Raw genomic sequence first — 144179 nt, 5'->3', positions numbered from 1 at the left:
TGACCATTCCCTTGGTCTATAAGGCTATTGGCACATGGTGGAAAAAGCAATACATGTTTTGGAGTTTTAGAGGTGAAGTAAAACATATTCCTTTAACAGTGAGTTAGTTAATTAAATGTGATTTTATTTTGTAGTAATTAATAACATGGTTGTCTTTATAAGTTAAGCATTTTAATTGCAATTCGGTTGAACTGGAACAGGTTTAACATGAGCATGTGTTTGGTATCAATTACAAGTAAGCGGTTTCTCTATAAGAAAGTAATAGCATTTTTCAGCAATTTATATCTTTCTCTTTTGAGTGATAAATAGCATGTTGCAGCAAAAAAAGTTCCTGCCCAAGAGGAAGTATCTTGTTGAAACAGAATCTTGCCCGGAAATTGCATTGTCGTTTCCCTCTCTGCTTCTGTGATGGTTTAGGTGTCTGATTTCCCTTTTCTCCCCCTTCTGTCCAGCTCTCCTCACCTGAACTGCCGGAATTACTGCTGGGATCCTGTAGCCGCCGTCGAGTAAGATAGTCCTTCTCCTTTTTTCGAAGTGCCTGCTTGTCACGGAGGGAGGCCACCTTGACTGCTGCTGGGAACAGCTGGCCGGGGACCTCCCTTCCGGGACTAAGCCGAAAATAGGGGAAAAAACCCCTGATGGGGAAAAAACCCTGGGACTCCTCAGGTTGTCAGCAAGGTAGTATTGTACGTGGCCGTGCAGGTGAGCAGGAGAAAGTAATAAGCAGGATCCGTGTTGGTTGCAGGAACAGCAAAGCAGCAGGAGGGTCCTACTGAGTGGAAGAATCCCCGAAACCCCTGCCAGCCAAGCAACTAGCGGGGCGAGGACCAGGAATGGGAGGAGGTCAGGAAAAAAAACACCGGCAAGGCACCGGCAAGGCAGTCCAGAGAGAAAGCAGAGGAACGAAGGAAAAAAGGGGCGGAGCCTATCCGCGAGGACGGAACCGCAGAGAACTGAAACAAAAGTCGCCGAGGCACGGTGACTACAGGGAAAACTGGAGGAGAGAGAGAAAAGAGAAAAAACGTACGCCGTGAAGGGGCGCGAGAGCAGAGCAGAGCAGAGCAGAGCAGACGGAAGCTGAAACGGGGTAGGAGCGAAGAACCAGGAAGCAACGAGGGCTTCCACTGGACAGTTGCAACGCAGGGACCGCTGGGCCGGGAAGGTAATTATACTCCCAGCGGCCCCGCGTCGTGAGGAGGAAGCGTGATGGACACAAAGGAGAGACTAGTGCCCTGCATACCTGTGTCCTAAGTTCCAACGCGGGAGAAGCCGCCAAGCGGAACGCCTGCGGGTGACAGTATGCCCCCTTCCAGACCGTATCACCCCCGGCTTCCCTGGGTGCAGGCGGTGAAATCTAGCAAGCAAACGAGGCGCATGCACCTGAGAAGCCGGTTCCCAAGAGTCCTCCGACTCCGGATAACCCTTCCAGGACAAAAGGTATTCCAACCTGCCTCGATAGAACCTAGAGTCCCTAATGTTGGAGACTTCATATTCTGCTTGAGTGGGGGTCTGTGATGGAGCAAGTCTGGGCACTGGTCTGTGATGGGAATCGAAATAGAAGTCTTTAAGGAGAGAGGAATGAAAGACTGGGTGAATGCGACTTAGAGAAGGCGGCAGCCGAAGACGGTAAGCCACAGGATTGATTTTGAGAAGAATGGGAAAAGGACCCAGATAACGAGGGGACAGTTTAGAGGGTCTTGTCCATTTGGGTAGAAACCGGGTGGACAGCCACACCTTGTCGCCTGGCTTCCAGTCCGGACATTCTTTGCGATGTTTATCCACTCCCATCTTAGATCGTCTCCTGCTGTTCTCCAAACTCTGTAATGCTGTGTCATGGGCATCCTTGATCTGATCTAACACCTCTTCGGCCGTCGGGGAATTGGTGAAACTGGGAATTTCAGGGAGAAAGGACTTAGGGTGAACCCCATAGGTACAAAAGAAAGGTGAAAGACCTATGGCAGAGTGTTTGGCATTGTTATACGAGAATTCTGCAGTAGGGAGTAGGGAAACCCAATTCTCCTGGTGTTGAGTGACGTAACATCTCAGATATAGTTCGAGAGTGGCATTAAGTCGTTCCGTCATCCCGTTGGACTGGGGATGAAAACCCGAAGAGAGTGCTCTCTCAATTCCTAAACGGGTACACAGGGCTGTCCAGAATCTCGAAGTGTATTGGCTTCCCCGGTCCGAGATGATCTTGTCGGGTAGACCGTGTAGCCTGAAAATGTCTCGTGCAAACACTTCAGCCATTTTGGTGGCTGTGGGAACCCCAGAAAGAGGGGAGAAGTGTGCCATCTTGGAGAAAGCATCTACCGTGACCATGATGCAGGTACATGATCCAGATTCCGGGAGGTCTACAATGAAATCCGTAGAAACCAACCCCCAAGGGCGAGTAGGCATTTCAACTTGGGTAAGTAATCCCAACGGTTTCCCCGTCGGATATTTTGATCGGGCACAAATAGGACAGGTCTTCACAAAGTCTAGGGTGTCTCTCCTCACGGTGGGCCAGGAAAAGGTTCTCGAGATGAGCTCCAGAGTGTTGATTCCCCCGCGATGACCCGCAAGGCGGGATGTGTGACACCAATCCAGAATCTTCTTCCGCAGCGGGCCTTCCGGAATGTATAGACGTTTCTTGAAGAACAGCCAGCCGTCTTTCTCTTGATAGGGAGAAGTGGGGTGCAACGCAATTCGAGGAAGCTCTTGACTCACGGCGGTCTTAACCCCTTGTAGGAAAGTACTGACCTGGGCCAATATCCGATTGTGATGAAACATGGGTTCAGTGTCTAGTGAAGCCCTTTCCTTGCTGGAGTCCTTGCGAGATAGAGCGTCTGCCAGACGGTTAAGCGAACCGGGAATGTAAGAGATCTGAAAATCATATTGTGAGAAAAGATAGGCCCAACGAGCTTGCCTGGAATTTGAGCACTCCATTTCTTGGAGGGCTTTCAGGTTTTTGTGGTCAGTCCTGATGAGGAATGGATGCCTGGCCCCCATGAGTAAATGGCGCCATTCGTCACAAGCCAATTTCATAGCCAACAACTCCTTTTCTAGGACCGAATAATTCAATTGGCTAGGTGAGAGAGTCTTGGATAAGTAGGCTACTGGATGCTCCACACCGTTGACAGTCTGAAGTAGAACCGCTCCAATCGCGATTGCAGAAGCGTCAGTCTCCAGGATGAAGGGCAAAGTCTGATCTGGGTGGTGGAGGATCGGAGCCGAGCAGAAAAGATGTTTGAGTAGTCTGAAACTGTTTTCGGTATCGGGCGACCAGTAGAACGGAGAGGCCTCTTTCTTGAGTAGGCGAGTGATGGGATATACTACTTCAGAGAAGTTGGGGATGAATCTTCTGTAATAATTGGAAAGTCCCAGAAACCTTTGCACCTCCCGGACAGATGTGGGTGCGGGCCATTCGAGGATGGCCTGAACCTTCCTCTGATCCATATCTATACCCTCTTCGGACAGCTGATAGCCCAGATACTGCACGGAAGGGACCGCGAATTTACACTTCTCAGCCTTCACTAACAGCTCGTTCTTTTGTAGACGTTCCAGGACTTGAGTGACATGCCCGATATGTTCTTGTAGGTTGGAGGAGTAGATAAGGATATCATCCAGATAGATGATGACGGAAGTAGAGAGCATGTCAGAAAACATTCTGTCCATAAATCTTTGGAACACAGCCGGGGCGTTAACTAGCCCGAATGGCATCACCTTATACTCATATAGACCGAATGGAGTGCGGAATGCCGTCTTCCATTCGTCACCCTGGGAGATTCTGAGCAGATGATAAGCGTTTCTGAGGTCAAGTTTTGTAAATATTCTGGCCCCTTGTACCGCCTCGATGATGTCGGAGATAAGTGGCATAGGATAACGATCACGGATCGTCACCTTGTTGAGACCTCTGTAATCGATACAGGGTCTCAGATCAGTAGAGTCTCTTTTTTTTATGAAAAACAGAGGAGCCCCTGCTGGGGATTTTGAAGGCTGAATCAACCCGTTCTTCATATTAGTGTCCAGATAGTGTCGTAACACAAGTTTCTCGGCCAGAGTAAGGGAGAACATTCTGCCAAAGGGAACTAGGGCATTGGGTACCAGATCTATAGTACAGTCTTCGGGCCGGTGAGGTGGCAGTATGGAGTGAAGGTTCTCCCGGAACACCTCAGAGTATTCTGAACAATAGTTGGGCAATGCAAACACTCTCACACAGTCCGAGGTATAGGCCGTAACGGATTCAGGGCCCTTCTGGCTCTTCGGAGAAAGACAATGTTCGGTGCAGTATGAAGAACCAAAGCTCAGCTGGTTCTTAGTCCAATCGATCTGGGGATTGTGTTTGCGAAGCCATGTGATTCCCAGTATGATCGGGAAATGTGCAGCCCGGATAATGTCGAATCTTACCACTTCTGAATGATGAAAAACTGTTAAGGACAGATCTTCAGTGGTATGGGTGATGAGTCCGGATGATAAGGGAGAGCCGTCGACTCCTTCTATCTTCTGTCCTTCCTTCCGGGGTATCCTGCGTAGACCGACCTGGTCTGCCCACAGGGTATCAACAAAGTTGCCGGCTGCTCCGCAGTCCAGTAACGCGAGAGTCTCCACCTTCTCGCCTTTTACCGTAAGAGTGGCAGTAACTACCATGAGTCTGGTATCTTCCTTGGGTTCAGAAGAAGAAACTGTAAGCGAAACATAGGGACGAGTAGAGAGAACTGGAAACCCCCGGACACTAGTCCCTATTGATGCCGAGGGTGCTCGTTTCCCTGCCTCTTGCTAGGCAATTCAGAACAATCCTTAAGAAGGTGTTGGTCTGACCCACAATAGGCACAAAGTCCCTTTTCCCTTCTTCGCCGTCTTTCGGCAGCAGTCAAAGGTGCTCTTGTGGCACCTATCTGCATGGGTTCTTCTGACGCGGCAGTGGAAGAGCGACGAGGGGGAGAGCATGCCCGAACATCCAGGGGGAATCCTGAGCCACGTTGTCTGCGTCTTTCTGTCTTCCTTTCTTGTAGACGATACTCGATATGCAGTGCAGCCGTTAGTAGGTCCGAAAAAGTAGGCGAGCGAGTAGACCTGGCTAACTCGTCCTTAATTTCCTCTTTGAGACCCCTCCTGAAAATGGCATACTGTGCAGGTTCTGGCCAGCCAGCGCCAGAAGCTACTGTCTTAAAGGCCGAAATGTATGACAGGACATCCAAGGAACCCTGCTTGACGTCCAACAATTCTTCAGAAGCAGTGAATGATAATTCTGGGCGTTCGAATGTCTGTCTCAGAGAATTCTGAAATGCTGAGTAGTCTTGAAGTATGGCATTGTTGCTTATGACTAGGGGAGTAGCCCAAGTCAAAGCATTGCCGGTCATATTCGAGATTAGGAAGCCGACTTTAGCTTGATCCGTAGAGAAAGTGCGGGGTCGGAAAGTAAAGTAGACAGTACATGCCTCTAGGAATTCCTTCACCTTCTTGGGGGCACCGTCAAACTTTCCCGAGGATAGTATCGTAGGTGGTAGTTCTGGAGGAGGGGGTTCCCTGGCGGAAACCATTTGTCTAAGGAGGGCGTTCTCCGCCTTGACTCCCTGGAGTTCTTGAGACATAGCTTGGATCGCCTTCCAAAGCTCTTGCACTTGTCCCTCAGCGGACATCGTGTCTTTACTTGGCGTTGCAATCTGTGATGGTTTAGGTGTCTGATTTCCCTTTTCTCCCCCTTCTGTCCAGCTCTCCTCACCTGAACTGCCGGAATTACTGCTGGGATCCTGTAGCCGCCGTCGAGTAAGATAGTCCTTCTCCTTTTTTCGAAGTGCCTGCTTGTCACGGAGGGAGGCCACCTTGACTGCTGCTGGGAACAGCTGGCCGGGGACCTCCCTTCCGGGACTAAGCCGAAAATAGGGGAAAAAACCCCTGATGGGGAAAAAACCCTGGGACTCCTCAGGTTGTCAGCAAGGTAGTATTGTACGTGGCCGTGCAGGTGAGCAGGAGAAAGTAATAAGCAGGATCCGTGTTGGTTGCAGGAACAGCAAAGCAGCAGGAGGGTCCTACTGAGTGGAAGAATCCCCGAAACCCCTGCCAGCCAAGCAACTAGCGGGGCGAGGACCAGGAATGGGAGGAGGTCAGGAAAAAAAACACCGGCAAGGCACCGGCAAGGCAGTCCAGAGAGAAAGCAGAGGAACGAAGGAAAAAAGGGGCGGAGCCTATCCGCGAGGACGGAACCGCAGAGAACTGAAACAAAAGTCGCCGAGGCACGGTGACTACAGGGAAAACTGGAGGAGAGAGAGAAAAGAGAAAAAACGTACGCCGTGAAGGGGCGCGAGAGCAGAGCAGAGCAGAGCAGAGCAGACGGAAGCTGAAACGGGGTAGGAGCGAAGAACCAGGAAGCAACGAGGGCTTCCACTGGACAGTTGCAACGCAGGGACCGCTGGGCCGGGAAGGTAATTATACTCCCAGCGGCCCCGCGTCGTGAGGAGGAAGCGTGATGGACACAAAGGAGAGACTAGTGCCCTGCATACCTGTGTCCTAAGTTCCAACGCGGGAGAAGCCGCCAAGCGGAACGCCTGCGGGTGACAGCTTCCAATGACAAATTGTTCAGAATGCAGTCAATACCTATGTTGCCTGCACTCTAAGCATTCTGATTGGCTGAGAAGTGGTCAATAATGATTTCCATGGTGCTAATAGGTTTTATTTCCTTTCCGTCTTGATTCCAGTCCCAATCAGCCACACCTTTGCACCCCTTTGAGTGCAATACTTTACAACAGTAAGAACACGTGTAGCCAACTAATGGGCAAAACTGCAGTCCTAATTGAAAGTCTGAAGAAGTAACCTGTGGAATCAGCTGGTTGCCCGTTCTGTGAGTCTGATCAAAGACTGAATTCAATGTGCAGGCATCTCAAGGCTCAAACGTTCACCAGCTGACCCAGGGTCAAAGGCACAACTGTCTGCATACTCGTGATATCACATCTCATATCTGGTGCCAGGAATCAAAGTAGAGAACATTATCTGTACATGTTGATGTCCTATCTCGTGACAACCCAACACCGACCACAATCCCCCTGACTCATTCAGAAACGTAATAGTTGGATATAATATTTTGATATTTTTGGACAGGCTCCACAAAGGGACTCAAAGTGAACCCAATCTATAATGCAGAGAGGATAATATGTGTCTTCCACTTAGAGTGCATCGACATGGAAAATACATTTCTATGTGGCGTAATTGGATGCAGACAATTCTATAAAAAAAACGCTGAAAATGATATGCATGCTTATAGCCGTGTAAACGTGCAGAGCTTTAAGAGCATATGGCATGGGAAACAATGCACTTAAACTGACATAAGCCGTTCTTTGTGCATGCCCCATTGTGATCTTACGAGCTCTGTCTGTGTACACAGCTCGACAATGCTGTCTTTTGATCTCCAGCTGGAATCAGTCTAGTGAACTGCTGGTCCCCATTATCTTGGGAGATTTCCATACTCCTAGATTATTTACTTACCTTTTTGCTACATTCAAAGTGGAACCAGAGCAGTTGATCTCCAATGTTGCTCCCCAACGGCCATATCTAGCCAGGGTTGGATTGGCCCCTCGGCCTTTCGGCCTGTGGCCGGGCCGAAATCGTCCCTGGGGAGTGGGGGCCGGTTTCTAGCCATGCCTGGGCCAGTTTGGAAGAAAAATGAATTGAATATGTTTTTCTTCTTTTTTTTTTCTTCTTTTTTTTCAAAAAGCCTTTCATCCTTAGGTCGATAAATCAGTACCAACACAGGTTGGGTGATATTGTATGCATATTTGTTCTATAAAAAAGAGTTTAAGCGTAAGTGCTATACAATAACATATTATCATTTGCCCTTGGACGTCTGCTTGGATTCACAGTAATTTACTGTACTTAGGAACAATGCTATTTGTTGCCACTTCCTGTTTTTGTCAAGGGGTGAAAGATCGTGTTTCATCGCTTCCTGGGATGTCACTTTGGGGTGGGGTCAAATGACATCACTTCCGGTGATGTCATCAGAGGTCAAGGGTCATGAGGGGTGGGCCACTTATTTGAGCCGAGGGGTGGCTCACTTTTCTTTGGGTGACAGGGCCTATTTCTAGTCCCAGTCCGACCCTGTATCTAGCCTAGCCTTTCTGAATAGCCACACAGAGTTGATTACACAAATAAGTATCTCTGACTTACTCTTAACTTAAACCTCAAACGGAATATTTGATTCCTAAAGAAGTTACAATGATTAACTCTGACTTAAGCTCTGTAAGTCAAGAGGAGTAAATCAATAGTAAATCAGAGATACTCAGATAAACTTCTTTGAGAATAAGATAGCCCTCTACAGGTTTAAGTAAAGGGCAAGCGAGAGTTACTCTTTGAAACTTATTTCTGCATCTGCCACAAAATATATAGAACCGTGTTAAGCGGTCATTCAGAAGATATGGTCGCACTGTTGCACCTGGGGACCAGAGTTGATGAATCCCCAACCATGGCACTTGGAGCATGGAACACTACATGTGGCCATTGAATCAAGGCTCCCCTTGGAACTCTCTGCAGCTGCCTCTCCATTTTGAAGAATGGAGTACAAGATTTCGAAGGCTGTTGAACACTCATCTGTTCGTTGGCGCGAGTATCCCAGTGGCATTAGGAAAAAATCTGCAAAACACTAACAAGAAATTGATTAGTTAATTAGTAAATAAATGAAGAGAGGCAGAATGCCAAATTGGTCTTTCAAGGATTATCAACCGCATGTGAAAGATCACATACAGAAGAGACGAAAAAATGTACTTCAGCTATGAATTCCCCCTCAACACCAAGCCAGCCTCTTTCATTGCTTTCTGTGAAATATTGTGATAATCAGTGTGTGCTTCTAGAGCACATTTTAACAAATCTCTTATATTTCATTTATAAACACTGAACGTATTTCCCCCTGTCATAGACTTTTAAAATCGCTGTCCTTCCTCACTTGCGTTTCTGTATTGCTGCACAAAACTGTGCGTATTATCAAGTTCGCCATATGATTTTTCACAAATACTGAATCTAAAAAGTACTAATGACTTCTCGCTGATTTGTGCGCATAGTTATTGTTTTTTTATTGTGTTTCTCTCCTGGTTGCTGGTACAGATTTACTCTGCGCTAGCTATAAACTTGCGTTGCTCTAACTAACAATATCCACATGTCTAGTGTTTCTCTTAAGAATCTTCCATGCAAATCCGGAACCATATTTCAAAATGTCATCAATTAGTACATTGCTGATTTCTGACTTTTGAAACCCCTCGCTTGTCATTTTCTTTGAAGCATTTCCCTTGCAACCAAATTCCTAATTTAAAAAAAGTATATATAAACAGTACATATTTAAAAAGAGTGCTTTCCCTGGGAATCCACCACCATGTTAGGATGGAAAAGAAGGACCTAGGATGCTGGGGTAAGGAAACATATGAGGCAGGCGGATAGACCCAAGAGACTGGAAGACAGGCCCTTGAGGCAGTGGGAAGGTATAACCACGATACTGGGGAGATGTAGAAGAAGGCGGCTGGGGAAAGAAAGACCAAAGATGTTGGAGAGAAGCAGAGAGACAGAGAGAGAGAGAGAGAGAGGGAGAGAGAGAGAGAGAGAGAGAGAGAGAGAGAGAACAAGGAGATTGGCAAGGGAAGACCCAGGACCCAGGAAGTTGGAAGACAGAGATTGTGAACTTAACCCTGATAACAAAGTGGTTTAAGGAGGAGGTGGTGATAGATGTTAAGGATTTGAAAGTGGTGAAGAAGGATGAGATACAGACGAGTTAAGGTGGAGAGAGAGTTGAAGGTGCATGAGACGGTGGAGATGCTGAAGGTGTATCGAGGTAAATGAGTAGATTAAGGGAAGAGAGCAGAATCATTTGGAAGTAGTGTTAAATAAGTAGGTGTGGAAAGAGCAAAAGGGGGTGGAGGTGGTGAACATCAATGAGGAACTGAGAGAGCAGAATAGGTCAGGAGATATAAACCTTAGAGAGGAATCATGAAAGGGGAGAGAAGAACCCAACCTTGAATGTATTGGTGCCTATCAAGGAAGTGCCTAAAGAGAGGGCAGTGAGCAGTGGGAAACAATTAAAGACAAGAGTGGGCAGAAAGGTGAAGCGGAGAATCCTCCTTCGGAATAGGGGAGAGCTTGAAACGACATCAGTGAGAGAATAAGAGATCAGGAAGAGGCAGAAATTGAGAAAAGATGCAAGGCATGCCTGAGATGGACAAAGAATCGAGTCTGAAGCAAAGCCCTGAGAAGATGTAGGAAAAGTATGGGAATAAAGAAAGAGGTACCTAGGAAAAAGGGAAGGTCCTGCAGGTTCAGGATTGTGCTTTGCCATTGACCAGGAGGAGGGTGTGGTTGGGCTGGATGGTATTAGGACCAGGATCCAAGAAAAGAAGGTGGTGGGAGGATGCAGTTCAGACCTTAGGGTTGCCTCCTCTCTTCCAAAGGCTCCAGGTCTTCATTTAAGGCCATTATCAGGGTGAATCCAATTGCAGAAAAATCATGAGCCTGAAGTGCAGACTTGAGACCCAGGCGGAGGAACCTTCCTCAATATCCACTAGCTGCAAAATGATATATTTAAGGAAGCTATGAAAATAAAGGGGTTGGACTTTTCTGGCAGACTGAGCCCGAAGAATAGGACTCCAAAAAGCTGCAAGAGGAATATTGAGAGAATATTGAGAGACATGGCCAGTTCTTTATATTTTGTTTGGCTCAACCTGGGCCTATTCATTGCATCCATTTTAATTTGTTAACCTGCCAGGGGAGACTAAGCCTGGGTTTAAACAGAACTGAAGAATCTTTTCCTGTGAACACTTTTTAACATCCCCATGAGGCACTATCTTTGACGTTCATCATGCGACCAAATCATAACCTAGAGAACGACTATCCTGACACACATTAAATAATGTTCTGTGCTTTCTTGACCCTAGAGTATTTGATTTTCTTAGCCCTTGCAAGCCAACCTAATGAAGAAGCTTTATGACAAATCATTGAAGTCTGGCCCTCTCAGATATCACCCTTATTTGGGACATGGCTTATAATACCCTTATGCTGCCTAAATTGAAATTACTTTACAAAGATGATAGCTGTGTATAATTAATTAGGAAAGGAATTAAGACACACACGTATATCTTAATAATGTTTCCCTCGCTGTTACTTCCCCTTTGTTATTAAAAAGCTGAACCTGTCATCTGAGGCAGACATTGCTAGTCAAAATGTGTTCTCACTTGTTCCTGATTTTCTTCATTAAAGGGTTAGAATTGTGCGACCAGTGGAAGATATTAGAGACTACATTAATTAGACTGTGCTGGAGAATGCCCCTTCAATAGATTCTACCACCTGGGGTAGATCACACACAAAGTGTAAATGGATGTTGTAGTATAGTAAGTTGTGGGCAGTGAGAGGATATATAAGGCGCACAGACCACCACCCATATGTTGACATGTGTGCCTATGTGTGTTTTGTGCAGGTGACACAGTCAGATCAGGTTGCAAATAAATATGTGTCCTTGTTCACGGCCATCGTTTAAATCCCAGAAATGATTTCTATGGAGCATTACCCATCTATTATCCATAAGAGTATCAGTTTTTCTGATAATTATCATGTACCATTACAAACTGTGCCCCAGGTAACAGTGCCGGCTTAGTCATGTGGTTACTCTAACTAGATCGAGCAGCAGTTGGCTGCCCACAATCAACACCCCATCTACTAGATGGACAGGCACGTTGGTCAACAGAGGATATAAGAACACGTAAGTAGTGAGCTGGCATCCGCCATTAGTACAAGCATCTCTGGATGCCCATTCTCTGCAATATTTCTAAAGAAATGGTGGACACAGTTCTGATGTACAATGTACATGTCAGCAATTGCACCTTTATCGTTCTGCCGTTCTTAATTTTGTGTTTGCGCATAGGGAATGCCAGTCCAGCTTGTCACCCCAGATAACCGTATTTTGTGTGTAAAATTAATGCATACGTAGTATAATTACAAACATAACAAAAAGGCATTTTTTTTTGCATAAGCTGTAAACCCAAAATATACATTCAAGAAATGTCAGTTTTCATGAGTTTGACCACTGGAGTTCCAGACAATGCTTTTGCAAGTGGCTCGTTTATATTCTGGTGTTATTATATACCTGTCAGCATGTAAAATATGCTTTATTTGGGAAACCAATCCAAAAAGGCACCATAATCAATAAAACATTATACAGCACAATTATCAACGTCCAAAGGTTTTAAAACAGACACATTTTATTCCACACATCAAAAACAAATAATTCACATTTCCGTCCATTAAAATCGAAATTTCATGGTAACATTCCCGAAATAATGAATTGCAGTGCAGCAAAATAATCAGAAATACAAAAATAAAACAGAAGTGCTTAAACAGTTGTCACTTGACGTTTTCCTATTCTAACTTGCACTTATAATCAAGTGTTTTAGTCCACAGCTGGCCGAAATCTAGGTAGCCTAAAGTAGAAAAATGACTGTCGATTCGAATCACCCTCTGGTCAGCTGGTAGCGTTCTAGTAAGGCCAGCTTCACTGAGCCATATCTCCTTTGAGATCTGCAGATCACAGCTTTAGGGTTACCTATTCAATGAACAAAGATCAGGGTTTACATTCTAATAATCTACAACATATTTCATACCAACTGAATACATATGGGCATATTGTGGAAGGGCCCGGAGTCCTTGGCATTCTTGTTTTTATAATAAAAGAGCATGGATTCCCCTACATTCTTGAACTGTCCAATGCTACTGTGTCTACTTCAGCATCATATTCCCTTAACAGAAGTTTCTGAAGGAAATAAGCATGATGATATCTAGCACATCTAAAACCCCCACCTATTGCCAGAGCAATCCAATCAGTGTTTGCTTTACATAAAGCCTTGAGCATGAAGGAGATGTGTACATCTAACCCCTAGATCGTCATAGTAAGCTACGTCCTCCTTCTTTCCTGTATTAGATTTAAACAATGAAAAGAAGGGGCACTGTCTAGTAGGAATACAAAACACATGACTTCAACTTCGAAGCGTTGACCTTGACATCTAATGAATGTATGGAATTATGTATACAGTGATCCATTTCTGTACATAAATGGGAGAATGATACATGGGCACGGATCTCTTGTCGCTTTTTACACCAATATAATTACTTATCCCACTAATCCCTCTGGTGCAGAATTCTGTATCTTGACTATTACAGAACACTTCAAATAATATTACTCAACCTTTAATATCTATTTGCCTTTAAAACGTCTTTGTATTTGTGAACCTTATTTCCGTCTGATTGTAAATCGTTGTTGTCCTATTAGGCACGAGTATAAAAATATGCGTAATGGAATTGGTTTCCAATGCGATCCGTAACCCATTTAGTGCACAGTATACTTATACCAGCCAAAGTCACAAATTAATAATAACCTGCCATATGATGCTAATCTAAAAGTCATTCATGAAAAGAAGATGGATTTATCTTATCAATAGTGTGCCTCCCTCGCTTCCCTCCCTCGCTTTCGTTTACGATGTACTATATTTAGTGGTGTAATATAATATTGCGGATACTATTGGAAGCCTCATAGGGATGTTTCTTGCCTGTCATCAGTAATGAATATTGGCAAGCTGTCACATTGACGTAATGCTCAAGTATCGCTGCAAAACATGCATTTTGAGATACTTTTCAATTGTGGTAAAAGACGAACGGTTACAATACCCAGATTTTACTTTTTGACAGACAATCTGATGATCGTCAACACTTTGCAAGGTTAACCGAAGATTAACCTAGAGACATTGATATGGTATTCTGACAATTCAAATCAATACTGACCTGCATCGTGTATGTGAAGTTAATGCCAAGACGATCTGTCTACCAGCACGCACGACATTTAGCATCCTCTACAGGGCACAAACTAAGTGATCTTGCCTTACTTTATAAAAGTGCATGGCATAAAATGCCTTCATATGTGAACATATTTGATGCCAGAGTCCCCCAGTGTTGCATGTCACCCCTTCTGGGGGACATGGCACCTTGCAGTGTTGGTGTCCTGGTCACAAGGGGTAACCATGTGACCATGTAAATAAAAGCGACCAGCCGCTTCCGGCTTGTCAGTCGATTCCACTACTGACTCCTGTGTCGTTTTTGGTCCACCATGCTGGTGTTGCACAGTATGCCGAGGGCCTAGCCACGTGGCCCGGCATTTGGACGGCGACCCTGCCGGGCAACACCGTCCCACCTGGGTTTGTTTCTGCCATGTAATCATGGTCTGTCTCGCTCTCCTCGGCCTGGGTGCCCCCAGATCCGAGGCTGGAGCGGGCTGGGTGCCCCTAGCCGTCATGGTCTGCTCCGGTGCCCTGGAGCGAGCAGGGCGATCCCTGCTGGCTGAGAGTGGCATGGATGCTGCTCGAGGAGCCCCGTCGGGTGACCCCGACATCTGGGTGGCCTGCTCCGGTGAGCCGGGAGCGGGTCACAACACCTACCAGTGCCACATTCAGGAATGTTTTTCAGCAGAAACTATTTAACTTAGTTTGGCTAGTTTAGAACTCCCACAATGGCCACCATGTCCTGTCAATCTCAGCCTGTGTCTTTTCACCCCAACCCATTAGGGGTCTCTACCTTTGCTTTATCAGAAATGAATATGCAAATTCATATTCTCGCCTGTAGAGCACAGTGAGCTAAAGAATGGTCGAGGCCTTGCTCTGTGGGTCACAGCTTATTGAACAAGGTATTTTAGCTGTTCTGTGTTCTCAGAAGGCGACGCCTCACACTGTTAACTCATTTCTAATCACTTGGCATCTCACCCCAATTGAGCAAAGTAATCCAAACTTGGACCCCTTGCTCTCTGTTACTAGAGAAGCTGCTGTATTTGACTAATGATATTAAGTGTAGCAGTTCCTGGTGTTTCCTACAGTGCGGCACCAGACTGATTTGCAAACATATTCCGCCAGATGCTCCAATTTTTTGAGGGGCGTGGGCACGTGAAGAAATGTGCTAGTGCATTTCATCACTTGCACCCAAAAAAAGAGAAGCCCAATTCACAAAGTGCATCTTTACGAGCCTATCGTCAATGCGCTCATTCATATGCCCTTTTCCACCCTTTGCGTATTTGCACAAATAAGAGGGCATTTCAGAGCATTTAAAAGCACATTCCGAATGCACAAACGGGATGCACTTTTAAATGCCCTGCTATGAGTGTATCCTCCTGTACCTTTTGAAATAGGTGCAAGAGGAGCTGTACATCACAGCAGGGTAATTTCTGTGCTTGTCATGATTATTTGTTTTAAGTGGCAGCTGCGCCTTAAATCACGGCTTTCACGCTGTTATTTCAGTCCCCCAAACAGGGATAGGGATAAGATGTTATCTTCAAGCTTTTCACTGATACAGGCCCTTTAACTGCCTGTCTCAGGAAAAGGCGCTCCCATCAACCAACTGGTTGCTGGGATTCTGTCATACATTAGTGTTTGGAGCACTCTCGTCACTGATATACGCAAGGGGGCTGGACATTGCATCCTTGCACCATTGTCCAACCCCTCCTGAAATGCTCAGGAAGCCAGTGTGAATAATGTGATCAGAGCATTTCTGAAAGTAGCGAAAATGAAACAATCTCATTCTGTGCCCTCCTTTCATTGGCCCTGTGCTTTGAGAATCCGGTTCATTGCCTTGGGATACTGCACAGAGCTCCAATATTATTGAGGCACTCGTGAGTGGGTCACATCACATATGAAAGGCTATTTTAGTATTTAGCAATCGGATACCCTACTAAAATCTGAGCCTTAAAGTGAGCTTTTCTGATGAAGTTTCCAGCTTAATTATAATATTTTTACATGTTTATTGGACTGGAGAGCAACAAATTGGCCTATGCCCATGCATGGGAAGTACAATACACATACATCATCAAGCTGTTCCAGCACAAGAGGTGAACATCCGTGGATATTAGATCATTATCAATTAACTGCAAGGCCTGAACTGTCAACGTTGGGCTCTGGGGAGCAGAGGCCAAGTAGGTGTGATCCACAATCGGCCGCTAGGATTAGAGGCAAAGAATATGTATTTCCCAGTTGGCCAGTAGGGTCCAGAGCAATTGAAAGTGCATTGTACAGTTGTACTAGGGAGAAGTGTCACAGAAGGAATATCCCCTAGTATTAAAGACATCAAAGGGATGTTATGCATTCGAGTACGAGGGATTAGAGTCAAAGGTCTATGTTCTACAGTTGGCGTTCCAAGGATTTGATGCAAGGAAGGAATATTTAGGCAATAAGCCCTGAGCCTGCGGGCCATTACCGCATAAGATAATGCCCTCAGGGCCCATAGTTACAGACCTAATCGTAGTATACAGTCCCTCATTTCAGGAGAAATAGCCTTCCAGTTTGAACTGGAATCTTGCACTCATGATGGAAGACAAGGGCTGCAGAGTTTAGGACTCCTCCCTCGCTTCAGAGACACTCTGGAGTCTGGGCTTGGAGTCCACAGGACTCCCACCAATGATAAAAATCACACAAAGGAATTTCCTGCCCTTGATGTTAGGGGCAGAAACAAGAAATGAAAAAGAACACTAAAATGGTGAAAAAACAAGACAGGGCCATTTTGGTAAAATGAGCACCCATGGGTGCCTTTAACGGGGCTGTGCATACATCCCGCGGTAAAGGTCCACCAAATGAATAAAAAGGTTCACTGCCACAAGCCATTAAAGGTGTGTTTGTCCTTGTAACATAGATGTTACATTTAAAATGTGAAAGGGGATACTCAGTATCTCCCCAGCACTCCATATAAGGTGGGGGGTGCTGGTCTCACTTAATAACATTTAAAAGGGATCCAATGATCCTATCTACCCTTGGGAACTGTAGTTCTCACAAGGGTTGCCAGAGAAAGTTAAAAGGGGAGCCCCTAGGGCAACCCAGCAACAATAGGCACTTATTGCCAAAACGTTCAAAGACGATAACTATAAAAGACACTATGGAGGGTCTTCAAAGAATGACACCCATAAAAAGAGTAAAATATTCTGTGAGTGTGGGAAAGGGCTCCCACTCTTGGAACTATAAGGACAATTAATCCACAAGTAAAAACAAAAAGTGCTGGGGTTGACAGAGGTCAGGAAGATTTATCATTGCTATGAACATTTTACCTAACTCTCGTCCCTCCCAGAATAAGGAACCAGCGGATCTAATCCTCACCAGGAAGGATCTCATGTTTCAAGTTGGGTAAACTGTTTGCTGAGTCCACCAGCAATCCTTTTGTAACACTTGCTGTGATACTTTTTTAATATTATCATTTGCAAACTATATGACCTACAAGTATTGTGGGTCACATTTCTCTTGTCTAATGTATAGGGGATCTGATTTAACAGTCCCTCCATGCCTGGATAGGTTTCCAACTTGTCTATCCACCCCTTCGTGTGGGTCAAAAAACGTTACAATTGGAATTGAAATGGTGGAGCATGGTTTGGGCTTCAATTTCCCTAACATTCTAGTTTTAGATGTGCCTTTGCTAGAGGTTGTCCTACTAACATAAGGATTTACAGAAGGGTCCTCTGTAGAGGATCCCACAGGTTTAGCGTCGTCTCTTACAAAAGAGACCCTAACCTTAATGGAACACCCATCCATCTCTCCTGTAGGAGTTACAGGCTTTTTATTAGAAGGCTTCGCAAGAAAGCTGTTCTTAGATTTCTTATTACTGTACTGTTTTGGTAGTTCGTTTTTTCAGGCTTTTAGGTTCCTTTCTTTGCACTCTGAACTATATGAGAAAATGTAATTCATGCCTTGGGGTCAAGGAACCTCCTTGCTCTCTTAGGTTTGTTAAACACACCTAAGCTTTTTACATCCATCTGGATCATGTCCACTGTGAGTGGGATTTCAGGTGTATCAATGTTTAGAGTTTTTGGAGCCACTTCCACTGTAAGTGAGTTTTCAAGTGGTTCAGCCACTACAGCAGCTAAAGGTGGTGTCACAGAAGTGATATCTAGCTTTGTGGGCCTAGGGGTTTTGTCCCTATTTGAAGTTATTTGTGCTTCTCCCAAGTGCCCTATAGAGTGGCAGTAAATGCCTTTTTATCTCTAAGGAGGGGTCTCTCATGGGGTCCTCTCTTCACGTTTTAGTGCCCTAGCCTTTTTCAAGGTTGCCCAGCTGATCCCAAGGCCACAGCTTTTCTGCTACACTCAGTGTTGACAGAATTCTTAAGGGATGAGGAGATGCCACTTTTAGACCTATCTTTATTCTCATGGTCCCTTAAGGGGTTTAGATATTGAAAACCTTTCTTCTTATATCTATTTATGAGAGCTTCTTTTACCCTATCCCAGTTACTTCTTTTAGCTACATTTAAATCCAGGGTTACTTGGCAGTCTCTCTTGAGACACCTAAAACAAACCCAGAGTATTATATCACTCTCACACAGACCAAACATTTTACAAGTGAGATCAAGGGTTTCCAGCCATGCAACAATTGCACATTCCATATCATACTGACTCCCAGTCCTGTGATCCTGGAAACTTCAGGCGGAGAAGACCCTGAAAAAGAAGAAGTGTCCAGAAACCTGTCTTTCCATCCCCGGGTCTGTGCTTAGAAACCTCTGGGTGTTTAAGCGCGTTAATAAATATGCAACTAAAAAAAAATAATTATGCAACTAAAAAACAAACAATTGCTGTATCAGCACCTCGATGCCTGTGGGCTGTGTAAGTGCTTTAAAAATGTAAAACAAAATAAATAAAAATATGAACAAAGTAAATGCCACTGACCCTGTATAAACTGTAAAATGAACTTACTGTCATTTCTCCGATCTGCTATGATGAAGTGCCACTTCCACACCTTTCAGCTCTCCAATTTTTTCTTTACACACACACCTATCTATAAAAATATTGTTTCATATTATAAGATGTGAAAAATAACAGTATAATTATGAAAAAGACTCTCCAGTGTGTTATAAAATTACACGCAGCCAAGATGAGTACATACATCTTCATTTAAGCACACACACAGACAATATCATTAGAAAGGTTCCTAGGTCAAACAACCCCATTGCCTCTATATCAAATCCTTCTGCTTTATTACCCACACCTTAACAAAGGCATACATTGAATTCTTTTATGTATAATCTATGCCATTTACCCTATAAAATAGCACACAATGCATATGATTACTTCTTCTATCTGGTAACATCCAGTAACATAACATTAAAAAATAAGTGTGCTCTATATGTTCACTATTATACTCATTCGAAAAACATATTCAACTAACAGATTCTAAATAAAATATACAGGATGCACATAGGCAAAGAAAAATGCAAAACAATGTCTACATTAACAAAAGTGCTATAAACACACATATGCACTAACTTCTTTCTTTTATACTTTTAGTGAACACCAGTCTCCTGAAAAGCAACAGTGTCTGAATTACGAACAAGGACTTAGAAGAAACCTACTCTTTCCATACAAAAAGTAAGTACAAAACTAACATAATGTTCTAACTGCTACTCAAACACACTAGCACTTAGTGTTGTAGAAGAAACAAATATATTAACCCTTTACCATTAGATGTAGTATTAGTGCGTCCCCTTGACAGCTACATACTTTATATATATATAGAACCTTTTAAAAACAGGAGAGAAATCATGCACAACCCTTAAAACCTACAGTAGAAAATTAATCCTAGAAGCTCTCGTAGATAGTGCAATCCTTCTCAAAAGGAAGTTATTTGTTTTAGTTTTAAACAGAATGAAACCACTAACAAAACTAACTACTAAACTACCAAAAAACTTCTCATTAAACGGAATATCACCAAAAATAGCTTCTTAAACATCTGTGAAGGTGAATGGAGACACAACATGACCACAGAACCATATTTTAATGAAGAAGCATATAAACAAAAGCAAACAAACCCAGTTGCCATACATAGCAGTGGACAAGGGTATGAAAAACGTAGTAACACCATTATGGAACAAGATACTCACAAAAATATCCCCAGAAAACTTAGGATCACCTCCCCAATCTAATGAACCAAAACGTCCAGTCTACAAATGGCTGTGCACATCAATGTGTAACATTGCCAAAAAATCTTTCAAATCTTTTCTCCAGTTTCTCCAGTTCCTCAATCAGTATGTAAAAAGCAAAGACAAATTCAAAATGAAACAACTACAAAACATGGATGCCTGTCCAGTGTGCAAATACACACGACTACAAGAACATTCATTAGCCTGCATTTCAGGACCTATTTACAAAATCACCTTCCATCATGTCAAAATGATATCAACACATCATTCAACTATAAGAAATCTAGTCCAAAAACTCTACTATGTTAAAAGTCCTGCTTTAGCACTAGCCAACTTAAATAACAATCTTCTACATGGTACAGCCAAACGACTACTCGAAGGAATAGACCATATCCAGAGAAAATATTTTGGAATTGAAAGCCACTTACAAAATGGAATAGATGTACAACAAACTAACAACTACTGTACAAATAGCAACCTTCTATTAAACACATACAAAAAAGAAATACTAAAGTTTAAAAGTACCTCTGCTGAAGTACTAAACCATGTGTGTGTGTGTTGCTGCAGGACTTCTTATAAAAGTACCTCAAAAACTATAGACATAACCTACAAAATAGAAGACAATGAAGCAGAAAACAAATACAACATTACTGACCCCTTAATACTTTGCAATTACTGCACTGAAAAACTTGACAACAACCAAACACCTTCATGTGCTATCACAAATAACTTGGAATTATTCCCACTACCAAAACCCATGCAACAACTAAATTTATATGAGAGCATCATAATTCAAACAGTGCACTCATTTCAAGCAATAATACGCCTCCAATCAAAAACAGCAAAATTGCCTCCCTCTGAATTAGTTAAACGCACTTGTGGCAAAGTAGTTTATTTACCATTACATCTCACAGAAAATGTATGCACTCAAGGAGTGCAACGGCCAATAGATCAGTCTTTAACTGTCTAAGTGAATGGCATACCTACAAAAGACAAAAAAAATTGGAAACAACTCGTGGACTTACATAACGTTAGACAAGCCCTGCAATATCTAAAAAACAACAATGAATACTACAAAGAAATTAATATTGAAGAAAACCTCAGAGAAACCATTGAAATAATTCAAGAGTCACCAGAAACTAGTCAATTTGAACTTCTAAATCCTAATACAGAATCCAATATTTTAGACCATTATTCATTTCATCCTTTACACTCTAAAGACCCTATAGATGATGCACTTGAAATGTACCAAATGCGACAAGCCAAAGGATCTTCAATCAGCATATGGGAAAAAGTATAGAAGCACGGGCCTTTCCGCTACTCTTTCCTACTGAGAAAGGAGGAAGGTACGATGATAGACCCACACAGATAACAGCATCAGAATATCGCTCTCTACGAATGTATTCTGATGACCCCAGATTCAGAAAAAACGTGGAATCCATATTCTACCTTCTCTTTGAAAGTTAACTAGCAACTCTATGCTACAGAGTTGCTAACACATTAAAATCAGGCACCCATTTTCAAAATATGTCCGCTATGCAATTATTACAAAAAGTGCAAGAAAAAGATGAGGTTTTACAGTCAAGTACTACAAATATTTTAGCAAACATGCATGGTACAAAAGAATACTGGTTGCGACGTCATGAAGATGTACGCTGTATGATAAGAAACTTTGGCCCACCCACTTGGTTTGTAACATTAAGTTGTGCAGAATATGCATGGGAAGATTTACACGATTTCCTATGCATAGCAAACAAAAATAAAACAAACATAGATATAAAAACACCAGGAGAACTCTGATCTCTAGATCCTGTAAATGTATCAAGATATTTCCATCATCGCTTCATTGCTATGCTACACTTTATTTGTAATAAGACTGTTCCTCCACTCGGAGAAGTTCAACACTTCTTTTGGAGAAAAGAATACCAAGCCAGAGGAGCACCACACATCCACATGCTATTATGGATTAAATATGCTCCTACATTTGGTCAGGACAGTGATGCCACTGTTTAGCAGTTCATCCAAAAATATGTTGCATGTAAAAACCCTTTCACAAACAACACATAGTGACCTTCATGCACACATTTTACAATTTCAAAGACACAAATGTGGAAAACATTGCTGTTGCAAATATATTTTAAAAAAGGGAAATACTACACCAAATGCTTCTTTGGTTTCCCTAGACCAGTTTCAGCAACAGGGCATGTGAACAACTTCATGTCTTCAGTCAGACATACACCCTGATTCATGGATTATTTGCACCAGAAAAAATGGGATTTGTGCGCCATTCTGACCACGAATCCCTTTTTAACAAATGGGGATTTGTGGGCAGAATGGCGCACAAATCCCGTTTTTTTCAGCGCAAATAATCCATGAATCAGGGTCATAGTGTCAAAGCTAAATCACCTAAGAACACATATTACATAAAAAGAACAGAAGAATCAAAATACCTCAATGATTACAATGCAATCATTGCCCTCCTATGGAATGCAAACATAGATGTGCAGTACATTGCAGACAATTCCACTGCAGTTGCCCGATATGTCACAGCTTGGAGAAAAGAAGAATAGTTACTGGATAAATATGACTCCTATGAAGACGCTTTCAAAGCAAATGAAAGCACTATAACAGACATAAACTTTACACAGTACCAAACAATGTTGCACAATGAACAGCAACACGAAGAAGAACTCCAGGCCCAACTACAAGTGGACACTCACAACAGTAGTCAACCTTCTGTAACAGGAAGCCAAGAACAATTTGGACACCCACTAATAACAAATGAGGCAGAATTAGCCATGACAGAAGTAGAAAACACCATGTGTCAGTATGAACAAGGTACAGAAGACTTTGCTATACTGAAATCACAACTGAACAATGAGCAGCGTAGCATTTTCCAAGAAATAACAAAACAAATTGAACATGGTGTGGAACATGAAAAAAAAACTGTACCTGCCAATACTACAAGCATATACTGCTATACGTGAGTGGTGAATCTGGTTCAGGCAAAACATTCTTAATCAAAATCATCAGCAAGTTCCTTCAACAATTGACAAACAGCAAACTGTCAGCTGTTGTAACTGCCCCCACAGGTTTAGCTGCCTACAATATGGGTGGTATCACTTTACACCGATTACTACTCCTTCGAGTAGAACACCAAAACAAATGAGACTATTAAAACTTTCCACAGAAGCTGCAATGGAACTACGCAGAGTTTTCAGACAAATATAAATGCTTCTAATAGATGAGGTGAGCATGGTCTCCAACCTAATGTTGGCTTTGATTCACCTCAGATTACAAGAGGTCCTCAAAACAGACTACGACTAGCTCTTTGGAGGAAAACACATTATTGTTTTTGGAGATCTTCTTCAATTGATACCAGTGAAAGCTGAACCTATTTTTAAAACGTCAGGGCAGAAACTGTGCTGTAAAACTCTTGACAGCATAGGAAATGTCAACCTTTGGCAACATTTCCAAGACAGAGAATTAACTGAAAACATGCACCAGTCTGCAGACCTCAAATACGCCAACATTTTAAAAAGTATTATAGTTGGTGTACTATTTCAAGAATCACAATCAATATTAAAGACCAGGCACATCCAAACACTCTATGGCCATTACACATGTGCTACTGATGTCATGCAACAATTAGCACATAAAAATGTCAATTGTATGTCCTTGACGCCAACTCTTGCAAGCTGTTCCAAATTCAATGAGACAATGTTGAAAAAACAAATACAACCAATAATTGAAATTTGCTCCACAGATAAACTGGACGTACATGGTATGACATGACCCATGTGTCAAGAAGCCAGAACAAGGCTAAATACCCTAGAAAACTCTATCTCCAACAGAGCTGGTTTGGAGGAAATATTAAAATTATCTTTAAACTGAGTAATGCTTAAACGTAACCTTGACGTGGAGGAAGGACTAGTTAATGGAGCACTTGACACAGTTGTTGGCTTTCAAACATACCCACGTGACAAAACTCAATTTGTCAATATTCTCTTTGACAAACCATCAGAAGTTAAAAGGATAGGACGCTCAACAGCCCGCTTCCTTCTTTTCAAAGACATGTATGTACGCACAGAACAATTTTCACTTACTCTAGCATACGCAGTGACATTCACAAATCACAAGGTCTTACCCTAGATAAAGCATTAATAGACATTGGTAGCACAATCTTTAAAGAAGGCATGAGCTACATAGCACTATCACGCTTACGTACACTTGACAGGCCATTTCTAATCAACTTTAATGCAAGTAAATTAAATGCTGATATTCCTTGCATTCTAGAATACAATACACTGCGTTCACTCCACACCCCCCATCTGAAAACCTATCCTGTTCCACAACAAGCAAAACGTTCTCAAAGAAAACTACTTCAAACTGAAATGATACAGAATATCACTACAATTCCTCCAAAGAAAAAAAAGAAGCTGATACTTAATCAAGTACCACAATCAAACAAGAATCTAGTGGTCAAAGTAACTCAACTACTTCTTCAAAGAAGCAACACACACTCTAAACAAATTACTTCCACACAGAACTACCAGATCCATTCAAATTTTCAAATATAACTGCTGTAAATTGCTACGCAATTGTAGCAATAAATATTCGATTCCAAATGCCACCAATTATTGAGAACATTTACTTACACAGTACAGACCAATTGTGTTTGCAAATGTTAGTCCTTCATAGAATTGCAACCAACAATCCTGACAACACTTACAGTGTTCATGGAATAAGACAAGAATTGGACTACTGTGCTGGAATTGTCAAATTCACTATAAACTCACAAGAAGATCCACAAGAATTTCTATTGTACTTATTACAAGTACTGGAAAACAAGAACATACCTATAAACGAAATCTTTCAGATTTCATACACGTGGAAACATACATGCACTCTCTGCAACCATGTGGCACAGGAAGGAAGTATCTAATGAACGCTTTGTGTATGTATCTATACCTAACTGTGAATCCATCCCATTTCAGCAACTTGCACAAAATGCAAACCATGGCAGATTATGTATTACCTGCAATTCAGATAATCGCTCCACCTTCAAATACAGACACATAGTAAATGCATAATAGTAATGCTTTTACGTTACAATGCAGATGGTACCGAAAACAACTGTAAGCTGACTGGATTCACACATGGTCAAGTATCACTTGGTAAGAAAACCTTCACAACAATAAGTATAATCTACCACGCAAGAGCCACAACCAATGCAGGTCAGTATACTGCATATATAAAAAAATATTATGGATGGTTTGAATGTAATGATAGTACCATTACTCTAAAGCGGAGATTGCCAGCACATCTTGTAAACGCTTACTTAATATTCTTAAAACCAAAATTTAATACGTAATCTGTGTATGAACATAAGCAAAACGTCAACTTCGAAACTGTGCACAGTTAGAGTACACCAACATGTATCTAACTGCCCCAAGATTCTGCAACAAGCAAACACATAAATAAATACCACTAAAATCAAACAAGGAATATACAGTTAGACTACGCCAACAGATATCTAACTGCCCCAAAAATATGCAACAAGCAAACAGATAAACAAATACTACTAAAATGAAACAAAAAATATACAGTTAGAATATGCCAACAAGTACCTAACTGTCCCAAAAAATTTGCAACAACCCAACAGATAGATGATTAGCATAAAAGTAAAAATAGTAAAAATATACAATTAGAATGTACCAACAGGTATCTCATTGCCCCAAAAATCTGCAACAAGCCAACAGATAGAGGACTACCAAGAAACAAGAAATAAACAGTACATCAATGAAAGAAATATATTGTACCACAACATAGAAGTTTTTTTTTTGTTAATCCAGCATGGATTTTCTTTCCCACATACCCAATGAAAACAAACACAGAAACTGAGCAAATTGCGCAGTACACTGGTTTGAACTACAGTACTTTTAAAGTACTAAATATGAGGGTAAAACAAATACAGAAATGTCTATTATGCAATGCAATAACTCATTATGAACTACCTGCTTTAACATATGATCTTTTCTTTTATCACAGAGATCGAAAAAGTATGTCTGGTCCAGTTACCTAAGTCATGAAAAAACTGCATACAATCACAAAAAAATCAACCAGTAAGTATCTAATAAATAAACTCAGAAACGCTGCACTCCTTGTTACAAACTCTACAATCTTAACTGCATAACCTAGCCAAAACTCCACATAAAACTCTTCAAATGAAACAGTACACAAACTTTTGGGTTGTGCATATTTGATGGGTGTTTGATTCTAGGGGTGTGTTATGCTGTGGTGGTTGTGGCCAGGGCCATGCACCTATGACTCTAGGCCCTGGCCACAACCACCACAGCATAACACACCTAAACTACCAAACATATGACTGTGCTATGGGGGCTGCTTATAGATCATATTAATAATAATCAATGCTGTACTAACAACTCAAAACCAACATCATACTAAAGTAAATTAGCTATTAGCGCATTCATTATGTCCGCGGACAGCCGTAACGACGGCAGCCATGGCGAACACATCAAGGGTGACTGCCACCTAAACAAATACAGTATTTGACCCAACTCTTACACCTCAAACCTCCCCAATCACTCCTGCACACCAACACACTCCCCAAAATTGCATTTTGCCTCTGTTCACTGCCGTGCTGTCGGCGAATCCAAGATGGCGGGCGCATCGAAACAATGTGACGCACCTCACGCCTCACCCCAGCCAATCAGTGAACACGTTGCATGTCTGCAGACATGATGTAAGCCGATTATCCAATTGGTGTCGTGTCTGCGGAGCAAACAGGGAAGTGTGTCAGATATCACAAATTCTTTTGCCTTGTGTTTTGGCCATTTAAAAAAGAAACTACTGGACGGATTTACACCAAATTAACAAAAGCACACTTTCGGGACTAAGCCACAGCTCCAGCCGCAAATTTGGTGGAAATCCGTCCAGCGGTTTGAGCTGTAGGTGTGTGCAAAGAAAAAAATAAATTGTTGGACCCCCCTTATAACTCTCCCCCTGAACCAAACCTCACTAAAATTTGCAAATTCCATATACTTTTTTTTGCAAAGTTTGGTGAGGATTCGTCCAGGGGGGGCGAAGTTATAAGCCGCCCGAAAAGTGCTCTTCCTATGGGATTAGTAACTTAACCATAACTACACAGCCACAACTGTAATACACTTAATTATGCCATACCATGTCACAATGCATTTGGTGCTGTTTTCGGGATCGAATTGTACAGCCTGCACAGCCTGCACAACAGAACAGTTGATAAAGAGACATGCTGGGTATTAGTAAACGTGTGCATGGGCAGTGCAGTTGACAACTGGCGTCACACTATGAATAGAGTGGCAAAGTTATTTTCCTTTTAGGCACATCAACGATGGGGAAAGAAGGAATACATCTGTGAGAGGCAGTTCGCCAAGATGCAGGGTATTGCATTCATGCAAACATCACTTTGCATGTCAGCTTAGATTACAAATGTTGATGACAAATAGTATTATTTGAAGTGCTAGTTCACAAGTAGAAGCTGATGCTGCAGGAAAATGGTGGGCAACCCAGAGGTTTTGGATTTTTACTATGATGAGTTTTCACCACTGTCTATGCGGTCAAGGGTTGATGGAGGATGTAGGGCAAACCTTCGGGCTGCAGGTTGTACACCAATGGTGTAGGGTCAGGTTAACATATGTAGGTCAAGTAACAGTGAAGGGCTATCGTTCCATGGGCGAATATAATCAAGGAACATGATTTATTGCAGCTTTGGAGTGACTAGAGGTCAGGATGATCAGCCATGAGAGAACACCAATACAATAAACGAAGCAAGGAAAGCGAAAAGTGTGAAACCAATAATAAATCCATCTCTATATGTATCGATGTGTGCCATGCTGAATCGGGAGTCCTATGAGAGTTTGACAATGATTTTTAAAACCATTTCATTTCCTTTTTTGGATTTCAAGTTACAGCTAAGTATGATCCACGTGGTCTCCATCAATAGTGTACTTTTTACAACTATACTATTTTGTAGCATGCTTCTTTGAACCTATCACTTGTACACGCTTTGTCAGTCCAATAAATGGTTTGTCACTCCAACTCTGTCTGGGCATTGTGCAGCCAAAAACCGTTTTTTTCCTTCTATCATCTCTACAAAAATTGTAAAAAGCACATCATATTTTGTGTTAAAATAAAATCAATCCCGAGGTTGTGTTTCATTGGTTAGTGCACAAAGTACTTATAGCTTTATTATAATACAAGAATACACCTGCAAACATATGCGAAGAAAAGTAGTCCCACAACTTTTGTTTTCTGTAGCAATAAGTATGTAAAATGCAATAAATCAATGTCAGGAATATACATGTTGTGCAATGCGATTGGCCAATGTAGAAATGATGGATGCTAAATGCTACATACTTCCCAAAAGTACCTCCAGAGGCATCGCAACGTGTTTCTTTTGGGTGTCAAGGTTACACAAGCGGTGCCTATTCTTTCCCCCTCTGATTCACCGCCTCCTTGGGAGTGCCTTGCTTTGTGAGGTCATTTTGTAGGCGAACCACTCTCAGCAAGAAAGGATGTCATGGTCGGATGCACTGGCCGGTGAACCAGCGTGAATTATAGTCCTACACAAGCATACGGCCTTCTGTGAGAGTAGGAGGGCAGCGCACAGCACCTTATTCTGAAAGCCACGAAGACACAATAGCTCCTTCTTTTGCCCTTGCCTTGAGATGGAGGAATCAAGGCTGAGAGATTCATTCGCATTTTCTTAGAATGACAAACATGAACATAAAAATCTTGAACTACCAGAATGACAATCTCTGCACATCACTCTGAATCGACAATTCGAATGATACTCAGGTGTTACATTTCCTTAACCCAATAGATCTCAAATCTTTTTTGTCATTCATTTGGTGTTCATGTTGCCAATGGTCAGTACTAATCGTAGTTAGTAAGACTATCGGTAGAAACATAAACAAGATGTTCTAACCTGAGTTATTTGGGAACAAGGTATTGTAGAATGACACACATTCTCTTAACTATTTTTCATCTGATTTTTTCACTATATTTACTTTTCTTTTGTTTTACTTTTTGTTTTCCTTACTCATCACGTGTGTCTCAACCCTACTGATCCTCCCTGACCACCCACCCCAATCTCTATGATTTACTTATGATCTCACTAATTTGAACATACTGTTTTACAATTGTACACGTGACATTATACTTTATTATGTTTCTCTATTGAATATGGTTCTCCGCCATACTGTAATGGCTTTCTATTTACATCTCATTTATATTCATATGTTTGTTCTTCTTTGATGAGTAACTTTATAGATATTGCCTGATTTGAAAAAAGACAAGGTAGTGTTGAAACATGTGTAATCAGAAAGGGCCACTATTAAACTCATTATTGAACCATTTTGTGTGTACAGAATCTATGGTTTATGGTTCAGTAAATGGTGTGTAAGAAACTTACTTCAACCAATCGTATACAATGGAGTGGAGGAACTCCATGGGCCTCATTCCGAGTAGGGCGGTAAGGGATACCGGGCACCGTTAAGGAGACCGGTGCAGGTAATCCCTTACCGCCCAATTCCAACGTCCCTTACCGGGAACCGTAAATGACGTGTGGTCTTACCACATGTTCTTTATGGGACTCGTTAAGGGACCTTGGAGCTAATAACGGGCCTGCAATTAGCGGGCCCGTTATTAGCGCCTTCCCATTGAGTCTTATGGGGGCTCAAATGGGACTGGGGAATGGCATTTGGAATGGGGACTTACCGGGTCCGCCTGGGTCAGAATGCCCGGTAAGTCCCCATTCCACCGGACCCAGACCCGGTATGGGAGGAAGACATGGCGCTTTTAGTGCCATGGCTACCGCCCAACTCGGAATAAGGCCCCATGTCTCTGTAGCTTCCCACACCAATGCAACATTGACTAATGTTTACAACATTAGTTGTAAACATTAACAAGACTACTGGCTGCCCACATATACATGTACATATGTTTTTTTTAAACAGTTTTATAGCTGCATCTATCAAGGATGCATGGATGGCTAAATGCAGCAACGACTGGAGGGGATTTTGCTCACGGCTTCCACAGGAGCTAACAGCAGCTATAATGATATATAGGTTTTTTTAACACAAACTGTATTGAAAGGATCAATTTAAGGTCTTTGTTCTATTTATATAATATGTGTTTTTATTGTCTATTTTTATAACTGAAAAGCTGGCCCTAAAAAAAAACTGTTTAGGTAGATAAGGAAAAAAGAGGTAGGAACTGGGAAGGGGAAAACTCTAGGATTCATACATCTAACAAAAGGTATTTATATTTAGTACATTTGTTTGTGTTTTTTTGTCTAAAGAATAGGGTAAACAATTGACACTTAAAAATATACCTAGCATTGGCCAAATGATCTGAAAGAACTTTTGCCCAAAGCGTCTTGGGTAACTCCTCCCACCTCAATCAAGCTGTGACGAGTGTTGCCCATCACAATAAATGAAGAAGGATCAGGTGGACACACAATGGACTGAGGTTGGGTGTTAGTAGGTGAAAAATAGCTAGTAATTGTATTTGAAATCTGTGGCACAGATGATAAATACTTCTTTGCTGATCTTGCTCCACGTGCTTTGGCCTTATGTTTCACATGAGCCTTCCCATATAAATCATCCACTTCATCTCAAAGAACATTGACAAGTTGTTGAATTAATGTGGATATTTCCAAGCTTTGTGACGGCTTGTGTGAAGATCCATTCCATAATCTCCTCAATCTGATTTTGCTGTGTTGGTCATTTATGTGGAAATATTCCCAAATGTCAGATTCTTTTTTGTGCATGTTGCTTCTTCCATAGTGGTAAACCTATGTGGTAAACATAGTGGTAAACCTGAAGCTACCCAGACTACCTTATTATCACTGCTGGTCGTACTCATTTTGAAATGCAGGACCTTGGAGGAAAAATAAATACTGTAAAAATACACAACACAAAAAGGACTCTGCCACTTAATATCAAAATACTTAAAAAATAAAAAATAAGCTACAATAACAAAAAATGACAAAGCACAAGACAAAGGACAGAGGTATAGCAAGAAGACAGGTAAAAAGGGAATGGATTAATCAAGATACTGCTTTTAAAAGTTCCTGAAGGCTTACAAATAGGTTCACCCACCAAGAGACTAAAAGCAATGATGGAAAATGGGAAAAAGATGCTTGAGAGAGGGATATATCTGCGGCTACGTGATATAGAGAACAATAATATGTTTTCCATATGCACGGGTACGCCCAAGCATAATGACGTGTTAGCACCTAAATGATTCACCAATCGCCTAAATCAACGAGAACACATGCCTGCACGTAGCTGTAGCCGCATTGAGGAATGGCTCAATCACTTTGAAAGCTGCATTGACATAGCTACGTGACTTCACGCCTATTTTTAACATCTAATCGAATCATGGAACAATTTTTCTTTTCCACTATGTCTTGAATGTGTTCATTTTTCTAATGTTATCCAAGTAGACAGTTTAAAGTACAATTAGTACCTGACAAGGGAAAATCAGACTTTTACAAACAATCGGATTGCCACTCACTGGGTCCTTAGCAGCCTGACAAGGGACTAGTCACCAGTACGTCCCTTGATGTATGTTTCCTGATTGGCTGCCATGGAAAGAGAGAAGGCACAACATGCACATTTCTCCCTTTCCATGTCAGCTATTTTGTTTATTTTATTTTCTATCTTTTTAATAGCCTCCAAGGAAAGGGAGAAGAGACTATTGCCCTCATTACGAGTTCGGCGGTAACCATGCCGCTATTGGCGGCATGGCTGCCGCCGGAATCGCGTCGGGGTCCGGGTCCTCGGAATGAGGACTTACCGGGCCATTCCGAGTTCGGAAGGCCCGGTAATTCCTCCCTCCAAGGACCCAGACACGGTCCTTCCCCATTCCCATTTCAGCCCCCATAGGGCTGAATGGGCATGGGAGAGGGAGCAAACAACGGGCCATTACGAGATGGCCCGTTGTTTGCTCCCTCTTCCCGTCGCGGAACCCGGTAAGCACGCCTGGTTTTCCCAGGTGTGCTTACCGTGTCCCGCGAGGGGAACTCGTAATGCGGCGGTACGGAGTGAACAGCGCCAGCACCTTTTACGGCACCGTTCACTCCGTACCACCAGGGTCGTAATGAGGCCCTATATGTAGTCCCTTCTCCTGTTCCATGGTGGCCATCTTCTTTGTTTATTTTTGTTTACTGTTTGAAATAGCCACCATCGAAAGGGTGAACAGACTTCATTTCCCCTTCCATGGCAGACATTTTCTTTTCTTTTTTCAGTTGCGAAATGTATCTTGCAATGGAATAAAGACACTATTAGGACCCCGGGATAAAGTGGATGAAGACTTCCGGCAGATTAATTGCATTAGAAATAAAAGTTCCTGCGAACACCTCTTGCTCATTCAAGTGGTACTACTGGAGATAGGAGCAGCACATCTGTAGATACTTCATGAAAACCCTCCTTGCTGAACCTCTCTAGCATTTCTGATGCTTTTTACACATGTGTTTATTGTTTGTTTGTTTATTTTATTTGTAATGCGCACCAGACCCAAGGGTATTAGGGCGCAGAAGAAGGAAAAGAGGATTGTTCAGCTTAGGTTACATTGCTGTATGTTACAATACAGAAAGATAATAAACAGTACTGGCCTATATCATGCAAATGAACAAGTAGTAGCAGAGGACATCAAGCAAGAGTTATATACAATATATACAATTATGTGCAAAAGTGGGCAGTGTTAAGGCAATGGGGCAGAGGGTCAAGTGTCATGCTCCTTAATCCATTGGATAAGGTTGTATCTGAAGCGTGGGTAGGGCATGTCTTCTCTTAGAGAAGGTTGGAGTGAATTCCAGTTTTCGGCAGCTTTGACCGGGAAGCTGCTGCCACCAGTCTTCATACGTTTGAATCTAGGCACTTGAAGTAAGTTGGTATTGGCTGTTCTGGAGGGGCGATTGGTAGATTGTCTCCGGAATTTGGATGTAAGGTATTTGGGGGCGGCCATATGTAAACATTTATGAGTTAAGGAAGCTGATTTGAGGAGAATGTTGTCTTTGGTGGAGAGCCAGTTGTTGTCTTTTCTAAAGTCAGATATGTGGGCTTTCCTGGGAATGTTGAGGGCTGCTCTCAAGGCATTGTTTTGTAAGATCTGGATCTTCTTGGTAATGTATTTGTTGCAACCTATGTAAAGAGCATTGCAATAATCCAGTTTGGATAAGATCAAGGCCCTTGCTAAGGTAATGCAGTTGTTGAGTTGAGTCTAGGTAGAAGCCAAGCGTTTTCACTTCCTTGGCTACTGTGATATTATTGTTGTCTATAGTGAAGTTAGAATAGAGATGGCCAAATTTATTGAGGTTCGCTGTGGTACCCAAAATGAGGAGTCCCGTTTTGTCATCATTCAGGCATAGTCTGTGAGAGGCCATCCATGCCTGGATGATGAGGTATGCTCTGTTCACAAAGGCCAAATCCTTGTCATAATCTCCCGTCAACGGGATGAGGATCTGTGTATCATCTGCATAGTTAATGTAGGTGATATCCAGGCCATCAAGATCATCAAAAAGGGGCTTTGTGAAGATGTTGTACAGAGTGGGCGAAACACATGAGCCCTGAGGCACACCACACGTGATAGGAATAGGGTCTGCGGCTGCTGAAGGTGCGAAGACCAGCATAGTTTTATTATCTAAGAAGGATTGAATCCAGCCTATAGCTTCTTGTGAGAAGTGGGTGGTGAAGTCTAAGTGGTGGAAGAGAGTCTTGTGATCAACCAAGTTGACCGCTGCTGAGAGGTCGAGCAGCAGAAGTAGTGCTGTGCTACCGTTGTCTCTCATGGTTTCTATTTGTGCTTTAAGGTCGATCAGTTCAGTTTCCGTACCGTGTTGCGGTCTAAAACCTGACTGACGTACTCCTAGGAGGTGGTTGTATTCCAAGTATTGTTTAATTTGGAGCTAAGCTACCTTGTCCAGAATTTTAAGCAAGAATGGCACTGAATATGGCAAGAAAGCAGTCAATCGTAGTACAGAAAAATGATGAAGGCCAGAAGGGGCATCAGGCGCGCATTGCAGGAATTATGCTGCAGATTTGGTGCTTTTTGCAGGGTGTCCACAGGGTGAGGCTGCAATTAGTGGGGGGAGGCTAAATAAGCCCACGGGATTACCTGAAGCCTGGATAGAGCCCTGGGGACTCCTCAGCGGTGGCAAATCTGCTCCTGCAGTATGAAAGAGCTCCAGCTCCTCCAGGAGGCATACGAGCAGTGCAAGGCAGTCTCACGAACACCTCACATTTCGGAATGGCATGGCAAACAGGTGTGAGCAATGTTACAGAAAAACCCATACATGAGCATTTGCTGATAGCTGCAGCTATTTGCAATAAGAACAACTTCAATTTTTTTTTTATTTCTACTCCCCCAAACTCCAAATAATTGTCCCTAACACACATACCAGCCCCCTTCTACTCCATGTGGTCCTCCTCCACTCCTTCTCTCTGCTGGTCTCTACCAATCCCGTAAAACACTCAATGTATATACGATGCTACTCCACCCAAAATGTTGGATAGGCGCGGCTACCAAATGCCACAAACACACAATGTTGCATTTGCCCAAATATAACTGTGGCTGTACAGGGTGTCACATCTACTCACGGGTAGCAACGCTGCACACTGAATGGCTGGTTGATAGCTGCAAATAATTACAATGATAGCATCAACCAATTACAATCTGGAAAACACACACATCTTACATACCCTACTCATACAAACTACTAGAAATTCAAACTAGGAATCATTTTCCTGGAAATTGAGGAAGACTGCAGATATCATGGCTGGTTTGAAAACAGTGTGGCTGATCGAAGACAGTTGGCTATTTTGGTTACTTCATTTTTTAATAAATATGTACATAATAGATCAGTCATAGAAATATAATTCATAATAGATCAGTCTGAGAGACTCTTTGGGGTACCAACAATGTACTTTTTTGCACATTGAGGCCTATTGCCATGGGTATGGTCCAATGAACCTGCGGCTACAACCCTTCCCAGATGTTGCTGGGGTTAACCACGCCTCCAATATTCAACAGCCCATTGGGCTACACCGTAGCTGCAGTTATTCATATATGTTAAAACAGTTGAAACACACAGACAATTTAAGAAACACAATTTAATACACATGTTTTTTTGAGCCTCATATCTTATATGCAGTGCATCACATGCACTATATAAGATACAACATGTGTGCAGAGAACACTGTTGTTATCTTTCCACAAATTAATCATTGGGTCATTGGAAAAATAAATCCAACTTGGATTAAAAAAACATAAAAAGCTAGGTGTAAGCAATGTATGTGCAGAATAAAAATCCATACATTAAAGGTGCTGCCACCAACAACCAGATAATAGAACCACCTGCAGAACTCAATTTCAAGGATCAGCAGAAATGCTAGAGAGGTTTAAAAATTAAGGCTTTTCATAAACTGTCTACAAGTGTGCTGCTCCCATATCCAGCAGTACCACTATGTTTTTAACATAGGTTGACCTTTCAAAGAATGTAACTTTCCAACATCTGGTGCAAATCCACCGGGATGATGAGAACAATACAGCTAAATCCCAATACAAAAATAAAAAAGACTAAAATGAACTTACAAAACACCAGCAGTTGTTTTACCTCAGAGAAAACTAAAAAAAACTAAGAGTACTACATAGCTCAAAATTACAACAAATACAATCAAATAAACCTTCAACTTCACTAACATGAATACAAACACTGAATGCCTACATATAAATGCCATTGATTGACAAATCTAATTTTGTAGGTCCATGTTAGTGAACATTAAAATAATACAAAAAAAATTACTTGCCACACAATAAGAGCAGATGAAAAAAAGATAATAAAAACCATCTGATAGCAGTAATGAATGTAACTAACACACATAAAACTGCCAATAAACCTTCTAACATGTAAATATGACGGGTGAGTCAGCTGCTTGCAAGGTGGGTGACACACGCCAAAAGCGGGAGAGCTGAGGGCTATGTGATCAAGGAGAACCTTCGCTTTGAAGAATTTTTTTGAGGGATAAAGTAAAAACTCTTTGAAATCTTAGAAGACGAAATCGTAAATAAAGTCATTGAATTAGAGGGAGGAGCTGCAGCAAAACACAGCTTAAAACAGCATTCGCCGCGCGGAGCAGGCGTGGAGTGGAAGTGGGGAAGAAGTGGTCTGTTGTGGTCCGGTGGGGGCCGCTGACCGCGGAGGAGATCCACCTAACAAGTAAGTTAACACGCTGCACATAATGGGCCTCATTACGACCCAGGCGGTAATCTTCCGTCATTACCGCCATGGCGTAATGAGCGTTTACGCCGTGGGCCGATGGCGTAAAGAGCGCCACATTACGACCCATCGCGCACGAGCATTACGCCATGGCGGTAATGCAATTAACGCCATGGCGGAAAAGGCCCCTACCGGCATCGTAAAGCGAGCAAGGTGCACTTCCACCACCGTAAGTAGCGGCCACCGTAATTAGCGCCCACCGTAATTAGCGGCCACTGTAATTTGCGGTGGCCGTAAAAAGCAGGACCGGAAATAGCCTCATTGCGCCGGAACGGGAAACAGCACGTCGGCCATCTTTAAAAACACAATCCATTGCCATCCTACCGAACAACACCAGATCCAACCCTGACACCTGTCCCAACCAATCACCCACCCATCCAAGTACCCGAAAATGCCTAAAGTTGTAAAGAAGGCATGTGACCGCCAGCGCCAGGAGAGATTCAGCCGGGAGGAACTCTGCATGCTTGCGGAGACCCTGCAAGACAACGCAGGTGTCGTTTTCTCCCCGGAAATGACCAGGACAGCGATAGCGAAGAAGAAGGCCATCTGGGCCCTGGTGGCCGAGCGCGTCAGCGCGGTGGGGACCGTACCCCGCACCCCACAGCAGTGCAGGAAGCGCTGGGATGACCTACGCATACGGGTCAGAGCCGTCATCTCTGCAAACCGCAACCTTGCCCTGGGTACCGGTGGAGGGTCGGAATCCCCACTAAAACTCCAACCGTGGGAGGAGATCTGTGCTACCACGATTGGCATGGAATCCATTGAAGGCGTCGGAGGGATGGAAAGGGGAGCTCCGACATCAGGCGATGAAGGTAAGTGCCTCAAACAAGACATGCCATAGTCACTGCAGTCCATTCATGTGTAGCACAAGGTTGCCCTACAGTGTAAATGCAACACATTTCAACACTGCCCATAGCCACATGCGAGCACCACCCTGTATACACTGCTGGCACCCGCATACCTGCATCCACATTCCACACTAAAAGGAGACAACCTGCATGGCCCTGCCTGAAATCTGCCTCATCTACTGACCAGAATAATGTCAATCATTGTCATTCCAAAGTCCGCAGACTCATCAATAACGCCCTCCCTCCTTTGCTCCACCACAGGCACAGATTCACACCCCGAGGACCAGGACACCCCTGCGACGAAGAGAGCCAAGAAGGCCATCAATACCGTCCCCGCACCCTCAACCTCAGCTGCAGTGAGGCAGACCCCACAACAAGCAGGACCCAATGCGAGCATACCGGACGTCCCAACGGCAAGTACCCCTGTAGGCAGCAGGCCAGCAGCAGCTGCTCCACCTCTACCGACATTGCCTGCCACAGGCACCGGGTCAGCGGCCAGCAGCAACATCGGTGAGACAGCTGCAATAGCTGCATGTTCAGACTCAGACATGGAGCACAAGGTCAGAAGCCCCACTGACCTACTACATTCCCCCTGTTTCTCAGACGCCAGCCCCCATGAGGATCACACACAGGGGCACACAGAGGTAGAGGAGTGGCCTTCCACCCTATGCCCAGTCCTCACTCCACAGGAGGGGAGCAGCCCCTCCATGACACCACCAGCAGGGGCAGCAGTCCCTCGAGGACATCACAGAACGGCAGCAACAACTGTCCACGATGCTGACTGAGCATGCCGCGGAATGTGTGGGGGCTAGGGCAACCATTGAACAGGCCACGGAGACCCTAAGGGCCGAAGTAGCGCAGAGCACTGCCACCCTGAGGGATGCCATGCAGGCCATGTCCAGGGACATCTGTGCTAAACTTGCCGGCTTGCGTCGTGCGCTCACTGAGCTCACCCACACCCTACAGGACGTGCATGCACGGGGGCAGGCAGGGACATCCTCCACTGCCAGTTCTGCACAGAGCAGCCCCGTGCGACGTTCCGGACGTAACCTGCGCTCCACAGCCAGGGGTGCCCCGGGGGCCGGGAGAGGGGGCTTGTAACAGCCTGTGGCCACTGTCACAGGCATCTGTTGACACCTACATGGGGTGTGTTGGGGTGTGCAGGGGGGAGGTGGGAGGGGATGTGTTGGGGTGTGCAGGGGGGAGGTGGGAGGGGGTGTGTTGGGGTGTGCAGGGGGGAGGTAGAAGGGGGTGTGTTGGGGTGTGCAGGGGGAGGCGGGAGGGGGTGTGTTGGGGTGTGCAGGGGGGAGGTGGGAGGGGGTGTGTTGGGGTGTGCAGGGGGGAGGTGGGAGGGCGTGTGTGGGGGTGTGCAGGGGGGAGGTGGGAGGGGGTGTGTCACGACGTTTCATAGTTTGAATACACTTTTTTCTTTCCGAAAAAGAAATGTGTGGACATTTTCATTGTGTATGTGTGCTTTATTGGTGTACAGTCCACAGTGTGCATGTCCCAGAGCCACACAGTGCCCCAAGTGCAGTCACCATGTGATACACACCAGCCGTGTGTGCTAGAAGCAGTGGTCGATGATACTTTGGCGCATTGCACGCCCCTCCTGTGCATCGCCTCCTCCATGGGGTGCCGCCCCATCTGCACCCTCCTCATCCTCATCGTCAGGTGGTTGCAGTTCTGCGTCAGGGGGCAGGGGCACATTCCGTCTGACGCACATATTGTGTAGCATGACACATGCCATGACGATCTTTGCCACCTTCTCATGGCCATACAGGAGTGCCCCACCAGACCTGCTGAGGCTTCGGAACCGTGCCTTCAATAGGCCAAATGTCTGCTCTATGACCACACGAGTACGTGTATGTGCACGGTTGAAGTCCTCCTCGTGCTGGTTCTGCGGGTTCCGGACTGGTGTAAGGAGACACCTCTTCAGGGGATAGCCTGCATCACCTGTATGTAGGCGAGAATGTATGTGTCAGTCATGTTGTCTGATCAAGAACATGATGTTCCACCATGGCTTGCATCCAACTGTTACTTTGGCTCACTTCTACATGCACTAATTGATTCACACAATGCAACCAGTATATGCTCATGGCTCCCATGGCCTGTTTTGCATGCCATCACCCAATGTATGCAGAGGGGTTGTGTGCATTGTGAGTGCCCATTCTCTGTCTCCGTTCTCTGTGTTACTCACAGACAGGTGGCGTATGCATCCCCCCCTTTCAGCCAGGTGGAGTATGCATCACCCCCCCCTTTCAGCCAGGTGGAGTATGCATCATCCCCCCCCTTTCAGCCTGGTGGAGTATGCATCGTCCCCCCCCTTTCAGCCAGGTGGAGTATGCATCATCCCCCCCTTTCAGCCAGGTGGAGTATGCATCACCCCCCCTTTCAGCCAGGTGGAGTATGCATCATCCCCCCCTTTCAGCCAGGTGGAGTATGCATCATCCCCCCCCCCTTTCAGCCAGGTGGAGTATGCATCATCCCCCCCTTTCAGCCAGGTGGAGTATGCATCACCCCCCCTTTCAGCCAGGTGGAGTATGCATCATCCCCCCCTTTCAGCCAGGTGGAGTATGCATCACCCCCCCCTTTCAGCCAGGTGGAGTATGCATCATCCCTCCCCCCTTTCAGCCAGGTGGAGTATGCATCGGTACGTCATTCACCTGCCCACTTCCATGACATTGGACTCACCGAGTAGCCAGGATCTTGGCCCTGCAGCCCTGCATGTCGCTCCATGTAGCGTGGTATTGTGGAGTTCCTCAGGACCATAGAATCATGGGTTGATTCGGGGAATTGGGCACAACAATGTGTGATGATCTTGTTGGAGTCACAGACCATTTGCACGTTGATTGAGTGGAACTGTTTCCGGTTGCGGTACGGTACCTCCATGGCACGTGGAACCACCAATTCCACATGGGTGCAGTCGATGGCACCAATGCAACCGGGTATGCCGGCTAGTGCATGGAAACCCACTTTGGTGTTTGCAATCTCCTGGCCAGTCCGTGGTAATGAGATGTGGTCGTCTGTGTGCTTGAGGAGGGCATCGAGCACTTGGATGAGTGTTCGTGAGAATAATGGTTGTGAAATGCCATGCAGGTGCCCCACTGTGAGCTGGTAGGTGCCTGTGGCCAGGAAGTGGAGTACAGACACTACCTTCAGTAGGGGGGGGATGGCGGTTGGAGTTTCTATCATGCTGACGATGTCGTTGTGTGTCATGCCTACGATGGCGGTGATGGTGTCCCGGTACAAACGGTACAGGGTGTGGATCTGCTCAGCAGTGAGGTTGAATGGATTGGCTCTGATGCGTGGGATTGGGGGCTGCCTGCGTGGTGGCACTGGCTGTGCTGGTGGGGCTTGCTGGGCCTGCCTTGCCCTCCTTCTCCTCCTGCGTCTCCTCTGTGCTGCCTGTTGTTGTTGTTGCTGTTGTAGCACATGCATTGCTATCAGGTCCTCCAGCCCCAACATTGCTAGTCGTATTGGTATCATTGTGGAGTGTGACTGGGTGTGGGAAGGGGTGGGGTGTGCTCTTTTTGTACTTCCTGAGTCTGTATTGCCTTCACCTGTGCTGTTTCTGTGCACCTGTGGCAGCTGCATTCACTTAACATGGTCCTTTACGGTTGGTTCGCGATGGCGTTATTAGCACCATGGCGGTAAGGTACTTAACGGGCTGGGTGATGGCGTTAGGTGCATGTCCGCTTGGGTCGGCATTTGCGTACCTTTCCACCATGGCACTAAGTACGGTGTGGGCGGTCGCGTGTGCGCACCCTTAGCGCAGTTAGCGGCAGCGTTAACTACGATGCCGCTAATGGCATCGTAGTTAACGCTCACGGGTCATGATCGGACCTGGCGGAAAACGATGGCGGTAACCATTTACCGCCATCGTTTTTCACTTAGCGCCAGGGTCGTAATGAGGCCCAATATATTTAAACTGAAAGCCAAGCACAACATCTCACACTGTATCCCAGCCCCCCTCTGCTATGAGGAAGCTATGCGCCTACGCAGTTCGAAAAAAGGGGGTGGGAGTGTAAACAATGAAGACACGGGGAACGCCATGAAGCGTGCACCACGCCCTCATATGTTGACCATGCCTAGTGCACAGGCGGAGAGAGCGGCAGACGGCGTACCCCCCGTAAGAAACTGCAACATGCCCTCCCTCCCCAATGTCCTAACAAGCTTACCGGCAGCAGAGGTAGTGAGCATAGGAGAAGTGAGAATGCCGTCGCCGGAACACATGTTGAGCGAAGCAGCAAAGACGCATACTGTAGCGTGGCTCGGCGCTCAGCCAAGTCGAGGTCCGCCGGAGGGGAGACCAGGCAAAGCAATAGCTGTGGCCTTGAGCCAGTCGAGGTGCGAGGCACTCATGAGCACGCTGCACGTGCAACCAAAGCATCGTGTAAAAACAACGCTGCCCTTCTGCAGTCGGACAAAATAACAGCAGACTTAAGGCAGGAGATGGCCAATGTTCACAGTCACGAGCACGGACGCACAGTCGTACAACGGACTCTGATGTCCTGCGCGTTACAAGCTGAACTCAAAGAGGCCAATCTAAGTGATGAAATTAGACTTGCTACACCACAAAGCATCACGGCTCAAGTACATGCTCCCAGTGAAACAGACATCCCCCTAGACGGGGCAGAGTGGTCGCCTTCACCGCCAGGACACCATATAGGCGCATACTCAGAAAGTACTCTATCAACTGCTCAAAACCGTAAGAAAAGAGCAAGAGACACATGTGCACCAACCAACAAGAGAGATCCTTTACAAGCCAAAAAGAAACAAAACATGAAACAAAATGAACAGTTGAAAAACAAAGCAAACACCCATAAGAGAAAAGTACACCTTTCCATGAGTGGCAGCACGAATAATAGCTCAAATTTCACAAAGCTAAGAACAAATTACACACTGCGCATGTTGACTGACTTCTTTGAAATTCAGCCACAAACTAAATCTAAACACTTTGCTGGAGTTACCGAAGCTGAAATGCTTGCTGCAGTGAATGAGCAGATGCCGCCAGCAAAACAAAGAAAATTTGACCATGAGAAGAAAAATGGGTCAGAGCAGGCGGAAGAACCTGCATCACAATCTCCAGAAGTTTCCAACAAACTAACCCCCAATGAATCCGAAGCATCGAGAGACAAAGTCGCACCAAACAACTTGCAATCTCACAATCAATCGCCTGACATGGAACATGATCACCCAAACACAGAAAAACAAAGCAAAGCTGATCAACGGATGAAAAATGGGCTGGAACCGAGTGAAAAACCTACCGGTCAGATCCCAGAGACATCAACAAAAGTCAGTCCTAATAAAGTGCCAACTTTAAAGGAAGATATTCCAACAAACAAAGATCCTGGTCATAGTGACAGTGCGACAAAGAAAACAAAGATAGTTCATCACTACGACGACGTTGATATTGATGAACCCAGCGCAGACTTGCAGTGCCCTCAAACTCCTCGTACTGACATAGAGAAATCTACTCACAGTACACAACTCAAAGAGTCAATCGGAGTAAACATGGAGGACTTCGAGGATTCGGCTGCTGAATCTTTATTACAGGAGCAAACTCATCTTCCACAATCTCCAATGTCAGATGCTTGCAAAAAGATGGCTTTTTCAGAACAAGAGCATTTAACTGCGCATTCCGACCCTCAGGTAACAAATATTGCAACGACCAGCGATAAGCTAAATACGGTGGGAAAGGAAGCTGCACCTAATCAGCATAGGCCGAATGCTCACCGACTGTCATCCAGAAACAACCTATCAACATCGCAATTAGGGAGAGTCTCGCATTTGACACAAACTCCAAGCAGAAGGCATGCTGATTGTGGAAACATCTCCAGCACAAATATGGCCCCTCAATCACCAACTGCAACACAAGACTCGGCGTCGAAGAAAACGGACCTGCAAGTCATTATGTCAGTTATAACCATCGCTTTGAACCCTTTCTGCAAATTGTATGAAACAATGAATGAGTCCGCTAAAGACCAACAGGTCATCCTAGCCATGATTCTGACTAAGGTCCTGCATTTAGAGGGCTACATCACAGCAAAATAAAATTCCACAAACACCAAATACACGCTGGATCAGCTTCTTACCAACATAGCAAACAAAGCCGCAGCTTCTCTCGATGATGTAGCATCGCTCAAAGCGAAATCCATGAAACACGATTCAAAGGAAGTTGGAACACAGACCAAGACAGTCATCGATTTGACAGCAGAAAAGAGCACAATGGATACTACAATAGTTCCAACAAAAGCTCAAGCTCTAACTGACAAACGTAACCACATCTCCAAGCTGCCTTTGAAGAAACAAAATCAGGTAGCCAAGGTGATGTTGGTTCTAAACAAGGAATCTGTAAACACTCAAATCGATGCTGAAATAGGAGAATCAACGTACGCAATTTTTGAACCAACCTATTGCAAAGAAAAATTGGGTGCGAGACCTGCGGCAGTAACCACAAATAACAACACTGTATCTCAAAAACACAACAACGTATCTAAAAAAAATAGCTCCAATCACGACACCTCAGGCAGAGGGCAACCATTGGGAGCAACATCCTAGCCTGTAGAAAAAAATCAAAAGACATCCACCGGTAATGCAGTATCTGCAAGAGAGAATGAGTTAAATATAAGAGACAATGCAAGTAGACATTCAGCAGCAAGAAACCTCTCTGAATGTTCAGATACGACAGATACATTAATGAATCTCAGCGTCTACCCTGACGATGACCCAAACTCAATAGTAACACCGGAGTAAGTTAGTCAAGTCAGAGAATGTAGACAACATACTCACCATGAATCATCCACAATCATAAGTGACAACAATAAAGACCAAAAGGAGCGTGATTTTGAAACCTTAGAGGACAAACGCAATCGCTTGACACAACACTTTCAAATCACCGAGCCAGCCATGCGGCATAGAGAAGTAAACATCACGACGAAGAAGCTTAACAAAGAAACTAAATACGGGAAACAAAACAAAAGCATTATCGAAACTAACCAAGAAAAGAAATTTAGGAGGGGGAGAGAAGTTTCAGACCGGCAATCAAGTGCCCACCTTCCAAAACAAGAGAAAAAACAAATCTCACGTCAGGACACACGTTTCACCCCTCATGGTGACCAAAATGAGAAACACGACAGAACAATATTGAAAAACCATCATAAAAGAGATCAATACCCACGATCAGCCAAAACAGAAAAAAATGAACCCAACAGGAGAACCCGTGCGGACAACAACGCTTGAGGGCAAATAGTAAAAGATCCGCACAACAAACTCAATAGAAAAACGAGTTACAAGTGGATAATAAGGATGACACAGAGAAAGTGCAACACTGACGATGTCATTCTAAAAAGACGATCTGTCATGGCCATATTTAGCCAAATTGAGAAATTACAAGACATACATTTGGCAGACATAAAAATTGTGGAACTATGGCACAATCGATCTGGTGCAGCTACCCTGCTCCACCTGAATTCCAACACGGTGCACAAAAGATTCTAAAACACAAGCACAACATCTACAGCTGCAGATTCCACATTGAAGACTCACCGGTTCACAAGGTTCACGAAAGCCCGGATGCCTCATTACGCAGACAGGAAAATGGAACTAGAGACAAACATGCCAAATCAGTACACAAGGAACCTCGCTACAAATCTGCAGAGGTCAAATACCAGGAAAATCTTGGTCCAAAAAAAGTGGACGATTTAACCTCACAACATCAGAAGGTCCGCAACGGTACAGGCAAAAGAGAGCATCACACATCTGTAAACGAACAAGTACACTCTAAATCAAGAGAGAGAAGCCGAGAAACAAAAGAACAACGTTCAGATAATATCTCAAGGTCAACGAAAAGGACAACTATGCAAATAACAGCGGCACCCAAGATCTCACAAAACAAAAAGGATACACCTCTTAGCAATAAAACAGGGCTAAGGTCTTGGCTGCCTAAAGCACTTACCACACACCGTAAGAAATAGCCATCCCTGAAGGTTGGCTCTGCTGCAGGCGACACGAGCAAGGAAGACGCAACTCAAATCACCCTTTGCTCCTGGAACACCCAAGGACATTCCCATCTGATGGCTCTTGGTGGGCCCAATTTAGGGGAATTTGACATCATTTGCCTCCAGGAAACTTGGCTCCAGCATACTCTAATGATGGAAGGATATCAAATAATCTTGTCCCCAGCAGCTAGGGGAAGCAAAGGACGTCCAACCTCAGGATTGATGACAGCATGCCGCAATGGATCTGGAGCCTCATTAGAAAAAACACTTATGGCAAATCAATCGATGCTAGCAGTGTTAGTCTCCTGGCAAGGCATGGCAAATCCGAAACTGGAACCAAACCATATTATCATAGTCAACCTATATTGGAACCCAGCAACAACTACTGCAACAAGATTCATTGAATTATTTGAAGACCTGCTTGTAGTAGCCATGATTGAATATCCTGCTACACCCATACTAATGTGTGGAGACTTAAATGCCATCTGCAAGGAGCCAAAGAAAGCAACGATAGCCCAGCATGCGTCTGCACAACGAAGCAAAGAATGGCTAAAGTTCAGCAAATCACATGGGCTATACAACCTTGATGATGCATTCCCAGAAGCAGACAGAATATCAACGTGGGAATGCCCACCCGCGCTACAACTATCGATCACATCTTCGTTTCACAGCCACTATTACACATTCCAAAATTCTTCAAGGTGCGTCGCACAACAACGAGCGACCACAATTTGCTCGAAATTGCCTGGAATCTAAAAAGTAGAAAAAGCACGAAATTCTCGCAGGGCATACGAGTAAGAATAAATGCTCCAGATATCATCAAAGTGACTACCAAGTATAATGCAAATGCATACTGAGCAGCCACCGATGCCATCGACTATCAACCTCTACTGATCCTGCATATCCAACAAAAAAGGGGAATTGGGCTTGCAACAAAAAGAATCACCTAACATGTCTATAACAAAGAACTAGTCGAGAAAAGGCGAGAATACAGAAGAGCGTTACGAACTGCTTGTAAGATCTCGAAAACAGACATGTTTGACAACATCAAAGACATAAAAAAAGGTACAAAGATTGGGTAAGATTCCAAAGACATAAATTGAATCAGGCAGATGCCGAACAAATAACCAAAGCCCTCATTACCAACAATAGCAGAGACTTTTGTACATTAATACGTGATACGGACAAAATGCTAAGCAACCAAATTTTAAATAACATCAGTCAAGATACTTGGGAAAAGCTCTTTGAAAAAGTATTCTGCTCAGCTGTCAGCCTGCCGTCGCAAGAGCAACAATGCAACACTGCAAAATGAATCAACTTAGAAAAGGAAGAAGACATTCTTAACGCCATCAAAAAACTGAAAAATTCTAGAGCTCCAGGCCCAGACGGCATCTCTAATGCAGAGCTGAAAAGCCATCCTGAAGAATGGGCCAGCTTGATGAGCGCCATCATCCGCCGATGCGCTGAAACACAATCCATTCCTCAATCATGGACCAAAGCGGTCATAATTCCGATCTACAAGAAAGGCAATCTAACAGATCCGGTGAATTTCCGACCGATTGCCTTACTTGATGTGATGGGCAAGGTATATGCCTCACTACTCATGACCAGATTTCAATCATGGGCAGCTACAGCCAAATGCAAGGATCCCTTCCAGGCTGGTTTTAAGAAAAATGCAGGCACAACATGTAACATTCTGGCATGTAGCACACTAAAAGCCAAATCTGTGCAGAACAAATGCCATCTGCTCGTAGTCTACATTGATTTTACCCAAGCTTTTGATCACGTGGAGAGACAGCTGCTATGGGACAAACTAGAAGCCTGGAACTGTCCTGAAGCCATTTTAGCCCATATTCAAGCGTTACATCACAGCACCACTCTGAGAGTACGATTGAACCGAGAAGGCGAGCTATCAGATGAGATTCACAGCTCACGAGGAGTAAAACAAGGGTGCCCGCTGGAATCAGCACTCTTCCTTACCTACATTGGTGACATTCAAACCATTGAAGAAACAATCAGAGCCTTTCCGCCAAAACTGGGTTCATCACAGATTGGTCATCTCTTGTATGCGGATGACCTGACAATATTTGACCAGACAGAAATTGGGCTCCAACGGAAACTCAGTTCCCTTCAAGCATACGCCACAAAAAATTACCTTGAAATCAACACGAGCAAAACGAAGGTCATGATTCTCCAAAATTGTGAGAAAATACAAAAAAGCAATTTTAAGTGCCATCTGGGTGAAACCAACATTGAGACTGTTACAAAATTCAAATATCCTGGAGTGATCATGGACAGCTCAAGAAAAGAAATGGCCATGCAAGTGGACATATACTCAAAGATTAAAAAATTAGCTGCACAAGCTAAAGTCATTGATGGCAAATTTGGAAAATTTTCCTTAATACCCACGATAAATTTCTACAAAATGAAGGTGGTGCCTACAGTAACATACGGCATGGAAGCAATGCCCACGATACCAAAACAACTATGGTCCAAGTTGGAAGCACTCTTCTGGCGCAAAGTGTTGCACCTACCAAATTCCACACCAGGGGCAGCCATCAGACGAGAATTAAGTCTGCAATCATTAGACTGTACAGTGACCTGTAATTCTATTATGCTATACAGGAAGTGTAGAATGGCCCACAGCAACGAGGTTTTTAGGTTGCTGAAATTCGAAATGGACACTGGAAATTGTGATATGTTAAAAGCCTGGCAAAATGAAAATCAAGTGGTCCTAAATAACATCGCATCAAATGATGAAGAGCTCATCAGCAATCCATGTAAAATCTTAAGCAAAATAAAAGACAACGATTGGGCCTCGACAATAGACAATGCTGCAAAGCTGAAACTTACTCCCCATCTACCAAGCAACACGTTAAAAAGAAACGAGTTGCAAAGTTATGTCAAACAATGTCCAAGCAGACAGGCACGAAATTTAATTCTGCGAGCACGTCTGAACCGATGCAAAACGAATGATATCCACTACATTCGAGGCCAGGCACTAACTAATAGCTGCCGTTTTTGTAAAAATGATCTCCATCCACCAAAAGAGACCGTAAGACATCTGATTATGCTCTGCTCAGCCACCAGCGCCATCAGACAACAATATCTTTCACGAATGGCAGGCTTTGACATCTTGGCCGAGGAGGACACATGGTAGTGACGGTTGATAGGAGGCGAGAAAACTGCATGGCAAATTGCAATGGCCAAAATGATTGAACACATCGAGAACAATCTACTAAATGACAAAAGTGGTCACTAAATAGTTAAATATTCTCAAAACCCAATGCATTCAGTTGGACCCTGCCACTATTGTCAAAGCCTTGTCAAAGCATTGTCAAAGCCTTTTTCTGTCATGTTCGCCTGATGAAATGCTCAAGCAACAATGTATTGTAAAATCTTATTTTGATTAACCAATAAAAAAAAAAATATGTATTAACACCTACTTTCACATTAGCCACAATCCTGCCATGTGCACAGTGAGAGTTCTGGTATCAAAAGGATACAACTGCAGAAAGTGGTGGCTTTTATACTTTCCAAAATAAATACCAAAAAAGAGGACTATATACCGATAAAACTACTTAAATGGATGACACATTTTAACTATAGCCAATCACAAAGAGCTACACAAATAGAACAGTAACAACAACCAATAACAAACAATGAAACTGACAGAAATCTATTTTTCCCCACCTAGCATCTTTCATAGCCATGGCTATTCAATGCGGCTACAGATCCTGGTTTGTATCTGCGGCTACAAGCAGGAAACTTTTCTGCAAACCCAAAATCAAACTAAATTTGTATTCAAACCTTCAAATCAAAAAAGTGTACAACTAAATACATAAAATCGTGCACACAAATACAATTCTGTAATGTGTCACCCACATAAAAAATATGACATCCTGGTTCTACTCCTATTTCCTTGGGCCCCATCTTAGGAGATGGCAATTCTTTCAGTGTTATTGTTTTTGTCCCTCCTTTCTGTGCATTGTCAGTTATGTATTGTATAGCCTGGTCTAGTTGGCAATAATTGTTCATCATGTCAAGTGCCTTTATAGAACTATATTCATTGGGGAATGTTTCCTTGGACATCCATCTCAGTGTTGCTGTTCTCCCTTGGAATCTTTCTCGGGTTGTGAATATGGACAGGTACATAAGGCATTGTGCTCTTGATGCTGGTATTTAGTTGCTACAAACATTCTGGAGGCCCTCATGGTATAGGGGATTAGTGAGCAGACATAACAGCTCTCCCCAGTGGTTTGTTTATCTACTTTAGTCATGTGTTGGGCACTGTGAAACAGTTTTGCTAATTTTATAAGCGCCTAACAAGTGACCAATAAATGAATGTGTTTGTACCACATGTTATTAGATACTCAAGCCGTATCAGTGAGATAGAGATCCACCCTGCATGTCTGTATCAGCACTGCATCTACCTCTCTTTACAGTACTTAAAGTGCTTACCTTTTCACTTGACATAGTCGTTCCATCTGCTAGAGTTGGGGTTGTGTTAGTAGAGGTCACAGTGGTATTACTAGCAACATATGACATTTGCCAAACGATGAGGGTGAAAATACTACATGAGAATAAGACAAAAGACACAATAATCATTATTTTAACAATGCCTTCCATTACTTACACCTCTTGGATCCTTGTGTAGTTTGAGTATATCAGTTGCACAACTGAAATGTGCAAAACAAGTGTTATTGTGTTAGTATTTTATTAATTCAAGCACCGTAAACTTGGTGTTGGGTCATTGCAAGGAAAAGCAAGGGTCCCCCAAAAATCTTTTTCTAGGGCCACAGAGTACTGAAAGTACAGATGGGTTTCCTATCTATAGGTGTGGGTATACTTGGGCCAAATAAGCTATGAAAACACGGAAAAAATGTTAGGATTGTGCCTTCTTGCACACTCTGATTGCCTGACAAATTGGAGTAATTGGACTTGGAAGGTTTCCAGATGAGGGTCAAGGGGAAGCATGAAACACTGCAATACTCACAATGCAATAACAGTCACACTTTTACAATGAATGCTGTTAGTACGCAGAAAGAAAAATAATAAACAGACAGTGTTCGCTCACTCTGGATGTGTAGGAAGTCCTTTCCCTAACTTTCTTTCTTGGGAGCAAGTAATCATAGCTTGTTGTCTGTTGCATTGTGATGCTTTGTGGTGATTCATTGGTCCCTTCATTGTTGGTGCTAGGAGAGGCCACTGCTTTGTAGGGCTTGATGTCTCCCAGGTGATTCCAGGTATAACACCCTTCCAATTTCACTGCTTGCTCAGTGGCTTGCTCCATGAGGTAGAGTCCTGTAAAACGTGGCGTAAACCACCACCTGGTAAAGTTAATTATTAAGACCTTGTCACCAGGATACAATTTGGCTGCTTTAAAGGGTCCTTGTTTGCTTCTGGATCATTGTTTTCTCCTCTTGCTTCAGGCCTCTCTCGTTGTCCCTGCAGTTGATGAGAAATAAAAGAGGCATTAGCCATCATGGAAGCAGTGTATTCGGACATTTCCTGACCCAATACATGAGACATTTTGTCTGCATCTTTCAATGCCCTAGTGGTAGGAGCCAGGACAAGTCACATGACCTGTCCTGTCACCACCTCATGCGGGGTTAAATGATGGTCAGACCCTGTTTTTAGCACAGTGCCAACAATGCTAATAGAAGACAACGCAGCCAACTCTTATTAAGGGTCTTGTAATTTTGGCTGTGCCTTCTTTGAGCAGTCCTTTGAGGCGCTCACACCCCTGTTTGCTTGTGGGTGATAGGCACAAAAGAATGTGTGTTGTATTCCTAACAAGGTTGTGAAGTGTTGAAACATCTAATTGGCGAAGGACCTTTGTCAGACAGCAGGACCGCACACATGCCCCATGGAAGGAATATTTCCCAAGCCAGGAATTTTGCTGCTCTAAGGGCATTTGGATGGGAACAAGGACCGTCTTCGATCCATAGGGAAAATGGGCACACAACCACTATCATGTAGCGGTAGCCCTGGCATTCTTGGAGCAAGTCAACATAGTCGATGTGAATGGTCCTATTGGGCGGGATATGGCTCCTCCCAAAACCATTTGATGTATGACCTGCTGTACATTGTTTACAAACTTGACAATTAGTCATGAATTAAGCCATGTGTTCCACCAAATTGGGACAGAACCAGTCCTATCCAATATGAGCAGCAAGCACCTCCTTCCACATATGGGTAGGATGGTGTAATTGTGTCAGTGCAGTGTGCAATAATGAGAATGCCATTGCCACTTTTCCTGTTTTATTTTGCCATCCTCAGGCGTCTGTTGGAAACACTGTGCATCCCCTCTCAATCCATAACGCTTGTTCTTCCCTGAGTGCAGCTCCTTGCAATTCCAGAATCTGTGTCACTGGTAATGTGTTGTATCCTGCCTTTAGTATCATTGTTTGTGCATAATTGGGTGCTGGGGATGAAGCATCCATTTCTAAAATGTCCCCAAAGTAGGCAGCGTGATGTGCTTCTGCATCTGCTGCCTTGTTACCCCTAGAGATGGGATCTTCCCCCTTGTGTGTGCTTGGCACTTTGCCACTGCTATGCACAGTGAGTTCTGGAGTACCTCTATCAGTCTGCCTGATAGGAGTGCTTGCTGCACCAGTGACCCATGAGCATGTCTAAAGGCTCTCCTCAGGCAACGTGACAGCCCAGAATGCACTGTAGATGTCATGTTGGCTGAATCCAAATACACTGTCACTTCCTTTCCTTTGCTGTGTTCCAATGTCAAAATTAAAGCCACTAATTCTGCTGATTGTGCTGATAAATGTGATGGTAGATGTGTGCTTGTCACCACCTCGCCCATCCCGTCCTCCCCTAATCTCACTACTACTGTCCCAGAATGTCTTTCCCCAGCTGTCTGGTCAATCGTTGATGACCCATCAATATAATGCACATATCCCACCTCAGGTGTGTTCTCCTGTACCTTTCTAGTGTCACTGAATTCTTCTATGTTGGCTGTGCAGTCGTGCACATAGTCACCCTACTCACGGGTTTGGCGATGAAAGTCGCTGGGATAACAAGCCTGCATCTCGCTATCTTGAGAGCTGGGTTTGACAGTAATACATCAACCCTGAAGCTCTATGTTTTGTCAATGTGCTTTGGGGCATTTCCAGTATTGAGAAGAGAGCATGCTCCACATAAAAGTGGTGTTGCATCCCATGATAAAACTTGCTGATTTGTCTACTGCGAATGCGGTGGCAGCCAACGTCTGTTCACATGCATAGTGTCCTCTCATTACTGGGTCTAATTTCCCACTGTAATATGCTACAAATGTATATTCCATGTTTGTCTTTTGTGTCAGTACAGCAGTCATAACTACTCCATTTGAGTGCAAAAATAAGAAAAAAACATGTTGATAGTCTTGATTCCCTAACACTGGAGCTGTGCATATTGCTTCTTTTGGCTCCTCAAATTCCTCAGTCATTTCTGTTATCCTGTGTAATGTACCCTTCCCCCGTTACGCTGTTTTCAGTGCACTCAGTAAGGGCCTAGTGTAAGTGCTGTAGTTAAGTACCTACAATCTGAAGTAATTAAATAGTCCTAAAAACGGTTGCATTTATCTTATGGTTGTGGGCTTGGCTGCCTTGCGTATCGCTTCTGCTCGTTCTGGTGTCACTAATAGCCTATCTTGGGATATCAGTTGTCCAATGTATAATACTTCTGTCTGCCAATATTGTAATTTAGCCTTGTCTAGCTTGTACCCCTTTTCTACTAGTAGAGTTAACATGTGCACTGAGTCCTCTCTGCACTGTGTCTCTGTCTTGCTGCAAATCAATATGTCGTCTGCATACTGTCAATTTTAACATTCCCTAAGTCTATTTGAAGTACTCTGTTGAATATAGAAGGTGATTTGTGGTACCCTTGAGGAAGTCATGTTTGTTTCCACTTCTTATTTCTATTTAGAAACAAAGTTAAGTCTTTTGATTCTGGATGTAGTGGTATAGAGAAAAGGGCATTCTTCAAATCTGTGACCATGAAATAAGTAGCTTCTGTGGGAATGCTACACAAAATTGTTGCTGGATTCAGAAGGAAATTCTACTTCTACAATATGGTTCAGAGGGTGCAAGTCCTGTATAAAACACCATGACCCCCATGTTGCCTTTTTGACAGGGTACACCACCGTGTTGCACAGTGATTCTGATGGTACTAGGGTGCCCTGCTTCACTGGTGCTGTGATTGTCCCATAAATACCCTTGTCTGCCTCTCGCAACAGTGTATATTGCCTGGGTCAGGGTAAAATAACTCCTGGCTTCAGCTTTACTTTTACTACTCCTATCCCTTTCAGAAGCCCAACATCATAAGGACTTGTGGTCCATAAAATGCTGGGGACCTTTGCAAAATCTTCCACGAGAAATGTTGGCAGTGAATTTAGCATCATCGCCCTTCTCTGTGGTACCTCTCTGTAATGTAGCTTCACCCAGTATGTAATGCTAATTTTAAACACCACCTCATGATCTGATTGGTTGTCTTAGAACAGTTCTTCATCTGTAACAGTAGTCAACCTGTACCTTTCTGCCACGGTGATCACTGAACACCATGCTTGCTCTGTGTCATCAGCCCCATGTACTGCTTTCCAGTCATCCCCCACTATCACTGCCTCTAATTCTAGTGGCACCATCGTCCCTTCCTTCTCATCCAATGGTAGTTCTGGTCTGAACAAATATTCATTTTGAATGCACCACATTTTTCCCTGAATCCCTGGGAGCCATGCTATTATTTGTTCAGTCCCATATCAAAATAGCTCCTCATCTGCTGGCACCCCCCTCTGTTCCTTATATTCACAATATGTTTGAATAGTATCGCTCATGTTTAAAAGGAGTATCCGTGGTGTGGAACACACTATCCTCTTGTCAGTGAATGAGATGTTAAGTTTGCTCATGTTGTCTCTCCCCATTATGTTTACTGGTGTCTGTTGTGAATATAGTAAGGGTAGAGCTAGTTCATGCTCTCCTATAGAAAGTGCAATATTGCCTGTAAATGGAAACAATTGTATCACCCCAGAGAATCCTTGAGCATTCATATCATCGCCTGACATGCTATACTTCCCTTCCTGAATGCAGGATCTAGTTACCCCTGTGTCTAAAAGAAAGGAGAACGTTTTGTAACCTATTGTCACCCCTTTGCGTGGTTCCTCTGCTGGGTTGGGTGTAATCGATAAAATGGAACACATCAGATCTGTCTGTGGCTGTCCTATTGAAGGTATAATGACATTCTGTTTCCTATGAATGGGTTGCCCTCCACTACAGTAAACACCCTAGTTTCCTAATGGGAATCATGTCATGGAGTCCATGCGTTTGACTGCGCTGTGTTTGATTCTGCATGTTATTCTGCATCTGCAGTATCTGTGGTGTCTGTGAATATTGTTGCACTGACGCCTGCATTAGTGGTACCTGTGTCATGGGCTGTTATGTCTGTGGGTATGCATTTGGTGCCTGGCCTTGTTGTTGTGTCTGGTCCTGGGAATAGTGGTCATTCGGTTTTCCTGGATATGCTGGTTGAAATTGCATTCCCCCATTCTGAGGTATCCACCCTCTGTTTCTGCACACCCTATAGATATACCCTATCTGTCTACACACCCAGCACTGGGGTGGGTCTCTTATTTGCCTCTGATACCAATGAAAGAACCTTCTGGTCCCTGCTGCATTGGTTGCCCAGATACTCAATATCCTCCCAAGAACACCCCTTGTCTTTGTTGCATTTGATGTCCATACCTGCATCCCTTTGGTGGCCCCCCTGTTCCTCGAAACCCATGCTCAGCATCCCCCTTCCCTTGAACCCTCCTCCTATTGGTGGTAGTGCGTACTGTGTCTGTGTTGTGTTCTGTCCTCCCATGCTTGTTACCAATACCCCTTCCATTGTGTATTCAGATAGTTTGTTCTGCACTAACTTTGCCTCATCCTGCTTTCTTTCCTCATGCTTTTTCCTCACACTATCCTGCATTAACCTGCAATAATGTACTATTGTAAGTTGTATTTCTGACCACGGTTTTGCTTCCTTCACTGCCAATTTCTTTAGTTGTCTTTGCACCTGCTCTGGTAAACCTTGCCATAGAATATTATAGAATAATGCCACTGTTTTATTCCATGGTTCTCGTGTTTAAGGCACCATAACCCTTGAATACACGAATATATTGTAAGAGGTCTTGGTCTTCCACCATTCTGCATGCCGTAATTGCACTAATATCTGACGTATCTTGGTATTGCATCCAAAGAACATCTCATAGAGCTGCTCGGCAGTTAGCAAATGTCAAACCATTGTGAACTGTGTTCTGGGTGGTAACTCCTGGGTACCCTGCCCTTTTCCATACACCATCAGTGGCCTCACTGAGGGTCGCCACTAGTAAAACTTGTATGTCTCCCCACTGCTAACTTTTGCCCTGCTGTCATTCATTTTCTATATCCATTTCCCCGCAACCGCAGTCAACGAGGGTAACCTACACCTCAAATGTTCCTTGTTAATGTGTTTCCTTGATATCTATTGAGGTTGCCCCCTCTCTTTTCCAGTAAGAGGAGCTGTGATTCTGTATAGTCACTTAGCAGTTTTTGAATAGTTAGGCATACTTGCTAAATGGACAACATTGTTTGTGTAAGCCTCTCATACAACACGTTTGAGTTCATGTTTCCGCATAGAGTGGGCCCTTTCATGCTCTTTTCCTTTTTCCACAAACCACCTCCTGTTCCCCAGCCGTTGCCAGGATGTTTCTTCTTCTGGGTCACCTCTTTTGTCACTATTATGGCAATGGCCTAGCCAGTTGTTAATATACAGTAATCATATCCTTTGGTTCATTTAGCCATTCAAGAATAAATGGTTTTGCTTCCCATAAATCGATTCTCGTAGAAGTATTTGATATGCAACTTGTCCCAACAAATCCAACACTCCCTGTCATCAAATCCTACGGTTTGATGATTGGGAGTCTTCCATTTACCTCCATGGTGGATACTCTTTAATTTCTAATTGACAATCCAACCTTAAGGGGTTATGGTCTCTCTCAACACACTCCATAACTTTCACATCCACTATTTTATGCCAATGTTGAAGGGTAATTAGGAAATAAACAATTAGCGAGACACCATGGCGGCCTAGAGTTGTATCTCGCACATAGGAATCTGGTGCCCTCTACCGTTTACCACCCACAACTCATGACCTACTGAAAAAAGTTTAAATAGATGGCCCTTTGGGTAACTATTTGATGTTGAGGTCACATAAACTGGTGTACCCCACAATTTAACTTCTTCTGTGTCGCTACCGCCTCTTTCCTCTGCCATCATGTCGGCACCTCCTTCTGCTTCTCTGGCCACCCTGTTGCCTCCCTCCTCTGCCACCCCTCTGGAACTTTCTTCTCCCTCTCTGACTACCCTGCATTCTCCTCCTTCCTCCTCTGCCCATCCTTGGGCACCTCCAACACTTCTGCAGGGTGTTCCTCTGGCCTGTACCCCTCCCCAGAAGTAGTTCAAATGTGGCAAACTGCTCCACATCGCTACTCTTAACTCTCGTTCAACTGTCAAACACTCCTCTGAGATCTGCTATCTCCTGGAAGATCTTGATTTAGATATGATATGATATGGCATTTATAACGCGCCTATACACAAGTGTTTCAAGGTGCGGCGCAGCAAGGGAGGGGGAACAGAGGGACGTCAGAGACAATGATCTTACTAGGCCAGGTGACATTCAGATTGCACAAGTGCAGGGGAGGGCGGGCAAGTGTAGAGGAGGGGATGTACTTGGTCTCACCGAGACTTGGTTCATGGCCAGCACTGTCACAAGTTTTGAAACTCTCCATTCCAATGGCTACAAGATCCTCTCGGAACCCAGAACCAACTGTCCCTACGTGGGTGTGGCCTTGATTTCCCAACAGTGGATCCTTGATTCTATCCTCCCAATGCAGCAGTACTCCTGCTTTGAATGCTTGGTTTGCAGGCTCTCTATTTCTCCCAGCCTCTCTCTGACTGTGGCCACTATCTACAGGATGGCTAGCCAAGTCGGCCTTTTCCTCTTTCAGTGGGCTGACCTCTGCTCCGTACCTCTAACTTTCCACAACCTCTGCAATTCTCTCACTCTCTCTATTCTTCCCTCTGGCCTGACTCACTCTGCAGGGCCAAACCTGGCCAAACCTGGATGTTCTGATCTCCTCAGAACTCCCCCTCTCTAACCCTCTCACCACTCCTCTCTCTGGAATTGATCCCTTTCTCCTTTCTTCCCATCTCTCTCTCTCTTCCCCGCAGGTCAAGCCAACTCCTGCACTGCCACCTACCTTCTCAGTCATCCTTCCCATGAAGCTTGTGTCAGTTGAGTCTTTTGCCGCAACTTTCTCTCCTCCTCTTGCACCCTGACATAGTCCTCTCCAACCTTCATCTCTCAATCTCTAATACTCTGGGTGTCCTTGCCCCTGTCATGAGAATCCGCTTGCATCCCAAATTGAGGTGCAACTCTTGGTATGATTCCGACTTTGCCACCCTTAAACACAAGTGTAGGGCGGCAGAGAGTAAGTGGAGGGCATTGGGCGCCCCCTGTGACAAAAAAGCCTGCTGCCTGCTGCAAAGGCAGTACAGAATATCTGTCCTTTCTAAGCAGAGAACCTACATCCAAGCTTGCATCTCTGTGGCATCTCACAACTCGGATGAACTTTTCATAATCTGCAAGTAGCTGGCCAATCATGCTGCAGTCTCTACCTCTCCTGTTCCCTCCCAGGCCCTTTGCACAGCCTTGGCCTCTCATTTCACCACTAAAACTCAGGAAATTCTGTCCACCCTCTCATCCTCTACCTCCTCTCCCTCCTCCTCTACCACTACTGGCCTGTCTCAGGTGGCCTCTCCTTCTACTTTCTCTTACTTCCCCCTGTTTACCCCAGGCAATGTTTCTAGACAAGTGTGATCGAGGAAAGTCTCATCAAAGCAGGTTCTCCCCTGCTCATCCAGCCCCATCAAGGACCACATCAACACTGTTGCTCCAGCCATGGGCAATTTCTGCAGTCACTCCTTTGCCACTGGAAATTTCCCCTCCACCCTTGAGTCCAGTCTTGTGCACCCCCTTCTAAAGAAGCCCTCGAACAATCCTTTCTCTCTGGCTAACTATCACCTGATTTACATCACTCCTTTCCTGGGCAATCTTTTGGGAAAAGCTGGCCATCTCCCAACTTAATCTACATACTGAATTTGTTGGTTGCTTCCATGACCACCAGTCTGGCTTCAGAACTGCTAGAAGCATGAAAACTGCTCTCCTGAACACACGTGAAGACTTGCTCTCCAAGCTTGACTTTAATCTCCCTTTTGTCCTCATTCTCCTCGATCTATCCTCTGCTTATGACGCGGTCAACCATGCCATCCTGCTCAATCACCTCTGTGAATACCTTGGCATTACTGATCAGGCCCTGGCCTGGTTGACCTCCTTTCTCACTAACCGACACACTCAGGTCCAACTGGTGTCTTTCCTCTGTCCTATCTATCTCTCTACTTGTGGTGTTTCCCAGGGGTCTAACCTCTCTCCCTGGCTCTTCAACCACTTCCTGGCACCTTTTGCCCACCACGTTACTACTTTCTTCTCCAACTTTCAATGTTATTCAGATGACCCTCAGCTCTCTTTCAGGCTCCCCTCAGCCATCTCTGCTTCTTCTCTCATACCAGACTATTTAGCTGCAATTCAGAAATGGTGTGCCGCCAATGATCTCTGCCTTAATGCCAGTAAGACTGAGATCCTCCTCAAAGGGACTCCCGCTCCCTCCTTTCCTCTCTCTCTCTCTGGCCACCCACTCTGGGCCCTCTTCCTGCTCATTCCTGTGAGGCTAGGAACCTTGGTGACATTTTTTACTCTACCCTCTCCTTTTCTGACATCTCTAAGAAGTCAAACTATCAGTTGCACCTCCTCAGAGGTATTCTTCATTTTCTCACTTTCCCCAGAAGCTCACTGTCCCCAGAGCTCTGGCACTCTCTAGGCTGGACTATTTCAACAGCCTCTTTTTAAATATTCCTATCTCTACGCTTCGACATTTACAACTTATCCAGAACAGGACTGCAAGATGTTTCCTTGGCCTGAAGCCCAGGGATCATATCCCTCCAGCTCTGAAATCTCTTCACTGGCTCCCTGTGGCTGCAAGGATCAAGTTAAAGACACTCTGCATCTTCCGCATTGCTTTCAGAGGCCTGGAGCCACTCTACCTACAACTTTCTCTTCCAAAACAACTTCCTTCTCAAGCTCTCTGTTCATTCACCTCCAACTCTCTGTGTGTTAGATGCTTCTTCAAGCACAGGGTTGGGGGCGGATATATCTCCTCAGTGGGGGCCTCACTCTGGAACAGCCTCCCTGCCTCTCTCAAACTTGAGCAGAACCATCTCCGGTTCCGGAAGCAACTCAAGGCCTTCCTTTTCACTTCTGCTTTCTCTCTTCCTCTCCTCTGTTGATGCACCTGACTGTTCTGTGCACTGGTCACCCTGTGAACTCTGCCCAGGATCCTGCAAGTACAGTTGCCCTTACACTGCCTCCAGGCTCCCCAGCAGTTGAGGGTATGTATCTGCAATCCTACAGACCTTTCTCTCTGCATTTATGAGCCACCCGCTGGCAGCACTTGTGAGTAAACTGCACTTCCCCCTTCGCCTCCCCCCTGGCACTTCTCCCCTTACCTCTTCCCTCCACTTGTGCAATCTGAATGACAAAAGGCCTAGTAAGATTGTTATTTTGTTCTTCCTTTGTTTCCCCCTCCTTGTCTTGTCATGCTTAGGAACACTTTTGTACAGGTGCATTATAAATGCCACATCATATCACATCAATGTGGATATGCTCACTGCAATATTTAATTCAGGATGGCATTAAATACTTCCAGCATGATACATTTTATTTTTATGTTGACTTCCTATTAGGGTATGACTTTCATTCTCAAAAACATCTATTAGATATTTGTGTTTTTTAAAGACATAGCATCCTCTCACACATAATTCTCAAGATGTTTGTCGACCTTCTGGAAAGTGAAAAGCCTTGAATAATATTTAAGCTGAGAATCATAACACAGCTGTGTAAGTGAAGCTCTGCTCAAGCATCTTCCAATTACAAATACCATGAATCTCTAAAGGAACATCTGTAGCAGAGGGTTGGCTGACTGTGGCTACAGGGCAATTATAGCCACTTTTAGTTGAATAGGTAAAGCTGTGTACTTGCCCATAGCTCACGCATGCATTGGTTCATAGCACTTGTGTGGGCGGAGGACTGGATCCTCCTCAGCTCATGTTGGCATTGATAGGCCTTAAAGGGCCTTCACAAACAATGTCTATATTTCAGGATGGAAATGTAAAAATAATTATGGTAAAATGTTCATGCTTGTTAGGGAGAATTCTCACCAAAGTGCTAATTCCCTCTACCTTAGAGCCCTCCAGCTCTTTTGCTATATTTTGGGACTTTGAACTTTTCACTTTCAGTGTGTTTTACTTTAGTGTTCTTTGGATATGGAGTTTTAGACATCTCCATAGGCATCATCTTTTTCTTGTGTGTAACACAGCACCCTCAGTGCAGTGGCACAGGGATGTCTTTTAGACTTCCCAAGTTTTAAATATCTTCTCTGGTACTGACTACTGTCTCCCAGTGAATGTAAAGTTAAATTGACTTTGCTAGTCTTTTTAAATTGCTAGACCCAGCACACACTGCCTTACAGCAGAATGCTGGAGGGAATACCTAGTGTTCCCTGTGCCTAGAAAACTCATGTAGCCCTCAAAAGCTATACTCTCCTCTCAGAATGGCGGATGGTAGTGGTATTACCACGATTTCCCCTACCGCAACCCGTTTAAACGCTCTGATAGGTGAAATCCACCAGAGCCATGTTTTTCAAGATGTAAAAACAGGTTCCGATCGACTTTTTTCGCCATTTGTTTTTGGAAAGGTCCTTCTAGTGTTTGTCTCTCTGCACCAAAACAGGTTTGGTCCCTTTGTTTGTTTGCCTTTGGCGGGCTTCAGTGCTGAAGCCCCCCTCTGTCGCCTGAGTGTCTGGGGCGGACACGATGTGAGGGAAGTGTCCAAAACTCCCTGTGCTTAGTCTCCTAGGAGACCTGGATGCACTCTGGCGTGATTGGCTGGCTGACTGTCCGGCAAGTACAGTCACCCTGCTGGGTGAGTTACAGCTAGACTGGAATGAATGAGAGAAAACTGTTTAAAAGCAGGTCTCTGGGACTTGGAAGGTAGAGTCGACCACTGGAACAAAAGAACCGAAGACGAGCTGAAGGAAGACGACTGCTGCAACTCCTGGACCGTTGGTTTGCCCTTTGAAGCCCTGCTGCAGGTCCGAATTGCCTGAAACTCCCTCGACAGAGAAGCCCCTTCAAGGACGACTTCTTTCCTTGAGCTGGAGGGAACAACCAACTCGCAAACCACCTGGAAACCATCTCCCTACTGGTCGAATTTTCTCCAGAATGCTGTTGAAAACCGGATAGACAGTGAGAAGGATACCAGTTTGTGGACTTTAAGGCACTCAGACCTTAAACTGACATCTTGCCAAGCATGTGGCTCCTCCCAACGTCCTCCCTCTTGTCCCCACGACTGAGGCTCAGGAACGGCAAGATATGCAGGGACTACCAGGAACAACTGCCTCAGCTACAGCTTTTCTTCATTTAAAAGGTACTGTGCAAATGAGGTAGAGAAATCCTCTTTGCCGCGGTAAACATTTGTGAAACTTTTCCAATTTAGGAGTCTTGTTCGCTCCTAATTCGACATATAACTCTTTTTCGTGCAAATTACTTCTAAGAACATTGGCAAAGACTTAACCATTTACTACCAGAACTGTGCTATCCTATCCAAGACACTGATCCATTGAGTTTGTCCCAGGCCTATTGAATTGAACTGCCTCTTGCAGTGAACTGAAACTATTTGCCCTGCCTATAAAAGTAACTGGGCCTCATTACATGGAAGGAGGTAGCCATGGCGCTATTAGCGCCATGGCTACCCCCTTACCGCCGTCAGAGGCCGGGTTCCCGGAATAGGGACTTACCGGCCTACTCCGACCTTTACGGGACCGATAAGTCCCCATTCCGAGAACCATTTCCCATTCCCATTTGAGCCCCCATAGGATTCAATGGGAATGGGGAAGGAGCAAATAACGGTACCGCAATTTGCGGTACCGTTATTTGCACTGAAGTCCGTCAGTGGGTCCTGTCCTTAACGTGTGGTATGACCACACGTTAAGGACAGGACCCGCTGAGGGACCTCGTAGTAGGTCGGTGGGGATTACCGGCACCGGTGCCCTTACTGGTGCCGGTAATCCCCTACCGCCTTCCATGTAATGAGGCCCACTGTGTTTGATTTGTGTAACCTTTGTCTTTCTACCCTTTTTTAAAGTTACTGAAGTGCCATGTTGCTTCCACTTCAGGTGAGCCTAACTTGTTCAGAAACGTATTGGTTTGGTATTGTAGTGTATTATAGTGTGATATTGAGCTGCTTATTACTAGTGGAATGTTTTTTAACTAAATGTGTAAATAAATTAATATTATTTAACCAAGAAACCTTGAGTAAGTGTTTGTTTCACTGTGATTGCAAGTCCTTTGTGTAACACATTGTACTGCTCACATCCTTCTTGAGATTGTGCTTACACCTGTAGTCTTAATTGTGTGTTGTGTTCCCAAAGGGTACGGCATGGAATTCTGCCTAACAATGCTTTTCATGAGTGTCTCTCTCTGTGGCTGGGCAACTGAGGCATGGATCTGCACAGGCACCTGTCTGTAACTACACTGTCCCCTGTACTTGTGAGAGGGGAGATCACGAGTATAGGAAATAGCCACAGTGACAGATGCATGCCTGAGCACAACTGTTTAATAATTACAGGTGTATCTGAGAATGTGTCTGTCACTCTCTCTGCATGCTCTCTTGCTGCAAATTCTGCAAGTGACACACAATTACCAGTGCAAAGCATTTTCCAAGGTCATTTACTTTTGTGATAACTACACACAACAAATTGTAGTTTTTCTTCACTTGTGTGATCCTTGGCACAAGCACATGGAAACTAATTCAGTGGATATGGTTCCTGGAGTCTACAATACTGCTCCTAAGCCAGGTCAGGTGTGTTCTACAAAGGGATGATTGTCAACTGATAGTTTCAGGCTGCAGTACCATTTTAGAACCATTAGCGAAGTATGTGGATTGTTTCATCAAACCGCTGTCATTATTTTAGTGGAGGGACTTTCTTTTGATCTAAGTAAACACCTTTTCATCATCACATTAGATACCGAGTCCTTGGGCCTCATTACGAGGTTGGAGGTAGTCATGGCACTATTAGCGCCATGGCTGCCTCCAAACTCGTTCCGACCTGCGCCCTGGTTCCAAGGTTGGCGGGACCGGTAATTCCCCATTCACCAGGGCCATTCCCCATTCCCATTTGAGCCCACATAGGGCTTAATGGGAATGGGGAAGGCGCTAATAACAATACCTCAAATTGCGATACCGTTATTAGCTCTAGAGTCCCTTTGCGGGTCCCGTCCTAACGCCTGAAAAAAACAGGCGTTAAGGAAGGACCCGCAAAGGGAACTCGTAGTAGGGCGGTAAGGGATTACTGGCACTGGTGCCCTTACCGGTGCCGGTAATCCCTCACCGCCCACCTCGTAATGAGGCCCCTTGTATCCTAACATCACACAAGAAAAAGCCTTAACCGTGGTAAAAGAAGTGTTGCAGTTAAGATCAGCCCTCCAAATTGTTTAAATCGAGTTTGTATTAATAAAAAGAAATTATGTAATGTTTAAACAATAATACTTTGTAAATACAAAAGGGTAGGTCATGGGCTGCAAATTTGCACAAAAGGTAGGAGGCCTTGTCATGGCAGATTATGAAGACGCCTATATATTTTCATCAAGCATTTGCTTTTCAGAGTCGATTATGTTATGAGTTTTTGGCAAAGGACGAGATACACGTTGAAGAATGTGTTGGATGCTTGAAGAACTTAGATACAAACTTAAAGTTTACTTGTGAAATAACACACTTAATACCACAGACTGTCTCTAAGTGCACAGGTGTTGCTCTGCGTTGTCTTGCTTCCAAAACAAACACCTGAGCTAGCCTGCCATCTATCATAATGCATACAAAGGGTGTTTTAGAAGTTGATTTGTTTAGTAAACCTACAGATGGAAATGCCACAATAACTTGTTCTGGTCACCGCCCTAAGACATTACCAAGTTATTTAACATATGTTAAGTTCCTAGATGTCAGAAGAACCGTTATTAGAGTAGAACATATTATTATTCAAGCTGCTATTTTGCAGAATAGCCTATTCAAAAGAGGGTATCCATGTAAACCTATACAGTAAGGTAGAAAAAGAGTAAGGGCACCTATACAGTAAGGTAGAAAAAGAGTAAGGGTTACAGATTGGGATAACTTATTGAGCACATATGCGAAGGACAAGACAGATGTGAACCCATGTGTTTGTTTTACAACATGTTGTCAATTTAGTAATGCAATAAGAGTGGTGAATCCCACAAATGGGCATTGGTAACATTCAGGGTACTATGGTCTAAACATTGTTTTCTTTCATAAAAGGCAAACATCTTTGATACTGTTACGGGTTCCGAGAATGGAAAATCAACCAACGTGGGGAATGCATGGCATGTCAACTCGTTAAAAGATTGATTAAAATAACCCTGAGGTCAAACGTGGGAATTACTGTCATATGAAACAGCAACAATGCAATATAATTAATCAGTTATCCATGCAACAAAGTGTATATTGGAAAAACATCTCAAATTGCACACATTCATATTCATGAACATTGTTCTACGAGCCAGACTGGGAATCTGACTGCGCCTTTAGTTTCTCATTACTTAGACCACAGACAAGGGGTGGACGATTTATGTTGGTTTGTAGTGGAGAAAATTATAGCTGCTTCCATGGATGAGACACACAATAAATGATCATATAAAGAACACATGTAGTTGAATAATCTAACATCATTTGAATGGGGTTTGAATCAATTGGAAGAATGGGATTCCTTCAATTCCTGTTTGAATTTAAGATTAATAGGGCCTCATTCCGAGTTGGGCGGTAGCCATGGCGCTACTAGCGTCATGGCTGCCTCCCTTACCGGGTTCGGGTCTGGTCTGGTCTGGTCTGGTGGAATGGGGACCTACCGGGACATTACAACCTAGGCGGACCGGGTAAATCCCCATTCCAAATGCCATTCCCCATTCCCATTTGAGCCCCCATAGGGCTCAATGGGAAGGGGGAAGGCGCTAATAACGGGCCCGCTAATTGTGGGCCCGTTATTAGCTCCAAGGTCCCTTAATTGGTCCTGTAAAGAACGTGTGTTCAGACCACACATCCTTTGTGGTTCCCGCTAAGGGATGTTGGAATTAGGCGGTAAGGGATTACTGGCACCGGTCTCCTTAACAGTGCCCGGTATCCCTTACCGCCCAACTCGGAATGAAGTCCATAATGTGTTTGAACCCACTAATCTTTCAACTTCAATCATTTATATGATTATAATTCATGTGTAATGGATTGGCAGTTCCATGTTTAAATGTGAACTATCATTTTTAGGTGGAATATAACCAATGTATTATTCAAATATGTCTAGCAAAATATTATGTACACCAAATGAACATGGCTGTGAATCATATGCTTCAAGATAAGTCCTTCTTTGTGATATTGTTTGGGAGGTAAGCTTACGTGTGATTTCAACATGATGGTGGAGAGCCACCATATTTAACACTTGAAGTGCTTCTAGTCTGCAAACACAACTGATTTAAGGGTAGTAGTCAGCATATCTTCAAGACTCTGTTCAAAATTAACATCAGCTACAATGGGCCTCATTACAATGTTGCCGGTCCGGAAACAAGGGTGCCGGTAAGATCCCAGGCACCCCTGTTTCGGAACGGGCAAACTACCGGAGAAACTGTGCGCGACAGCTCTGATCCTGCCAGGTCCAGCGGTCATGGTAGGCAAACCCTTCACGGAAGCACCGGCACCATTAGCGACGGTGCCGGTGCTTCCGTATCCGCACTCCCATAGAGTTCTATGGGATTTAACACATGTACCAGCACGTGACTTTGCGGCCGCCGGAATTGTAATGAGTCGGTGGCACCGGGAGGTCAGGTGCCAGTAAATTATTTGCTGTCCAGCGGCAAACCCAACGGTAGCACTGGCAGGGTTACCGCTGGACCCCTAATGAGGCCGAATATGTGACATGAGGCTTCAGTTCTTAGATGAACACAGACTGTGAGTGCATCACAATCACACCTTGGCCGTGAGCTGGTGCTACTTGTTAAGCAAACATAATTAACACTGTTTATGAGCAGTTCAGAAACATCCATGAAATGAAGTTAGGCAAATTAAATGTTTTTCATTTTTTTAAAAAAACATCCTTTTTGGCCTTTCTAGGTTCAACACATAAGAACATCATTTCGAATGATAAGGTATTATGTATACTGTTTTGGGGTGGATATGGTGCAGCAGATTCTAAATATCAAAATGATATTTGTTTGCATCGAATGACCACCCTGAGGAAGACCTATATCTAATAAAGATGTTAAATCCAAATCGGTTGGTATCTGATGATATGGTGATATTTTGCAAAGTAAAGGACTCAACAATTAAAGGAATCAACGTTAATAAAAAAAAATAAACCTAAGCAAGTTGAATGCAGGGAAGCACTTGCACTTTGCAGGAGTGGGGTCAGCAAAGTGCTTCATTTGAACTTAATTCAGATGAATTGGTTTCTATTGAGGAATGGAAGGGGCACAAAATGTGTATTTCTATTTAGTATCTTTTGTAAAACGTTATGCATTACAATATGTGTTGCATGCATTATAATATATGTTAAGATTGGTTTATGAATACAGTTACATGTGCTAGTTGGGAATGTGTAATTGTAGAATATTTTAATGCATTTTGATACTGTTGATATGATATAATCATCATTACACTGATATTATTGAGATAATAGTGATGAATTCCTTGTTGACTGTTGTTCTGTTTATACAATATTGATCCTGGTTGTGCATACCATAAGGGAAATGTACATATTCCTATAACCATTGCAGAGTAAGAAGGGAATGTTAGTATGATGGATATGTAAAGTGGTAGGTTGGAGGAGAGAGGATGAATAGTCATGTGCCAACATCATGCAGAGGACAAGAGGATACATGAATCTAGAGCACCGAGTAGATAACCCAAAACCAAGAGCCTGAACTCTATGAACAAACTGTCTGCAACATATCTAAAGAACATTTCCATTTCTACAAGAACTCATTGTTTTGTACTCTGATTCTCTAGGTAATCTTTTCAAAGGTGGTGAGGTTAGTCATCTGCATCAATAATTGAAGTGTTTGGTACCTAGTTGTTAGGTGCAATTCTCCACTCTGCTATCTCTGATACTCTCGATGTACTTGCTCCTGTCATGAGGATCCGCATGAAGCCTAAAATCAAATGCAACTCCTGGTACGACTCAGACCTCACATCCAAGCCGGCGTTTCTGTGGCATCTAACAACTCAGCCAAACTCTTCAAAATCTGCAAGGAGCTGGCCAAGCATGCTGCAGTGTCTACATCTCTGTCCCTTACCAGGCCCTCTGTACTACCCTGGCTTCTCACTTTATCTCTAAAACCCAGAGCATCCTGTCCACCCTCTCAGCTTCTCTGGCCTCTGCCTCCACTCTCTCCTCTTCCTCCGGATCCCCAGCTGCCACCCCCTCCCTTCTGTGCCTTCCCTCTCTTCACCCCAGATGAGGTTGCTAGACAAGTCCGATCTATGAAAACCTCCTCCAAACAGGTTCTGTTCTTCCAAAACCATCAATGACCCATTGAAACCATCGCCCCAGCCCTGGCTGATTTCTGCAACCACTCTTTCGCCTCTGGGACCTTCTCCTCCCCCCTGACGCACTTGCTTGTGCACCCTCAGCAGACCCCTCACTTCTGGCTAACTATCGCCCGATCTCTATCACTCGTTTCCTGGGCAAACTCCTGGAAAAGATGGCCATCTCCCCATTTAATCTTCACACTGAATCTGTTGGTTGTCTCCATGACCATCAGTTTGGCTTCAGAGCAGCCAGAAGCATGGAAACTGCTCTCCTGAACATTTGTGTAGACCTGCTCTCTAACTTTGATTCTAATCTCCCCTCTGTCCTCATCCTACTTGATCTCTTTTCTGCCTATGATATGATCTACCATTCCATTCTGCTCAACCGACTCTGTGATAACCTGAGTATCACTGATCAGGCTCTGGCCTGGCTGACATCCTTCCTCTCTGACAGACCCTCCCAGGTCCAACTTTGGTCCTTCCTCTCCTCTGCTCTATCTCCTTCTCCACCTGTGGTGTCCCCCAAGGGTGTAACCTTTCTCCCTGATTGTTCAACCAATACTTGGTACCTCTCACCCACTGCATTGCTGCTCTCTGCCCCAGTTTCCAGTGCTATGCGTATGATACCCAGCTCGCATTGAGGCTCCCTTTTTTCACCTTTTCTCCATCTCTTATCCCTGATTGTCTGACTGCAATCCAGGAGTGGTGCACCACCAATGATGTCTGCCTGAATGCAAGTAAGACGGAGATCCTCCCCATCGGCACACCTGCAACCCTCTTTACCGCCACTCTCTGGCTGGCCTCCCTTGGCCCTCCTCCTGCTCCCACCTCTGAGGCTAAGAACCCCAGGGTTATCTTTGACTCCTCTCTCTCCTTCTCTGCTATTTCCGACGTCTCTAAGAAGTCAAACTAGCAACTGCACCTCCTCATACGACATCACTGACTTTATAACACTACATGACCTCAACTTTATCGCTATCACTGAGACCTGGCTTAAAACAGTCTTGGGTCCATCTCTCGCCCTTGCTATCCCAGACAACTACTCCATCATCCAAACTGACAGAGATGCCAATATCTCTAATTGAGGAGGCATTGCATTCATTTATAAAACCTCACTAAGCCTAAGAAATGTCAACAACCACCCCTTACCCTCAGCAGAACTACTTTCTTTCAAATTAACCACCTCACCCACATCCACTATTACTATCCATCTAATTTACCGTCCATCAGGATTGACCACCACCTTCGAAAATGATATCTCACACCTGCTATCTACCAATACCAAAAACAACTCACAAGTCATCATTTTCAGTGATTTCAACTTAGGTTTCCAAGATCCCAAAGACTACAAAGCTTGTACCCTTCAGGACACAATAACTGAACTAGGGTTCATTCACGGCATAACCGAACCTACCCACATTAAAGGCAGAACCCTTGATTGGTTAGCTGACCTAAATTGTAATGTAGACATCCTGTCCAACACTTCTTGCGCCTGGACAGACCACCATATAATCTCATTCACCATTAAAGCATCCTCGCCACCCACTCCACAAAACCAAGTTCCAGCCTTGATGACTAGAAATAAATGCAATCTGACCATTGAGAAATTAATACCATTACTTCAACCAATCATCAACCCCAGCATTACTCTCTTTGACCCCACGACCCTAGTCGACCTGTACAATCTCACCATCCAAAAGGCTACTAACACAATAATACCACTTAAACTATGTAAATCTAAACCTCGATCACACCTCAACAATTGGTACACCCCACACCTCAAGTCTCTTAGGAAATTGAAAAGAAACTCTGAGACATTATGGAAGTTTACCCCATCTTTAGCAAATAAGGACAACTTCACTGCAGCTTCATTCAACTACAAGGTAGCCATTGTCCAAGCAAAAAAATACAACTATAATGACCAGATAACTAAAGTTAAATCCAACACTAAGGAACTCTCCAACATTTTGAAAGAGTTAGAATCACCGGCCCCACCTCCTGATACATGCATCAAATATACTCTGTGGTGCACCAACATACAGAATGCTCTCTAAGACAAGATTACCTTGCTCCAAAGCAAAATAGAAACTAAGTAAACTCTTATTACTAATGTTGATCCCATTCAGAACCCATTATCCTCCACCAGGAACGTACAGCCCCAATTTAACTTCACTCCCCTCTCTATCAAAGAGGTTGAGACGATCATTCTAAAACTCAAACCATCAAACTGTCAGGGTGACAAATGTCCCGCTCCTCTTATTAAGGAGGCCATGAAGGAACTGGCCCCTTTCATCACTTCTGTCATTAACACTTAATTCAAATCCAGCATAGTACCTAACAATCTGAAAGACGCATGGGTACTCCCGCTTCTAAAAAAGAAACATCCTTAGATCCAAACAATCCATCAAACTACAGACCTATCACAACAGTACTATTCATGTTAAAAATCTTGGACCGAGCAGCTTACTTGCAGATACAGCAATACCTTGAATCAACAACTTACTAGGCCTGAGACAATCAGAATTCAGACCCAGACATGGGACAGAAACTGCACTGATAGACCTTAAGACCCAAATCCAGACCTTGAACGACAAGGAAAACTGACCTTACTACTTCTACTCGACTTAACAGCGGCATTTGATCTGGTGAACCATAAAATATTATGCAAACAGCTCTCATCTGCTGCACACTTCTCTGACCAAGCAAACGCTTGGATAGAATCCTTCCTCAACTATAGATCCATGAGGTTCTTTGCACCCTCGGCCTCCGTCACACCTACCCCAGTCACCTGTGGGATCCCTCAGGGGTCTTGCGTGTCTCCTACTCTCTACAATGTGTTCACCAAGCCACTTTTTGATGATATCGACTATCTAGGCATCACCTACATGAACTATGCAGATGACACCCAGATACTCATCCCCATCACTGCTGATTACACTGCCAACAATAAGACGCTCAATTACATTTACCTCACTATACAAGCCTGGATGGCGAAGTATGGGCTCTGTCTTACCGATGATAAGATAGAGCTCCTCCTTCTGGGGTCACCAACCAATTTAAAAAAATTAGACGTGCTACTCACCTCCTTCAATATTGACGGTAACATCATTAAAGTCTCCAAGGTTATGAAAACCTTATGAATTTACATCGACTCTGCTCTAACCTTAACACGACAAACTAACAACATGGCTTCCTCATTTGCTTACACCTGTAAGCTTATCACTGCCTGCCACCCCTACCTGACAACAGCCAATTGCATCACAATAGCAAGAGCACTTGTCCTCTCCAAGCTTGATGATTGTAATGTGCTGCATCTTGGCACCTCACAACAGAACTTCAATAAAATGCAAGTCATGCAAAATAATGCCATTAGAGCAGCCTTGAACCTCCCTATGAATCAACACATCTCAGAAAGTAGACACTCAATAAAATGGCTTAACATAAACCAAAGAATTGCACTCAAAACATTGTCCGTCACTCATAAGTACTTATCCAATCAGGCCCCCATTTACTTGTCCAATACTATCTCCTGCCACACTTCTGTATGGCCCACCAGAAAAGCCCAGACACACTGTTTCGACATCCCACGCTTCAAGCAACAACAAACAGGTGGGGTTAGTTTCCCAGTCCTTGTTGCAAAGAAATGGAATGCCCTTCCCCTATCCCTAAGAGAGGAACCTTCTAACCACCTTTTCCATAAAAAGGTCAAAGTATGACTCCATGAGCAAGACTTTACTTTGGTCGCATAATCACGTTATACCATGTACATATGCATGCATACTCTTGACACAGTAAATTCTTGTCTGATGTATAAATGTAACATTGTATCATACTACTTTTCTGATGTATATATGTAATTCTCTTTGTATTATACTGCTGTACTCCTTGTTTTGTACTTTGTTGCAACTTATAAGCATAGCACCCAGATGCCTCCGGCCTTGTTACGCATTACAAATATATAAAGTAAACTAAACTCAGAGGTATTCTTCCTTTCCTCTGCTTCCCCCACAAGCTCACTGTATCTAGAGCTCTGGTTCTCTCTAGGATTGACTACTGTAACAGCCTCCTTTTAAATCTCCCTGCCTCCACTCTCCATCATCTGTAACTCATCCAGAATATCACTGCAAGACTTGTCCTTGGCTTCAAGCCCAGGGATTTTATCTCTCCAGCACTGAAATCTCTCCAGTGTCTCCCAGTGGCAGCACAGATCAAGTTCAAGACCTTTTGCATTGTTCACAAGGCCTTCTGGTACCTGGGAGTAAAATATCTCTATCTTTTTCTTCTGAAGTATCTTCCTAATCGTGGTCTTCCCTCCTCCTCCTCCAACTCCTTGACCGTCAATCGCTTTTCCAAGCAACAAGTAGGGTGCAGATCTTTCTCTTCAGATGGCTCTTCCCTCTGGAACCGCCTCCCTGCCTCTCTGAAGCTGGAGCAGAACCATCTCTGGTTCCAGAAGCAGCACAAGACTTTCCTCTTTGCTTCTGCCTTCTCTATTCTGCTACCTTGCTGATCCCCTGTCTGTTATTGCACTGGTTACTTGGTGACCTTCTGAACCATGGGCCCAGGTTCCTGCCCTCCCAGCTACACATCTGCACTGCCCCCACTCTGGCAACCCTGCACTTGTTGCTGTTTGTGCATCTTTACAACCCCCCTACTTGCACTTATCTATCACCTGTGTTCTGCACTTACCCTTAACTGCCACCTGCTGCCCGCATGTCTTGTTTGATGTTTTAGCCTATGTCTTGCACTTGCTCCTCCTTCCCTTCCCTTGGCACTTCTCCCCTTCACTTGACCGATCTCAGTGTCACTGGGCCTAGTAAGATCATTGTCTTGTTCCTTTCTGTTCCCTCCCTTGCCTCGTTGCACCTTGAAACACTTTGTATAGATGTAATATAAATAAAATATCATATTATATCATGGCTTCAAGTCTTTGAAAAGCATTATATACAAGATGTTCTTTCAGAAGGAGTTTCCCAAGCCAGTGTGGTGACTTGTGTTTCCAGTATAACCCTATTAATGTGCAATAAGCACATTACTGAATATACACAGATATTTACAGATTTCCGAATTATTGCACTCCCAATGTGAATTTCAGATCACTTCATACGTAATGTATCAAAGATAAAATTTACACACATCATATTTTGCAAGTGGTTTCTGACAATACCAGAGCCCTGTTTAAGTGCGTGACTATGCAAAGACACACATTACATGGGGCACGCATCACATATGAATTCACCCCTATGTTTTTACTTTTCCATGAGCCTGTTTATTGTGGAGAGATTTCTGTTCTATTATAACTGTTTAAATTTTCTATGTAATACTTATATTTTCTATTAAAAGCAATAGTTGTAATCCCTTTTTTAAAGAGCCTCAAGGCGCAATGCGTTCGGCCAGCCGCACCATCTGAAGGCCATTGGACTATGCTAAGGCGTAAACTATATATGCTGCAAATCACATATGAATTTGCCATTTCTTTTCCGTTTCCATGAGCCTAGGATTTGTGGAGAGATCTCTGTTGAGATACACTAAAACAAATCAAAGATAGTACAGATTAACACAGAAGCAAAATGGCTGAAACATTTCTCACCTTTCTGAAAAGGCTTACTGACGGATGCACAAATCACACTCCTTCAGAATCTTACATTTTCATAGAATTGACTGTTTCTCACTTACTTAAGTGGGTGGTTTTCAAAACAGCATGAATCACTGACTTGCAATATCATGTCCATACTTTACCAGATTTTAATCTTTTTTTAAATGCATCCATTTTGTATGTATTAAGCACACGTGATGGTAGTCAGGTAACAGGTGCACATTTCTATTATTATTTCCATTGTTAGCTTAGCCTGGCCTTAGCCACACCTTAGCCACGCCTCTCACCCCTGAAGTTCTGCGCAGTTATCAGATGGCCAGAATCATTCTGTAACTTTACCTACCCATCGAAGGCCATAAAACGACTGAGCTTGAGTTTGGGCTAGACCTTACTACGTTCCCACAGGCCACATCAGTAGGCAAAATTAGCTTATTTTATTTTTAAAGGTGTATCACCTGTCTTGACTGTTCTATCTTCCCAGTTGGCCTTCAAAGGGCATTCGCTGAAAAAAACAACTGTAATGCCACGGTAGTTCTATTTTATGTGAGAGACTATCGCTCTACAGGCCAGGTGGAGCACTCAGCTGCCAGTATCTTCTGTATGTGCCATGGGGTTTTAAATCCAAAATGGACAGAAGATACCGTTGTAAGTTAGAATTCTTTGCAGCTTTCTTTCAGAAGAAAATCGGACCTAAAGACCTGACATTTTAGAACATTATTTTGTCTAAGAATACACTTAAACTGGCTAGATGGTGCCATGATGCCTTTAGATGATACGTTTACTTTTCCAAACCCCCCAAAAATCAAAAGAACCAAATATATGTATAATTGGATAGTGCTTGGCATTTGAATATCGCACATTTTTAATCGATCCTCTTCTCATTCTGATATTGCCACATAGATTCTTCCCTAATTTGGCTCAAAGCATCATCACTGTTCCAGATTCCCTTGCTTCTCATCACAGCATTCCCGTTGATTCATGCAAAATATACAAACTCTTACCTGCTCTTCCCACTCTTCACCAAATTGCCAGGATATACCTGCCCCATATGTCTTATCCACTTGAGTGTCTACCATCCCCATGACTCCTGGATTGTCTTACTGTCCATTCCCCAAATTATGTTCTCATTTTGTACCTTGTGTGTTCGAAAAAGTTCTCAAAAAATGCATTCACATTATCAGACGCACAATGGCCAAGCACTGTACTGCACTCCGCCTCACTAGGTCCTCCACATTCTCTCTTCATTCTACTTCGCCCATATCACCCCTTTTCTATGCAAAAGATGATGTTCTTTGCCATGTGTCTCCCCACCCCCAAGGTATACTGAAGGTAATCCAGTCTACTCCTGTGCACAAATATATAGCACACAGACACACTACCCGCACTACTACATATCACTTATTTCAAAAGAGTCTGTTCTGCTGAGCTTTGAGCTCTGACACTACCTTTCTGCACTCCATCAGTGTATTTCATATTGTAGCATCTAGATGTAATTGTATTTATGTATGTATGTATGCATGTATGTAGGTATGCATATCTTAGTGAATGGGATTTATATAGTGCAAAACTAGCCATCAAAGGAGAACTTTACAAAAAGGGGGAGAAGTGGGGCAGAAGAGCACCGGGGGTGGAATGACGTGCCATCAGGGGGTCAGCGGGAGACCATGAGTTCCTTGCAGAGCAGGTCTTTAATCCTCCATGAAGTGGAGACATAAGACCAATTTGATGTCTGTCAGCATGCCCATCCCAGAGTCTGGCTGCTTAGGAGCATAAGCCCTTTTTCTGCCACTTTCATTCTTGCATCGCTTAGTCTAATCTTGTGTTTTAAGATCATGTGGCTCCGGAAAACTCCAGGGCCCTCCATATCACTCAGCACCTCCCTCTACCACCCCAAATAAATCACATCCATGTGTCAGACTAGTTCCTGGGAGTAGTAGGTGAGAATGGCCTTTTCACTTCTGTCTGGCTTTACCCTTAGCAAATTATGATCTGTTTGTTCCCTGTAATTAACTAAAAAAGGCAATGTTGCTCAGTGATTCCACCAAGGGCAGCTGAGATCTATGCGTATGCGGCCTGCAGTTGAAAGGCTAAGAAGTCCAGCATGCTCAGCACAGCCTTTTATCCATCTGCATGCATGCGATAAAATGTACCCTATGTTAGTGTGTGTAAGTCCTTTTATGTATGTCCTGAAGAAACAGCTAAAGATATTCTAAGAGCAAAAATATCAAAACACATTATTTTTTATATGTTTTAATTGAACATTTAAACTGGTGGCCAGGAATGTAATTTAAAAGAGATAATAAAAGCATGACTGAAGAAATGGAGGCATTCGACACACTGACAGGGTTTAAGAACTGCACAATCCTTACCGCTTAAACATAATCATAGAAATGCCGTTGACAAATTCATTTATTCAGCCTCACGCATCAAAGGGAAAATCGGATTTTCACGACCTTCGAAAGAAGTGGGTCCTTAACTAAAGGTGAAAAATACACACACACATTCCAAACCATGCAGTTCCAGAAATGAGGTTCGATAGAAAACTGGGAATCATTATCAGTACACCATTGCAGCACCAAACACAATGATAGGCATTATTTCCAAGCTTAAAGGGACAGCACCAGTGCCATCTTAAACACTTTTGGGGCCCTAAGCACGGACATCTTTGGGGCCCCCCCTCCACCAAACAAAAGGAATTAAGTGATCAAGAATATTTGCTTGCACCTCCGACCCCCTGGTCGCGATCACAACCTATAGGTTGACATGCTGCCTTGCCGCATTCTCAGAATGATAAACAAGTAGCATTTGAAGGGCAACATTAGCAGTCTACGAAGAAGTTACTTCTGTTCTAGCATAGATACAGGATACCTTTTATCAATAGCATCCAGAAAGGTATGCAGCCTGTAGTATTAATGCAGGACCATATGTAAAAGGTACATTTCACCCAGAATACACAGAAAATTCACATTAGCTGACTCACAGAATACAAAAGAGCTCAAGCATGGATAGAGGAGACCAATTGGAAGGAAGGAGAAAGCTACACATACCATAGCATGGATAGTGGATGCAGATTAGAAGCTACCAGGAAGGTGTCTGTATCCAGACAGACTGAGAGAAGAAGTGGGATATGGTTTTCAAATAGTGTTGCCATTAGAGATCAAAGGAACACGTGCCTGTGGTGTGCATTATATCAATGCTCACTATTATATTGGAAGCAACAACATAGCCAGTGAAATCATGAATGGGGCTTATATGAAGATCATACCCTCAGAAGGAAATCACTCTTAAGGGCTGAAGATTTTGAAAGGATTAGTGACTGGCAATTTTGAGAAGTTAGGCAATACAAGATTAAATGAGATGCCCAGGATCACACATTGGTTAAGGGGTGGATGTGTGCCAACTCTGCAATTTCTGCATTTGAACACTTTATTTTCCATTTCCTATAATGAACTAATACAATCTCGTTTTATAAAACTGACTTGGAAAGTACACAAATCACATTACCAAACATGACCATTTTAAAAAATATTATAGAAGGGTGTTATTCAAAATGGGAATGATTCTAGATTAATTCTTTCCATCATCAATGTAAGTATATAAGTACCAGCATACCAATCAATGTTATTTAACACATTTAATCTGGGTTTTTCTTTCGTATTTCAAAACTTGAAATACTTCCAAAACAATGGCTTGTGACATTGTCATTTATAAACCTGCATAAAAACGTTTGACTTTTACAAAAAAGCAAACCGTTTTTTGTGTCATGTGGGATGTTTTCATGCACGCATCCAAGCCCTACCACATCATTGTGCATTACTGACCTGGGAAACATCATAATGGCCGCCGGAAAGCATGCTGCTCGCCAGAAATCATCCAATAATGCGCAGTGAAAACCTGACAGATAGGCCACCATCCACTTTTGCTTCTGTCAGTGTTAATACAGGAGACCATTGCCAGACCCTATCATTTGGCTGCACACAGAGCAAAATCAGTGCAAAGGAATATAGTGCTGGTCAAAATCCATTTTAATTGATGTAAAAAAAAAAAGCCAAAATCATGGCTCACAGAACCACTAAAAAGCTCCCACCTCCTTGTTGGGGGGTCAACATCATTCTCCCGCAAGAATCTACATGAATCTGAGGTCCACAGAAGTGCATTTATATTTGAACAAAGTATAATTTGAGGATTGCTTACTGGTAAGGCAGTTGTCAAAAATGGCTGTTATACCGGTGCTTGACACTAACCGGCGCTAGCGATTTAAATTCTGACAGGAGACCTGTATTTCAGAAGCTTAACAGCATTCTAAGTTAGCTGAGACTTCAAAAGGCTTGCTGGTCAATGAGAATTCGTAACACCTACTCTTCTCAGGCCCTACACCAACAGCACAGGATATCACAGGGTCCTGTTGATTAAAAGGAGAGGAGAGTTTCCCTGAAGGGGAGGAGAGTTTCCCTGCAGCCTGGAGGAAAGAGACACTGGATGCCTTCAGCTGAATAGAATATTCTGATTTTGGGTGTGAACTGTCAACACTGCTCTGGGGAAAGCAAGACACATGATCTCTGAGTCAAGCCAAGTTCCTGGGGGCAAGGGCAAACAAATGGGTGTACTGAATTGAGAGCAAATGTATGTTTAATTAAATTGCTTATAAAATATTGTATCAAGCTGACAGAAATGTACAATTTGGGGATTCTTAATATGAAAAATTCACTCACAGTTGAAGACGAAGTTGGACGTTGTGGGATGTTCTGAGGCAAAACCCTAGATTTATTGATAGTGTAGACACTGTGTTTATGCTAGGACAATGCAAACTTACAGTAATATGCACAGAGAGGGGGTGTACCTCTGTGGAAGATTTGATGAAAAACCAATATGGCAAAATCCACTAAAAGCACAAAATGTTGTCATTTCTGAACCCAAGCTCTTAGAAAGATCAGGGTTGAACAGAGACCTGTCTTAATTAATCTATGATGTGTACATGTAATTTCAACAACTTGTGTATCTGGGAAATATGTGTTTTGGGTCAAATTGATTTTCTATAAGAAACCAAAGGGGAGTGCTCTTTCCTTAAAGCCATAAAACTGATACCTGATGACACAGGATGACTCACTACTCAGTTCTCCAGTCAGAGGACAGTAAATCCTTAAACCTATCAGAACCCTTAGTGGGTTGGGCATAGAAAGTCAGCCTTCCCACCCACTTTCAAAAGACATAAAAAGAACCACTGAAAGACAGATAGGCACTGCTCTTTCCACTTTCTTGAGCAGCACTTTGCCGGACCAGACAATATCCAGAAGGACCATAGACTCCAGATAGACTCCAGAACTTGAAGCAGAGAGGCCTGAACCAAAAGCTGATTCCTTCTCAGCAGGCCTCAGAATCCAGCAACCTAAATAAACTATTCAACAGCCGGGCTGTGCTGTTCGCTTCTGGCCCAGAACCTGTGCCAGAACCGAGATCCAGAGAAAGCAGAGCTGTATCCAGGACCGTTAGGTCCAGTTCAAGAGGCCGACCAGACCACACCGCTGTGCAGTGCCGGTAGCAGACCCAGACCAGACCGCTGTGCAGTGCCGATAGCAGACCCAGAGCGAGACGCTGTGAGCAGAACCAGTGGCAGAGACCGTCCCGTGGCGAGAGTGCAGTCCAAGTCTCCTTCCGGTCCAAAAACTAGGAGTGAGTATCCAGCCAGATCTGTACAGAACCAATCTCTTAGTTTAAAATAATCTTATCCCATCCATTTCAACCTGTCCTGAACTTTCATTTTAAAGCTAAGAATTTAGCTTTCCAACAAACCCAGAACGACATTCCAACTCCTTATAGTTTTTGGGTAATTGCGATCGATGCACTCGGAAAAAGTGCAGAGAATTGCAAACTGGCTCAATTTCACCACTTGTAAAAATAGCTGTTTCTTGCTTTCCACTGCTGAAATTCGTTTTCACTCTTATAATCATTCCTGAATCATTGCTAGTGTTGACCTGAGCTAATTCAAAGTAGCTATCACCTACCCTGAATCTCCTATAGGAAATTAAAATCATTTTTATCATATTTTTCACTTCATTGCAAATCACATGTAAAAGTATTTTTGACTGTTTAAAAGCATACCGGTTGCTCTAAGGTTGCTAGGGGGGAACTGAACTGCTTTTGATTGTATTCCTGAAAACCTGTGTGCCCTCATTTCCATCTCTTCATATTGCATAGGGGGGGAGTGAGTTGTCATAAATAAAAAAGTGATCATCTTATCTATTGTTGAAACCATATCAGTTTATTTCTGTGCTGCATTCTTTCCATCATTGCTTTTCATTGAAACCATACAAAGTATTCTCTGCTACCTTATCCTTTCTATACCAACTCCTAAGTAATTAAAGAAGTGTGCTAGTGTAATATTATCCATTGTTGATCACTGTTATATTCATAGGTGTGCTATCAAATATTAATTTATTCATAAAAGTGTGATATATTTTTATGTTTAATGTTTCCAATAAACCTTTTAATTTGCAAAACAAACCTACTTCTTGGCTCAGTGAGGTCAGTGGGATTCTAGGAGAGGGGCATTATATAAGGGTTCATCATCCAGATTTATGAACTTTTCATAAAAATATATAAATAAGGACTTCCATTGGGCATCCCAGACTAGGCATTGACTTAGTTGGAGTGCTGAATTGAAATCACTTACAAAGTGGGGGCTCCTAACGGGACGTCTGGATTAGGTGTACCACTTGTGCAGCTTAATACAGTCTGCTAACTGTCAGGATACATAAACCCTGTTGGATCACCATGCTGTGTTACACTGCAAAAGCACTCCTCAAAGGAATGATCTAAGGAAACGGTCTGTTTTGCAAAATAAAATACTAACTTCTGTAAGTCAGGAAGGAAATCAATTTCCAGAATGACGACACTAGTGGACATCAAAATAGCCAGAGAGCACCTCTTACATAAGCTAATTGTGAGAGGCGAATGGACGGAACAGGACAAGACAGTGTTGTTGCAGGTAATCACACCCCAGATCACTGCAACAGGGTCAGATATATGGAGAGATCAGGGTCCCTTAGATGTGGCCCTTAGTGAACTATACATGGACCCAAAGCCAAAGATGAGCACAACAAGATTGCCAGGATAGTGGCATATTTATATTTATATATGGGAGCCATGCAGGACAAATGTGCTGAAGGCCAAGATCTGGCAAATAGGCAACTGATGGCATTAGAGAAGGCCCAATCTGACCTGGACTCTTCTGAGCAGAGGCTGCACAGAAGCCAGGAGTCAGAAAATGATAGTAGTCAGTATCTCATGAAAATAAAAGAGGATATGGGTATCCTGCAACAGGAAAAGGCAGACCAGGATACCAGATTTCTGGCCTTGCAGAAGGAGTACCAAGAAGGTTTGGACTCCCTACTGCAGAGCCAGAAAAAGCTGGAGCAACAGAAAGATTTCAACAGGGCATGCACAAAGCAGGTAGCCACCCTGCAAAGCCAATTGGATAGAGAAAAAGAGGAGAGCAATACATTGATTTTGAAAGACCTGGATATCCAGGCAGAGTTTGATGAAGAGCGCCAGAAAGCTGGTGCCCTTCAAAGGCAGAGGGACGACCTTGCGGCACAGATGCAGTCTCTCTCAGGAAAGGGATACCTTAGGCCAGGAAGTCTGCCACTTAAAAAAGAAAAGGGAAGAAAATCAACTGGCCCTCCAGGGACTGGGTGACCTCCAAAAAGAGCATCAGAACTTGTTAGAGCACACCATGAGGGTTGAAGATGCTCTGGCAAGAAAGGAGCAGGCCAGTAGGGACGGTACCCAGGAGGTAACCCTCCTGCAGCAAAGACTGGCCCAGTACTCCAAGACTAACCAAGAAGCACAGAGAGAGAATGAGGCTCTCTGCCAGCACAATGATAGGCTCCAGCAACAGGTAGCCATGCAGGAGAGACTGATAGAGTCTAGTAAGGCCTTGATTGAGGAACTGAAAGCACAGGCTCTGGCGTGGCAACAGGGAACAGGGGCTGACAGAGATGAGGTTTGCTTTGAAAGGGAAACACCTGAGCATAACCTCAGGAGCCCTAGTACCAGAGGCCTTCATCTCTCCCAGTCCTTGGACTCTTCCACCCCCATGTCCCATGGCACACATGAGCACAGGGCCACAGGGATGGCAGATTAGTATCCAGCCAAAAGTATGGGGCTCATAGGCCAGTAGCTCCCAGGAATGGATGGGTGGGCATCCGGGTATGGGCACCCAAGTACAGCGCAATTTAGTGGGAAACCCCGGGAGAGTAAGCCCTCTAAGGGCATTCTGAAAACCTCTGCCCAGTTAGGTCAGTGGTGGGGGGTACCCATCAAATCCGGGCAGCAAGGAGGAATCTGAAGACTCCTCCATGCGTTCCAGGACACAAGAGACTAGGACCCCACATTCTGCCAGCTATTGCAAGGCTCGCAGAATTCGGGAAAACCTGGAAGATCAGACGGGCACCTCTGGGAGCAGTGCTTCTGAGTCAGAGGATGAATGGACCAGGGTTACCCGAACCAAGAAGGCCAATAAGTCAAAAAGGGCCTTGCTTAAGGACCCCTTAAAACAAATTAAGGCAATAAGGAGTGTCATCACGCCTTATCACAAGAACACCAAGTATTCTGTGTGGGAACACTTGGAGCCCTTGGAGCAAATGATGGAGACTTTCCATTTGAAAGACAGCAGTAGCTGCATGCAGTACGTCAAATGGACATTCTCCCCAGAATACTCCAGTTTCTTTGCGGGGCTGGAGGACCAAAACCATTCAAGGGAGGATCAGGCCCCACAAGAATTTGTGCAGGAGTTGAAGCGTGCCTTTGCGCAGACTACCAAAAGGGTGCGCACGGACAGCAACGAATTTGTTAACACTTTTTTCCATGCCTTGCCCAAATACATCATGACCCAGCTAGTGAGAGATTTTCATGAGAAAAGGTTGCTAGACTGGGTCATTTAACAGGCCACCCGAATCTATGAGGTGCAGAAGCTCATAGAAAATAAAAGTAATGCGCAGAAAAACCCCAAACCGACCAGCACCCCTGCTGCTGCCAAGGTGGCAGAGGTAAAGGTTGCCCCGTTTTAGATTTGGAGATGGGGGGGCCTAAAAACTAGCCTCCACAGAATAATTCCAAGCCAAGAAGGCCCTCGGGCCAGTCACAGACTGGGAGTGAAGGAGGTAGTCCCACAAATGGGGTCCCTCACTCCCCCGTGACTATGTAAATCCCCGCTACAAGGGAAACCGACCCATCCTGGGTTTTGTGTGGACTCCTCCAGCCCAAGGGGGGGATCCAGCCAAGCACCTAACCCAGGAAACTTCCCTCCTAACTTCCCACAGGAGGGCAGACATTCCCCAAATCCTGGGCAGAACTTTTTCCCGAGGTATCCACCCAACTTCCAGCCCCAAAATCATCCATCCCTCTTTCCCCACTTTCCTGAGCCCAGACCACGTAATCCGGGAGAGGGGAGGCCAAGGGTGGAGGGGTACCCAAATCTTCCCAACTCGGGGTACTACCAGAGAAGGGATAGCTACCCTTCCCGGGATCAGCCCAGGGGAGAAAACAGAACCCCGTATCAGCCTGAGCGGGTTTCACAGTTAGAGCGCCAGGTCCAAAATATTGCACAGGAGCTGGGTCACGTGCTGAGGGCTCAGCAGAACCCCCAGATGAGCATGCCGGCGCAGAATGCCCCAAACTCTGGGCCTGGTGCTCCAGAACAATGACGGGGGCAGCACCCCGATAACCCACCGGTTCCCAGGGAGGATGCACAAGGGGAAGGAGGGTGTAAAGCCTTGGAGGAAGCATCCTTCCCCACTTGTAAACAGCCCCTGGAAACCCAGGAACCGGAAACAAAATGTCCTACCCCTGAAAGTCTGCCACCCAAGGAGCAGAGAGGAAGTAGGAGAAACAAACAGACTCACTTTGAGGAGGAGGTACAGATCTTCCAATTTGAGGGAGAGGGATCCTCAGAGGATCCTGGGAAAATGAACTTCTCCTTCAGAGACGGGGGAACTCCTCCCAAGGAAAAATGGGTCCTAAGGGATTCACAGACAGACTGGCTAGATGTGGGGACTGAGCTAACGCCGCTCATCATCTCATCCCAGAACCAACAGCATCAAAATCTCCTGGTTCAAACCCATTCTGGTGACTGCCTCCAAAAAGGGGGGGGGCGGCCCAGAACCGGAACCAGGGGAACCCAAAAGTTCTCCCATTGCTAGGTGCCAACTTTTTCTTTCAGATTCCCAAGAATCTCCACAGCATTCTGCCCAAATCTGTTCTCTTTGCATGTCCAAAACCAGAAAATTAGCCCCCCAGTTGTACAAAAATTTGCATTATCTGTGCCCCCTTGAGGAGAAGGAGGGAAGTTACTATGCCCTGGTACAAGTACAGGGGCAGGGTACAATTTTGACACTGGTGGACACAGGATCCAAAGCTACCCTTCTGTCCAAAAGAGCCTTTGACGAACTAAATGCAGGGAGGGGGGAGAATTACCAAATTCATCTCACCTCTCTTCCCAGACAACTTCAGAACTTTGACAGGAAGGAAATTCCCATCAAGGTGACTGCAGATTTGGACATTAAAATTGGGTGGCACAAGGTGAAACACCCGGTCATAGTAGTGACTCCAGAGGGAGCCCCTTGTTTACTAGGGAATGACCTCCTGAGAAGGTTGTCACCCCCAATAGATTGCATAAACAAGGTCCTCTGGACCCAGACTAGCCGACCAATAAAATTAAAACAGAGTGTCAACCATGTTAGTTTAAACAGCACATGCCATATGGTTGAACAAAAATCTGAACAAGTAGAATTTCACTTCCAGAATAACCAAATTCCAGATGTGACAGTAATAGCAGTAGGACAACAGACTGGTGATGGGGGGTCCTCTCTATTTCTGAAAATCAACCTTCCTTCCAAGGTGGTATTCCACACTGGAAGGAAAAACTCTGAAATTATTTACCAATCCACAATCAGACATTCCCACTCCAATAGTCCAGAAAGAAGTGAAATCAGCTCAGAGCCTGGCTGATATTCAGCAAATTGGAGAGCAGTTGTTCATCCCTGTTCAGTTAAATGAAGGAAAGGACTCTGTTCTCGCCCATGTGTGTGTGAACAACGGTAAGAGCTTCATCAGTGAAGCCATGTTCCGCCAACTCCCAAAAGATCTTGCCATTCCCACATTGAAACTGATAGACAAATGGGAAATGGACCTGGAAGCACCCAACTCCAAACATCTCCTGCCAAGCAGGTGTATGCTCAAAATCTCCTTTGGCAACAAGAGCATAGTCCATAATTGTTGGGTCGTGCGAGACGTCACCGCCGCCTTTTACTTAGGGAGTGACATTCTCAATCGCTTTGCATTAGTTTGGACCTAATAAACTTCAAAGCTTGGTCCTGATTAGTGGATAATCCCATGGGCTTTGATGATCCAGAAAAAGCATTTAGGTCAGTTCAATTGCTACCTTATGCAGTTGAAATTCAGATTGAAGAGGAAGTCACCATCCCAGAAAGGACCTGACAATTCTCCCTGGAAGTGAAAGTTAAAAGAGGACAAAAATTGAAAAACCCTGATGCTTATATTCATCTAAATGCTTCCCTCCAACAGCAAGGGTTGGGGGTAAACCCAACACCGTTAGTCAATCTAGAACATGACACCATTCCAATAGAGGTGGATAACAGTGACTTAAAGAGTATTACTCTAGCCGCAGGCACCATTATTGGAATGGTGGTTGATGACTGACATTTTTCCATTGATTTAGGAAATGAACTGTTAGAACCAATCCCCAAGGACTGTTTTGACAGTGACATTGATAAAATACAACACCAGACAGGATCTTTACATGGCATGGGGGGAACTTCCTGGTGTACACTTCCTGCCCTTATGGTAAGGAAGATGTGACTTGTGACTTCAGGAGGGATGAGATGATTTTCCAGGTCCATGAGGGCTGCCTCTCCCACCTGCAGCTACCAGTCCAAATCAGCACTTTGACCAGGGACTTCTCCACCCAGCTGGAGGAGGCCGCTGAGATAGCAAAACCAGAAGTCTTTCCAGGCTTCAGGCAGATGGTTGAAGAGAGAGTCAACCTAGCTGATGCCTGTGTGACTCTGGAGCAGAAGCATAAATTGAAACAAGTTTTCTTGGATTTTCAAGATCTCTTTGCGGTGGACTCATGTGACGTTGCTCGTACCGACATCCACACAACAACAATTCGCACTGACCCGGGCATGACTCCAGTATTTGTGAAGCAATATTGTTTGCCTCTCGCATCCATGGAGTCCGTTACTGAGATAATTAAGAATCTTGAGTCCCGGGGGATAATCCGTCCAGTACACAACACCTTCAATAATCCGGTGCTGGGAATATTGAAGCCAAACGGCCAGTGGACACTCTGCGCCGACCTTAGGGAGCTCAACAAACGGGTCCATACTTCCTGATGGCCTCTGCCCTACATTGATCAAGGGCTGGCCCAGATCCAGGGGTCACAGGTATTCACTGCAATAGACCTGACCAATGGATACTGGACTGTGCCTGTCACGAGGGAGGACCAATACAAACTTGCTTTTACCTTTTGGGCCAGCAGTACACATGGACACGGACTCCCTTCAGATATCTCAACTCCGGCAATGAATTCAACATTTTCCTACACAAGGCCATGCCCGACCTGCGTGCGAGGGGTAACCTGGCTTATGTAGATGATGTCCTCATCAAAAGTTCATCTGTGGAGGAACACATAGCGGAGACAGTTGAGGGCCGCCGGAGCAAAACTTTCCATTCAGAAAGCACAGTGGTGTAGAACCCGTGTCAATTTTTTGGGGGAGAAGATTACTCCTCAGGGTCTCTGTCCCCAGGAAAAGAAAGTGGAAGCACTTCAGAAACTAAAGGACCCCACAACTCTGCAGGAACTAAGGAGCCTCCTTGGACTGACTAATTACAGCAGAAAGTTCATTGAGGGCTATGCAGAGATCACCAGACCCCTGATACATCTCTTGAAGGGGGGAGTCAAGTGGGAATGGGGTCCAGAACATTCCGAGGCAGTAAGACAGCTCAAAAGAAGCCTCTCACAAGCGCCTTGCCTAGCTTAACCTGTCAGAAACAAGGAGTTTTTCTTGGAGACAGGGTTCTCTAATACATGCTTGACTGCAGTATTATATCAAAAGCATGACAAGGTCAATAAAGTAATCTACTATGCGAGCAAAACTTTATCCTCCGTGGAGGAAAAATTCAATGATTGTGAGAAGGCACTCCTGGCAACGGTGTGGGCATTGAAAAATTACCACCCGTTTATCCAGGGGGAACACATTATAGTGGAGACGCCACACCAGCCTCTGCAATATCTCCAAAGTGACAGAATCCGGGCCGGAAATGTGAGTAATTCCCGAATTACTTCCTGGATTCTGTCAATGCAAGGGTTTCCTGTGGAGGTCAGATATGGTCAAAACAAGAAGAGTCCCCTCGCGCAAGTTCTGGCTGACTTGCATGATTGTGCCAGAGAAAACTGTCTCGAGGACGAAAGTCTAAAAATCAAGGACAACATGGAGGCATACCTCAATTCCCAAGTTTTTGAAGAAGACAAGTGTGAGGGAATGCCCACAGTCTATGTGGATGGATGCTCTTACCATGTTGACAACAACAGGGAAAAATAACTTGTGGCCGGCGTAGGGAATGCATGGGTGAATGAGTCCCCAGAACCCTCCGCTGGGTACAAGATTGGTCCCCGAAGTAGTCAGCTGGCAGAGTTGATGGCTGTGAATCAAGCCATCCTCACTGCTGTACAACATCAACTCCATGAACTGGTCATAATCACAGATTCGGATTATGTACGGAACGGGTTCGTGGAGCACCTGGTTAATTGGAAAACCAAAGGCATGTTATGTGCTAATAACAAACCCTTGAAACATGGGAAGTTAATCCACAATATTGATGATCTGGTCACCTCGAATGGGATGACCATCTACTGGAAAAGATCTAGGGTAATTCCAAAGTAGAGGGACCAGACAAAACTGGAAATGACTTAGCTGATCAGCTGGCCAAAACCGGGGCCATCCAAGGGAATGTTATAGAGATCGAGTCCCTGTTGTGGGAGATCCAGGTCACTGCGATCACTAGGTCCCAGACAAATGCTCACAATGATCTTTCAACTGCACAATGGAGTAAGGAGACCCCAGATGCTAATTTGATTACGGCTCAGAAGGGGGATCCAATAATTGGTAAGTTTTACCAACTCATTGAGGACCCTGAGAACTTTCCCCTGACAGATACTGATTACATTGGGAAAGAGGACCTAAGAGTGTTGATGAAATGTCCAAAAATGTTCCGAATCCAAGATGGTTTGTTGGTAAGGAATTCCCAAGCTGTTCATGATCAGTGGGTAGTTCCTACCTCATTCCGAAGCCTGATGTTAACTCACGCCCATGATGCGGCCACCACTGGTCATAGGGGGTTTCAGACAACACTTGAGATCTTAAGAGAGGTTGCATACTGGCCACACATGGGGCAGGACCTCAACCAATGCTTGAAGGAGTGCCTCGTGTGTGCCCAATTTCACCCAACATCCCTCACACACCGTGCGCCTCTCCAAAAGAGAGGGATGACCCTGCCATGGTCAGATTTGCAAGTCGACTTCATAGGCCCTGTGATTCGCTCCTCTAGGGGAAATAAGTACATGTTGACAGTGACATGCTTATTTACTAAATGGGTGGAATGTCTCCCGGCCCCAAACTGCAAGGGAGAAACAGCAGCTGCCCTGATGATCAACCACATCTTTTCGCGTTTTGGTCTACCCCAAAGGAGTGAGTCAGACAGAGGCAGCCATTTCACCAGCAAAGTAATGACAAAGATGTGGGAGATACTGGGGGTTAAAAGGAAGCTACAAATTGCTTACTGGCCACCGTCTTCTGGTGCACTAGAACGTTACAACCGAACCATTGTGAGCATCTTAAAAAAGTTTGTGGCAGATTCTGGGCCAAGTTAGGATATTCGATTACCTCTTGTACTAATGGCCATCAAATCTACCCCTTCATCTTCAACTAAAATGTCACCGTTTGAGCTGATGAGGGGACGCAGGATGGTGCTTCCCCAGCATTTGCTTTACAGGACCCAAAAGCAAACATTGATCAATGCCTCCACAACTCATGAGTATGTTGAAAATTTAAGGAATCACCTTCAACATGCTTTTGCCTATGCTCAGCGAAATCTAGAAAGATCAGCCGATAGCATGAAGACTCACTATGATTTGAAGACTACTAGGAAAGAATACAATGTGGGAGACCGGGTCTATCTATAAAATTTCCAAAGGAACCAGGCCAAACAACGGAAATTTCTGCCTACATGGAAGGGACCTTTTGAAATTGTAGACAAGATCTCGCCAGTCGCCTACACTATCTGCATCCCCAAAGGCAGTTGGCGGAAGGGGAAGACAAGTGGGTCCATATTAATGAGCTAAAGTGTTGCCATCCCAGTCACACTCTGCAGCAACTTGAGGAGTCCTCTGCAACCCCAGAGGGGGCCGCTCCAGATCAATACATTTCCAGCCCTAAAATATCCCACCTATAGTCTATAAAATATATGATAAAAATGCAAATGTCTCCTGATTTATAAAATGTATATGTTCACCCCACTACATTAATAGTGGTGGGGAAATGCCCAAGAATATGTTTCTGCCGCTTTTGCTTTGTCATCCTAGGAGACATAAACCATGGAGACGGACCAAGGAGGACGACCCGGGGACCGGGAGCAAAGAGCCGAGGAGCCCGGGGTACCGCCCAATACTCCCATCAGGACCGGCGAGGAGAACCGATTGATGCACCCTGATGGAGGAAAAGAGGCTGAACTTTGCCATCGGTGGAATCAGAAGAAGATGAGGCGAACATCCCAGTCTTGCGAGTTCCATTGATGGAAAATCAATGCCATCGCAAGAAGGGGGCTTGTGGGATGTTTTCATCCACGCATCCAAGCCCTACCACATCATTGTGCATTACTGACATGGGAAAAATCATATAGGCCGCCGGAAAGCATGCTGCTTGCCAGAGATCATCCAATATTGTGCAGTGAAAACCTGACAGATAGGCCACCATCCACTTTTGCCTCTGTCAGTGTTAATACGGGGAGACCATTGCTAGACCCTATCATTTGGCTGCACACAGAGCAAAATCAGTGCAAAGGAATATAGTGCAGGTCAAACTCCGTTTTAATTGATGTGAAAAAAAAATGCCAAAATCATGGCTCACAGAACCACTAAAAAGGTCCCACCTCCTTGTTGGGGGGGTCAACATCATTCTCCCGCAAGAATCTACATGAATCTGAGGTCCACAGAAGTGCATCTATATTTGAATAAAGTATAATTTGAGGATTGCTTACTGGTAAGGCAGTTGTCAAAAATGGCTGCAATGCCAGTGCTTGTCACTAGCTGGCGCTAGCGATCTAAATTCTGACAGGAGACCTGTATTTCAGAAGCTAAACAGCATCCTAAGTTAGCTGAGACTTCAAAAGGCTTGCTGGTCAATGATAATTCTTAACACCTGCTCTTCCCAGGCCCTACACCAACAGCACAGGATATCACAGGGTCCTGTTGATTAAAAGGGGAGGAGAGTTTCCCTGCAGCCTGGAGGAAAGAGACAATGGATGCCTTCAGCTGAATAGAATATGCTGATTTGGGGTGTGAACTGTCAACACTGCTCTGGGGAAGGCAAGACACATGATCTCTGAGTCAAGCCAAGTTCCCGGGGCCAGGGGCAAACAAATGGGTGCACTGAATTGAGAGCAAATGTATGTTTTATTAAATTGCTTATAAAATATTGTCTCAAGCTGACAGAAATGTACAATTTGGGGATTCTTAATATGAAAAGTTCATTCACAGTTGAAGACGAAGTTGGACGTTGTGGGATTTTCTGAGGCAAAACCCTGGATTTATTGATATTGTAGACACTGTATTTATGCTAGGACAATGTAAACTTACAGTAATATGCGCAGAGAGGGGGTGTACCTCCGTGGAAGATTTGATGAAAAACCAATATGGCGAAATCCACTAAAAGCGCAAAATGTTGTCATTTTTTAACCCAAGCTCTTAGAAAGATCAGGGTTGAACAGGGACCTGTCTTAATTAATATATGATGTGTACATGTAATTTCAACAACTTGTGTATCTGGGAAATATGTGTTTTGGGTACAATTGATTTTCTATAAGAAATCAAAGGGAGTGTTCTTTCCTTAAAGCCATAAAAATGATACCTGATGACACAGGATGACTCACTACTCATTCTCCAGTCAGAGGACAGTAAATCCTTTAACCTATCAGAACCCGTAGTGGGTTGGGCATAGAAAGTCAGCCTTCCAACTTACTTTCAAAAGACATAAAAAGAACCACTGAAAGCCAGATAGGGACTGCTCTTTCCACTTTCTTGCGCAGCACTTTGCCGGACCAGACAATATCCAGAAGGACCATAGACTCCAGATATACTCCAGACCATGAAGCAGAGAGGCCTAAACCAAAAGCTGAATCCTTCTCAGCAGGCCTCAGAATCCAGCAACCTAACTAAACTATTCAACAGCCGGGCTGTGCTGTTTGCTCTTGGCCAAGAACCTGTGCCAGAACCGAGATCCAGAGAAAGCAAAGCTGTATCCAGGGCCGTTAGGTCCAGTTCAAGAGGCCGACCAGACCGCTGTGCAGTGCCGGTAGCAGACCCAGACCAGAATGCTGTGCAGTGCCGATAGCAGACGCAGACCAGATGCTGTGAGCAGAACCAGTGGGAGAGACCGTCCCGTGGTGAGAGTGCAGTCTAAGGCCCCTTCCGGTCCAAAAACTAGGAGTGAGTATCCAGCCAGATCTGTACAGAACCAATCTCTTAGTTTAAAATAATCTTATCCCATCCATTTCAACCTGTCCCAAACTGCATAGAAATTGTGTGTCCATTCTGTGATTTCCAACCTGTCAAAGCGAAATTGTCATTCTGAAATCTTTACTTCATTTCTGAAAATCTACCTCCACAAAAACGTCTGCATCTTTTGAACCACACGTCCTAGAAGTGAAATTTAACTTTCCTTTTTAAAGCTAAGAATCTAAGCTTCACAACCCAGAACGACATTCCAACTCTTTCTAGTTTTTACGAATTCGTGATCGACAAACTCGGAAAAAGTGCCGCGAATTGCAAACTGGTTCAATTTCACCACTTGAAAAAATAGCTGCTTCTTGCTTTCCACTGCTGAAATTCGTTTTCACTCTGATAATCATTCCTGAATCATTGCTAGTGTTGACCTGAACTAACTCAAAGTAGCTATCACCTACCCTGAATCTCCTATAGGAAATTAAAATCATTTTTATCATATTTTTCATTTCATTGCAAATCACATGTAAAAGTATTTTTGACTGTTCAAAAGCATACCGGTTGCTCTAAGGTTGCTAGGGGGGAACTGAACTGCTTTTGATTGTATTCCTGAAAACCTGTGTGCCCTCATTTCCATCTCTTCATGTTGCATGGAGGGGAGTGAGTTGTCATAAAGAAAAAAGTGATCATCTTATCTATTGTTGCAAACATATCAGTTTATTTCTGTGCTGCATTCTTTCCATCATTGCTCTTCATTGAAACCATACAAAGTATTCTCTGCTACCTTATCCTTTCTATACCAACTCCTAAGAAATTAAAGAGGCGTGCTAGTGTAATATTATCCATTGTTGATCACTGTTATATTCATAAGTGTGCTATCAAATATTAATTTATTCATAAAAGTGTGATATATATATATTGTTTAATTTTTCCAATAAACCTTTTAATTTGCAAAACAAACCTACTTCTTGGCTCAGTGAAGCCAGGGGGATTCTAGGAAAGAGGCGTTATATAAGGGTTCATCATCCAGATTTATGAACTTGTCATAAAAATATATAAATAAGGGCTTCCATTGGGCATCCCAGACTAGGCATTGACTTAGTTGGAGTGCTCAATTGAAGTCACTTACAGTCAAACAAGCAGACCTTAACATATGCTTGCCTGAGGCCTGCAACATCTGGTCCGCTAACCTCTGTCTACCACCCCTTCCAGTCAAATGGCCTACATAAGAAGAAAGATCAAGTAATGGGCTAAACAATACCAAAGCCTGCACGAAGGCAAACCTCACAGAAGACAGCAAGTAATGTAAGAGATATTAGATGATTTGACCAGGATCACCGTATCGCATTCTGACAAAGCCAGGATACAAGCATGAACGCTTTTGTTCTACAGTCTTGAATTTTGATACTTATTCACCTCTTGGATTAACTGTTTATGCTCATCGTTGGAGGTGATTGCTTAGGTTTTACAACACCCCATGTGAACAAACCAATGTCTAGACCTTCACCATACAGATGATATGTTAGTTTTTATAGCAACCCCTATCTGGTGCGGGTACATTGCTGATAATAGCACCTGTTGTGCTATAACACCAGGTACATATGCAGGCACATTTAGAAACTTCAAACACAGGAAAGACTTAACCAGCTTTGCTAAAATGTGCTATTCTAATCTTGCATATGAACAGATATCACTGCAATGAGTGCTTAACACACTGAGCTAACTTCTAAATGATTGTAGTATTCAATTTATCAATATGCATTTCAACTTTAGCTATTGCACATGATCAACATCATTCCCACAGGAAGGAAAGAATGCTAGAGCGTTGTGCTGTTAGGAACACACAAAGTATGTATACCACAGTGAACACAGAAGGCATTACATTATGAATTGATCAAGGCAGAATGTACTTGTCAAAACAGACATTTAATGGGTTTAGTACCTCAGCAGCGTGCCATAAAATATCCTGACATGTGCTTTTTAAGTCTGGTGAACAATGGAACCTTACTTATGTAGATCAGACTGACTTGTTGGGGCCCCCTCCGAGGTGGGGGCCCTGGGCAAGTGCCCCTTTTGCCCTCCCATAAAAATGTCTCTGGACAGCACCCAATATTTTAAAGATAACAAGAAGTATGTGATTATCACGCGACTTCATTGGGAAACAGGCCGTGATTATTCTTCAAGTATTCTTTTGAGCTTCAAAAAACAAATCACGAATTTGAGATGTAAAATATTTCAAATAGGATAAAATTGTGATTTCAAATGATTTACTGCAGTATAATAAAGACACACATACATGTTTGCTTGAAGGATACCCAAGGGGATGGGACAGGAGCGCTGATGAACGGTTGTGCTCCAATATCAAGTAGAGGACAAGGGGGTGCATCAGTATAGAGCGCAGATTGAGGACCCCAAAACTGATAGGAGTGGCTCAATGAACAGCGTGCCTTCATCAAACACCTCTCAAGACCATTATCAGATCTTCCAGAACTCATTTTCGTGTGCTCTAATTCTGTAGGCAATCTTCTCCCAGGTGGTGAGGTTTGTCTTCTCCAATCATCGTGTTTCACTTGTGTATAAGCGCGTTATAAATACCATATCATATCATAAATAGTTTTTATGTATACTCAGTGGAAGATTGGGTAAACAGAGACAGACAAGACAAAGCTGAGCACTGGCAACATTTGTTTCGCTTGAGTGCTGTTCCATGTTCCCACAGGGCCCAAAGGCCCATGTTGTGTGAGGCGCCCCATGCTGCACCAATTTGTCTAAACACCAGCAGAATGCTGAGCAGTTTCAAAAGGTGTTTTATTTCAGTTGTTTTCTCAACAGCTAGAGCTGAGGCTAATTCTTATCCAGCCCCTCAAAGCTGTGCATTGGCTAGCTTGGGAGAAGGACAGAAGGTCACTCCTACCAGCCTTAAAAAGACTGATGCAAGTGGTCCTTGGCCTTTCCCATCCTTTTCTTTAAGGCAACTTGGGAGGCATGCAGAATAGCTGGAGCAGCAGCAGGGCCCATGACAACTGTGATGGTGTGGGCCTCCATCACAGCGGAGGACCTGCAAGATGATGGGGCCCGCTCGGGCCTGGCAAATGCAGCACAGCGCGTTAACAAAAGACACAACCGCTTGGTAGGCTGCATAGACCCGGACTGGTGCGCACGTGTCTGTTCCGGTGATTCCTTTATTATTTTAGTCCCACCCCCTGGCACGTGACCGGGGCTTTCCCGGGCATGTGACATCACAACAACCACGGAGAAGAGGAAGAGGTAAATGGTCCCTCGCCATTCCTGCTCCCTCATTGTGCCTGCCTGGGAGCTACAAGCCAAGGCACAGGGTGGTATGGACCCACCACCAGCCCACTGTGCTGCCAGGAGCAGCAGTTCACCTAGCACACCGCCAGTACAGTAATTTGTACATATGGCCCTAGAGAACACTGCCTGATCCATAAACATCAATCGCAGGTCTCATCTCTGCACGAATCTGACAGCCCCCTACCACCCTCGATGTTCCCACCACTTATGGACAATTGTTTCTCAAGAAGTCTGGGGTTGCCACAATGCCCCAAACCTACGTGGCATGTGAACCCCAGCAGCAATGCCCCCGTCCCCATCTCTCATTAATAATGATGCATTTTTTACACCTCCCGCCACCTTAAGGCAGCACTTTTGTAACCTGTGTTCCTCTTTTTTGTATTATGAAAGACCAGGGCATGCATTTGATGCGGCCTTCTTCCTTCCCACTCGTCACACCCACAAAATAAACCACAAAAAAAGTGTGTGGCAGACAGCACCTACAAGGCTTTTAGATGGCATTATAGCATATAAATTGATGATGCAAACAACAGGATGTTCTTTGATCGCAATTAACATGCACATGTTCGCAGCAGAAATGCTAGCAGGTTCCATGCAATAATGTCCCCTCAAAAATATCGCCATGAAAAAAGAATCATGGAAAAATAGCAGTTTTTTGTAGGGACATTATTACATGGAACATGCGGGGCAGAACCCTGCAACCCCCAATCCCTTTTTTAATTTTTCAAGAGGTGCGGGGGACAACCCCGCAACCCCCGCTTGCCCCTGTCCCTATATATGTATATGGTCACCTATATAATGTCACCACGACTTTTTCCCGGCAACATTATATACGGCAACCATATATATAGGGATATTTTTACCTGACATCTGCTAGAATGTATCATTTAGTCAGGAACACGCAAAATTGATATTGGAGAAGCGACGGAATCCATCAATTGGTCAAGCCACGTGATTGTATTGAGGTGCGATTAGCATTACATGGTTTTGCAGTGTCAATACTGGGCTCAGGATTGTGTTTGGGGGCGCCAAGTTGAAAATATGGCAGAGCTTGTGCACATTGATGCACCCCCATGATAGTCTTTGGGCTCAAGGATGGGTTGTTACGTCTGTGTTTCGTCATAATGTGGACCAATAAATTAACATGCACCGTCTTTAGTAGCCTTTTCTTTTTGTTTTGACTGTACCGTTAAGGGCAGAGTTGTGCTTAAGACGAAAGGCAAATCCACGTTGCTCAGCTCATCACTGGCCTACCATGAATCTACACCTAACTCCATGTTACGTTTCAAAGATGATAGCAGTCATGAGAAGAATTATGAATGTTTATTCAGGAAGTCTCCGGCGGGTTGCCTTCACCAACCGGTCGTTACAAAGTATCCTGACGTTTCGTTTCCCCCGTCACAAAGCGTTCTGGAACTGGGGAAACGAAACATTCTCACCTCACAACATAGCATTCTACATTATAACACTCCACTCCTTAGCCACACCCACATCACTCTGACCACCCCTTCCTGACCTCCTTCCCGAAGGGGAGATCCCAGAGTAAATGCTGTCAATGTCACCCACTGTTTATACTTCCAGAAGTTCTGCAAGACTACACGATTTATTTTTGCCACCATTATGTTTGAAGTAAATCAAGGTTTTGGGCATCTGTAGATTAGTTTAAAAGGCTTCAAGTCATTGAAAAGTCTCATGTACAAGATGGCCTTTCATAACTAGTTCCTCAAGCCAGTGACGCCTCACGTCTTCAGTGTTTTCACCTTAAAAACGTTCAGTCTCGTGGCCAACTGCAAGAGCGCCCTATGATGTGGAGCTCACTCCAGGTCTCCCCCATTCTTGATCTAGTGGCCCGATATTTTCCCATGCCACCTCTGCACACTAGAGTAATGCCGAGAGTGTGGCCCGTATGCTACAATCACCACGAGTTTATCAACGAGTGTGCAGAAAGAAATACCAATTATGCAAAGCACATTTGGTATATAGAAAAAAGTTTTTTTTTTTTTTTTGCACGACCATACATATGTGCAATGTATTGCTGGATGAATTTTCACATTAATATACGATACTATAGACAACAGATAACCACACAGTTGTGGATTTCTCCCGTCCCCTGCACACCCAAAAGATATTGTAAACACAACCAATTAGTGAATGATTTCTATATGTTCAAAAATAACACTTTGCTTATAACTCTTTTCTTATAAAAAATTCTTTACTCAAAGAAATGTATATATACACACTTATTCGTTTATGTTAGACCATATACAATACCAAACTGTTCAATTTCAAATTTTACTTTGTTGATCATTTCCCAATTCGAAATAGACAATATACACTATGACGTCTGATTATTCAATAATAACCCCTCGGGGCAATCTTTTTTAGAATAACAATATGTTAACTTGTGTCTCTACGCGTTTCGGGGTTTGATGCTCCCCTTCTTCAGGAGTTGTCTATTCCCTTCAAAGGTTCTGTAGTTCCATCTATAATAAACAATTTAGATTGATACATTTTAAATTCCATTATTCTTTTGTTTTTCACTGTCACTGTCACTCTAATTATGATCTCATAAGTGATTTTAACTAATTCAGTACGGTTTTTCACTCATTATCAGAATTGCCTGTTCACCTTAATGCCAACAATACCAGATAAATAAGAATAGTTCAACCCATTTACACTAATCCAGTTAAAAATATATACCCTGATGGGTGTCCAGATTTTAACATGTTAATTTCTTTAGTTAGATCCATTAAAATATTCACCTGTGTAACACTTCCAATGGTGTCTCCCACTTCTGTTTGGAATCTCACCACTGCTTGTGCAGTAAGCTGCCCTTGGTGATGAAATTAGGTCCCTCCTAGTGCCAATGATGCCCTTTTGATTATCTCAATGTGTGGACCATTCTGTAAATAAAGTTCACAATTTGTGATAAACTGTCTCCCCAGTTATTGTAATACAAAGATTGTACAGACTTCTTTGCTTACCTATCTACTTGGTTGTTGATAGGTTAATGTTGGCTGAATATTGCCCTTCGTGATCACTATTCGGAATTTGGTTCATCTGAAAACTCTACTTTAGTTCTAAGGGGAAAAAAGTCCTTTATCACTATATTATCCTCTTAAAAAAGGGGGGGAGGGGTTGAACTTAAAGTCAATGACCTCATACATGTAAAACTCTATTTTCTATCTCCAGCATTTACCTTATCAGACAGAAGTCTCTGTCTCTCCAACTTCCAAGCGCCAATTCTGCAGCCTCGTGTGCGAACGACCGCAAAATGGCCACCGTTTTATTTATTTACGTTCTAATTGTGAGGTCATCACGTGATAACGTGATGATGTCATACGCACCACCGTTCTGTATTGGTTCGATGTGCTCGTTGTTTATGTTAATATCTCATGGTTTGTCGACCTGCATGGATGAAATCATCACGTGCAGCTGCTATTAACTGTGGCTTTGTCCTTTTAAAGATGGTTTAGTAAAAAAGCCCTTGTAATGTCATTAGGCAAATTTCTATAAAATAGGTAATCCCGTGTTTTTTTTCGCCAAGGGTGTCCCAAGTTAATTCTGAGATCATAAACGTGTTCACAATTTGTTTTACCATTTCTTGGTAATGAAGATGAAAGTACATCCAACCATTGACATTAGTCACAATGTATTGTTCGTTCTTTCTGTATACGAGTCATATACAAAATAATTATTAGTATACAGATGAAAATCAGGACTCATTGAATCACTGCAATGTTTTTACACTGTTATTCAATAGATAAACTGGCCATATTCCTGGTGTCTATCAGTTTCAGAAAGCCCAGGAAAAGAAGAGCCCATCGTTCTCGTGGCCTCTTGCTGTTTGCACAGATAGGCTTCCAGGTGGTCCTATGATTGCCTCTGCGTAGGGAACTTCATGCCTGATACACAAAGCGTTTTTCCATGGTATTGCGCCGCTGTAAACGGCTTTTGTAAATAGGACCCTTCAACTCATTACATACATAATGTATGAGAGATGGATTTAACACATGCAGTAGCTGTCACCTGGTCCGGTGTCACGCTTAAGTGAGTGATTACACAAACTCGTAAATTATGCATCATGTGAATCAGACATGAATGTGCCGTTGAATATTTTCTCTGCGCCTAGGAATTGTGGAGATACATATGTTCTGGTACATTGAAGCACAACAAATAAAACACACACACACACACGCACTCAACAGATTATGCATTGTAGTTTAATTAAAGCTTCTGCATTTCCAACAGTCATACTGAGGTGAACACACCTGACAGAAGCGGGACTGATAAATGCTCCTTTTATGTACACTTGAAACCTGCCAAAACAAACAGATCACATTTGCTTACATTTTCGAAGCATTGCTTCTTTCTCAATTAATAAAAGTGGGTACTTTTCATAGCAGGATGAGTCATTGACTTCCTATAACAATTCCATTATCTCTTTGTTGTGCAACCCAGGGACATCTGTTTTAAAATAGAGTCATGTTTATGCATTAAGAACACATGCTGGGAGTCAAGGAATGAGTTCACATCTCTATCATTCTTCTCAGTGTGAGCCCAGCCAGCTACTTCACTCCCATAGTTCTGCATAGTAAACACATGTCATTATGTTAAATGTCAGGGCTCAGAGCTTCACGAGCGTGCCGGAGACAGAAACCGCGCAGTCTCTCCACTCTCCTTTCAAAAGGTGCATCACTGTCATGTCACAAATAATATTCATATTGTAGGAATGCAGGGCATTGACACATATAGTTTGTCACACAAATGGGCCTGAGCTATTTGTGTCAGACGTATGTTCAGAGGTGGTGTCAACACAGTTTGTACTCACATTTTTGCACTTTTCCGCTCACTTGTTATTAACGAAGGATTTATGATGTCACAGGTAAAGCGCCAATGTGTGACCTCTTATCTTACAATATTTCCAGATGTCATTTTCTTGAGACCTAAACAGCGCCCCTGCTGCCCATCTGCTGGTGGTGCAGCAGGCAGCTGACTAAAATGGCCAGATTGTAGTACTAGCTCTGAGAGGGCCAAAAAGTCTCTTTTGTAAGATTATAATAGCCACAGTATAAAATGAGGTGCATGTCTCTCCCAGTGGAGCTCATTCGCATTTATTATTTGGAATACTATTGCTTAGAATAAAAAGCAAACACGTTTTCATTTAAATAACGTTGTAGACTATTCAGTGCCCTGAATACAATAGACTGAGCACTCACAATTTTGAAGACAAGTTGGCCAAGATCTTTCAAACAATAGAGATGATGGAGAGGAGAGGCGTGAGGAGAAGAGAAGGGAAGAAGAGTGGTATTGTTTTGGGGAAAAAGGAAAACTGCAGAGAATTAGAGGAGTATTAAGGAAAACAGGGGATGGGATATGAGTCGTAATATTAAGCAATGCTTTCCATTAAAAACATAAAGTTTACTTAACGGTTCCCACTCATCTCAGCAATTCATCTTTTTCGAAAGTAAAAAATAAATGACAAAGATATAAATAGCCCTTGAAATGTCAAAATGTGAAAAGGCTCACATATATTTCAGTGAAAAGGATGTAGATGAAATTAATTCTTGAATCATGTATCACTTATTGTTTTTTTTTTTTTTTTAGTTAAGGGACATTTAAGATGATCAGCTTTAACTCAACAAAACACTTGAAATTCAGCGGATGTCAGAAGTGATGATCATGTTAGCTCGCCATCCCCCCGTTGATGACCCCTCGATTTAATGATGTGTTAGTTATATTGCACGTAAGCCAAAACACCATACATATACATACAATATCATGCAACTGGAGTTGGTACTCATTTATTGACCTCAGAAGGCATAAAGTCAGTTTCCTTTCCACGGATTGGAACCTGCAACCTGCAGCTCACAAACAGAGCCCAGAAGGGAGAGTTTAACCCACTGATCTATCTTGCCTTCTTCTATTTTTATTTGTCATTGTGAACCCAATATCTGTAGAACTCATGGGCTTTGCAAAAAGGAGAGTGCTGAGCTAAGATGATAATCGCTTTCCTCATCCGCTGAATTTCAGGTGTTTTGTTGTGTTAAAACTGATTACCTTAACTGTCCCTTAACTAAAATAATTTCTATGAATTTCAAGGGTTTTGTTATACCATAGTTTATTCAATTGCCACTCTATATATTCCACGTATAGGTTTCCCTAGGATCCATTAGCCATGGCCTTTGGTCGGGGTCACTGCACTGTACATGTTCCAACCATAGGTATATAGACAAAGGTGAGACTGATTACCCCTCTTTACGTCCCTTGCCACTAGAAGGTTGCTTGCACATACAACAGATGTGGATATGGTCTCCCATATTCCACACAAGAGATGTGGTAGAGTACCCATTGTACTTATATAAAAAAACATGATTTATTAAATACTTGTCATATTACACATAAAGACTTCTTAAAAGTACATCAAAAACACAAAATTAAGCTTCATTGTTTTTTTCATGGTTGACACTAGTAAAACAGGGTCCACAGTTGGGATACAATGCACAATGGACCAGGTCACAACTTTTCAAACCAAAAAGGGGAGTTAGATTGAACAGCACTAAAACTAGATCACAAATAGTTGCAAGGCAAAAAAAACTCAATTCACATTAACAAACAAAAGGAAGAACCCACATTTGTTTCTGTGGGTTTCTTAGATAGTCAACATGTTTCGGCCTATTTTAATATATTAGACACTCCCCGGACCCTGCAGGAGCAGTGGTCTCCCTTTCCTGGATCCATCCTGAATTGCCCTCGAATCCGGGTAAGAATCATTATTCTGTGCGAGATTCGTTTTTTCTTGCTGCTAATTGCACCAGTGATCCGCCGACCTGCAAGAATGTCTACTCAGCCTGCATGTTTTAAACTTGATGCCAACAGCTGCTGTGTTTGCCCCTGCCACCATTAGCCACCACGAGGTTTTTACACTTCCAAGATGGCCGCCCGCAATGTCTCAAGGAACCCCAGTGCCTAACTGAGCACATCCGACTGTCCTCGCATCCGATTGGCCATTGAGCCACCTTAAGCAGCCTATCGCCAGCCGGTAGGCGAAGCCGGCCCACTCCCAGCAAGGCCCAGGATAATAAGGCCAATACCTGTCTTCACCTGTCCTCAGCCTTCCTCGCCGTTTGCCCGGACCCCCTGCCGGATTCCAGACCAACCTGAACGGTAAACGCCACTTCGCTTTTAATTTGAACTGCCTAGACTCTGGAAAAGGCTTTGTTACCACAAGCTACTTATTGCCACTCTCGTGCACTCAGGCCTTATTGCATGCTGTATCTGTGCCCAAAGTTGCTGCCATTTCCAGTACATAGGTGCTCAGTCGTATTTAGACTACTGTGTCGCTAATCATCCCTGTCACATATAACTGCACTGTGCCTCACTGCTGCTCGGCTACCCTATGCAATTCTAGCTGCCATTTTTAACCGCATTGTGACCATCTGCTCTGTTCTGCTGATCTGCTCACCAACTGCCTCTAGATCTCTTGACCTGCAGCCCAATGTGTCCCCGCTCAACATACTTTTATAGCCACTAAACTCAATGTTGTGCTTAATCTGCACTATGTGCTATTCTTAAGTTAGGGGTTATTCTGATTCTAGGTGTTATCTTGAACTAAGTGTTACTCTGAACCTAGGTGCTATTCCCATCCCAGGCGCTATTCTGAATACATGCTACTCTGATCCAAGATGTTAATTGGTACACTGGCGCAATTCTAAACCTAATGCTGTGCTAATTGACAAACGCTTACTATGACCACTTTGCTTACCTGTACCTGAGTCAAATGCCAATCTGCAACCTTGCACTACATGGATTAGGTAGTATTCGGCTACTCCAAGCAGGCCGCACTGTCCACTGCTAGATTTCGACCCTAGACAGGACACACACTGCACCTTACCCCCCTCACACAATGTTCCTCCCGGGCCTTTACTCTATACTACTGAGAACCATTCTCCACATCACCAATCCCGCATGCCTGCCCAGCTCACCCCTTAACTTGACCAGCCTAGGCACCGCATCACCCACCCTCACAGAGCCCAGCACCACAATCATGCTTAGCCTACTCGCTCCCCCATGCCTTTCGGACAGGCAGACCAGATTACGATCCAGACTTCCAAAAATACACGAGCCTAGAGCCAGGGACTCCACACAATCCATACTCACACACCGAACCTCCATCAGCTCCTGCGCTAACCTTACGCTAAAAAAACCCGAACCTAAACCCGTCAACTCCACTACAACCAACAATAGAGCGCTCATCACAGCTACCACCCCCACCCCTGCCAAAGCCAAAACCCTACCTATAAAAGGTGCCCTCATCAACGCACGCTCCATGATTGCCCATGCCACGGACATTGCTGATCTCATTTTAGCTGAAGATCTAGACCTCCTAGCCATAACAGAGTCCTGGCTTCATGCAGCCGCAGGCCCAGCCCTTTCGCTAGCCATCCCCACTGACTACACCATCATCCGAGCGGACAGAACTGAAGCTAAAGGCGGTGGTTTGGCCATCATTGCCAAGACCCACCTTAACATCAGACTCAACTCCGCCACACACCACCCATCATGTGAATCACTTACAGCCAAACTACCCATCTCTAACTCCCAAACAATATCCATTCACTTACTATACAGACCGCCCGGACCCCCGGGATCTTTCGAGGAAGACCTCAATGCCATCCTTACCGACAACCTAAAAAACTCCTCACAATGCCTTCTCTTAGGAGACTTCAATTTAGGCTACAAAGACCCCAAAGACAATCAAGCCACTCTCATCAGCAACACCCTGTCTGAACTAGGCTTCACACAAAAAGTAACCAGCCCCACCCATAACAAAGGGAGAACCCTTGATTGGATAGCAGACTATAACTGTGCCGTATCGATCACTAACAACACTCCCCAATCCTGGACCGACCACCACCTCCTCTCCTTCTCACTTGAGGCCTCAAGCCCTACAACCAACATGGCACTAGCCCCAGCCATCCACACGAGAAGCAAAAAAAATATCACAGTAGAAAAACTGATCCCACTCATTCTTCCTACACTAAGCCAACTCCAAGACTCTAATCCCTATGACCTTGTAGAAGGCTATAACAACACCATGCGCATAGCCTTAGACGCCATTGCACCATTGAAACTTAGAAAATCCAAACCAAAAAAGCACCTCAACCAATGGTTCTCCAGCCATCTTAAAACCCTTAGATTGGAAAAGAGTAAACTGGAACAAGTCTGGAGACAATCTCCGACTGACCACAACAAACTATTGCTTAACAAAATAACGGCCAACTATAAAAAAGAAATCATAGCGGCCAAACAAGAATCCTATAACCTGAGAATCTCCCAATCCAACTTCAGCTCCAGAGAATTATTTACTATCCTGAAAGAATTGGAAACCCCGGTAACAATCCCAGATACTTGCGTTAAAAACAAACAATGGTGCACCAGTGTCCAAAATGCACTAAACAACAAAGTCACTGGCCTTCAAACAAAAATTAAAAATAAGAAAGACTCCCTCACCAATCTTACCAACCCCATCAACGCCCACTCGAGCCCTCCACCCTCACACCACACACCTAACTCTGCTCGCTTCAGCTTTTCCAAAGTCTCTTCCCTCGAAGTAGAAAAAATAATTCTTGGCCTTAAACCCTCCAACTGCAAAGGTGACCTCTGCCCCCCACAAATCATTAAAGACGCGGCACAAGACCTCTCGCCATTCATCACCAGACTCATCAATGCCTCTTTCTCCTCAGGAACAGTCCCCAGTAAGCTTAAAGAGTCCTGGGTCCTCCCTCTCCTCAAAAAACTCTCCCTTGACCCGTCCATCCCAACCAACTACAGACCGATTACCACCGTCCCATTCCTGCTCAAGATACTAGACAAGACAGCATACCAACAAATTCAAAAGTATCTTGAAACAAACCACCTTCTAGGAATAAGACAATCCGGCTTCAGACCCCAACATGGAACTGAAACAGCCCTGATAGATCTGAAAGCCCAAATAGACGACCTTAGAGATAACACGAAAACTGCATTACTACTCCTGCTAGACCTCTCTGCGGCGTTTGACCTAGTTGACCATAAAATCCTATGTAACCATTTAGACTCAGCTGCCCACTTTTCACAAGAAGCCATCAGTTGGATTGAGTCATTCCTCAACAACAGATCCATGCGAGTCTTCTCCTCCTCTGCCGCCGCCGAACCCATCCCCATTACATGTGGAGTCCCACAGGGCTCGTGCGTCTCCCCCACTCTGTACAACGTGTTCACAAAGCCCCTGTTTGATGATCTAGACGGCCTGGGTATCACCTACACTAACTATGCCGATGATACACAGATCCTCATCCCGTTGACGGGAGATTACAACCAGGATTTGGCCTTGGTGAACAGGGTGTATCTCATCATCCAGGCATGGATGGCTTCGCACAGTCTATGCCTGAATGATGACAAAACTGAACTCATCATCCTTGGTTCTACGTCCAACCTAACCAAACTCGACCACAATTATGCCAACTTCATCATAGATGGGAACCTAATCAAGGTTTCGAAAGAAGTAAAAACCCTAGGAATATACCTCGACTCCTCCCTAACCTTCCACAAACAGGTTAGCTCGATGGCATCCTCTACGGCCTACACATGTAAGCTCATAAGAGCAGCCAAACCCTTCCTCTCCACCCACAGCTGCACTACACTTGCCAGAGCATTGGTATTATCCAAACTGGACTATTGTAACGCCCTCTACATAGGAGCCACCAAACAAATCACCAACAAAATTCAGACGCTACAAAACAACGCCCTTAGGGCAGCACTCAAAATTCCCAGGAGGGAACACATTTCCAATATCAGGAAATCCCATAACTGGCTCAGCACAACAGACAAAATCCTGCTTAAAGTAGCATCGCTCACCCACAAATGCCTGAATAATGCTGCTCCACGCTATCTGGCAGACAGAATATGCAAACACAGCCCCATCAGACCCACCAGAACCTCCAATGCTAATCTGCTCACCGTCCCCAGGTTTAAACGCACTAAAATGGGTGGCAACAGCTTCCAGGTGAAAGCACCCCAACACTGGAACTCCCTACCACCATCGCTCAGAACTCCCCAACCTTACTCACTTTTTAGACGCAACTACATCCATTGGTTAAAGAACACGAACCACTAACACCTCTAACACCACACGGCTGCTCTCCGCGTTGCATGCTTTAATAGAATCTGTAAATTTGTAATACTAAACTTGTATATATTTGTAATTCTTTAAATACATCTACTGCATTCTCTCCTGCCAAACTGTACACATGTTCCTTCATCGTCACACTGTAATTATGTAATGTAATGTATAATTATGTAATGTAAAGTATAAGCATCCTGTAACCAAGCTTTGAATCACCTTGCTGCTCATGCGCCCTCATACCCTCGGGTCTGGTGCGCAATACAAATGAATAAACTAAACTAAACTAAACTAGACACTATCCCTAGTGTCATTTAACTCAACTGTTTTTGGCCATCTTCAGGACAATGATTTCTTCAAAATCAAACAATGATTCTTTTTTACCCCTGATGAGTGTTCATGAGTAATTGATATTTAGCAAAATGATGAGTTACTCACGAAGTGTCGCATTTCGGTAGATGTTAGTAATTATCTGTTGCAAAATCAAGCATAGGGTTGTAAGTGGCTCTGTCCCCCTTTAGATAGAGGTACTTAAATGTTTAAGGTGAGAATTAACAGTGTTAGGGAGAATTCTCATAAATGATTGATTTCCCTTACTTACTGAGTCCCTCAGCAGCTTTGCTGGATTTCTCAGATTTATTTTTTTCACCTGGTAAGAATGTGAGCCTTTTTTCCCACTCTTACATGTGTTTTGCTAAGTGTGTTTCTGCTTTTTGTGTGATCTTGGGCACTGGAATCTCACCTACTCCAGGGCACCATATTTTTCATGTGTGTTACACAGCACCTTCAGTGCAGTGACACAGGGTTGTCTTTTAGACTTCCCACTGACTCCATTTTCTGGGGCTGACTACAGTCCCCCAGAAAAGGGGTAAAGTTGCCATTTACTTTACCTTAGTCACTTTAAACCACAGACCCAGTACACCACATCTTCCATGGAGTATTGAAAAGGGTTAATTCTTATCCCTTTTTGTCTATGCCTCTTGGGGCATTATTTCGCTCCCTTTACATTACGATTTGGCTGTTGGCAGTGGTATCTACACTAACTTTTCTACCGTGATTATCTTATATGAACGTGGTAATGTTTTAGGCTATCATATTAGCCTCAAACATAAACCCGCTTGACCAAATACATTTTATTTTGGCTCCGGCTGGGTTTATTTGCCATTTCTTTTTGTTAAAGTCTTTCTCGTGTTTTCCTCTGCGCACCAAACCGGGGATGATTCCTTTGTTCGCTGTCTTTTCGCGGGCTTCTGCACAGAGGCCCTCCTTAAGGCGCCTGGAAGTCTAGCTAGGCAGGATGTGAGGCAGGGTTCTTTGGACCTCTGCCATGGGTTCCCTTGGTAGCCCAAGTCGCACTCCTGTTTGATTGGCTAAGGGGACTGGCCTTGCCAGGCCAGCCACCATGTTGTGTGATTGAGAGCCAGGCTGTATGAATGGGGGAAAACTGCATAAAAAGCAGGTCTCTGGGACTGGAAGAGCAGAGTCGCCACTGGAACGAAAGAACCAACAAGGAACTGGAAGAAGAGGACCCCTACAATGACTGAACCGTCCAGTGAAGCCCTGCTGCAGGTCCAAAACTACAAAATCCGACGGCATAGAAGATCCTCCAGGAAACTTCTTCCCTTGAGCTGGTGGGACCAACCGGTTCACCCAAACTGCAAGCCAGGACCCCTCCTCTGGTTGAATTTGCTGTACAGAGCTACAGTGAGCCAGATAGCCAGGAAGGTCAGACCCTGCTTGGGTTTTAAGGAGTGCACCTTTCATTTGTTGTTTTGCTCTGCTACTGGCTTCTTCCCTGGGTGGTGCAGGACCCTCCAGTCTTCCTACTTCTGATCAGTCTGACAGTCGCTTCAGGAACCGTGAACCTGCAGGAACTACCAGGAACGTCTGCCTCAGCTACAGCCCTCTCTCTATTTTAAGGTACTGTACAAATCCGGTTGTCTGTTTCAATCAACCCCGATGAAAGTGTTTGAAATTGTTTGCCAATCCGAGGGCTTGTCCTTCTCTTCTCTTTGAACTAAGTTTTCTACCAACCAACCTGGTCCGGAAACCGTGCCACGAACTTTACCGCAAACTACCCTGAACTGTATTATCTTGAGCAAAAGACTTTTGAACCATTGACTTTGGTCTTAAGCCTTTTCTATCTGATTTTATTATTGTAGTCTCTCTTGTTTGCTTGCCCTGAATACTTACCTGTTGGTGTGGATTCATTTGTGTTAACTTTTATCTTTCCCTCCCTTTTAAATTGCTGGAGTGCCATTTTGCTCCCACTTCATTTTGTGAGCTTAATTTGTCTGGAATTTAAGGGAAGTGGTGTGGTGTATTTATGATTGTGATTTTTAACTTGCTTACAATAGTGAAATGGTATACAACTGTTGAGTAAATAAATATATATTCTTTTACTTAGAAACCTTGAGTCAGTGGTTGCCTGAATCATAGTAATTGCTGTCCTTTGTGTAACTATTTGATACTGCTCACTTACTCTTGAGATAAGTCTGGCTGCTCTGAAACTGCTACCACTTTAACTGTGTAGTACAGGCTCTTACCAAAGGTGACATTGTACTGTCACTTGTAGTCTTAATTGTGTGTAGTGTTCCCAAAGGGTACTGCATATAATTCTGCCTAACACTGGTGGTAGAAGTGGGATTTGAACCCATGCCCCTGAAGAGACTGGAGCTCACTAGGTCTGCAAGTGAGAGAAACTTGGGAGGCTCTCCAGAGGAGATGATAGAGGAAACTATCAAACCCACTCCACAAGAGTTGCTCACTGCTATTTCTAGAAAGAATGAGGCAAAGTGGAAACCCAAGACCTCCAGGAAAAAGACAGACAGAACGCCTGTGCAACCAAAAAGGACGTCACTGAGATTGTCCAAGATCACACCTGTGATTCCTCCAACTGCTGAGGCAGAGTGTGAAGTGGAACCTTGTGTGGTTGAACCAGTATCTGAAGAGGCAGATATGGAAGAAGACACTGTCTTAGTTGGAGATCTTGACCCTGTTCACCATCCTGAGCTGCAGTCTTTATTGGCAGAAGGTGTACCCAACAGGGCCGACTTTAGCAAAGGACAGAGAGAGTGTCCTACTCTTGAAGGTCTTCGACAACAGGCTGCTAACCAACTTGATGGGCAAGAAGTTGGGAAGCACAGGTTAAGCTGGGAAGATGACCTCTTCTACAGTGAACCAACTGAGTCTACCCCTGGGGACTGCAAAAGACTTGTAGTGCCCCTTGCCATCAGACTCCAGTTCCTACTGTTAGCCCACGAGATTCCTTTGGCTGGTCACTTGAGTTTCAAGAAGACCAAGGAAAGGCTCTCTCTCTACTTCTACTGGCCTAAGATGGGTTAAGACGTTGACAAATTCTGTAGGAGCTGTCACACTTGCCAAACCTCTGGCAAGAGTGGAGCCAAGAATGTGGCACCCCTGGTGCCTCTCCCAGTGGTGGGAGTTCCTTTTGAGAGGGTGGGCATTGACATTGTCGGTCCCCTTGACCCTCCCACATCTTCAGGGAACAGGTTTATCCTGGTTGTAGTAGACCATGGTACAAGACACCCAGAAGCCATACCTATGAGAACTGTTATGGCTCAGGCTGTGGCTAAGGCTCTACTTGGTATTTTTACCAGAGTAGGGATTCCTAAGGAAGTGATATCCGACAGGGGATCCAATTTTATGTCCCACTACATGCAAACCATGTGGAAAAACTGTGGTGTCACTTACAAGTTCTCTAGAGCCTACCATTCACAGACAAATGGGCTGGTAGAGAGGTTTAATTGTACTATGAAGAGCATTATAGGTGCTTCAGAGGAACCCCTTAAGAAAAAGTGGGACCTTCTACAGCCATGCCTTCTCTTTGCATGTAGAGAAGTCCCTCAGGAGGGAGTTGGTTACAGTCCCTTTAAACTTCTCTATGGCCATCCAGTCAGAGGTCTATTTGGCCCTGATCAAGGAGGGGTTGGAGAGTGTTCCTTCCCCCAAGCCAGTCAGAGTGACTGACTATGTGATAGGTCTCTGGAGGAGAATGTCACACATGATGGCAGAAGCAAGTGATAACTTAAAAGCAGGTCAGGCTCTGGTCAAACATTGGCATGACCAGAACGCCAGCATGGTTGAGTTCCTGAAGACCAGCTTGATTAGATATGGTGCCAACAAGGCAAATGGCCTTGCAGGACAAATTGATAGGACCCTTCAATGTTGTGGGCAAACTTGGAGAGGTGAACTATTTGGTGGACTTAGGCAGACCTGAGGAGGCTTCCAGAGTCTTTCACACCAACTGTTTAAAGGCTTATGTCTTGAGACCAGAAGTGGAAGCTTTGATTCTAGCTTCAGCTCAAGAGGAAGAGAAGAGTGAACCTCTACCTGACCTCCTCAGAGGCCAACCTTTAGATGAACAGATAGAAGGAGTTAATCTCTCTTCTCAGCTGACTTCTGAACAACAGGAGGTGTGCAAGGTTCTGTTGAATCAGTTTGCCTGCCTGTTTTCACTATCACCAGGCATGACCCCTTGGGACCAGAATCAAAATCATGGGGTACAGAATGTCAGAACATGTTGGATCCCACATCAAAGGAGAGGTCAACAAGATGATTGATCTCGGGGTTATCAAGCCCTCTACAAGTCCATGGTCTAGTCCAGTTGTTCTAGTACCTAAGGCAGGATCCAAGGAGTTGAGATTCTGTGTGGACTATAGAGCTCTAAATGCAGTCACTAAGACTGATGCCCATACTTTGCCAAGAATAGATGAACTGGTGGATAGACTTGGTTCAGCCAAGTACCCCAGTGCATTTGATCTGACCTCCGGCTATTGTCAAATAGCACTGACAGACCATGCCAAGGAGAAAACTGCATTTTCTACCCCAGCAGGCCGCTACCAGTTTAAGGTAATGCATTTTGGACTAATGAATGCACCTTCTACATTTCAAGTTCTGAATGGGATGGAGGACTTCTGCATGGCATACTTGGATGACATTGCAGTGTTCAGCCCTACATGGACGGAACATATTAACCACCTAGGATATGTTTTGCAGGCTCTTGAGCAGGCCCATCTGACCATAAAGGCAAACACATGTTAAATTTGTCAGAGTAAAGTGGTTTACCTTGGTCATGATCTAGGAGGAGGTGAGATAAGGCCATTACCCAGCGAAGTACACGCTGTGCAAAACTGGGCCACCCCTACTACTCAAACCGAAGTGAGAGCTTTTCTAGGTCTGAGGCAATATGAGGATGCCATGCCATTCCCTCAGTTGGGAGCAAGCTGCAGGCAGTGCTCTCAGTGCGGGTCTCCCTCAGAACATGGGAGCACGGTACTAAGAGCCTGACTTTCAGCACCACTACCTTCAGGGCTCTCAGTATGGTGCTGCATTAATCAGAGTGAGCACCTTGATAAGAGCTCTGTCACCAGCTGTGACGAATCCAGGAAATGCATCCTTCTCCCCAAGGGGGACCCACCCCTATTGGAACTAGGGATCTGAGCCCGCTCTGCTTAACAATCTACATCTTACAGGGCAAGCCAGATCCCAATGGGATGACACCCCCTAGAGGACAGGGAATCCACAAGCAGGGTTCTTACACATCCTTCCTCAAGTGTAAACTCCCATTTGCTTGTTTGCTATTTGAGTATTGAGCAGGGCAATGATGTGACCTTTTGGATAGAGCTGGTGTGGTTTCTGACCCTTTAAGAATATCATTGTTATGTGAATGGGAGATTCAATAGGATGTCCAATCTCAGCCCAGCCTGAATCATAAAGAGGCTAGACAAGCAACAACAACAAAGATAGAAAAACCCCTGCAGAGCCAGCCACAGAGGAAGTAAGTCAGATGGAGTCAATTGCAGGTGAGTAAGTCCTGCAGAGCCATCCACAAGTGAAGGATGTTATGTGGAGTCAGCCGCCTGAGAAGACGTTCTCCTGGGAGGCAGACACCTGTGTCAGCCCAACTCAGGAGAGGTGCTACGCTGCTGGTCTGTGAAGCTCAGAGAATGCTGTTCTCTCCAATACGGCACAGAACAGGAGACACTTGGCTGTAGGAGAGGAGAATCCCTGAGAACAACAGACATAGGCAACTCACACCAGATGTTCCCGGCACCAATGAACTGTCGAAGCGGGCAGAAAGATGCTCAACCGAGGTTGAGAATCAGCCCGGGACTTGAGATAATGTTGCAGAGAAATAAACAGACAGTACCCCCAGATAGGGAAAGGTACCAAAGCGGGATGTGAGTGATGATTCCCAGGATGGGACGAAAGAAACAATATCCCTGTCAGGGTGAGAGAATCAGTAATCCCAGACCAAGAGGGAAACACACCAACCATAGATGGACTGAGAGAGACCATGTTCTAAAGCGGAGTAATCACAGTTAAACTATAAGCATTGAACTGTATAATGAGGCATTTTGCCTGAGATAAGATATAGAGAAAGTTTGGTGGAGGTCCAGAGTCAACCGCCAACAGGAAAAGAGGAAGACCAAAGATACTTTTATAAACTGCATTATCAGGCACATGGCCTGGGAAAAAGCCAGAGAGACATTTGGGGTGGGGTTCAGAAACCAGTCAGCACATCCAGGGAAGTGACAGAACTTAGGTTAGATTAGGTTTGGACAGATGACTGAATTTCTCGTAAGACATCCTGATGAGCACCTTTACGTTATTTTTCTTTGAAATGGGGCAAAAAACACCTTAGATGTTAGGGACAGGGCAGGCCTTGATTCCTTGGCTATAATAAATTTATGTTGCCATCATGACCACTTGTCCAACTCCTGTGCCTGACTTACTACACAGTAGTGTAGCTCTCTGTGCTGCGTTCCCTCTGATCACAGTAGCACTGCGCTGAAAGACGTTCTGCCAGTGCAGGTTCTCTCAATCCTGCACTCACAGTATCAATGGGATCACTGCACCGACAGCCGTGTGCAGGTGGTGCTCCTTCCCTGGGCTGCACCTTACACACGGCACAGGCAGAAAAACAACCCCAGCCCCACAACTTACCTTACTTGGAGTTAGATGGACCCCACTATCCAACTTTACTGGACGGCACCTGGCAGACGCAGCACAATATCTTCTTTTCTTGAACCTCTCACCCCTACTCAGAAACCTTGCCAGGCTACCCCAGTAGAGGTATATCTCCTTCGTAAGTCCCATCCATCCCTCCTCATCATATTGTGTACATGGTTGCTGGGAAATAGCCAGTTCCCAGCAACAACTCCAGGCATATTGCCCGTTTTTTACCCCCTCCCTGCCCCCCTTCCTTCTGTGGGACATAATATCTGCTCTCCAACCTTGAATCTAATATTCCCTACGTTCTCATCCTATTTGATCTCTCCTCTGCTTTTGACATGGTCAACCATACCACCGTGTTCAACTGTCTCCATGACAACCTGGGTATCACCGATCAAGCTCTGGCCTGGCTGACCTCATTCCTCTCTGATCGACCCTCCCAGGTACAACGTGGGTCCTTCCTATCTTCTATCTCCATTTCTACTTGTTGTGTTCCCCAGGGGTCTAACCTCCCACCCTGGCTCTTCAACCAATGCCTGGCAACTCTCGTCTACTGCATTTTGATTTTCTGCTCTAATTTCCAGTGCTATGCTGATGACACTAACCTCATTTTCAGGCTTCCTTCAGCCACCTCCTCTCCTTCACTAATCTCCGATTGTCTAAACGCCATTCAACGATCTTTGTCTAAATGCCAACAAGACTGAGATCCTTCTCATTGGTACACCTTCACCATCCTTTCCCCTCACATCTCTGACACCTCTAAAAAGTCAAACCTCTTACTGCACCTCCTCAGAGGAACTATGCCCTTCCTCTCCTTCCCTCAGAAGCTTACTGTCCCCCAAGTTGTGTTTCTCTCTAGGTTAGATAACTGCAACAGCCTCTTTCTAAATCTACCTGCCTCCACTATCCGCCTTCACAACAATCAAGAACCGGACTGCAAGACTTGTCCTTGGCTTCAAGCCCTGGAATCATATCTCTCCAGCTCTGAAATCCCTACATTGACTCCCAGTGGATGCAAAGATTAAATTTAAAACCCTCTGCATTGTACAAAAGTCTTTCTGCGGCCTGGGTCCAAAATACCTTCAACTATCCCTCCATAAATACCTCCCATCTCGAGCCCTTCGCTCCTCTACTTCTAACGCCCACAGGGTCAGTTTTTTTTTTAAAGAAACGAGGTGGGGCTAGATCTCTGTCTTCGGCTGAGGCCTCCCATTGGGACATCCTCCCTGCCACCTTGAAACTTGAGGAGAACTATCTCCGGCTCCGGAAGCACCTCAAGACCTTCCTCTTTGCTTCTGCTTTGCCCCTCTTCTCCCCTGCTGATCTGTTTTCGCTCTCTGCAACGTGCTCCTGGTCACCCTCTGTCCTTCGGGCCCAGGTACCTGCTCACCTTGCCACCCTCCTGCACTGCCTCTGTGACATCCCTTGCAGTGGGGTCTATATCTGTACCCATACATTCCCCCACCCCCTTCTTGTGCACTTAATCAGATATTCTCTATCTGCTTAACCTAGCACTTGCCACTTGCTGTCTGCACTACCACCTTTATTTATTTATTTGACTTATCAATTCATTCTGTTCTCTCCTCTGTTTCCAGACTTTCCACCTCCCCCCCTTCCATGCAGTTTCCCCCTTTTCCAATGCACTTGCACGCTCAATGTCACTGGGCCTAGTAAGATCGTTGTTTTTGTTCTCTCCTGTTCGACTCCCTTTGCCTGGTCACGCTCTGAAACACTTTTGTACGAGCACGATATTAATAAAATATCATATCATATCATAAAGGAAGGATAGCTTTATGGACCACGTCCTTCGACCATACCTGAAGACCTTATTAAACCTGGTATGGCCTTCGGGCTCGGTCTATTATGCTTAATCATACACGTGCTCACAATATGTGTTCAATAATGTTGCTCATTTGGGAGTTATTGATTTTCTTGTGTCTCATGCATACATGTGTAAATAAATGCGTGTGTATGAAAAAGTATATACTTCTCATAAACTAGAAAATAACCTAGACACACACACACATTCAGTCTAAAAAAAAATGAAAGGGCTTGAATTTTTAACCATCTTTTTGTGTACAGCATTAATAAGCACTCCAACCCGTGTCGGGACCACAGTATGAATAAAAATGTCCCAGGTGGAACATTGCATTGGATCTGTTTACAAGGAATTTGGTGGGTTCGGATGGGGGACTGGCCAGTCACCTGTATAAAGCATTTGTGTCGTGTTATCAGGGGAATGATTCTTTAAGAGAGGAATGGGGCAGGAGAATTGGATTGGATATCACAGAGGGCTTATGCTAAAACATGTGTATGAATGTGAAGTTGTGCTCGCTGGGACTCACGGAAAGATCGAGACAGATTAAAATTCTTAATCAAATTTATTGGACGCCTGAGAGAATGTGTAAAAGAGGGTTGTTGGAGAGTGCAGATTGCTGGAGATGTTTATGTGAGATTGGTACGATGGAACATCTGCTATGGGATTGTAGGCTGGTGAGACTGTTTTGGGGTGAGATTGGATGTGTTTGTGATGAAGTGATTGTTGGTCTCCCGGTCTTGGATTTTAGTGTGATCATATTGGGGAGTGATGAGTCTTTGGATGATCTCACTTAAAGTGAGAAGAAGTGGTTGTTCAGAGGGGCGATGTCTGGTAAAAGAATGATATTGAGGAACTGGAAGAATGCTTTGACATTGAATGTGGAGACGTGGTTGTCTGAGATGCATGAATTGGCAAATATGGAGAGAGTGATGTATGGGAGACTTGGTAAATTGGCTTTGTTTGAGAAAATATGGGGTAGATTTTTGCAGTTGGTTTAAATTTACATTATAGTTGTTGGGTGGGGGGGTAATTGAGAGATGTATTTGAAATGTTGGGGATTTAGGGTATTGTATATCTCGCTGTGTACATAGTACTGTGTAAAATGTTTTGCTTTTCTTGTGTTTTTTTTTCATGTGTTATTTAATATACGCTGATTGTATTGGGATTTGTTATGGATGTTGTATAAATAAAGTTTTTTTTTAAAAAAAATGTCCCAAGTAGGATGCCAACAAACCCGTGAAGCTCACGAGTTCTGTTTCTCCTAAACCAATCCATTCAGGGTGGCCGTAAATCCGGTGTGGTCATTCGCGCATTGATCAGTTTTCCCCAGTCTAGTCCCTCCTCCCCTTCCTCCGTCAATTCTCTCTGTCTCCTCAGAATCTCTGCTTTGGCCTTCCCCCAGCGCTGCGCATCTCCAGCCCAAGATTGCACCAATGGGCCCCTAGAGCAGCACACACATTCACTTTTGCTACTTTAACCAAGCTCTCTAGTGCAAGTTCATAAAAGGTGGTTTTGTGGCTTCTGACTTCCATTTTGGAAAATAAAGAAGACTGCAACAGTGGAGCTAGTAAATGAAGCAAGACAGCTAAACAATGGACAAACCCAGTTCACATGGTACTGCAATAGCACAACGCATATTCAAAAGGTAGGTACGATTAGTAAATGGCACCACAGGAAGGCGTAAACATTACATGAAGCATGTGTTGTCCAGCCGCGCTGTTTCGACTGGTGCCTGTTCATTTGTTTTTTACATTGGGGACTTTAGCCCCCATTTCGCGTCCCTCTCAATGCCAATCCTGTGCTGTCCAGATCAAGGCAGCCAAGAAGAAACATGCAGCTTGCACCATCAAAAAGGAGGGCCCCATGCACTGCAAACACATCATAATGAAATGCGGGCTCTCAGTCTCCAACGTCGGCAAATGATTTCGCAGCCATTCCTTGAGTTGAGAATAAACACAAATGCGTTCACCCCTGAAATGGATGAGTATGTTCGTCCTGAATTCCCATAAGTGCATCATTGTAGCCTCTGCCCTGTCCGCACTAAAGTTATTTGTACTTTTCCCATTTTCTTTTTGATTTTCCCTTGGATTTAGCTCAGTACCGAGCAGACATTGTGCCTGATTTACTAATTGATTTTAATGGGATGACGTGACTGTAAAACACTTTTGTAAATCAGCTTATTGCGCCCGTCGTAAACAGTAAGCAACGCACATTACCTCTAATCTAAGTCATATTCTGTGAAGTACTGCATTTATTTTATCATACTGTTGTTCGAATATTTCGGTCTTATTTCAGCAATTCTTTATTGCTGAAGATTGCATTCTATCATTCCTTTCTTGCTTGCAATGATGAAATAATCACGAAATTGTGTCTTCCTAGTCTCCAGAACTTCGATAAATCAATCTATCTTCTTAAAATCACAATGTTTTTGTTTGCCTAAAATGCCAGGAATCCACTCTCTTAGTTATTCATTATTCCGTCATGAATGTAAGAAATGCCTTTGAAGCTCCCTTATTTATCTGCACTGGGAGAGAAGGTACATTGCACTTCTCTCTATGCTATTCCTTTTGATCTAGCTGCAGAGATCCCCCTGCTCGGCAGTGCAGCTCTGAAGGGGCTTGCCAGGACCTCCATCTTTGATGTGGGTTGACAATACTTTCAAGTTCTTTTGATGCTTCCTGTAACATTTCTTCTACATTTTCGAGCAGCAAAGCTAAATTGTTCTGATGTGCGGGAAGGAGCATAAGGGCTCTGTCTAGGCCTTGTCTTTTCTAAGGGTATCTGACATTTTATTCTGTTTGATATTTAATTACTGGTTGGCCGTATTCCAATTTTAAATGTGAACATACAAAACAATTAATGAACAATGGCTTGGCTAAAGCCTCATTTTCAATTAGAAGCGTCAAAAACCATTAACGAACAACTTCATCACATATTATGCTGATTTATGATATTGATATAATTATGACACACTTAGTTGAAAGAACTAGTCTTTTATTGCAATAACGTTATTCGGTTTAGAATCTATTTAGTGTAAACATGTGTTGCTTTACACAAATGTAAAATGAGGCTGTCAGAAGAAATATCTTATTCAAAAATATTTTTTTCTTTCTTTGCTAAAAGAAACCGCAGCAATATGAGTGGATTTCTTTTTTGTGCGAAGTCGCAGAATTTGACATGCATTGGATATACCTGGGAATAGTCACAAAAAGATGCACCGACGCAATTCATCTCCTAAGTCTACGTTTCACCCACAGCGCTGAGGAGGGTCAAAGACGCTCTCACTGCGGGAGTGTGAGACTTACCACCACCTCTCCATGACTATGTTCAAGCCTTGCTGGATTCCTGACGTAGCAATATGTATTGGTTTGAGGGCCTCATTTATCAATGTGTGGCGTCAAGGGGTCAATTGCCCCTCAGGCTGTCCAGGCTGTTGCTCCAAGTGCCAGAGCTGCAAAATGTAAAAGAAAAAAATGAAAAAGGTAAAATCCTTCAGAATCTACCCTGCCTTGAAGGTGCCGAGTGCCGCAGCCCTGTACGGCTTCTCTTTAGATGGGGTGAGATAAACGTCTTGATTTCAGCAATGTTGCAGATGTGCCCGGGAGGCCCTCAGACGTGGACCTGAACTGTGTTGTGAGTGGTAGAAGATCCTAGGCACAAGAGCATGTACATACCTGTCAATGTACACACTTAAATGACAAATTCTGTGATCCTGGATGGTGATGCTGGCTCCACTGCGACCCATCCAAAATTGGCTCTGCAGCTTATCAGAGCTCCTACTTTCCAAAGAAGTAAGGGTTCAGTTGAAATTCTTCATCAATACAGAAAGAGTTTAACATGCATAATGAATAGCACCCATCCATGTTATTACATGGCGTTTATAGAATTGGCTGTTGGAACGCTTGTGGCACTCATTTTTGGTCACAATTTTAAAAAATTGACATAAAATTGTAACTTTCAGGTATTTATTATTAGTAGTCTACAAACTAATGGTGTCATTCCGACCTGGGCAGATCATTGGTATGAAAAACCTCTGCAGAAATGTACCACCTCCACCAGTGGCAGTTCTGAAAATCTGTTCAATGCAGGGTTTACCATGACACAGGCGGTATTTTTGCAATAACTCTGTAGGGGTTTTAAGAATATCACCTCCACTGGTGGTAATGTAAAAAGTTGTTTCTTAAAACATGTATTATCAGCCATTCAATCGTCAACGTGAATGTGAAAATTGATGACTTACTGCAGTGGCTCATAGGCCCACTGTATATGTATCTATGCAGAAAAGTGTCCATCCGAGACAGGAGTGCACATCTGGAAAGGTAGGTCAGCCATTTGCGTGCCTGTTGGTGAAATATGTGCCTAATCTACATGTCACTTCACTGGATTGTGGGACTGACTCAACCCCTTTCTTTTTTTTTTCAAAAAATGTAATGCATACTTGCTTTATGACCATGTTTCAATTAAGATTATTTCTCTTCTATTTTGTCAGGTTGAATTAGCATGTGCTTTGAAAGGCATATTTGTTGAACAGTGTACTAGTTAAGCCTTTTAATAACAACTTTGCAGAAAGCATTTTGTTGGTCTAATACGGAAGATGGAATTGGAGAAGCTAAAGTATCCTCTACTGTCTACATTTGAAACTAGGAAGTGAGGACTTAAGTCACAATTTTCACAATTGACACACTATGTGATGCTGATCAAATCACTTTTCAGCACTATGCCTGGTATTCCTTATCTATCTGTAAAGAAAGTGTCACTCATACGGGATTATAATCTATAGGGTCACTCGATAAATAAATATTAACCATTTATATAATCAGTCAGACACATTGCTTTATTCAGCATTATACCATCAACAAAAAAATGCATACGATACAAGGCTTCCGAGATATACAGTAATACACCAAAATATAAAATGCTGGAAAAATGTAAATAAAAAAACAAACAGATCATGCATTATTCAGATGCTTAATTAAAAAAAAAAATCTTGCCTAGCCAAGATCAATTAATAAATGTCAGCACAAAGTTTACAGCACTAACCGATACGATTGATTTAGATAACACTAAAGGATCCATAACATGAGTAACACCAGCTTTTTTTTTTAAAAAAAAGTGTCAATACATACATTCTTCTCAGATCATCATATGGTTCATAAAAAAAAACATGATATGGGTCACACTCTCACATCTTTCACCACAGAGCAGACATGATTCAGAATTGCCAGTTTTTCAAACTGAGGTACATTTTTCCATCCTAAATTCGTAGCTCCATAAAGAGAGTGCGGTGCATATGCTGCCAAAATCAAGTCCAGATATTCTTCTGCTCCGTTAACTACTTTCGTGGATAAAAACTCAGAGCCATTTTTTTGCCTCAAACAGGAGCTTATAAGTGACTCATGCCAAAGCTATTTAACAGCAGATTTCCCCTTTTCCTTGGTACTGATTGATACATTATCTGGACTCTGCCACATGCTTCCAAATCCTAACGCTTCCAACTGCACCCTTATGTGTTACCCAAGGGAATGAGAGGCCCCCAGGATGGTTGACACATTAAGAAAGGCCTCACAAAATGTTACAAGCTATGGCGTTACCCATAGCCGAATACAATAACACACCGGTTTCCAGCCTATCCAAGAGACTCTTGGCTGAAGACCGCATTCCATCAGCAGGGGGGGGGGCATTTTGGAAACCTCACAGGAGTCTTTGAAGCATGTTTAAAAACTTGATCTCCGCTGTCGCCAGTTTCTGACAGTTAGCATGTGCCCATAATTCGCCACCATAGAGAGCTGCAGAGTCTGACTGCATTTTATAAATGCTGAATGCAGGAGACAATGCCCTTTCACCATGGTCTGAGAAAATCTTCCTTAGCCCACCACTATTTTCCCCAAAATAACCTGTGCTTCATCTAGCTGAGCCGACCCTGTCCCAGTATTAGTAAATCTGACACCAAGATAATCACAATAACAGACCTGTTCAAGATATGACCCGTCAGCTTTCATGGAGAATGCACAATACCTGCATCTCCTTGGCCTAAAAACAAGAACCTTTGTCTTTCTCTTGTATAATGTCAGCCCCAGTTCCATACAATGATCAACAAAACAATCTAGACAATGCCTAATCCCATTAGGAGATGTAGCTAACAGAACAGCATTAGCAGCAAAAAGAAAAAAGATTACAGAAACACATCAGTGCTTAACGTCGGGGGATCAAACCTATCAGCTTGTAATCTCTTCAACAACTCTATTATTGTCTCGTTAATGTACAGGCTGAACAGTAGCAGAGAAATGATGCAGCCCTGACGCACAACCCTGTCCACCCTGAACCGGCTTGTGGTTTCAGCTCCAGAACCCCAGCTCACCACCATAGAGTTGCTTAAGTATGATTCTCCCATTATTCCTACCAATTCTGCTGCAACCCCCCCGCTCAGATTTTACCCACCACAGTTGATCTTTAGGTACAGAATCAAAAGCGGTCTGAAGATAAACAAAGACCGGATACACTTTCATCCCCTTCAACATTGTATTTATGTAAAGTAAGAGACAAATGAAAACATTTATCAATAGTGCTGATCCCATACTGAGACCCTGCCTTAAGGTGAGACATGAGATTCCTTGAGGTCACATACTCCTGCAACTGCTTTAAGACGACTTTAGCAAAAGCAATTCCGGTAGCGTCAAGTAGAGAGATTTGCCTATAATTGCCAGGCTTCTCCCTACCCACTTTTATATATACTGGAACTATTTTGGCTGTTCTCCAAGAGTCTGAGAACTTATTAAGTTGAACCACATATTTAAAAAGTTTGGTTAAAAACATGTGACCACACCTCTAACTCATCCTTCAACAGATCGACACGGATCATTTCTGAACCTTGGGTTTTCTGACATTTAGAATTAAGGATTGCACTTCTAACTTCTGACAGCATGATATTGATGGGGAACAGTAACACCCAAACAACACAGGACCTTTAATATGCACACATTCTCCCACCACCACTTCTTCATATAACCCACAGAATGGTTAAACCAACCCTCGGGGAGGATAAAACAGTGAATCACATTGTCATTACTCCTCTTACTACCGGCAACCAAAGCCCAAAATGGCACAATGTCTTTGCTGGAGGCCGCCTCAAAGAGATTGTCCCATTCGAGCTTCTGGCTTTTCTCCTTTTTCTCCTGGATTATACTCTTATTCTTGGACCTTCAATAGTGTAACTCTTTATTCACAATACCTGCCCCCTGGAGACAATCTGACAATGCCCTTGTGGCCATTCAACACTCCTCATCGAACCAAGGATTCCTTACCACACCAACTGCTTTTTTTCATTTGCTGGATTTGTAATAAAGGACTATTACCAGCAACCAAATGATCATACTTGATCAAAACCGCTCCACTACTTAATCCCCCATGCAAATGCTATCAATAGTGGGCAAAGCCCTAAGGTAAAGAATGGGTTTAGTTCCTGCTGCCTCAATTTTCTCCCATTTGATAGTACACCTAGCATTCCCAGTAATTATGAACGGCACCATAGACAGTGGTTTATGGTCACTATCTCTGTGTTCAATAATGGAAATGTCTCAACAAGTTCCCAATCACCAGCTGCTATAAGGATACAGTCAATAATCCTTGAAGTTCCTAGCCAGGAAATAACCACTGCACCTCCCATTACAGGCCCTGAGACTGAGCCCAGAAAAAATGTGTGCTGATTCCAAGGCATGTTTGTGTGCCCTTGATAGGTTACTTGCCTCTAAAACAGGAATATCCCATGCCTGGTGAACCTCATCCCGTAAACCCTCCAGTTCTTTAAGAGGTTATATCGCCCCCTACAATAACATGCAACATACCATCAGTTTTATGGGCCTGGCTGGAGATCAAGTCCTGCAAAAGTCTCAAAGTTCCTAAAGGATTAATGCTATATGACATGTTATACAAATTGAACACAAGCAAGGTATGCCCATCCTTGTTTTTACCAACAACCAATTGCAGATCTAGATGGCTCTGGTCACTCATATCAGTTACCCAACCAGAGTCAATCATGATTAAGGTTAATGACCCCCCACAATCTTCCCCTAGCACCCTTTTTTGCCAGGGTATTAAATACCTTAAATCCTGGAACCTCAACCGTAAATAGGGCCAAAGTTTCCTGGATGCATACAATCAATCCTGGCAATGTTCCATGACAATGTCCTCCCTTATCACTGAGGGACACCCTCTAACATGGCGTATCCGATGAATGCTCATGTTGAGTAACATCTCCCTATTTGCGTAGGCCCCATATCTTAATTTAGGGACATTACACATGTAGACAGAGGCGCCCCTTTCCACCCCACTGGATTGAGCCCTCCAGTAATAGGATCAAATCAATTTAAATAGGGAGGTGGTTACTTCTGCTATTACCAATACTTCCTGGGGGATGGATAGACTCATGCCTATGGATGATATTTGTTATGGGTTTCACCCAATCAGCCACCTTCCCCACCTCATTGGATTGCATTTGGATCTGTTCTCTTTCCTCAGTGATGATAATAGCCTTGTTTTGATGACAGGTTGAGGAGGTTCCATTATCCTCATCTAGATGGACAGCCTACCCAACCCAAGTGGTGGATGATTGAGGGGTGAATGAACACATTCATTATACGACATTAATAACTCACCCCCCTGTGTTTTATTTATATTGGTCAAGTTAACCACCGATTCCTTGGGCTTCCAAACTTCACACATCAAAACTTTCGAATCAACCCCTAAATTCCATTTACATCCACTCCTGGGAAACCATTTAATCAACTCAGGAATTGAATTCAGCTTTTCCTCAATGGTTTGCATTCCCCTGCTTGTTACTTGGGACTTTTCTTTAAGAGATTGTACCCCTTCCAATGAATCCCCTAAAGAACAAGATACTCCACCTACCCTGTCCACATGTACCAACACATTCAAAGACTCACTTTGTTATGTCACTACCCCAAGGTACTCTGCCAACAATGGCAGATATATATGTTTCAAGGGGATATCGGATGCAATTAAAATAGGTCAATGGAACTCATTGGGATCTTTTTGCTTTATCAAATTAGCTAGACCAAAACCCACACCCACCAATGGTTCCCCCTCAGTGTTACAGGAAGGTCAATCTATCAAATAAGCTGAATTAGACACAGTAGATACATTTCGCTTGACCTTGACATGTTCACTATAAACTGCCACCATCTTAGCTGAAGGGGAACCCATAGTTTTAATACTATGCTCAGGAATGCAATAATTGTTCACCCTTTCTTGGCCATTAGGGTTCTCTACTAAAAACTGAGCTAACGGGTCCTCACTACCCGGTCTCTTAGAACATCTAGCTCTCTGACCATTATGATGGCTAGTGGGAGCTCTACCATCCTCCACGATCTCCGCTGCACCTATTACATTTGCATGACTGTCCAAAACTTTACAGTTTGGCTTAACAGGTTTTGACTCCCCATTAATGTCAGACAAAAAAACCTTTAATTTCTCAAATGAGGACATTGACTTCAAGTATGGGCTCAACATGCTTATAAACCCTTTTCCACTCCAATCCTGGCGAGATAGTAACGTTTTGGAAAAACTCAGACAAAGGGCATACCTCTCTCTATAGAATGCACGTAAATAGACCTGTGGAGTGATGAGTAATACATTTTTATCATAGATCTAAGTAAAGAGACTAAGTCAAGGTGCAGAGGAGAAAACAAGTTCCTGGCACATGGACCCTGTAACAACATACAAAAGAGAAAACATTCCTAACATTGGGTACTCCTGTCCCCTGCACACTAGCTTTGGCCTAATGAAGCCAAATAATACAGACAAGATTAAATGTTGGCGTGAGTAAGTACATAAATGATGATAATATCTGATAAATAGTTATCTCATTGTTATAATGAGAAACGTTTTAAACTTCAAATTCATTGTCATACAAAATGTATTTAATTTTCAAACAAAAGAAGCATCACCCAAAGCGTTCCGAGAAACAATTCTCTTCATCGGGGGTGTCAAATATATACAGGTTCTGAAAGTAATCATAAAGAGACAATTAAATACATTATTAATTTACAGTAGTCTACTGCTCAAAGACACTTTCAAAAACTTCAATAGTATAAAATAGGCATGATCATTCACCTCTTGTCTTAAAGGTTTGATTGAAATGTCGAAGCTGGGGCACTCTTCCCTGTGACAGTGTTCTACCACTGGATAAGAGCAAAAAAGGGAGATGTCCGTGGGCAAATAGGTGAGCGATGTTAATCTATACTCCAATATAGAGACAAGGTTAGCAGGAGAATTAATATGAACCCACCAGGATGATCTTAAGGAATGGATATTGGTAAGACCTATGTAACCCACTATTGTTGGTTTATTAATGATAAATAGTTACTCCACCATATTATCTATTGAGGCGTGTCCATTTTTACATTTTAGGGACACTTTATTACAGACTGGAATGTCAACGAGAGAATGAATATGAACCCACCAGGTTGATCTTAAAGAATGGATATTGGTAAGACCAATGGACATTTGTCTCAATATTTGAGTATAGATTAACATCACTCAGCTATTTCCTCACAGACCACTGTCACAGGGAAGATTGCCCCAGCTTTGGTTATCCCAGCGATGATTGAGCAGGATGGCATGTTTGACCATGTCAAAAGCAGAGGATAGATCAAGGAGAATGAGGACAGAAGGGAGATTAGAGTCAAGATTGGAGCGCAAGCCTTCATGGGTGTTCGGGAGAGCAGTTTCTGTGCTTCTGGCAGCTCTGAAGCCAGAATGGTGATCATGGAGGTAACCAACAGATTCAGTATTTATATTAAGCTGGGAGATGGACAGCTTTTCCAAGAGTTTGCCTATGAATGGAGTGATGGATATCGGGCGATAGTTAGCCGGAGAAGAAGGATCGGCCGATGGCTTCTTTAGAAGGAGGTGCGCAAGGGAGTGCTTAAGGGGGAGGGGAAAGTTGAATTGGAAAATGAGTGATTGCAGAAATCGGCCAAGGCTGGAGCAAGGATGTCGGTGTGGTCCTTGATAGTTCTGGATGAGCAGGGGAGAACCTGCTTTGATGAGACTTTCATAGATCAGACTTGTACAGAAACATTGTCAGGGGAGAAAGGAGGAGAGACCGCCTTAGACAGGCCAGGAGTGCAGAGTAGGTAGAGGAAGAGAGGGGGGCAGGATGTCCTGAGTTTTAATAGTGAAATGAGGGCCTGGAAGGGAACAGGAGAGGTAGAGACTGCAGCAGGATTGGCCAGCTCCTTGCAGATTCTGAAATGTTCGGATGAGTTGTTAGATGCTGCAGAGAAGTGGGCTTGGATGTAGGCTCTCTTCTTAGAGAGGACAGAGAGTCTGTTCTGCCTTTGGAGCGGGCAGCAGGACAGTTTGTCAGTCGGAGCGTCTGAGGCCCTCTACTTCCTCTCCACTGCCCTACACTTGTATTTAGGGGCAGCAAGGTTGGAATAGTACCAAGAGTTGCACTTGGATTTGGGCTTCAAGACAATCCTCATGACAGGGGCAAGGACATCCAGAGTGTTAGAGATAGAGATATGAAGGTTAGAGAGGGATGTGTCAGGGTGTGAGTCAGCCAAAGGTGTAGGAGGAGATAAAGTAGCAGCAAAAGCCTCAACTGACACACGCATCATGGGTCAGGTGAACACAGAGGTATTTGGCAGTGCTGCAGTCAGCTTGAACTGCAGTAAGAGAGAGAGAGGTGGGAAGAAAGAAGAAAGTGATCACTCCAACAGAGAGGAGTGGTGAGAGGGTTATATGTGACACCCCTGATTAAGAACATTGGTTATCGAACCGCATTGAGTTCTGTTGTTTTTGTTTGAAAATTAAATACATTTTGTATGACAGTGAATTGGAAATGTAACAAGTTTCTCAATATAACAGTTGGATGGCTATTTATCAGATATTATCATCGCTTATGTACCTACTCATACCACCATGGAAATTGTTTGGCACATTGAACTACACACTCACTGTCGACAAACACTAACATTTAATGAAGATAAAAGAAAAGAATCAATGAACTCCTCGCTTTGCTTCAAGTCCAGTTTCCTTTGTTCCGCTTCATTTCCTGTTTCTTTTAAACTTTTCTATGTGCATGTCTTGCAAACATTGTATAAAAACAATTGAGAGAAGCAAATAAAAAAAATATATATAATATTATTTGGCTTCATTAGGCCACAGATGGCATGCAGCGGATCAGAGAAACCTTTTCTCTTCTGAGAAAGTAGAGTTTGCCTTAAGCTTCGCCATCTCTTAACTACACCTTATACACCTAGTGCCTGGGGCAAAGGTATGGCAAATTATAACCAATAACCAATATCCCACAACCCACAGAACCAATACCTCCAACAATAACAAAATAATGGGGTAATACCACGAAATACAAAAATTAAACAGAATACACAAAAATCCAACAGTCTATAAAGGTATCTGAAATATGACAATGCAGGTGAAAAAAATCAAAAAGTACAAGTGCAGAGTTCAAAAATACAAGTGCAAAGCACAAGATACATAATACAGAATGCAAGGTGCAAGTGCAGGATGCAAGGTGCAAATGCAGAAAGTGCAAATAATGCAAGAGAACAGAGCACAAGATATTAAATGTAGAATACAAAAAGTAAAAAATAATTCAAGCCACTCTATCCAGTCTATTCAGTCTATTCAGGCTCTCCAGTCTATCCAATCAAGGTTGTATAAGTGCACCCGTGTCCATCAGATCAATAAATATGATCTCAGTTTTGGTAAAAAAGGATATCCATATAGAAACACGAATTAAAAAAAAAAACAAATGTGATATTTGTTTGAATTTTGTCTGAACAAATATTTCGAACAGCCATACATTTCAAACTAATATCCCATTTGGTGCCATTATGGTGATCAAGGGAAGCAGGGAATGTTCAATCGAATGGCATCCCCCGCTCCCTAAACAATAATGTTTAAAAAACAAAAAAAAGGACCCTGCTGCGCTGCTTCCCATTCATGTAAGTGAAGGGAACCGAAGTTGCAGAAGGATGGATGAGTCGGCAGCGCACTGCAAAGTGTGCCGCCAAAAGGTAAATGAGAGTGTGGGGGTAGCGGGTTGGCAGCAATGTCAACGGTAGAAAAAATATCGAAAGACATTTTCATTCAAATAACTTGTTCTCCCGTGGACATTTCTCATTCGATTATTTCATGGAGATCTGGTAAAAAGTGATAATACTTTGCAATAATTAATAACAACAGGCTCCTCAATCTAAAACCTAAAGAATGCTGTATGTGCTGTCTAAAACCTATAAAAATGTGGCCAAAAAATCACTTAAACTTTAAAATCTTGAAAGAAACAAAATATGTCAAACATTAGTTTAAAACAACAATAAACAGTGGCAGTACAAAGAAAAGGCAATGCACAAAAACTCAAAGGGCGTCCTTAATCAGCCACGCTACTCGTGACACCACTCTACTCCATATAAAAGTTAATTCACCTGCAAAGCCCAATTTCAGACAAAAAGTCACAAAGAATCGAAAATGACATGAAAAATATTTAAAAAATGTTAGAACACAAAACAAAAAAGTTCTCAGAACTCATGGAGCAGGGGACGTCCGACAGCTAAGAAGGCTCCCATAGTCCGACTCCTTCCCCAGGCTCCCTTGAGAATGATATAGTGCAAGCATGGCAAAGAGACAAAGGGCCTCATTACACAGAAGGCGGTAACCATGGCGCTATTAGCGCCATGGTTGCCGCCGGTATTTTACTGTGTCCGCCTTGGTGGATGGCGGAATTACCACCCTACTCCAAGGTGACCGGGGGCGGTAAATCCCCATTCACCAAGGCACTTCCCCTTTCCCATTTTTGCCCCAATAGGGCATATTGGGAATGGGGAAGGAGCTAATTACGGTACCGCAAATTGCGGTACCGTAATTAGCACCGAGGTCCCTTTGCGGCACCCTACTTTAACGACTGGTAAAACCAGCCGTTAAGGTCGGGTCCCGCAAAGGGAACTCGTAGTAAGGCGGTAAGGGTTTACCGGTACCGGTGCCCTTACCGGTACCGGTAAACCCTTACCGCCTAACGTGTAATGAGGCCCATAGTATTTTGCAGTGACCCCTTGTACATTCAAACATTAGTGGCGCCTTGCTTCAGGATGCGAATGAGCGCAGGCAAGAAAAGGGGAGCGCAGAACAACAAAATTGCAGTTATCTTCCTAAGATTTAGACTGGCCACACTCTTTAGCACCTCCAATAAAAGGGACGGCATTGGACAGACAATCGCAGATAGCAGCCAATGCTCTCAAGCTCCCGTAAGTATCCCAGCTGTCGCTGATCCGCAGCTGACTGCAGGAGACTGACTTGCCCCTAGCCTCGGGCTTCACAGAGGGCCCGCTATCCCCTTGATTATCAGCAAAGTGTGGAGGGGCTGGATCAGAGTCAGCACTGTACAGAGCTTTCCACCTCTACCTCCAGGGGCTGACTGCAGGAGACTGCCTCACCCCTAGCCTCAGGCTTCACAGAGGGCACGCTTTCCCCTTGATTATCAGCAAAGTGTGGAGGGGCTGCGTCAGAGTCAGCACTGTACAGAGCTTTCCACCTCTACCTCCAGGGGCTGACTGCAGGAGACTGCCTCACCCCTAGCCTCGGGCTTCACAGAGGGCCCGCTTTCCCCTTGATTATCAGCAAAGTGTGGAGGGGCTGCGTCAGAGTCAGCACAGCAGAGCGCTTCCCACCTCCAGCTCCAGGGGCTGACTGCAGGAGAATGCCCTGCCCTTAGCCTCAGGCATTATAATGCATACTGGTGGGGAGGGAGCATGCCAATTGAGGTTCTATGTTGTGGGGAGAGGATAGCCAGATAGAGTGGCAGGTATGGCTTTTATGCTGTGTGGTGGAGAGGCAGCAAGCCAGATTGGGGTATTTTACCATGCCAGCACATGTTTGGCTCTTAGAGCGAAGCAAGACCCTGTGAGTCGGCTCAACATGTGAATTCTCTAGCTTCTCCACCTCTTTACACTGGCCTAAAACTAAAGATGGATGGGATTGAATGAGATGCAACCTACTGTAGTATTGCAAACTGAAACATAAGGCAAGCTGGATTCAAATTTTAATGTTCCCATTTCACTAGATGATATTGGGCCTCATTACGAGGTTGGCGGAAAGGGTTTACCGGCACCGGTAATGGTGCCGGTGCCGGTAAACCCATTCCGGCCTATTACGAGGTTCCCTTCTGGGACCCGCTCAGAACGTCTGGTCAGACCAGACTTCCTTTGCGGGTCCTGCAAGGGGACCATAAAGCTAATAACGGGCCCAATAATAACGGGCTGTTATTAGCTCCATGCCCATTCCCATTGAGCCCTATGTGGCCTTGTATGGGAATGGGGAGAGTTTTTTGAATGAGGAATTACCGAGTCCTCCAAGGTTGGAATGACCCGGTAATTCCTCATTCACAGAACCCGGACCCAGACACGATTTTGGAGGCAGCCATGACGCTAATAGCACCATGGCTACCTCCAAACTCGTAATGAGGCCCATTGTCTTTGTGAAATCAGGTTACTGCATTTTGGAGTGTGGGGAAGGTTCTCTGGGACTGGTTCTCTAAGAAACAACAAACATAACTGAACAATATGTTGCATAAATGAAAAGTAATGTCCATAATGACCAGTGGTGGCTCCCACTATGTCACCCCCCTGCCGGAGTGATGCCACCACCTGGGCAGCGGGGAGCACACTCCACCTGTGTGCTTTATTTGCACAGGAGATTTTGCTTCTGGTCTCAGAGCAGGGGCACGTCCACAGCTATGCATTTTTTGTTTCTGCACAACAAGTGTAGTGCTTAATAATGTGAGGTGGCGGGGCATCAGAGGTCTGTCTCCAATGCCTCTCATTATTGCACTAACAATGTAGTCATGCTAACTGACAGGAACACAGTCCTCTCCTGTCAGTCAGCATGCTCATGTTGTAGAGAGGAAGCCATCCAGTTCTCTTTGGTGGTGTAGCCATTGCAGAGAGAGTGAGCGTGTATGGTAAGTATTTTGCATGTGATATGTATGTAGTGTGTATGTATGTGTAAATATGCCTGTGTATGTTGGTAGTGTGGCTTGCTTTTATGAATCTATGCATGCAAGGAGTTGTTTGCATGGTGTGTGAATGCATGGGTGAAAGTTCTTTATGGTTGCTTGTTTGTGTGTCATGGCCCATCCCTAAATTTAGCACCCCTGCTCAGGAGGGCTCCTACATGTAGGGGTGTGGGATGCCAGAGGCATGACATTGTTGTTGTACTTTACCCTTGCGCACACTACTATGCATCAAGGCTAAGAAAACATAAGTGAAGTGCTATTACATAGCTAGACTGGCCTATAGACAATGTAGGCCAGCCTAGGCAAGTAATAACACATATCATGTTTGTGTTACCCTTGATGCAAAGTACCTGGTAAATCAAACATGACAAGCGTTATTATGTGACAAAACGGGCCTTTCCTAGATGCACAATTGCTGTGCATCAATGGTTAAGCAATCATGATAAGTGTTATTACGTGCCTAGCCACATAATGGCACTTAACATACTTTCTTTATCCTTGATACACACTAACTGGACATCAAGAAACTGCTCACAAATGGTAGATCAAACAAGATAAGTGTTATCACTTGGCTAGATGGTCTAGTTTCATAATAACAATTATCATGCTTGCTTTAACCTTGAGGTACATTCATATATAGGCAGGTCTAGACATGTAATACCACTTAACATGTTTGATTTAACCTTGATTACCAGAAAAAAAATGCCATAGCACATTAATAAAATATATGCAGACTAACACAACTAGTGTCAGTCTGCATATACATTCTTAATGCAGCATAGCATTTTTTTTACTTGGCATCAAAGGTAATGGAAACATGATAAGTGTTATTAAGTGACTAGACTGACTTACAATACTAGTGCCAGTCTGCATTTATTTTCTTAATATGGCATGACATTTTATGCTTGGCATCATGGGTAAAGCAGGCATGGCAAGTGTTATAACGTGGCATGTGTGTACTTTGCATTAAAGGTAACAGCAATCATAAATGTGATTACATGGTACTCTAACCTATGTTGTTATAGCCAGTCTGGCTATGCTTTCTTTCCGTTGCATGGCAATGTTTACTGACTGGGAGTCCTATTTGGTAATACTGATATATATTGGTGCACCATGCATGGATACGTATGGGCACAGTCAGCAAGCATGAACATTGGTTATATACTGGCAGTTATTGTGGGCAAAGGCATCAAAACATAGTTTTTTTTCATATGCTTCCTACCATACAAAAATGATTGCAAACCATGCGGCTTGATAACCAGTTTTTTACAGAAACGTTAGCAAAATGCATAATTTTAACGTGTTGTTTTAAAAATGTTCTTAGGGGGAAGTCACCTGAACTCCCATGTTATGCTCAGGCTTCCTCACTGTTCTTGGTTGTACCTGCATATTAGGCGCAGACATTTACGCCGTCCCTCCAGTTCAGAAATTCTCAAGTGCTACTGATAATGTCCCCTATTCCTGCCAGAGAATGTGGAGATGGTAAAGAGGTTGGTAAGTAGTTACGTTTTTCTGGATGTTTCCAGAAGTTGGGGCCACGGCATTGTGGGCTCGAACCACTGCACCATGGGCAAGACAATTGTGCCTGCCCTGCAGACCAAATGTTACCAGTCCTCCCCTGGGATAAGCCTCAAAGGCTCACGATTGGAAATGCATTTCACTTTTTTTCAGGAGGTGGAAACGTAAAAAGAAAAATAGGATGAGATATAGAAACAGCCATGTGGCAATGCAATATTTTACAAGAAGGCTCATCACTCTTTATTTGGCATACCTGGCTACAATTTGAGTCTATGGGTCAGAAAGCATTTTTCAATTGGATTTTCCAATTGAAAAATTCTGTGTGAAGCACTTTTTGCATGTAGAGTAACTTCTGTGTGCCACTCCACTTGCAGAATGTAGGTGCTTTGTTCACATGCATGTGCATAGGGCACGTGCAAGTAACCCTTTATTTTCTGATCTGCATCATTTTGCCATTGAACACAGATAATAAATATAGAATCAGCAGCCCTTGACGAACACTTCTAGAGTTGACACGTGAATAGCCATAAGTATCTCTTTACTATTTGTCATTCTACACTCGTCTGCTCAAAGTTCCCCATTACATATATATAATTATCGATTCTGAGTTTAAAATATGATTTGTTTGCAGTATCTGCAATGCAATCGAGTATATTAATTACTAACTTTCTCCTAATGTAAACCTTTTTCGTAAGGCTAATTGTGCAACCCTAACTAAGGGACATTGGGGGCACCGGCACGGCTGTCGCCGGAGTAATTTTTTTACCGGCACCTGGCAATGGGGATATACTGGGGCATTCTGCATTCCCATTTGAGTCCCATAGGACACAATAGGAATGTGGAGGCCGGTAGCACCGGTACAGTTATTAATGGTGCCAGTGCTACCGTGTAGATCCTCTCACGGGTGCCATTCTGCCCGGCAGGTCAGACCTGCCGGGCTGAATGGCACCTGCGAGTAGACCTCATAGTTTACCAGTCCGGTAACAATGGTACCTGCAAGCTTGTGATGAGGCCCATTGTATCCCAATCGTCCCCTTTCTCCCTTGCTATTTGTGGTAACAGGCCGTCAGTAAGTGGATCCATTATTTAGAGCACACTTTGTGAGATCATAAAGCTCTTTGACCGGTCTAACTCTTGATTGAGAATAATGCAACTTAAACCAAAGCATACCTTAGTGAGACTTGGCATAGCTCTAACTGCTGGCGTATAACACAGGCTTTGGTGTGCTTAGCAGAATGCTTGTCCCACCAATTTATCGGAATGCTGGTACTCCAGTATCACTGCCCATTACACATTGATATAAATTAAGCAGGGAATACCAGTGACATCATGAAGGGGCGAGGAAGCAGACATTTCAGATACTTTTTCTGACTTAATTTCTTTTTTTAAATACCTTAGCACCTGTTTTTGACTGCCGTGGTTGCAAATTAGTTCGCAGGTTGGGTTGGAGTTGGAGTCAAAGGCATGGTGAGGGGTGCACATTTTTCCAGCTGCCCCCAATGCAGACTTTCATCACTCCATAAAGGCATAAAGGCTGGTTCCAAGCAATCTGATGGCTAAACACCCTTGTGTTAATTGGTTATATTGCAGAATTATCCTAAAGTGTCCCAGTTTAGGTGATAAGAGAACAGGCAGAGGAGGTCCCCTTTCCTCTTTATAAATACTGCAGTCATATTGCCAGGAAGAGTAGTTACTGCAACCATAGCTTTTTCGAAAAACTACAAAGGTCAGGGGCAACAAAATATTGAACACTATAGCTTATCTAACACTGACAACGAAACAGAAAGGACAGAACTGTTCAGTTCTTCGAAATGTGATCTCCATTTGGAATGTGTTTTCCACGTGGAATATGGTGTCCGTTTACGGCAGCATATGCAAAAGATGCTTCCTTCCTCGTGAAAGCAAAGATTGTAAAACCATGTCAAGCTATATTCGATTGCAAACATTCCAAATATTTAGGATTCAGCGAAGTGTCATTTTTTGAGGACATTTCATATTAAATGACTACAAATGTAGCTCAAACTTTCTATGCACCCTGCTCATCGTTTTGTCATGCTATGTTTAATTATTTCTGTTCTTCTATGGAATGATAAGTAGTTTGAGAATATAATGCATTAGATTTTTGGATATTAGGTCATTGAGGACTTGGCACTAGTTGTTTTTTTTTTTCTCCTGAATTTCAACTATTTGTTGTCCAGTGATACAAAATGTATGATACGCAATTCAAGCTACAATGGTGGCATGCATTAACAGTGTTCTAAGTGTTTTTCTAAGCACAGACCCCATATATAGCTTGGTTCAACAGTGGCCCAGCTTTGATCTCTAATTGGGATCAGGACTTCCTGTTACACAGGTGCTCATGTGCACTGTACTTCTTCACAAGATGTGCAAGAAATCCTTTACCTTTTGTATTTGATTACATTATCCATATCATAATAAAATAAATACGAACATATATTAAAAGACTGATGATAGTGACCCTGTAGTTATGATTAGGCAGCTTTCCCCAAAAAGTACAGTACATAACAACATTAAATTTACAAAACATACAATTAACAAATTACATGTAATTGATGCAAAAACATAGTGACGAAGAAGTGTCCAAAACAGTAGTTCAAACAATAAACACTGGGAGAATTGCACAGTTGTAACATCAACCTGGACCCTAAACAATAAAAATATTAGCACCGTTGGAATATCAACCTAAATGCACATGTATCCATCAATTATACAGCGTGACATTATGAACTGCCTGACATTCGTCAGGGGTGATGTAATGTGATTATCTCCAAGCGCTAAATCACTTCTGTGTGAATACTCATATGATTCACAAACCTCTTCAACCTATGTGTGGACAACACTACTCAAGTATCTCCATTGAACCAACTGTTACATAAAAATAAAACAGAAATACCCAATCAGGACAGTACAACCCTTAGGGAACATTGCAATTATAGCACACCACTATAATTGTGTATGTCTCCATGTACCCCTTCCAAAAAACACATACCTGCATCTATTAATTGTCAGGAAAGTGGGACATCATGGACACTCATGACAACACAACCAATGTGTATGATTTACAGTGGATCACTCCCAGTCTCCACGCCCATATGCTCAACATCTACAACACAAAAAAGTCACAAAAGCTATAAGTCAGGGGATAACTATAATAAAACTACAAACAAGCACACCCACACCAACAGGGTGTAAAGACAACCATCAATGTGATATCTGTGTCAAATAAATCTGTTATCCTGACACAACCAATGCCACAAGCTAGCACTATAGGCATGATTGGATAATAGTGCAACTCACCCAAAGGGCTCTCAGATCTAATGAAACAGGCATGAAACCCTATTCTAACATTTTTATTATGCGGATTACAAGAGACAAATTGTACTCCCACGTCATTACTAACGTGTACCAAGCATCCCGGGTGTGAGCTTAATGTAGGAGCTACCCTTAATTAAGACCAGGGATGTGGGGAAGGCCACAGTACTACAACATCCCTGTACCCAACATCTCTCACCGAAGATGGACTAGGATAATACCTTGAAACATATACATCCAGTATTTCACATATAAATCAAAGCAGAGCCCAATTCGAATCATATTCAACATAAATTAATCACTCCAGGGGCACTACTCAACTATCACTGTTCCTGCCGGGGCCAAACACACAGCACTGGTGGTTCAAAAACTCGGAACAAGATGCATAAACACTGGCTTCCAGATAAATCAACTAAGGCCGCATCATGTGATGTGTTATTGCCAACATGCGGACGTGTCAATGGGCAGCTATCTCTTTGAAAGTCACAAAGTACACCCGCGCTACGGCATACATGAACAATATAACCAAAACTAGTTCTTAAATCCCAGCATCCAGGAAATCTAAATGAAAAAGGATAGTAACCTAAGATAGAAGCAGAAGAGTGACTAAATAACCAGACATTTTGCTTGTGTTCCAATTCAATTTAAGAAACATCCACAAAGACCGGTAACTGAGCTAGAGCAGGCATGACATATGCTGATATCTAGGGTCAAAGAGGAAACCATGTACAAATGTTCAAAATTGCAATCAAGTGATAGCCATACTCGTGCAAATCACCAAAACCACACTTCTGCAAGGGCTAGCACGAAGCTCATGACTGTGGTCACTCTAGACAAACATTACATGATTTTATGATAACCATCTTACATTCACTACACAACAGCAACCGCACTGGATAAATAATGTATTGAAATAATTGTCACACACAGTATTGCCCCATAATCAAGAAATTGAAAAAATGCACACATTTTTGTGGTGTAATTTGTCATGATCATGATGAACACGAGTGCTCTGTCACGCCCTGATTCCAATCAATATAATCATTCAAACCCCTACCATGACTCTGAGTCCGGAATATTCATTTTGCTTAATTTGGAGTAATTTCAGATTAATGGAACTTTGGTGTGGATCACAGAATTTCATTAGTGCAACCCAATTCAAATCTGTATGTGAGTGCCCCCATGGCCATAAAATGTCTAAACATTGGAGCAGTTTCAATATGATTACACAGACAAATCCTGTGCTCAATGATCTGGGTTTGGCATTTTCAATTTGTTTTACCAATGTAAATCAGATCACATGGACACTTGATCATGTATATGATATTGTTAGATTTGCAATTTGTCAGGTCTTTAAGCAGCCAGGGTTTCATCAAGCCCAGAACCACTTGCAGTGTGTCATAGCTTAAATTGCATACAAAACACGACCCACATCTACAGTGCCCCATCATGGGAGGGAGACCGCACAACTCAGCTATTGATTTAGGTTCCTTCAAACTGTATTGAATGTCATTGGGTATAACTACATTTGTTATATTTATGTTTTTTTATAAGCCACCAACAGTATTTGTAATGATTTAGCAAAATATTTACGCCAATTGTTAGGGATCACCATTTTGGTATTATATGACATATTCATGAAAGTGTTAACAAATACAAGCCTGTTGGAAGATGAATCCTTTTTAGTGCTTTCGTCCAACAGAGCTTCACGGTTGGCATTAAAAGCACATTTGACAGATTGTTTAAGGACTTTCTTGGGGTACCCACGATCCTGTTATTTTGCACATACATAAGAAGCTTCGGTATCAAATTAATCTCTTGTACTGCTGTTTCTGGAAAACCACAAGAATTGGCCATATGGCAAATTATTATTGATATTCTTGGCGTGATGACTATGAAACTAAAGTAACACATTCTTATCAGTAGTTTTGTGAAATGTCTGACATGTAAAATGGTGTTCACTGGATTAATATTGCAGACTCAGAGTCATGTTAAGGACTTGAATTATTACATTGATTGGAATTCGGCTTTAATCAGGGCACACCCATGTACATCGTGTATCATGGGTTGTTACACCGCAAAAGTGTGTGCATTGTTCCCATTTGTTTAGTATGGCGCCACACTGTGTATGACAATTGTTTCAGTCAAATATTTCTCCAGTGTTGCTCCTGTTTTGAAATGTAAGATGGTTATCATAAAATCATGTATGGTTTGTCTAGAGTGACCGCAGTCATGAGCATCGTGCTAGCAGTCATGAGCATCGTGCTAGCCCTTGCAGCAGTGTGATTTGCGTGGGTATGGTTATCACCTAATTGCAATTTTGAACATGTGTACATGGTTTCCTCTTTGACCCTAGATATCAGCATATTTCATGCATGTTCTAGCTCAGTTACTTGGTACCAGTTGGCTTGCTAGTTCGTAATGAACCTGCCCTATTCTTGGAAGATAAATCTATATGCTTGGTTTCAGTAAAATCGCCACTAAGTGTAGTAGGGACCTTATGGTCCTTACTATCACTACCGCCCAAAGAATCCATCAAGACATTTCCAAAGAACTCAAGGAACAAGAGAATAAATTCCTTAATGATGAAAGTTTGGAAAATGCTCGAGACAAACTGAAAGAAATAAACAAAACGATGGACACCTTCAAGAGCAATACACTTGACAAAAAGCATAAAAAACTAGCTAAAGATATAAAAAATGTTCATCTTGAATCAATTTATCCATACCTTTCAGCTGACTACAAGGAGAAAAAGGAGAAAGAAAGGATGAATCAGAAAGGACCTCTGAGAAACAGACGCAAAAATGTATCTTTTTGGGATTCTTCAGGCTCAGGGTCCTCTGATGACGACCAATCTTACTCAGGCGGAAGACTAACTAACCAGGGGAACCAACAACCACCCCAAATGATGCCTTTTTTAGGCCAAAGAGGATCCAGGGGAGGCTACTGGGGTCCTCCCCAGTTTCAACCAATGCCTCCCTTCAACTACCCATGTTGGAGGACACCGAACCCGAACAGGAGACAGAGGAGATGTCAAATTTAATACCCATCTTTAATCTATCCGGGATCCCATTGTCCAAAGAAGAGACATCCGTGCTGTCCAAAGGACTATCCTTTGTTCCAACGAATTACACAGACTGGTTCCAACTCGATCAAGAACTGACTAAATTCTATCGTACGATTAGAAGAAAGGTCTTCTTTCAGGACAAAGAAGACTCCTTGGGACCTGAGGATTCAGGCCTGAGGTTGAAATCAGAGTTCACCCCCAATGACAATGAGATGCCAGCATGTGTCCTTACCTTCGAAAAATGCATAAAACAAGAAATGCTAAAAGCACAGCACGCCTCCTCTCATAAAAGGCATAACCTTAATCAAGGAGAACAGAAAGCAATAAAACAACTGGCAAACAATAATTCGATTGTCATCAAAGCAGCAGACAAGGGAGGGGGAGTAGTAGTGCAAAGCAGAGATCAATACAAACAAATGGTGCTATTGCTCCTAAATGAAGAGGAAAATTACAAAAAATTACGCAAAGACCCTACTACAGAAATAAAAATCAAAATCAAAGAGATTACAGAATTTGCCTTGTCCAATCATTGGATCTCTGAAAAAGAGGAAATTTTCTTGAACAATTCGGAAGAGCGGACTCCTGCATTTTACGCCCTTCCTAAACTGCATAAAAACCAGACGATGCCACCAGGCCGTCCCATAGTGTCAGGCTGTGGCTCTATATTGGAGCCTATTGGTAAATTCATTGACTTCTTCTTGAAGCCTCTTAGTCAAAAAACTCCTACCTATTTACGAGACACCATGTCAACCATTAATAAATTTGAGCACCAACCTTTTAAACCCTCTGAAGATATGCTAGTGACTATGGACATTAATAGCCTATACACCAGCATTCCACAAGATGCAGCAATTGGGTGCATTAGGCATCACCTTACGCACCACATGTCGCAAACTAGAGTCCCTACCAACTTTCTAGCAGAGCTATTGGAACTTGCACTTACCAACATTTTTTTCCAATTTGAGGATACTTTTTACCTACAAATCCGAGGTACAGCTATGGGAGCAGCATTTGCTCCCAGCATGGCCATCATCTTTATGGCAGAATATGAATACAACAATGTACTAAATATACGGTAATCCATTTCTTGATAACATAGTACTCTGGCACAGATACATTGATGACATCATTTTTATTTGGAAAGGAGAGGAGGACATGTTGACCAATTTCTTTACCTGGATCAATAATTGTACAGAAGAAATAAAATTTACCATCAACAGCAGTAATTCGAGCATACATTTTCTAGATTTAACCATCAGACCCAAAAACAATCGATTGGAATGTACCATGTTCAAAAAAGAAACTGACCGAAATACAATACTTCATTACAAAAGCAATCACCCACGGAATTTAAGAAACAATCTTCCTTATGGACAGTTTTTACGGGTACGCAGGAACTGCACAGATGTTGCAGAATTCAAAACTAATGCCTTTGCCCTAGAAACAAAATTGAAAGCCAGGGGATACCCCAGAAAATTGCTCAGAGACACCATGAAGAGAGCCAGATTTACGCCTCGTGAAGCTTTACTTGTACCCAAAATTCACAGCACCCAGGATGATAACATTATGGCCTGTGTCACCACATTTGGTCCCAACACTACCAAACTCAAAAGCCTTATAAAAAAATGTTGGCCTCTGATTCAACTTAGTCTGCCGGAAGAACCGATACCCAGAATGGCGTTAAAGAGATCAAAGAACCTCAAAGACATGCTCACCCATGCAAGGATGAGTAAAAACAGCTCCAGATCCTCCTTGTGGAACCTGAGGGAAATCAAGGGCCACCATCCCTGTGGGAACTGTTCTGCTTGTAAACAGACCAAAAAGATAACCTCTTTCAACATAGGCACCAAGGAATGGAAATTAAGACATTTTTCCAATTGTAAATCCAGCAATGTGATTTATATAATTGAATGTCCCTGTGGACTGAGATATGTGGGTCAGACAACAAGACCAGTACATAAAAGAATTGGAGAACATCGATCCTGCATTCGGTGTAAAACTGGGACGGCACCACTGGTACCACACTTTCTTGAATACCATCACAATCCGGACAGTTTTGAATGGTGGGTGGCAGACAAAATACATAACACCAGCAACCTCAGTAACTCTTTGAACTTTAAAGAATCCTGGTGGATATATAAACTTCAGGCCATCACAAATGGCCTTAATGAAGTACAACCACAGAGCCACTTTTAAGGACCTCCCTGTTTCGATTCTATCCACCTCGCTGTTTGACATCTAGTTTCCCACTCACCAAGGGGATATGTCGATCTCGTTTTGTAATTGGGCAGGCAGCTGCGTGCCCCCTTTGACTACTGGGGCATATACACTTCAGTCCCCCCCATACAGTTCACTGACATTAGGCACAGTGTCTCATTCTGTACCCAGCCTCCGAGTCCTGTGACAGCTCCCATTTAGCATTACCAAGCTGTTGCCCAGCAACTAGGACCCTGGTCTCCAGGAGCGCATGCGCTGGCCGGGCGCTGCTTCTCCGAGCATACACAACTTCCAGGGGAAGCCGATCGGCCAGTAAGGGCTCCCCCGGTAGCCCTCCTCCCCACACTCGGGGACTTCGCAATTCGATGACGTCGGCTCCAGGTTGCGCTACTGAGCATGCGTGTAAAAGCAGCATATGCATTTTGACGCATGCTCAGTGCAGCGCAATGAAGCACAGCTCCGGTCTCTGACTACAGAGGCCAGACGGAGCGCCGGATTCTCCAGCACATCCGCACAAAAGGTAAAAAGATATACGGGGAGCCAGACACGATCTGGCTCCGGAGCTATTTAAAGGTCCAGTTTATCGGGCCCCTTATGCTTTACCTTGCCATAAACCAGGCATTGTTCACGTCATTTTTGGACCTCTCTGTCTTTCTGCCCCACGGTCTAGGCAGACATTTGCAGATCCTTTTGTATCCAACATTCTGGACCTCCCCAGCACGCCACTTTACAGCTACTCAGCGTATAGCAGTAACAAACCACCATTTTGGGGTGGCTTTGCAGCAAAACCTAAAGGTACGTTTAACTTTCTTACTCCATGTTTATATCATTGGCTTAATGGAGCAGGATAGTTGGGTTTTACAACATTTCAATTATTATTATTGTCTTAAGCAATACCACAGCAACCAAACGCTGTGTCTCTCCTCCATCTAGTATATTGAGGCACTAGCCCATGTCACCTATAGAGGTGGATTTTAATGTTATTTTATTTTTTATTCTACTCACCTCTGACATTTATTCAACACCTAGGCCGGTGGAGGGCCACTCCCTGTTCACCTTCACAATTAAACTAGACACTTTCTCCTTAGTTTTCATTAAAGGGTCTTTTTATCCCTGTGACAGTAACATATACATACAGTACATGCCCTTTAACTATGGTGCATCTTACAATCCACTTTAGTAACTGGAGCTCCCCTTAAAATCTTTTACAGGGTACTCCACTCCGTGGCTCCATGAAGAAGGCTGTGACCAATCAAAGTCGAAACGTCCTGGGACCCCCCCACCACATTGGTGGGCAGGGATCCCCTTGATTCTTAGTTAAGATCTATTTCAGAGACGTCGATCAAATATCATTTTTTGGTCACCCTTTAGCCTGGCTACGTGACAATTAGAATAATATAAAAACAGAATGTACTAGTGGCAACATGATGCATTCATACTACTGTCATATTTTGGAGTAATGTTAATATACAACACATGCTTGTATGAACTGACTTTATTTTCTGTTTCATGCTTTGCATTTTCATTGTTTTACACTTTATTGCCTATTGGGGGTGAAATATGTGTAAACCCCCCTTGGTCTGAATGATATTTACAAGTTTTTCATAAAAATGTTTATAGAAATAAGGACAAGCCACTTAATAAAAGCTTGCCTTGCATAAACTAATGATTTTGTACATGTGGATGATCACTGTTGTTTTTCATGTACTGCTATCTTTGGTAACTATATAAATTGCGACACCCAAAGATAGGATACTGTCTCTAAATCTATACTGCAAAAAATATATTGTAGTTAGCTTAGACTTCCCCAGTCAGGACAAACCCCTCTTGTTGTACGCATTTGTTTTCAGCCCTGAGTCCTGTATTTGGTTTGGGCTTTCCCTCCAGTATACACTAGCTCAGTTACCGGCCTTTGTGGATGTTTCTTAAATTGAATTGGAACACAAGCAAAACGTTGGGTTAGTTGGCCCCTCAGCAGCTTCTGTTTTAGGTTACTATCCTTTGGCATATAGCGTTCCTTGCCGCTTTGGTTTAATAACTAGTTTTGGTTATAATGTTCATGTATGCCACAGGGGAGGATGTATGCCGGGGAATTTGAATGAGAGAGCCACCCATTGACACATCAGCACGTTGGCTGAGACGACACATCGCATGATCCTGCCTTAGTTGATTTATCGGGAAGCTGGTGCTAACTCGTCTTGTTACAAGTTTTTTAACCACCATTGCTGTGTGTTTGACCCTCAAAGGAACAGTTATAGGTGAGTAGTGACCCTGGAGTGATTCACTGTCATTCGATAGGATTCCAATAGGGCCCCGCTTTGATTCATAGGTGACATACAGGACTTATATGTTTCTAGGTTAAAATCCAAGTCCATTTTCGGTGAGAGACGTGGGGTACAGTGATGTTGTAGTACTCAGGCCTTCCCCAGGTCCCTGATTTTAATTAAGGTAAGCTCCTACATTTAGCCTACATTTGGGGTGTGTGGTATACGTTAGGGGAGATGTGGGAGTACAATTTGACTTTTGTTAGCCACATAATAAAAATGTTAGAATAGGGTTTCCTGCATGTTTCATTGAATCTGAGAGTCCTTTGGGTGAGGTGGCACTATTATCCAATCATAAAGATAACACAATCAGTCTCTCAGCGCCAAAGTCAATAGGAATTAGAATGATCTTCCAATAATGTGTGTGTATTTATCAAGATCCAATATGTCCAGCCTGACACGTGTTTCAAGCACACAATTGCTCTTCCTCAGAGGCTGATTACAAAATAATATAACAACAGAAATCCATAATTAATAACATACATTAAAACATCCAGAGGCACAGCAGGGCATGCAGAGGTTGAATCACAAGATGTGGCAAAATATTAGCATTGTATATCATTTATGTTTCAAGGTTCATTTCCCAACAATCAAAATCAAAGGATATATTTGTTTTTTAATATATAAACATAAAATACCAGGGAAAAATAAGGGGAGGGGTATGAAAGATATAGAATAAACCATTACTAATGCCTTCAATTCATATGCACTCGCATTGAAATGCACAACAGAGCGTCTGCGCGCACTTAGCACAAAATAATTAATTTTGAAGATGCACCTTATGTTAATTTTCAGAATACGCCAACGGAATAGCCAGTGTGGCTAGATTGCCAGCTGATGCCCTGTAGGGTCTGGAAATAACTGAATTAGAGTGCAGAAACCAAGGAATGTATGTCTCTTAAGGAGGCATATTGTCGGAATATATATACATATATATATATATATATATATATGGTAACATCCATTCATTTTGTTTAATAAGACATAGAATAAAGATTTACCTCTAATTCCCCGCAATTGCGGAAATAACTATACTGTGATGCAAAATCATCCAGTCCATGCCAATTCATCAAGAGGGCAAAGTATTGTAGTTTATTTGGTCAATTCCGTGTAGCGTTTCCGCATCAGAGCA

This window comes from Ambystoma mexicanum, chromosome 8, assembly GCF_040938575.1.
Source record: "Ambystoma mexicanum isolate Mex_15411 chromosome 8, UKY_AmexF1_1, whole genome shotgun sequence".
NCBI lineage: Eukaryota > Metazoa > Chordata > Amphibia > Caudata > Ambystomatidae > Ambystoma > Ambystoma mexicanum.
Note: the sequence above shows the minus strand (reverse complement) of the source record.